Here is a 126,034-nt window from a genome sequence, read left to right on the forward strand (position 1 = left end):
TAGGGGCTACTCCCTCTTTCCCACAGGCCCGCTGTGCCTGCCTCAGTGGGTCTTTTGGGTCCTCATTCTGCCTTTCTGGATTTTCTGGCCCCTGTGGGCCTCCCTCCAGGTCCATGACCCGCTCCCCCTTTCCCTGGCCCTCCTCCCAGTCTCCGTGATGTGCGCCCTTGTTCCAGTTTCTGTGGGCCTCTTCTCCCGTCACCCCAGACCACTCCCCATGTCTTCTGTGCCCGAGGGCCTCAGTCCACCAGCTTCCCTCTGTCCACCTCTTCACGAGGGGCTCTCTGGGTCCACCAGCTGTCCTTGCCTCCGAGGTCCTTAATTTGTCTCTGTGGTCTGCTCCCTTGTCTCGATGGCCCTTTCTTTGCGCTGGGCTTCTTCCTGTCCTTGTCCTTGTGGGCTTTGTGGACCCTGGTCCACCTCTGTGGCTCTTGATGGCTGTCTTGCCGTTTCTCTGCATTTTTCTTCATCTCCGTAGCCCTCTCCCCCAGCTGCATGGCCTTCTCCCCAGGTCTCCCTGCCTCTCAGTCTCTGTCTCCTGTGGGCGCCTGTGCCCAAGGGCTGCCCGGGCAGGGCGGTGGCATGGTGTGGTGGAGGAGGTGGCCCGAGGGGTGGGCCCTCTGTCCAATGCAGCGCCTTGCCCTCATCAGCATTCTCCTCGCGGGGGCCCCCCAGCCGGACCAACGGGCTCCCCCTCCCCCGACTCCCCTCCCTCCGATCTCTCCCTCTCTCTCCGTCTTCCTCTCTCTCTATCTCCGCCTGCCTCCCTCCCTTCCTCCTGCCCGCTCTCCTCCCTGTCTCCCTCCCTGTCTCCCTCCTCTCTCCCCCCGCCCCCCTGCGCTCCAGGACCCAGCGCGGGCGGCAGGCGGGCAGGCAGGCGGCGGCCTCGGAGGGGAGAAGAAGTGGCGGCGGCGGCGGCGGCGGCGGGGAGGGAGGCCCAGCTGGGAGCCCGGAGCCGGCGGCTGCTCCTCGCAAGGGACCAGGAGTCCGTGGCCAGGCCCTCCCGCTGAGGCCCTGCGCTGGGCGCCCCGGGACACCCCACCCTCCTCCGCCTTCCTCTTCCACCTGCTCCTCTCCATCCTCCCCTCCCTCCTCTTCTCCATCTCTCCACCTCTCCGGCCCGGCTCGTCGGCGGCGGCTCTTCTCGGGGTCTCCCAGCACCCCCTCCACCCCGGCCCCGCCACTCGTCCGCCTCTCCCCGCCCCCAGCATGCCTTCCCGGCGCGGGTTGAGGGCTTGAGGACTCCAGGCCCCAGCCTCCTCATCCAGGGCCGGCCCGGGCTCCAGGGGGGAGGGGGGAAGGGGTGGCCCCCTCCCCCCCCCAGCCAGCCCTCCCCTCCCCCACCTCTCCTGATGGCCGGCTTCCCTGTCGCCACCCAGGCCTCGCCCCCCGTGGCCCCCCCAGGCCGGCCCGGCTAGGGGAGGGGGCGGGGGCCCTTGCCTGGGCCGGCTTCCCCCTCCCCCGGCTCTGCCTGTGCCCCCTCCCTTGCGTTTTCACCTTCCTGCCTCCTTCCCCTCTCCTCTCTCCCCTTCCCTCCTCCATTTTCTCCTTTCCCCTTCCTCCCCTCCCTGCCCGCCCTCTTCTCTTCCACCTGTCCTTCCTCCTTGCCCCCCCGGGGAGCCCCCTGTTTGGGATTAGTTGGGGGCCACCGCAAGAGGCGGGGGAGGGGGCCCTGTGGACTGCCCTCTCCCCCCGCCCCAGCCACGCCGCCCAGCGCCGGAGCATCTCCCCCTTGTCGATCCGATCCTCGGGCCTCGAGGGAGCCCAGCCCTCCGTCCCACCAGGATCCGTGAGTGTCTGCAGGGTGCGGGTTGGGCCTGGGCCTGGAAGGCTGGGCTCACTGCCGGCGGCTGGTGGGGGGCCCACATCCCCTTGATCCCCCCGACCGGCAGACACCCTCCCCCACCAAGGGCCTGCCCTGCACCCTCCATCTCCCCACCTCCTTTCCCCTAGCCTCTCCTCACCCCTTCTTCTCATTGCCCAGCTCAGCCGTGCCCCTCAGCCCCCCAGCTTCTGGGCTCCTGAGGGGCTGATCTGGCTCTGACTCGCGGCCTCACTCCGCCTCCGGGACTCCTGGCTGGTCTCCGCCCCTGCTAGCTCCAGCCTCGGTCCGCGGTGGCCGGCTGTGCTCTCTCACTCTGCTCCCGTCTCTCTCTCCTTTCCCCTGAACCTCATCCTCTCCACCTACCGTGGGCCCCATCCCAGCCGGTCTCTGTCTCCTGGAAGTGTCTTTTCTCCGTTTTTGAATCTCCCATTTCATGTGTCTGTTGGACCTCTCTCTGACTCTGTCCAACTTCTTTCTCTTTGCGGTGAGCCCAGCCTTTTCTTGGTGTGTCTCTATGGACCTCCCGGTCTCCCTCCCCTCCCTCCCGTCTCTCAAAACTCTCCTGTCTCCTCTCTGTCTGGGAGGATCCTCTGCCTGGTCTCACCCTCTCCCCACTGCCCTCTGTCCACTGTTCACTTTGCCGGGGCCTCTGCTCACCTGTCTGCCTCTGTCTCCACCTCTGGGCTTGGAGGCCGTCTTCCTTCTCTTACTTTCTGCTTTCTTCCCCCAGATCCACTCCTCATCCTGTCTCCTCCATCCCTCACTCCTTAGCCACTGCCCTGCTTTGCGGTCCACTTTGTCTCTTCCGTGATGATCTCCCGGGCCCCCTATTCTCTCTTCCCCTTCTGAGTCCTCCCCTTGCCTTGGGGCTTGCAGTCTCTAGGGTTGACCTGCTTCCAGGATGCTCCTCTGTGCAGATGGATGGATGTGTCGGTGCTTGTCCCCTGCCTGTGCCCCTCCAGGTCACTCACTCTTCTTCCCTCCCTCCGTTTCCCTCCTTGACTCTCCTTTCTCCTCTCTCCATGTTGGGGAGTCTGTCTCTCAATCTTGTGTCTGTCTCTCCCGCTTGGTCTTTCCTCTTCTCTAGAGAAGCTGTGTGGCTCATAGACCTTTTCTCTCCATCTCTCTCTTTCCGACTAGCCCTCCTTGTCAGAGTTTGGTGATCTCTCTCCTCCCCTCTGTTCCTGTACCTGTTCATCTTTTTTCTCTATCCCTCACCCCATTTGCCCTCTCTCCTTTGCTATATTTCTCACTTGCCCACTTGTCTGTCTTCCTCTCCTGGCAGGGCCCATTCCGCTCACTCAGCTGCTGTGTTTCCATCTTTATCTGGCTCTGCTTAAGTCTCTGGGCCTGATTCCCTGCCCTCCTCTCTCTCTGCGCTCTCCCTCTTGTCTCTGTCCCCTTTGGTGTCTCACTTCTAGGTGATGTCTGTGTGTCCTTCTCCCTCATTGAGCCCCACTCACTTCCCTTTGGTTTGTCTGTCTTTCTGTCTGTACCTCTTTGTCCATCTGCTGCCCCAGCCAAGTCCCTTGACTGTCTCTTTCAGCTCCCACCGGTGTCTGCCACCTGCGGGTCCCTGCCCTTCTGGCCCCTGTCTCTTTCTTGGTCTTTATGTTTCTAGTCTCCTCCCTGATTTGTCCCCAGAAGCCCCTGGAGCTCAGGATGACCCCTCACTCGCACCACTCTCCTAGCCCCGCCCTGCACACCCCTGTCCCTGTGAGTTCTTCTGGGTTCGCCCTGCCTCTTTCGGTTCTGCACCCTTGACAGGCCTTCACCTTCGATGCAGATTACAGTCCAGAGGCCCCAGGTGGTCCAGCAGGCCCTCCTACCCTCAGCCTGTCTTTCCCAGAGGTCCTGAGAGAGAGGGACCTGTTCAAGGTCACCTGGGAGGTGGCGGCAGAGCAGGGACCCAGGGAGTCTCTGGCGGCCTTGGCCTAGGTTTTTCTGGCTACAAGGGATGATGTGAAGTGTTGCCGTGTGCTTCTGCCTCCTCCATCGGTGGGTCTCATTCTGCCATCTCCCCAGCCTAAAACCCAAGTGTCCCTTCCCATGGGGCCCGGCCCTTGACCAGGGGAGCCATGCAATTGGCCAGACTCATCCCTGCCCAGTGGTCCCCCTACAGAAGGCAAGGGCACTGGAGCAATTGTGGGAAGCAGAGACTCACTGGCTCCCACTAGTCTTCAGCTCCCTAGAGCAGGGGGATGCCATAGTTTGGCACGCGATTCAGCAGATAGTGCCCACCGCCCCCCCTGCTTTATTCACTCCTTCCATCCAGCTTACTGGTGGCATCTCGAGTAGATTTGTGTCTTCTCTCCATTCTGTGTCCCTCCTGTGTCTTTTTTGTGTGTGTCACACTGCTTGGCATGTGGAATCTTAGTTCCCCTACCAGGGAGTGAACCTGCTCCCCTTACACTGGGAGCCTGGAGTCCTAACCACTGGACCACCAGGGAAGTCCCCTCCCGTGTCTTGATTTCCCTCTCTTCTACCTGCCCACTCTCTTCCTCTCCCTGCCCTGCCCGTTCTCACTCTGTCTCCATGTCTCCCTGTTTTCTGTCTTCTCCTTCTTTCTCTTTCCTAGTCCTGTCCTCTTCTTCCTACAACTCTTCTTCTCTGTTTCTCCCCATTACGAGAGAAATGTTTCTCTCCATTGTTTCTCCCAATTCTCTTGTCTTCGCATCATCTCTCTGTTCCCTTATATCTTGGCCTATTTTCCCTTTTTCCTTTCTTGAGTTTCTTCATATCTCTGCCACCCCCAGCCTCTCTTCTTTCTCTCTGTCTGTTTTTGTCTTTCTCCCTCATTACTCTTTTTTTTTCCCCTTTTTTCTTTTTTAGCCCCTTAGGTGCCTTGGATCTTCCCATCTGTCTCCATCTGTGTGTCTCCATGTGTCTTTCTCTTCCCAAGTTTCTTAACTCCCGGATACTTTCCCCTCCAGACCCCGGATGTCCAGGCTCCTCTCCCCGTGGGATTGTGGGAACCAGGGACGTCAGGAAGGTGGCAAGTGAGGCCTGGGATGGGGTTGCCTAGCAACCACTGCATCCTCTCCAGCCGGTTTCTGTTGCCTAGTAACGGCTGCCTGCCCAGAGACAGGGGCGGAACTGGGTGGGGGGTGGCACTTCCTGGTTTCCTATTGGGGTGGAGATAGTCCCTGGAATCTGCTCTTACCTGAGATCCTCTTCATATCTCCCTCCCATTTGGGTAGCTGTGAACATCCTCCATCAGTGCTTCTCCCCCTTGGTGCTGGGGTGCCGTGAGCCTCGGCCCCCACCACTGCTAGTCTCCTGAGTCTTGGCGCCCCCAGCGATGGCTTCAGTACTGTCAGCTCTAATGAGGGCAGGGCCCTTCGGAGCTCAGCAACTGCGTCCCAGGCTCTGTGGTCACCACCCCATCCGGCAGTCCACAGAGGGGCTCAGAAGCCCCCGTTTTGGCAATCTCCCCTTGGGCGGGGGGGTCTCCCTGCAGGTGGCGAGTGGGGGCCGCGGCAGCTGCGTCCCCATGAGGAGGGGAGGAAGATGCCGGCTGAGCTGCTGCTGCTGCTGATTGTCGCCTTCGCCAGCCCCAGCCGCCAGGTGCTCTCATCACTGCGCATGGGTGAGGCCCTGAAGCCCCCCTCCATCCTGCCTCCCCACAGACCCTCCCACTGGGCACTGGGGCTCTTCTCTGATCATGCCGGTCCCTCAGGAACCCAGGGATCCGGGCCGCAGTCTGGCAGCCCCTGCCCAGCTTCTTCCTCCCCCTGAGCCTAGGAGTCAGCATCCCAGGTCTCTCCAGGCTCAGATGCAGGAGTCTGGACCCCTTCACCCCACCTCCAGCCCTACCTCAGAGCCAAGGAGTCCAGGAGCCCAGCCCCTCCTCCCTCAGGACCCAAGAGTATGGTCCCCAACTCTTGTGTTGCCTCAGCTGCCATCCTGGACGACCAGACCGTGTGTGGCCGCGGCGAACGTCTGGCCCTGGCCCTGGCCCGGGAGCAGATCAACGGGATCATCGAGGTCCCAGCCAAGGCCCGCGTGGAAGTGGACATCTTTGAGCTGCAGCGGGACAGCCAGTACGAGACCACGGACACCAGTGAGCAGGGCCACGGGGGGGCGGGGGTGAGGCAGGCCGGGCTGCTGCCTCCATCCCTCCCTCAGCCTGCCCTATTCTGGGTGCTGCCCTGGAGGACCCGAGGGCCTCATTTGAAAGACAAGCTTCATGACTGGCTGGGGATGCTTAGCCCCCAGAGCTAAGTAACGAGGGGCCCAGGCAGTGGGGCTGGAGGCCTCAGGGGCAGGGACAGCAAAGGTGTTCCGGAGAAGACTAACCTGAAGCTGAGCTCTGAAACATGAGCAGGATCTAGAAAGAGAGGCATTGCTCAAGATCCAGCCTGTGAAACACAACCAGCCCTCTAGTAGGGGTTCATGAGTCTATTGAGTTCTCACAGAGTGAGTGAATGTCCCTTGAACAGACGTGCTGGGACACAGACTAGTGGACCTTCAAACGAGTTTTAGATTTCTTCCCTGCAGACCTTATCAGAACCTTTATTTTGTTGACGTTTGTTTCAGATCTTTGAAGGGCCAAATGGGCTCCAGTGACTCCTGGACTTTTTTGGCTGGAGTAGCACAGAACACAAATTGAGAGACTGGGTTGGAGGGTGTGGAGGCAGATGGTGTTCCAGGCATGTGCCTGTAGTCTGGAGCTGGGGCAGAGGGGAGGACTGAGTGTTTGGAGGCAAGGAACATGATGTGGGGTTGCACTCAGCCTGACCACCTGGGCTCAGTACCTGTTTGCAGGGATCGTGAGAGACTAGAGTATAGCTGGGTGATGGGAGGTGAGGCTGGGCAGGTTGACAGGTCAGCTCGAGGAGGCTGAAAGATGCCATCTTCACCTGCAGGCAGCGGGGAGTCATTGATGGGTTTGGAGCAGGGAGCTGGTGAAAGTAGAACTTGGAGGCTAGACTTGGGTGGCTGATGAGGAGGCTGGTGACTGCCTGAGTTGACAGCCCTGAGATAGGACAGGGGAGGAGGAGTTGAAGAGAGGGAGAAAGATGTGAGAAAATCTGAGGACAAAAAAGAGACAGGACTTGGTGACTTGACCATTAGGAGAAAGATCAAAGCTGAGGATCATTTCCAGGGATGTGGTGTGTGTGAATGATCACCCCGGCCCCCTCACCAACACGGAAGGCGTACAGGGAGTACATTTGGAGGAAAATGAGATGTTTAGTTACGATGCTCTTTGTTGGGTGGCAGAAACCCAACTCAGGCTGACTTAAGAAAAACAACTTATCAGGCCATGTCACTAAAGGCCCTGATGCTGGGAAAGATTTTAGGCAAAAGGAGAATGGGGCAGCAGAGGATGAGATGGTCGGATAGCATCACCAACTCAATGGGCATGAATCTGAGCAAACCTCCGGGAGATAGTGGAGGACAAGGGAGCCTGGCGTGGTGCAGTCCATGGGGTTGCAAAGAGTCAGACATGACTTGGTGACTGAACAACAGCAAAATAACCTAAAGATTAATTTGGGGCTTGCTTGGATCCAGGTACTCGAATGATATCCCTGGATTGTTTCTGGCATGGCTTAATACAGATACTCAAGTGGTGTTCCAGGGAGCTCTGTGTCTTCATCTCTGGGCCCTACTTTCCTCTCAGTTGGTTTTGTTTTCAGGAGTGCCCCCCCCCAGCTGGTGTCAGGATGGCCACAACAGGTCAAAACTTTACATCTCTCCAGTTTAGCAAAGCCAGGGATAATTTTAGCAGGGGACCTGGGGAAGGCTCTCAATGGCCTAGTTTGAGCCCGTCCCCATCTCTGAACCGATCCCTGTAGCCAGGACGATGTGGTTCTTTGATCCTGGGTCAGGAATCAATCAGTTCTGGGAACCATGTGGTTCCCTGAGGGAAAGTTCAAGTTCTGCCATGAGGATGGGCACTGGGCAGGTGAAAACAAGACTCTGCCCGCCTCCCAGCCTAGAGACGCACACGTGTATAAGAAGAAAGAAAAGGGGAGAAAGAGCCAGTAAATGCAACAGAGGAACGGTGTTTGGGGTGTAGAACATAGAGGGAACCCTGGCTGTTGCCACCATGTGCTGCAGCCCACCAGCGTCCTCTCCATGGGATTCTCCAGGCAAGAATACTAGAGCAGGTTACCATTTCCTCCTCCAGGGGATCTTCCTGACCCGGGGCTACAACGTGCCTCTCCTGTGTCTCCTGCATTGGCAGGTGGATTCTTTTACCACTGAGTCACCTGGGAAGCCCCGTACCCTAGGTTTTATGTGGTTAAAAAGGTTGAGAAAGACAAAGGCTGAGAAACCAGACACTGGATTTGCAGCCAGAAGGAGGTCTTTGGTGTCTCCTCTTCCCCTCTTTGTTTCTCTCTTGCTCTGACCTGGCTCTCTGTTGCCGTGTCTCCCTGTCCACCTCTGTCTCGTGGCCCCTCTGTTTTTTCCCCCTGCGATGGCCAGGTCAGGGATCGGGCCTCCGGGTGCCTGGCACGGGGAGGAGGATCAGGCAGCCCTGTGTGGAGTGTGGGGTTCTCTCCTGGGCCAGGGAAGGGTCCCCAAGGGTGGGGACAGAGAGGAGGAAGCAGGCGCCTGAATCTGCGATCTCCTCCTGCCCCTCACAGTGTGTCAGATCCTGCCCAAGGGGGTTGTGTCTGTCCTGGGACCCTCCTCCAGCCCCGCGTCTGCCTCCACGGTGAGCCATATCTGTGGAGAGAAGGAGGTGAGAGGCGAGCCTGGGGGGTGGGAGGGCGGGTCCCTGGAGGCTGAGGGCCGGGGAAGGGGAGCAGGATGGGAGCACAAGCTCTTCTCTCTTTAGATCCCCCACATCAAGGTGGGTCCCGAGGAGACGCCCCGCCTTCAGTACCTCCGCTTCGCGTCCGTCAGCTTGTACCCCAGTAACGAGGACGTCAGCCTGGCCGTCTCCCGGATCCTCAAGTCCTTCAACTACCCCTCGGCCAGCCTCATCTGCGCCAAGGCCGAGTGTGAGGGAGAACGGGTTTTTTTTTATCTCATTTTCACTTATTTGATTTTGTTGGCCACACCTTGCGGCTTGAGGGATCTTAGTTCCCCGACCAGGGGTCAAACCTAGGCCCTTGGCGGTGAGAATGCGGAGCCCTAGCCACTGGACTGCCAGGGAATTCCGAGGGAGGAGGATGGGAGGCTTTGTTTTCTGTTTCCCCAAACTCCTCTTCCCAAGAGATCTAGTCTTTCACAGTCATTGGTGCCCCTGGTTGTAAGGTCTGGGGGAGTCAGACACAGTCTCTCCTTCTCCCCACATCCCTTTCCCTTTAGGAACCCAGATCTCTGGTTCTGTAGAGCTTCTCATTCCCCCACCCCCAAGGAGACCATTTAATGTGCAGATCATCACTAGGCATGGCTCAGAGCAGGGCCCTGTAGGTCCCAGCGTGTCTTCAGTGAGTAGTGCTAGGCTGGGTCCCTGACTTCCTGGAGCTCCGGGGCCACTGGGTCGCACGGTGGTCGAGCGGTTGTGATTCAGTGATGCGAGCTCTCAGGAGTTGAGCGGGCGGTGATCCTACCCTGGTCTGAGAGCCTCAGAGGCTGCCTCCCAGAGAAAGTGACCTCTGTGCTGGACCTGAAGGGTGGGGATGAGTTGAGGTGGGAGAGGAGGGAAGGCGTGGGTACTGAGTAGAAAGCAAGGCAGAGGCAAGGCCCAGAGAGGCTCAAAGATGCCCCCTGTGTGGAAGTAATGAAGCAGGACCCAGAGATGGGGCTCTGTTGCTCCGGGCCTGTGTTTTATCCTGAAGGTGATGTGCTAAATCACTCAGTCGTGTCTGACTCTTGTGACCCCGTGGACTGTAGACCGCCAGACTCCTCTGTCCATGGGATTTCCCAGGCAAAAATACTGGAGCGGGTTGCCATTTCCTCCTCCAGGAGATCTTCCCCACCCAGGGATGGAACACAGATGTGTCTCCTGTGTCTTCTGCATTGCAGGTGGATTCTTTACCCGTTGAGACATCAGGGAAGCCCAGTGATGGAGGGTGGGGAAAGGACCCGTGCTAGGCAGGGGAGTGTGTCACAAGAAGAGCTCTCTGGGCCCTTTGGCTGCAGTGTAGAGAGCAGACTTGGAGAGTGACAGGAGACGTGGCAGGGAGAGCCCCCAGAGGTGGGGAGGGATGGTCTTGGTTAGAGCTCAGGTGGTGGCTCCTCAGGTGGATCTGAGGAGCATCGTGAGGAAGGCCAGAGGGGTCATGGACGGTGACCAGGTCCTGCCCGAGGAGGAAGGGATGGTCAGTTCTGGGGTACGCAGTGGGTTTGAGGTGTCCTTGAGACAGTCAAGTGGGGACGTCTAGGGGGCTGGTGGGCCTGTGGGTGTGCAGCTGGAGAGAGAGAGGACCACGCTCAGTCACCTCCAGGAAGAAGTCCCCTTTCGTAAGGTATTTCCTGCACTTGGCGTGGTCCAGACATTCTTCTTGGTCTTAGGTATCAGGCTGTGCGTGAGCCAGGCCAGGGGTCCCTGCCCTTGTTAGAGCTAATGAGAGGAGCCAGGTGGTAAACATAGAGAAGATGTGGTCCAGTCAGCAGTGTTGAGTCCTGTGCACAGGAACTTCCCTGGCAGTCCAGTGGTTAAGACTCGACTTTCCAATACAGGGGCTGTGGGTTTGATCCCTGGTTGGGGAACTGGGATCCCATGTTGCACAACACAGCCAAAAAAAAAAAAGTATATATATGTGTATGTTTGTGTGTGTGTGTGTATGTATATATATATCTGTATCTATCTATCTATCTATCTATATATATAAAGTTCTGTGGATAAATAGAGGAAGATGACAGGAACTTGGAGAGCTGGGGCAGTGGATGGTATTTGAAATGGGCTGGTGGGCTTGGGCCTTGTTGAGGAGGTGACATTTGAGTAGAGATCTGAAGGTGGTGAGGGAGGGAGCTGAGTGGGGATCTGGAGAAGAGTGTTCCAGGCAGAAGGGACAGCAAACACCGAGGCCACTGGGGGGGGGGTGTGTGTGTGCACGTGTGTGTGTGCGTGTGTGTGAACGAGGAGGCTAGCATGGCTGAGAGTGAGTGAGAGGAGCTGAGGTCAGGGAGATGAGGCGCGTGGGCAGATGGAGTGGGGCCTTGGGGGCGGTGAGGACTTTGGCCTTCACTCTGAACAAATGAGAAGGCGTCGGAGGGTTTGGAACAGACAGGGACATGCCTGCTTACAGCAGTTCTGGCTGCTGCCCGGGGAACAGGCTCTCCTGGGGGTGCGGGGCGGGTGCAGTCGTTGTAACAGGCAGGAGATGGCAGCGGCCTGGGCCAGGGCGGTGATGGTGGCTCAGTGCCACGGGGTATGCTTTGAAACTCGAGCCTGGGTGGATTGGGCACTGATGTGAGACGGAGAGGAAGCCAGGCTGCCATCAAAGGTTTTGGCCTGAGCGCCTGGCCGGCTGGAGTTTGTGCGCTGACCCCGAGAGACTGCCGGTTTGGCGAGAAGAGAAGATTGCGGCTCCACACGTGCAAAGTGTGCGTGCCTGTGACGCAGCCCGTTGGGGGCAGAAAGGTGGCAGAAGACGGGTGTGTGGAGGTCAGGGGAGGTCCTGGCCCAGCGCCCCAAGAGAGCCAGCTGCGCTCTGGACAGCTGCCCCGCGTCCTCTCCCCAGCTACCCTGTGTTAGGGAGGAGGGAGCAGCCGCTCCCATCCGGGCACACGGAGGGGCTCTAACTCAGGGCCTCTTCCCTCCCTCAGGCCTGCTGCGATTGGAGGAGCTGGTGCGTGGCTTCCTCATCTCCAAGGAGACGCTGTCTGTGAGGATGCTGGATGACAGCCGGGACCCCACGCCCCTGCTCAAGGAGATCCGTGACGACAAAGTGTCCACCATCATCATCGACGCCAACGCATCCATCTCCCACCTCATTCTCCGTAAGGTGGGTCCCTCCCTGCCCCGTCTCTGACGCCCTGCAGGGTCAGGAGCAGAAACGTGGGGTGACAGAGCAAGTCAGCCGAGGCCCTCAGTGGTCGCGGGGCGGTCCGGAGCCCCGCTCCCCACGTGCAAGCACTAACCAGGAAGTTCTGTCTCTTCCCGCTTGCACCCCTGGTTGGATCCTGGACAGTTGCCTACCCTTTTTGAAAATACGTCCTACCTCAGTGGGTTGCCCGAGGGTTAATGAGGGAATGGTGGGGAGGCACCAGGATGGCCCCTGGCCCAGGGTGGATGTTGGCATACTGGGAGTGCCCTGTGGTCTTTACTGAGTGCTCGTCCTGGTCTGTGTTGGGGTGTTTGCGTGTCTTCTTTAATTTGGCTCTTGGGAATTAGCTGGTGGTCCAGTGGTTAAGGTTCCACACTTTCACCGTAGGGAACATGGGTTCGATCCCTGGTCGGAGAATTAGTATTCCACAAGCTGCACGGCTCAGCCAAAAAAAAAAATTATATAGGCTTCCCAGGTGGCACTAGTGGTAAAGAACCCCCCTGGCAATGCAGGAGATGTAAGAAATGCGGGTTTAATCCCTGGGTCAGGAAGATCCCCTGGAGGAGGGCATGGCAACCCAGTCTAGGATTCTTGCCTGGAGAATCCCATGAACAGAGGAGCCTGATGGGCTACAGTCCATGGGGTCACAAGGAGATGAACATGACTGAAGGGACTTAGCGTAGCACAGCGTATATATGTATTTGGCTCTCATCCCACCCTGCAGGGCAAGTATGACACCATTTTGTGAATGAAGAAGCAGGCGTTCGGGGGCAGAGGTAGACTGGCTCAAGGCCACCCAGGACGGGCCGGCCCCAGGACCTTCCCCTCCCACCTCAGGGCCCTCCAAGTTCCACCCACCAGTGACCCATGTTCATTAATCATTCATTGTTCCCTGCTCTTAATTTTCCTGATAATCTAATCTGTATTATTTATTTTTCTCCAGCTTTTAAAAAATTAAAACCATATGTCATTGCTGAGTGTAGCTTCTAGGAAAGAAGTGTGACAGCATCCATGGGGCTCTTGAGGCAGGCGTCTGAGAGAAAAGATTTTGGGTTCTCAAGGCAGGCAGGGCAGGCCTGGGCCGGGGTCCCAGCCCCTTCTATGTGAGCCGGGTGACCAGTGATCACCTTCCTCTCCGGCCCGCACGTTCCTGTCCTGGAAGGGGCTGTAACCACGCGCTAACAGCTCCTGCCACGCAGGAAATGCGGGCTGATGCCATTTCCTGTTCTAATGATCAGAGCGGGACAGAACTGGGCACTGCTGGCCTGAGATGTCTTCCAACTTTGTTCTCCTTGAGGACTGTGAGAAAGGGGGCTCACAACGTGAATCTTGAAAGTTATTTATTTTCTAAAATCTTTTCTTTTTTGGCCATGCTGCGAGGCAGGTGGGCTCCTAGATTCCCTATTGAACCTGTGCCCTCTGCAGTGGAAGCGCAGAGTCCTGACCACTGGACCTCCAGGGAATTCCCCCAAATCTTGAGATTTAAATGGGCATCTTTTCATGGCAAAGTGCTTTTAAAGATGGCAAGGCGTAGTCTTTCTGACCTGTGACCAGGCTGAGCCCTACACGATAGCAGCCCCAAACTTGGCTTTGGGGCAACCTGGGGGTTAAAGTTAAAGTTACCTATCCTGCCTCCACCCTTTTTCCCTGTCTCTCTCTCTGTGCCTGGGTGTCTCTTACTGTTTCCCACGGGGTGTCTCTCAGCTTCTTCCCATTTCTGCCTCCTCTGTTCTCCAGGCCTCAGAGCTGGGAATGACCTCAGCATTTTACAAGTACATCCTCACCACCATGGTGCGTACCCCCTGCAGCCCCCACCCGCCTCTGCCCCAGGCGGGCCCGCCCCAGCCTCACGCCCTCTTCTCGGTCCCAGGACTTCCCTATCCTGCACTTGGACGGGGTCGTGGAGGACTCCTCCAACATCCTGGGCTTCTCCATGTTCAACACCTCGCACCCCTTCTATCCTGAGTTCGTGCGCAGCCTCAACATGTCCTGGAGGGAGAACTGTGAAGCCAGCACCTACCCCGGCCCTGCGGTGAGCTCGCGCCCTCCTCCCAGCACACAGACACTCATGGGGCCCCTTCAGGCTTCGGCCGATCGTGCTCAGAACCCCCAGTAGCCCTCTTGCTTTCTGAGTTCATCCAGGAGGCCTCACAGTGCAGCCCCGGGGTTAAGTCTGGCCCATTTCTTCCTCTCCACCTGCTCCAGCCACACCTCCAGGTGCCCCAGCACATGCACACCCCAGGGCCTTTGCACTTGCTCTTCCTGCTGCTCTGCATGCACATCCCCAGGGAGCTAGCAATTCGCTCCCTCATCACCAAGTTACTGCTTAAATGCCCCCCTATTTTAAAAATGGCCAACTACCCGCTATTTGCAATGTGAGAGACCTGGGTTCCATCTCTGGGTCGGGAAGATCCCCTGGAGAAGGAAATGGCAACCCACTCCAGTATTCTTGCCTGGAGAATCCCATGGACAGAAGAGCCTGGAGGGCTACAGTCCATGGGGTCACAGAGAGTCGGACACGACTGAGTGACTAACACACACCCACTGTTTAGCCCCCTTCCCTGCTGGGTTCTTCTCCATAGCACCTGTCTTTGCTTGTCTAATCACCCCGTGGCTTGCTGTATGTTGTGCTTAGATGTATTTATAGGGATTTAGGTTGTAAGTTCCATGAGGGCAGGGGTTTCTATCTGTTTTGTTCATTATTGTATCCCCACACCTAAAACCAGCTGGCTTAGGGTAGATGTCCGAAAACGTGTGTTGAATAAATGCAGACATACAAAAGATGCATACTTAACGTGTATTTGTTCACAGACATCTAGTCAGACACCAGGGTACCGAGAAGACACACCTTTGTGCCCAGAAACTTAAACAGACACCGAGCCACGCGTTCAGATGTGTGCGTGCAGAGCCCTCACGCACATACATGGACAGACACGCATCCGTCCGCACCCTGCACCTACCAACACCACACGGCTACTCAGGCTGTCACACCCAGCTCGCTGAGACACGTTCTCCCAGGACACGCCCCGAATTCACGGACACAGCCCAGCGGCCTGTGTGTGTCGAGCCCTCACTGGGTGCCAGGCGCTGTTTTGAGTTCTTTGCATGTGTTCTCCCCCTGGAACCCCACATAAGCACTCAGAGGCAGAGTTAACTGTTACCTTTACTTTTACCAGGGAGGAAGTGGAGATTTGGGGAGGGGTGTGGACTCAGCTCTCTGCAGGAAATATTAGTAGCAGAGCCAGGCCTCTAGCTCAGAGTCGCCTGCCACCCAGCGCCGGGCTCATAACCCTCATGATGCTCTCCTGTTTCCTGCACATGGCGCCCCTCCCCCAACGGATAGACAAATATGCACGTTTGTCCAGCCCCGCCCACATAAGTGTGTCCCTGGGCACACTCAGACAGGGGCTCTAGCTGTCTCCCTTCGCCTCCTCCATGACCCCATGTCAGCCACACAGACGCATGGATTCCTGTGCCCACGAACCTCCCCGCTATGGGGGTGACAGCTGGCCGTCCAAGCAAACCCTCTTGGATGTGCTCTTCCCAAGACTCATGCCACACAGGACAAGCCGCCCTCATGACGGGAGAAACCCTTCCTCGCTCCTGACCTCATGATTTTACATTCCTGGAGAGAGCAATGTCTGAGGGCTTGGGGGTAAACACCACGGAGCTTCGGGCCTCCCTTGGCTGAACTCCGTCTTTCCCACCCGTTCCCCGTCTCTGCCCCCCACCCCACCGTCCACCCCCCAGCTGTCAGCTGCCCTGATGTTTGACGCCGTGCATGTGGTGGTGAGTGCCGTCCGGGAGCTGAACCGCAGCCAGGAGATCGGCGTGAAGCCGCTGGCCTGTACGTCGGCCAACATTTGGCCCCACGGGACCAGCCTCATGAACTACCTGCGCATGGTGAGCCGGGAGCGGGGCGGGCCGAGGGGGCGCGGCAGCCTGCCTCGGGCGCGGGGGCACTCACTGTGTCCCCCCGCGCCCCGCTCCCTGTGCCTCCGACCCCGCTCCCCGCCTCCATGCTCCCTCTGGCCCCGGCCTTCCTCCGTCTGTGCTGCTCTCTCCCCGTTTCTCTGTCCCGCCTCCTCTCCGTTCCCCTGTGGTCCTTCCTGGTCCCTCTCCCTCTCTCTCTCATTGTCGTCTCCTCCCTCTGGGCCCCTGCCACCCCTCCCTCTGCCCTCCTCCCGCCCTGCTAGGTAGAGTATGACGGGCTGACCGGGCGGGTTGAGTTCAACAGCAAAGGGCAGAGGACCAACTACACGCTGCGCATCTTGGAGAAGTCTCGGCAGGGCCACCGGGAGGTGAGCTTCCCCAGGGTGAGGCCGGGGGGCCTTGATGGGGTTGGGGGGAAGGGTAGGGCAGGGCCCGAGGGCTGAGGCATCTTCTGGTGGGGCGGTGCCCGTGCTGACAGCGCCCTCTCTGCCTCAGATTGGGGTGTGGTACTCTAACCGGACGCTGGCCATGAACGCCACCACCCTGGACATCAACCTGTCGCAGACGCTGGCCAACAAGACGCTGGTGGTTACGACCATCCTGGTGAGTGGCCCTCGTGGGGGTGGGCCGTGGATGCAGCGGCCTCTGCTGAGCGGTGCCCCTGCCTGGTCCTAGTGAGGAGGCGGGATGCATTGCCAGGGCTGGCCCAGCACCCGGAACAGGGGAGATGTCACCCGGGCACCCAACGACCCCTGATTGTGGACAAGATGTCACCTGCCTAATTGCTGCTGGAGCCTCAGCGGGCACAGACTCTGACGTTAGAGCCAGGTCCAGCCCCGGGAGCTGCCAGCCTGCCAATGCCTGGCAGAGACGGGAACCGCTGTCAGCATGAGCATTCCACTGGCACCACAGGCAGGGGCCTTGCACAGCGCCCAGCCCAGGGTGGGCCCCCGTGAATCACCATCGCGGGAAAGGTCATTTTGTCACATTTGCCCTCCAAGCCTATTGACACACACCAGCTTACTTAATACCATCTTGAAGAGGCTCAGAGAGGTGAAGCGACTGGGCCAGGTCACACAGCAAGTGTAAGGCATGGCCGAGATGGATGCCACGTCTCTGCATCTCCGAAGCTTGGGTCTTAAGCACTGTGCTCTAAAGGCCAGTCCTCCCCTTCCTGAGCCCTGGCACGATCATGGTCCTGTGGCCCCTGGGGTGCCAGTCCTACGTTTCGCCAGGTCGGAGACCAAGGAGCCGTTGTGTGTCAGCGAGGATTTATGAACCTGCTTTTACATCAGGCAGCGTGCTAGGCCCTGGCAGGCATCACTCTTTAAACCTCTCAGCTGCTCGGTGAGGTCTGTCCTGTCTTTCTCCTTTTGATGGTCAGGTAGCAGTTTACAAGCTGGGTCCTGGCTGGAGCTGAGGGACATACTTGCAACCCCTGCCCTGTCCCCTGAACCCTCTGCCTCCTGCCAGGAGGTCGGGGAGGGGAGATGCTCAGGACCTGGGGAGCAGGAAGGTGCCCCGAGCCGCTGGGCTTCGGAGCAGCCGGGTCCCTGGCCGGGTGGTATCTGTTGTCTGGGGGAACCCCCTGGTCACTGTGAGCTGGGCTGGCCGATAGCTGTGGACGCTGAGCTTGGGAGGATTACACAGGTTCCGCAGGACGGCAGAGGCCCCTAAAGCAGCGTGTCGCACGCTGAGCCATTCCCTTGGTCCCTGGGGAACTCCTGACCTAGTGTGGGCCTCGCCTCCCTCTGGAAAAGGGCCAGCGAGCCTGCTGGGGAGGGACAGATGGCCTGTAGACGGGAAACCAGACGCTTCCTAACAGCCTCACCGAGGGGCCCTGAGGGCCAGGCCAGGCTGACTGGGAGAAGGAGCACCTCCTTGCACACGTGGAGGTGGAGTGCACCCCAGAGGCTTCCTGGGGTTCTGGGTAGGGAGCAGGGGCAGACGTCAGGGCGGGGATGTCAGGAGAGCACAGCCATGACCTGGGGGGCTTCCAGCCACTTGTCTCCCCTTTTCCCCAGGGCCCCTGAGCCCGTGTTGCCCTCCTCCTAACCTTCATTTTTCTTGTGATGGAGTCATTCATTTGCTCATTCATTCTACAAATATTTACTGAAGCTGCACCAGATCTGATACAAATCCCAGAGTATCACCGGGATGAGTCACAGGTGGTCTCGTGGTCTCTCTGTCTTTCAGTGGCCCCGGGGAGGGGATCCCAGTCTGATGAAGGAGGCAGACCTGGACACAATCATTCCAAGCCAGGGTTATAAGGGGGCCCCACAGAAAGGAGGGGCTGCCTGAACTTTTAAAAGCCTGAGGAAGGAAGGCTTCACAGAGGAGGTGGCATTAGATGGGGCTTTAGAAGCTGTGTAGGAGTTGGGTGCACAGAGGAGGGGGCCTGGCCTCCCAGGCAGGAGGAACTCCCAGGAGGAGGGGCCTCAGGAAGTGTTTGCCAGGTTGAATGTGGAAGCAGCAGCCTCAGTGTGCCTCTCTGTTCATGAACTTTCTCAGACTCATGTTTCTGGGCAGGGCCTGTGCCAGGCACTTGGCAACACAGACGTGAGTCAGCCTGGGCACCGGTGGGAGGGGCACGAAGTTGTCAGGACCTGTCTTATTTCCCGCTCTGGTCCCCAGGGCTTGGGATGGTGCCTGGCACCCAGCGAACATGGAGGAGCAGTGAACACTGTGACAGGTGGGGAGGGGCCTCTGAAGAGCTTAGTCATGCTCATTCTGTACCTTGGAGGGGTTGCCCTGGTGGCTCAGCAGTCAAGAATCCGCCTGTAATGCAGGAGATGCAGGTTTGATCCCTGGGTTGGGAAGATCCCCTTGAGGAGGGCACAGCAACCCACTCCAGGATTCTTGCTTGGAGAATCCCGTGGACAGAGGAGCCTGGCAGTCTACAAAGAGTCCAGCGTGACTGAAGTGGCTGGCATGTACCTTGGAGACTGTTAAACCGGAAGGGACGGGGCCAGATCTGGATGTTTGGAAAAGCTGGGCCCTGAGGGAGACTGCAGGAGAGAGATGCTCCAGGTCAGATGGGAGGATGAGGCTTGAGCTGGGCTGGGGGTGTGGGGAGGGAGGGACCTGATGTGGGGTGCTGATGGGCTGGCCTGAGGGAAGGAGCAGGAGGAGGTCCTCGATGGCGTGGAGGCTGGGGTTATCCCCAGGGTGGGGTCCACATGTCTGGAGCTGAGAGATCAGGCTGGTGCCAAGATTGAAGGAGGTCCCACAGGGAAGCTGCGGGTGTGGGACGGGTCCCAGGGGATGATGCCATGCTGGGCCATCCCAGAGAGTTTACTCCTTTCCTGGCGTTCCTTTTCATTAAGGCATGACATCTTATCTTGCTCTTTGGTTTTCTGGGATCAGACAGACCTCACTTGCATTCCTGACTTCACCTGGACCTTAGTGTCCGACTCTCTAGGTTCCATACTTTATCTGTAAATGGGTCTAATAGTCCCACCTTGAAAGGCTGTAGGAGGATTGCATGAGATCAGAGGACCCCCTGGCAATGTCCTGCTGGCAAAACATGCTGAGCACATGGGAATCCCTTTTTTCTCTTTTTTTTGACCTGGTATCCTCAATAAGAATAGCAACTGAGACTTCCCTGGCGGTTCCGTGGTTACGACTCCAGACTTCCATTGCAGGAGGCATGGGTTCAATCCCTAGTGAGGGAACTAAGATCCCAGCACAAACAAGCCACATGGCATGGCTCCCCCACAAAAGAGTAGCAATCATCATGCCCAGCGTCTTTGAGCTGTGTGCTGAGTCCTTTGCTGGTGTTACTCAGTGTTCATGGCAGTCCTGAGGCTGGTACCATGGTGACTCCCAATTTTCAGACAAAAATAAGGCACAGGAGGGTTAGGGGACATGAGTGGCCTAACTGGAAGATGGCAGGGCCCACGTGTCTCTACCTTGAACCACAACACGTCGATTTCTGCTTCTTTCCAAGCCTTCACTTCCATTCTAGACCTGGCCCAGCTGTCTGTACACTTGGTCACCAGGTGGGTCTCTTCTCTCTGTTCTCAGCTTCCTCCTGTAAAATGAGGGAATTAAAATATTCATGACAGAGTGAAGGGTGGTAGACTAGATCAAGGTTCTTTAAACTGAGCTCCAGGAAGTCATGGATATGGAGTTGGGTCCTGGCTTCATGAAAGGGTCGAGGCAAGCAGCTTGTGAAGAATTTTCCAGAACCCATCCTACTTTAACATTTTTGGTTTTAGTTTCAAGGGATTTTTTTTTTCCCTAGCAGTGTAACATGCATGCAGAAACTTTCACGAATCATGAGTGTACTGATCACTGAATTTTCAGTAACTGAGCACACTTGTGGGACCAGCCGTCCACATGCCCCTTCAGGTGTCTTAACTCCTGCCACGGTCTCAACTTTTATCACCACAGAGTAGATTTGCCTGCTTTGAACTTCACGTAAATGGCGTCATATTCTGTATTCTGTCTTGTGCATACATTTGTGAGATTCACCAACTTTGTTGCAAATGGTTTAGTCTCATTGTGGTCCAGTCGCAAAGTCACGTCCGACTCATTGCGACCCCATCGCCTGTAGCCCGCCAGGCTCCTCTGTCCATGGGATTCTCCAGGCAAGAACACTGGAGTGGGTTGCCATTTCCTTCTCCAGGGGATCTTCCTGGACCAGGGATTGAGCAATGTCTCCTGCTTGGCAGGCAGATTCTTTACCGCTGAACCACCAGGGAAGCCTTCAGTGTTGTTACCTGTTGTGTTACATGAACGAACCTCGATTTATTTACCCACCAAATTGATGGGTGTTGGAGCTGTTTCTAGTTCTTTTGCTGTCGTGAATGGTCTTGCTGTGGATACTCTGCCACATGCCCTTTGGTGAACGGATACGCATTCCTGTCAAGTGTATAGGCAAGAGAAGAATCGCTGGGGTTTTCAGCTTCTACAGATACTAACAAAAGATCTTCCTAAGCCATGGTACCCATCTCCATCCCCACCCATGGTGTATGGAGGAGGATTCCAGTCGCTACTCACTTCTGCTGGTGCTGAGTGCAGAAAGCCGCCGACCCTATTGTGATTTTCACGTACGTTTCCTTAATGGTCAGGGAAGTTGACCACTTTTCACTTATTGCCTATCTGGAATCTCCTTTTGGGAGGTCCCTGCTCAAAGCTTTCTGTATATTCAGAAATTTGGGGTATCTGACCTTTTTATTGATTTGTAATATACTTGTGTATTCTGGATATAAGTTCTTTGTCGGAATATGCATTGCAGAGATCTTCTCCCACTTTGTGACTTTCCTTTTCACGCTCGGAGGTTTGTGTTTTCTTTTTTTCCAGCCGCACTTGTGTGGCTTTTGGAATCTTAGTTCCCTGACCAGAGATCAAACCCGGGCCCTTGGCAGTGAACGCGTGGAGTCCTAACCACTCAACCACCAGGGAGTTCCCCTCAGTGGTATCTTTTGAGGAAAAGATTTTTAATTTTCCTAAAGTCCATTTTTCCCCCTTTCTGCTTAATGCTTTTAGAATTTAACAATTCTTGGGACTTCCCTGGTGGTCCAGTGGTTAAGACCCTGCATTTCCACTGTAGGGGGCATGGGTTTGATCGGTGGTTGGGGAACTAAGATCTAACATGTGGTAAGGCATGGACAAAAAAAAAAAAAAAGAATTCTCTGCCTACCCCAAAATCATAAACATACTATTTTCCTGTATGTTTCTTTGTAATAATTTGGTCTTTTACATTTAGATCTACAGTCCACCTAGAATTGCTTTTTATGTATCATGTGAGGAGGAGTGGTCAGAATACTTTCTTCCCATATGGATGTTTTACTGAAAGGCATCATTTATCAAAATGTTCATTCTTTCTCTTTTCGCTACAGTCTTACTCTTGTCATAAATCATGCATGCTTGCATGCTAAGTTGCTTCAGTTGTGTCTGACTCTGTGTGACCCTATGGATTGTAACCCGCCAGGCTCCTCTGTCCATGAGGTTCTCCAGGCAAGAATAGGGGAGTGGGTTGCCATGCCCTCCTCCAGGGCATCTTCCCAACCCGGGGATTGAACCCACGACTCTTATGTCTCCTGTATCGGCAGGCAGGTTACCACTAGCGCCACCTAAATCAAGCATACATTTACCTGTGGATGTACAGATTCTTCATTCTACTGTCTGTCTGTCTGTCTTTGCTCTACTACCACATTGTCTTAAAACACCATGGCTTTAAGTTGTGTTAAAGCTATGGTAAACCCTTCAGTTCTCATATTCGACTTTAGGATTGCTTTGGTTCTTTTGATCTTTTGCATTTTCATATACATTTACATATCATCTTTAAGATGTTTTAAATATTTTAAAATTAAAAATGTTAAACTGGGGGCGGGACAGAAGTAATTAAATAGAATTAAATAGCATTCAATTTAATTCTCCATTAAATTGAATTCAAGGCTTGCAGGGAGGGTAAGGAGTGAAAAAAATCTGTCTCTTTCCCTCTCCAGTCCCCCATTTTTTCCCCATCCTCCCAGAAATATCTGAGCATATACAAGCACATCCCCACTCTTGCCTTCACAAAGAAGAGCATATTGTACACGTTGTTCTGTAGCTTGTTTTTTTCCTCTTAATATATCTTATAGAACTTGTTATTTCAGTAGTTGCCTGGGATTCTTTGATGACATCAATAATCTTTTTAACCTGTTCCAAATTAGGCTGTTTCAGTCTTTGTTCCCGCTACGAGAGGCGCTGCCGTGACTCCCCTCGACCTGCATTCTTGTGCGCAGGTGCATAGCCACTCGGATGAATTCTTAGAATCAGACTTAGCAACATCCCACTGTCTGCAATGCTGGGTTTTCTGCAGAAGATTCTTTTTTGAAGGAGTCTGAAAACCTTGGATTAGAGGCTCCTTCAGGCCCCCAGCTCTGATGGTCTGGGACTGCAGGTTGAACGCTAGATCACTGTTTTCCGACCTTGAGTTCTGTTCCCAGGCCTCAGCCCTTATTTTTGGCTCTGTCAGTTCCCACCCTGATCCTGAGGCTTTGAACCCAAATCTACAGCCCAGATGCCTCAGTCTTGAATTGGGAGAGCGGCCTGATGGAAGGAATGAGGGCTCTGGCAAGTACAGCAATGGGTTTCAAATCCAGCCTCTGCTCCATCTCCCCTTCCCACTGCCCTGCTTCGGCTGTGTGACCTTGGGCAAGGCACTTGACTTCCTCCTCTGTATGTCAAGAGGTCTGTACCAGAGCCTTCCAGCTCCAACACTGGCTTGTCTAGAGAATTCCTAATTTCTGATTCTCTGGCTTCGATACCTGGCCTTCCCTTCCCTCACCCCCATCTCTGTATCTGGCTACTGACAGATCTGCCCTCTGATTCTGTCCACTTGAGTTCAGTCTGGCGCAGAGCTTAAGAGCAGAGCTGTGGACTCAGCCTGACTTGTCCATCTCAACCACTTACTACTTCACTTCTAGGGACCTGTGTCCTCATCTCTCAAATAGAGGTAATAATACCGACCTCCTACGCTGACAGGATAGCTGTCATACAGCAAGCCCACAAGAAATGCTAGCTGCTGCTGCTATTATTAGCATCATCTCATCCCTACTCTCAGTTCCACAAGTTTGGATTTAGAAATGTGGCTTTGGAGAGAGAGAAAAGTACTGACTTCCCTCTGCCCCATCTCCCCTCAGCTCAGGGGCTTTGCTGGGGTCCAGGAATCCAGTCTGCAGTATCTTATAGGTACCTTCTAGTACCTATCAGGCTTCCCTGGTGGTTCAGATGGTAAAGAGTCCACCTGCAATGCAGAAGACCCAGGTTCGATCCCTGGGTAGGGAAGATTCCCTGGAAAAGGGAATGGCTACCCACTCCAGTATTCTTGCCTGGAGAATCCCATGGAGAGAGGAGCCTGGTGGGCTACAGGCCTTGGGGTCAAGAAGAGTCAGACGTGACTGAGCGACTAACACCATAGTACCTACCACTGTATAACAAACTGCCCCCAAACCTGGAGGCTTCCAACAATAATGATTATTTCTCATGATGCTATGGGGCAACTGAACAGTTTTGTTTTGTTTTTCTAATGTGGCCGCAGCATGCAGCTTGTGGGATATTAGTTCCCCGACCAGGAATTGAGCCAACACCCTCGGTGGTGAAAACACAGAATCCTAAGCACTTGACCCCCAGGGGAGTCCCTAAAACTGATGTATTGATTTACTTAATTATTTTTGACTGCATCTTGACGCTTGTGGCATTTTTGTTCCCCAACCAGGGATCGAACCCAGACCCTTGGCAGGGAGAGTGCAGAGCCCTAACCACTGGACCACCAGGGAATTCCCTGAGCAGTTCTGCTGCGCTCACTGCGGTTGTGTGCAGCTGGTGTCTAGGCTGGGCTGTTGGCCAGCATACCTCGGTCCATTCATCCTTACTCATCCTTCAGCAGGCTGGCCCAGGCTTCCTTACGCTGAGGTCCCAAGAGGTCTGCCTGAGGACCCAGGCGCTGAAAGTCACACAGCGCTACTTCCACCACACTCCGTTGGCCAAAGCAAGTCTTGAGGCCAGCTCAGACCCAAGAAGTGAGGAAATCCACTCTACCTCTTGATGGGAGGAGCTGCAAAATACTGTGCGTCTACCCCAGAGCTCAGTAATTCTGTATTGAATGAGAGGCAGCAGGATGACCTCTGTGAACCTCAGTTTTTTTTTTTTAATTAATTAATTCATTCATTTTTGGCTGTGCTGTGCCTTCATTGCTGCACACACATGGGCTTTCTCTAGCTGCAGCAAGCCGGGGCTGCTCTCTGGTTGCAGTGCACAGGCTTCTCATTGTGGCGGCTTTTCTTGTTACAGAGCATGGCTCTAGAGTGCGGGCTCAGCAGTTGCAGAGCACAGGCTTAGTTGCCCCAGGGCATGTGGGATCTTCCTGGACCAGGGATTGAACCCTACACCACTGCATTGGCAGGTGGATTCCTGACCATTACACCACCAGGGAAGTCCAAGCCCTAGTTTCCACATATGTAAAGTGAGTCTAAGAATACCACCCATGTGAGGTCGCTGTGAGGAAATAAAGTGATAAGATCCAAAGAACACACTCAGTGCAGGAGCTGGTACTCAGCAGGTGTTCAGTCCATATGGTAACCATTGTGGATATTATTGGCCCAGGTTCTTCTGGCTGCTTCCTAAGTCATAACGCCTTTTATTCCTAAGTCCAAGGTGACACTGTACAACCATTTAGACAATAACTGCACAGATAAATTTCCCTTTTGTTACCATCATCTTCCTATACCTCATCTTAGTAACACTTGGAATATTCTCTCTGCTTTTGTCGCATTTGGCACAATAAAAGTCAGTAAAGTCTGCTCAAACCCCTCAGAAATAAGCATCAGCGTAGCAAAACGGCTGTAGGCCAGAGGCTGCAAAGTGTTAGGTGTTTGTTTAGCCTGCAAAGCACTAAAAAAAAGATGGTATTAGAATTTGAGTTCTTGCTAACCTTTATAATCAGGAGATTTTACGAAACAACCTGGGTTTCCAGATTCTCTTAACATTGGACCATCTGGCATCTCAGGCCTGCTACTCTCATGACAGCATTGGGCTGGAGCTAAATCCTGGTGGGGCAGATCCTCTTGGATCCCTTGGTGGCTCGTGAAGTCAGTTGAGTGGGTCGCTATCGATTGTGTAGGAAAATGAGACAGAGCAGGACAGAAAATACCAGGATATTCTGCCACAGTTGTAAGAAGGACTGCTTTGTGGAACTAAGTGTAGTGACGCACATGCAGCTGCAGTCACACAGGCATATGTGTGTGACTTGGATTACAAGTAATACATCTCAAGGGGCTTCCCACGTGGTACTAGTGGCAAAGAACCTAGGGGACGCAAGAAACATGGGTTCCATCCCTGGGTCGGGACGATACCCAGAGGAGGGCATGGCAACCCACTCCAGTATTCTTGCCTGGAGAATCCCATGAACAGAGGAGCCTGGTGGGCTACAGTCCATGAGGTCGCAATGACTGAGCACCCATGCATGCCGTGCAGACTGATTCACTCGGGTTACCTGCCTTGCTCATAGCCATTTGAGCTTTTTTTTTTTTTTTTTGGCTGCGCTGCTTGGCTCGTGGAATCTTATTTTCCTGACCAGAGATTGAACCCAGGGCTATAGCAGTGAAGGTGCGGAGTCCTAACCACCAGACTGCAAGGGAAGTTCCCATTTGAACTTGAGATAAGTGAATGTTAACTTGGCTGGTGGAGATCAAACCAGCTCCCTGGGACCTGCTAGGGGCTGGCAGGTTCCCTGTGCTTTTTCCTTGGCTCTGAGTATTTATGTTTTTTAGTAGTTACTGATATTTTTTTGAGGTATAGTTGATCTACAGCGGTGTTAGTTTCAGGTCTATAATATGGTGATCACCTCTTACACACACACACATATATTCTTTTTTTCAGCTTCTTCTCCCTTACAGGTTATTACAAAATATGAGTATAGTTCCCTGGGCTGCACAGTAGGTCCTTGTTGATTATCGATTTGTGGTGCTGGAGAAGACTCTTCAGAGTCCCTTGGACTGCAAGGAAATCAAATCAGTCAATCCTAAAGGAAATCAACCCTGAATATTTATTGGACGGACTGATGCTGAAGCTGAAACTCCAATACTTGGGTCACCTGATGGGAAGGGCTGACTCACTGGAAAAGACCCTGCCTGCCCTGATGCTGGGAAAGACTGAAGGCCAAAGGAGAAGGGGGCGACAGAGGATGAGACGGTTGGATGGCATTACCGACTCAGTAACACTGAGTTTGAGCAAACTCCAGGAGACGGTGAAGGACATAGGAGCCTGGAGTACTGCAGTCCATGGGGTGGCAAAGAGTTGGACACCACTTAGCGACTAAACAACAATATGTTAATCCCAACCTCCTAATTTATCCCTCCTCTCCCAACCCTGCCCTGGCTCTGAGCATTAGTAAACAGGGGCTGTAGGTAGGCCAGGACTCCGTTACCCCTGCTCTGCGAGCAGGTTCCGGAGCTAGCTGCTGGCGTGGACTCTGGGCCCCAGACTCCCCTCGATGCTCCGTCTCTGACCCCACCCCCTCTTCTCGCCTGCTTCCCCAGGAGAACCCGTACGTCATGCGCCGGCCCAACTTCCAGGCTCTGTCCGGGAACGAGCGCTTCGAGGGCTTCTGCGTGGACATGCTGCGGGAGCTGGCCGAGCTGCTGCGCTTCCGGTACCGCCTGCGCCTGGTGGAGGACGGGCTGTACGGGGCGCCCGAGCCCAATGGCTCCTGGACGGGCATGGTGGGCGAGCTCATCAACCGGGTACGGCGGGGCTGGGGCTGCGGAAGGGGCGAGGGCCGGGTGAGGAGGGAGGGAGGGCAGCCAGTGGGGCCTCAGGGCCAGCCTGGCATGTACACTAGGCACCAGCCCATGGTGTGCTGTGCCCCTGTGGCTGGTGAGCACCACGGAGCCAGCACAGACGGGAAGAGGACAGTGCATCACTTCCGGTGTCAAAGGCCATGCACATCACTTCTTGTGTCTGGCTTCCAGATGCTTCCTTCTTGCCGCCTCGGCTTTGTCTTTGCTCAAAGCTCAGAGGGCAAAGAATCTACCCGCGATGTGGGAGTTCCCCTGGAGAAGGGAATGGCTATCCACTCCAATATTCTTGCCTGGAAAATCCCATGGACAGAGGCTACAGTCCATGGGGTTGCAAAGAGTCGGACATGATTGAGCGACTAACAAAGACTTGAGTGAATGAAGGAGACGAGGAGTCGGAACTGGAGGGACTGGACAACTGGAGGAGGTGGAGAAAGCTTCCTGTGGGAGGCGAAGCTAGGAGGGGCAGCCGGGGAGTGCACCTCAGGTGTGCTGTGCCCCGGCACTTGCCAGCAGGTGGACTTCGAGGTTGCCCACTGCTCTCGCAAGTCCACTCTTCCCGTAGATGTGTATTGAATGTCTAGTGTGTGCCTGGAGAAGGCAATGGCACCCCACTCCAGTACTCTTGCCTGGAAAATCCCATGGACGGAGGAGCCTGGTAGGCTGCAGTCCATAGGAGTCAGACACGAGAGCGACTTCCCTTTCACTTTTCACTTTCATGCACTGGAGAAGGAAATGGCAACCCAATCCAGTATTCTTGTCTGGAGAATCCCAGGGGAAGGGGCAGCCTGATGGGCTGCCCTCTATGGGGTCGCACAGACTCGGACATGACTGAAGCGACTTAGCAGCAGCAGCAGCAGTGTGTGCCTTGCACCTTGCTAGGCCTAGGGTATAGTGATGAGCCTAGGGGACCTGGACCCTGCTTCCAAGAGCTCAGGGCCCCATTGAGATGTAGAAAAACAAATGACCACAAGACAGAACCTTCCGGACTTCGAGGGGGGAAACTCAGAGGAGGGACCTAGAGGCTCCTGACCCAGCCGGGGATCCAGGGAGGGCTTCCTGGAAGAGGTGACACCCCAGCAGATTCCCAAAGAGTGTGAAATAGTCAGCTGGGTGAAGTGGGGTTTGGGAGGAGGAGAACTTATGTGAAGGAGAAGAAATGGCATTTACAAACAGCTGGGTGGGGTGTGTGTAAGAGAGAGGGGGATGTATCAGGAGAGCAGCTGGGCCCTGAGTGTGGGCAGGATGTGAGGGTAGGTGAGGAGGGGAGAGGAAAGGCAGGTGGGAGGTGGTAGGCAGGGTGCAGTGCAAAGACTATTTTGGAGTCAGGCCCACCCTGGTATGAGTGCTGTGGTGAGTCATTTCTCTCCTCCCAGCCTCAGTTTCCCCTTCCTAGGATGGGGGCTAATGATAGCTGACAGGTCTGTAACGAGGGTTACAGACACACCACACGTGTTGCTGGTCATATGTAGTGCCTGAGTTCCTCTTTGTTTCTGGTTGCCCTGCAAGGCTTGAAAGATCTTGGTTCCTCAACCAGGGATTGAACCCAGGGCCCCAGCAGTGAAGGTGTGGATTCCTAATCACTGGACCACCAGGGAACTACTGGAACCACCCTGTAGTTCCTTTTCCTTCCAGACACTAGAAGCTGCATGGGCAAATGCCCAGAAAAGACAAACAGGCCCCTGGCTTAGGGCATGCCCGGGGCAGGTGTGTGGAGCAGGGACCTTTGGCCATAAACAGTCAGGGTGGCCTTGATATTGGACTTGGCAGAGGGCATTGGAGACTGTCACTTTCCTGTCTCTCTCATCCAGAATTCACTGCATGCGAGCCCCTGAATATCACCAGGGTAAACTCAAAAAGGCCACTTCGCTTGACAAGGACGTTGATCCCTTAGGGCACTGATTTTCAAAAGTTGTTTTGACTGCAGAACCTTTTTTCCAGTTGAAAGGGCCCTCAGAACCCTGGACAAAACAGCTGCTCTGGTGGAGAAGGAGGTGGGGGTGTCCCCAGGGGTCCTGGTGACTCAGTCTTCCCCCCGACCCCGGCCAATTCCAACTGGCAGGCCTGAGGCACTGTTCTGCAGGCACCAGCTGGCTGAAAGCTTCAGCCCTGGGTGGGTTTAAGAGTCTGAAGCCAGGACCTGAGGAGCCCAGAGGCAGAAGCTGGTGCCTTAATGCCCACCTCACTGGCAGCCTTACCTGCGACCTCATCGCCATAGCCTGGTCCCCAGTCATGTAAACTCAGAACTTTGTGTTCATCGGGGCCCCCAGAAATAAGATTCCAGGAGAGTAACAACCACCTCCTCCCCAACCAAAGTCACCGTCAACTGGACGCCTATCCATTCATCAAGGAAGAAGTCCTATTTATAAATGTATGACCTTGGGCAAGAGTTTAACTCCCTGTGCCTTAGAACTTGGTGTGAAGGTGCCTGGGGTGAGGATTGGGAACTTTGCTGGTTGGTGGCTGCTAATTAGAAAAGTTTATGCGCCTGGGTCCTGGGTCTTGTCTGAATCTCTGCAGAGCATTTGTTGTGTGACATTGGGCGAGTTATTTAACCTCCCTGTAAAACTGAAGAAATAACAGATGCTGACACATAGGGTCGTTGAGAGTGTAAAATGAGTTAATTTGTGTAGGGGCTTGGAACAGGGCCCTGCAAGTAGTGGGTGCTGTGTGCCTGAACTCTCTTTCTGTCGTTGTTAATGTTATTCCTGCCAGCATGGACATCCATTCATGCATTCATCTGCCCTCCAGCCAGCTAGCATTTACTGAGTGCCTGCTGTATACCAGTAGGAAAAATCCCCTGATGCTGGCAAAGACTGAAGGCAAAAGGAAAAACGGGCGGCAGAGGATGAGATGCTTAGATAGCATCATTGACTCTATGGACGTGAACTTGAGTGGGAGATAGTGGGGGACAGGGAAGCCTGGTGGGCTGGAGTCCATGGGGTCGCAAAGAGTCGGACACGACTTAGCAACTGTATACCAGATGCTGTGGTACACCCTGGGGATTCAGTGGCCTGGGTTTGCTCTTAGGGTTAAAGACTTTGGTCCTCAGCTGGCGGCCCATGGGATGCACCCCCTGCACACAAAGGGTTGAGCTGGCTCAAATGAGGAGACAGTCGTGGGGTGGGGAGTGGCAGCGGCTGCCAGAGGGTCTGTAGGGATGGAAGGGGAGGCTGGAGAGGGCCTGGACTTGGTGACTGCCTGGGGTGAGGGACGGAGGAGAGAGGACGTGAGCGCGCCTCCTGTTTCTGATTTGGGCAACTGGGCACCAGCGATGACATTTAGGGGAAGAACACTGGAGGAGGAGCAGGCTGACTGCAAAGGATGGGCATGGTTTGGCCTCGCCGAGGCTCATCTGCCTGCTGTGGAAGGCCAGGCACACTGAGCTTCACACAGACACTCCCCACTGTTTTCCCGACGGTGGCAGCTGACGTTAGTGAACTTCACGCCACGTGCCAGAACTTTGCAAGTGTCACTTACTTCTGACAATCCTTCCTGGACCAGACGATCACTGCTCTCCTGCCAAAGTGAGATCAGGGGCTCAGCAGTGAAGGGACCAGCCCCCAGCACGCAAGGCTGCAGATGGGTGTGTCTGACCCGAGGCCTTTGCAGACACTCGGCAGGTCCTTGGGAAGCCTGGAGTGGTCAGGGTGATGCTCACGCCGTGCCAGGCCCTTGTCCGAACTTTATGAACTTAACACAACTCCTTGACTCCTCACGGCCACCCCTTTGAGGATGGCCTGGTGTTAGCTCAGATTTCTGTAATGGACAGAGTGAGGCACTCAGATACCATGTCCAGGGCACATGGCTGGTAACAGGCAGAGCCAGGGCTGGCATCCCGGCAGGCTGGCCCAGACCTGATGACTGACTTCCAGAGGGAAAACAGCCCGGGGCACCAGCAGCCCCCCAACCACCCCAGGGCCAGGTGCAGGGCTCAGACGCCAGGCTCCAATTATGGTCCATTTATTTCACCCAGTGGCCACTGCTGGAATTGGCTTTATCCCTGCTGTCACTGCCGCGCTGTGAACTCAGCCCCGCCCCTCTCACCCGCCTCCTCTGGGCCTCCCATCTCTCTCCATTCCAGTTTGTCCTCTAGATTCAGACACGACTGAGTGAGTAACACACTTTAGTTGTCACCTCCCCAGGCCTGCAGGCTAAACTCTGTGCACTTTGGTCTGGCACTTAAGAGATCAGGAAGCGAATTTCCAGGTGAAAATCAGCAGGCAGGAGGTGTGTGGGGGCGCCCTTAGAAACCTGCCTTGTGAGGTGGTGTGCAGGAAAGAACCCATCTGCCAATGCAGGAGATGCAGGAGACCCAGGTTCCATCCCTGGGTAGGGAAGATCCCTTGAAGGAAGGCATGGCAACCCACTCCAGTATTCTTGCCTGGAGAGTCGCATGGACAGAGGAGCCTGGTGGGCTACAGTCCATGGGGTCACAAAGAGTCAGACGTGACTGAAGTGACTTAGCATGAGGGAGGGGAGGAGCAGGCTTGGGCAGAGAGGGAGGAGTTGAGCTGTGAGGCAGTCGTGACCATCCTGCGGGCAGCTCTGGAGCTGGGGTGGCCATTAAAGATGTCCCCCTGAGGGAAGGGGCCAGGCTTTTATGCCCCCCACCAACAAATCATTGGAGAGGGGCTGTCCTCAGGGGACGTCAAGGGGCTTCTTCCACCTACAGAGCAAACAGCCACCAAAACCTGGGCCCGTGAGTGTCCCGTCCTGAAGAAGGGTCCAGGCGGCCACCTCCTGGACACAGCGGTGTCCACAGCTGTGAGCTGGTCAGACGCCAGATGGAGCCGGCCTCAGGTTGGAAGTGTTCCCACGTGATCTCTGACAAGCCACTTCACCTCTCTGATCTCAGTTTCCCCTCTTGAAATGGGAATGATGTTCCCTCTGTCACAGATTTGCAGGGAGTGGGCAAGGGGGGATTCAAGGCCCCAGGACAGAGCCTGGGTCACTGGGGTCTTGCAGGTATGGAATTCGGGTGTGTTTGTTTTTTGTTTTCCTTTTTGACCTCGCTACGTGGCTTGAGGATCCTAGTTCCTCAGACAGGGATGGAACGCGGGCCTCGTGAGTGAAAACACTTGATTCCCAACCACTGGACCACCGGGAATTCCTTCTTTTTTTCTCTCTCTCTTTTTGGATTGTATTTTTATTGTGTTGTGCAGCCACGGGAAGGTTTTAAGCAGGGAAGGTGCCATGATCTAATTTCTTTATTCTTTTTTTATTGAGGTGAAGTTCATATAAAAGTAACCATTTTAAAGCATACAACTCAGTGGCATTTAGTATATTCACAATATTGTATAACCATTGCCTCTCTCTAGTTTCAAGACATTTTCATGAGCCCCAGAGAAAACCCAAACCCAACAGCAGTCACTGCCATTTGCCCCTTTCCCCAGCACCTGGCAGTTACCACTCTGCTCTCTGTCTCCATGATTTACTTATTCTAGACATTTTGTATAAATGGAACCAGCCAATATGTGGCCTTTTGAGTCTGGCTTCTTTCACACAGCACAGTGTGCTTGAGGTTCATCCACATTATAGCGTGATGAGTACTGCCTTCCTTTTTAAAAAAGTATTATTATTATTCTGGAGGAGGGCATGGCAACCCACTCCAGTATTCTTGCCTGGAAAATCCCATGGACGGAGGAGCCTGGCTGGCTACAGTCCATGGGGTCACAAAGAGTCTGACACCACTGAGCTACTGAGCGCGTGTGCGCACGCGCGCACGCGCGCACACACACACACACACACACACACACACACACGTTATTACTATTATTATTATTACTAGGCTACCCCGTGCAGCATGTGGGATCTTAGTTCCCTGACCAGGGATGCAACCTGCACCCCCTGCATTGCAAGTGTGGAGTCTTAACTGCTGCACCACCAGGGAAGTCCCCTGCCTTCCTTTTTGAGGCTGAATAATATTCCATTACATGGATATAGGGCCTTGATTTAATTTCAAAAACATGTAAAAATGATTACTCTGGGCAGGGCTTCCCTGCTGTCGCTAGTGGTAAAGAACCCACCTGCTGATGCAGGAGACAAAAAAGATGCAGGCTCGATCCCTGGGTCAGGAATATCCCCTGGAGGAGGGCATGGCAACCCATTTCAGTATTCCTGCCTGGAGAATCCCCTGGACAGAGGAACCTGGCAGGCTACAGTCCACAGGGTGGCAAAGAATCGGACGTGACTGGATGACTGAGCGTGCATGCAGTGGTGGCTGAGAAATAACCGTAGTGGCCCAAGAGTAGAGACAGGATGGTCCATTTCAGAGGTTGTTGGAAGGTGTGGAAGAGGGAAGACGCTGCCTGGTGCTGGGGTGGTAGCTATGTCAGGTGTACCACCAGGTAGGGTGTGTGCCAGAGGCCAAGAGGAGTCAAGTAACTGCAGGGTTTGGCTAAACAGCTGGGCAAAACCGGTAAAGCCAGTTTCCATGGTGGGGAGGATACAGGGAGTGGGGAGGATGAGAGTTATCTCTGGGCGTGGATCATTGGAGATACCTACTTGAAATTCAAGTGGAGACAAAAGGATTTCCTTGTGCGACTGGGCATGAATTATTTAACTCATCCCCTATTGATGGATATTTGGATGGTTTCCAGTTTTTGCAGGCATAGACAATGCTACCATCAACTGGGCCTGTGGATTGGTGGGGGTGTTCCTGAGGGATAAATTCCAAGCGGTGGAAGCATTGGGTCAAAGGGTATGAATATTTTTTAAGTACATACTGCCAAATGGCCCTTCAAAAAGGTTCCACCAATTTATATTCCCACTCAAAGTGCACGAGAATGTCAAATTTCCCACACTCTTGCCAACAATGGGTATTATCAATCTTTTAAAAAAATCTTTGCCAACCCGAAAGGCTAAAAATAATCTTAGCGTTTTAACCTAAACACAGTGTCACGCGGCTGCACATTAACCCCCATGTGGATGCACTGTAATTTATTGAAACGCTTTTTAGTTGTTTCCAGGTATTTTTATCCATCTGTTTGTGCTGTTATAAACAACCACAAGCAAACATCTTCATGCAGAAAAGCTTAGCCTGCATTGTAGCTGACTAGAATTGACTCTCAGTAGAATTACCAGGTGAAAGAGGAAAACCCTTTGTATGGCTTTTGTTATATATTGTGGAACTGCTTTCTGGAAAGACTGTACCAGGTTCTTCTTTCTTTTCTTTTTTTTTTTTCCAGCTGTGCCACATGGCATAAAATGTCTTAGTTCCCTGCGTGCACGCATGGTCAGTCACTAAGTTGTGTCTGACTCTTTGCGACTCCATGGACTGTAGCCCACCAGGCTCCTTTGTCCCTAGGATTTCCCTGGCAAGAATACTGGAGTGGGTTGCCATTTCCTTCTCCAGTGGACCAGGGATGGAACCCGAATCTCCTGCATTGGCAGGCAGGTTCTTTACCACTGAGCCACTTGGAAAGCCCCTTAATACCCTGACCAGGGATCAAACCCATGACTCTTGCGGTGCAAGCTCGAAGTCTGAAACACTGGACCTCCAAGGAAATCCCTTCTTTTCTCTTTTTTCAAGCCCATTTTCTTTTAACACCAGCTTTGTCTCAGCACTGAGGAATTGATGGGTTTTTAGATTTTCAGACAACCTCCTATCATTTTCATAGATGGCAAGGCATTTTGGGTTTTCCTGCTTTTACTGGTGGACCACCATAAGGGTTCTGTGGCTGTGTGATCGATGCAGTCTGAGCCCAGGTTCCACTCAGGAGGGGCCTGATGGATCTGTGGACTCCCTCTGTGTTTCCCCAGGTCTGGGTTGTATAATTGGGACAGACGTATATGGCAGCTGGCAGAATCCCACGTTGGTTTTCTGACCCGTGGAGTCAGGATCATTGTTGTAGAAAGTGCCAGTGGAAGCCCCCAGAACGCCCCACATTTCCCAGGATGGAAATCCAAAAGCAATTCTACTGCCTTTGGAGGAACTGCAGATTAGTGCCGCCATTAATGGCTCAAAAGAAGCTGGGGTGGTGATCTCATCTTTGTTCCACTGACCTGTGTGGGGATTCCCCTAGCGGTCCAGTGGCTAAGACTGTGCTTCCAATGCAGGGGGCTTGGGTTTGATCCCTGGTCAGGGAACTAAGATCCTGCATGCCACAAGGCACAGCCAAAAAACAAATAGACAAAAAACGACTGACCTGTTTGGCTTGTGTGGAAGGCAGATGGATCTCGGAGAATGACTGTGGATTACTGTAAATGCAATCAGGTGGTGATTGCAATTGCAGTTGCTGGCCCAAATGAAGTGTCTTTACTGGAGCACGTCAGCACAGCCCTTGGCAGCTGTTGTGAGCTACTGACTGACCTGGCAAATGCTTTTGTCTCCATACCACTTTCCAAGGACCACCAGAAGCCAGGAGTACAAACCTTGAGTCTTGCTGAAGGCTGACATCAACTCTCTTGCTTCTCGCCATCACCTAGACCACTGAGATACAGTGTTGCCCTTGTCCATCACACTGGCAACATTCTGCTGATCCGATCTTAAGAGGAGGAAACAGCATTTAGTAAGGAGGTTGGCAGTAAACCCACTGCTGATATCAGTCAGTTATGGTCCAATCTGGAGACAAAACACCAGTTACTTGAACAGAATCATGTTACTCAGTTGTGTCTGACTCTTTGCAACCCTACGGACTGCAGCACGCCAGGCTCCTCTGTCCTCCACTATCTCCCGCAGTTTATTCAAAGTCATGTCCATTGAGTCGGTGATGCTATCTAACCATCTCATCCTCTCCCGCCCTCTTCTCCTTTTGCCTTCAGTCTTTCCCAGCATCAGGGTCTTCTCTAATGAGTTGTCTCTTCGCATCAGGTGGCCAAAGGTATTGGCGCTTCAGCTTCAGTCCTTCCAATAAATACTCGGAGTTTGTTTCCTTTAAGATTGACTAGTTTGATCTCCTTGCAGAATCATATCAGCTATTTTTGTATGCTTGTTTTTATTTTATTTTTGGTCGCAGTGTGCATGCAGGATCTTAGTTCCCTGACCAGGGTTGGACCTGTGCCCCCTGCAGTGGAAGCTCTGAGTGCTGAAACTGTGCACCTCTGATGAACCCATGTGTGAGGATTCAAAGCCAACCAAAACGCAGATTGGGACTTGAACCCACGGTCCTTTTTATTTTATTTTTTAATATTTATGTATTTGGCTGCGTCGGGTCTTAGCTGTGGCTTGAAGCATCTTCACTGCATCATATGGGATCTTTTGGTGCAGCACGCGGACTCTCTAGTTGCGGTGCACCGGCTCCAGAGCTGGCAGGCAGGCTCAGTGTTGCAGCACATGGGCATCGTTGCTCTGCAGCTTGTAGAATCTCAGCTCCCCGACCAGGGATCGAACCCGAGTTCTCTGCACTGCAAGGTGGATTTGTAACCACTGGACCACCAGGAAATTTCTGAATCAACTGTCTCTTAATTAGAATCACTCACCTGGTGTCCAAACTTGGGTTCTTTGAGTCTCAGCACAGAAGGAATTCAGGGAGAGGCAAAGTGATAGGCAAGAAGTAGAATTACTAATATTCCACTTGCTTGTGTGGGATGCAAGTGGGCAGGTGCAGGGGCTGTGTCCCAAAAACTACATTTTGGGCTTAACTGGTAGCTCAGAAGGGAAAGAATCTGCCTGCAATGCAGGAGACCTAGGTTCGATCCCTGGGTTGGGAAGGTTCCCTGGAAGGGGAAATGGCTACCCACTCCAGTATTTTTGGCTGGGAAATCCCATGGACAGAGGAACCTGGTGGGCTACAGTCTATGGGGTTACAAAGAGGACACAACTGAGCAACTTATACCCTTATAAGTTGACTGAACACTAACACTTATAATCAACGGAAAGTGGAGAAGGGGGGAAAGGACCACCTTCTTCCTCTTTCTTCCAGTTGATGTCAGGCTTACATCACTAGCCTCTTTAGAGTGTTTGACCCTATAAGGTCAAACTAGGACTGTCACAGAGCTTATTGAAATCAGCAGAATGGTGGTAACATGTCCTAAAATATGTTGAATCATCTCAGTTTCCATGTAACGACAGTCTCTTGCTTTGAAATGTTAACCTTTCCCTTAAATCTGTCCTTAACCCTAAGGATCATTATTTTGCTGATCTCGACCAGCACAATGCAAGCTTCATTTTTTTTTTTTTTCTTTCACTTAATGACCTGGGGCATATCGCATGCTTTTACTCATGGCTTTGTAGTTAAGCAAACCTGCTTCATCCCAGGATATTGTAATAGCTCTCTTGAGTGACCCTCACCTTAGAGTAGAGCTTCCCCGGTGGCTCAGATGGTAAAGAGGCTGCCTGCAGTGCAGGAGACCTGGGTTTGATCCCTGGGATGGGAAGATCACCTGGAGAAGGAAATGGCAACCCACTCCAGTGTTCTTGCCTGGAAAACACCATGGACAGAGGAGCCTTGTGGGCTACAGTCCATGGGATCACAAAGAGTTGGGCATGACTAAGTGATTTCACTTTCGCTTTACTTAGAATGGTCTCTTGAAGTTCCCTAGGTTTTCCTGTCTATCTACAATCCCCTACTGGGACTTCTACAGCCATCTATGTAACTATCTATTTTTATCCCTATCAGTTTTTTAAATTTTATTTTAAAATATTTCTTTATTTGGCCGCATCGGGTCCTAGTTAGAACGTGTGATATCTTCACTGAATCTTGTGGGATCCTTCCTTGTGGTGCCTGGACTTTCTCATTGTGAGGTGCGGGCTTAGTTGCCCCAAGGTATGTGGGATCTTAGTTCCTCGACAAGGGATCGAACCCACGTCCCCTGCATTGCAGGGTGGATTCTTAACCCCTGGGGCCATCAGGGAAGTCCCATCCATATCAGTCTTAACCACTGGACCACCAGGGATTTTTCCTCCTATCAGCTATTGGAATAGAGAGAATTTAATATAGCTATTTGTTGCGCTTCCCTGGTAGTCCAGTGGTTAAGAATCCGCCTGCCAAAGCAGGGGACATGGATTCGATCCCTGTTCTGGGAAGATCCTATGTGCTGCGAAGCAACCGAGCTTGTGCCACAACTACTGAGCCCCTGCTCTGGAGCCTGTGAGCCACAACTAGAGAGGTGCCCCCGCTTGCCACAACTACAGAAAGTCCTTGTGCAGCAACAAAGACCCAGCATAACCAAAAATAGACAAATCTCTTCAAAAAAGAATTGTTAGCTTGGGAAATCCCTGGCAGTCCAGCGGTTAAGACTCTGTGCTTTCTCTGCTCAGTGTCCGGGCAGATCCTGCAGGCTTCACAGTGTAGCCAAAAAAAAAAACAAGAATTGTTAACTAGATGTAAAGTTGTTAGAGGGCTTCCCTGTTGTCTCAGTGGGAAAGAATCCACCTGCCAATGCAGAGACGGGGATTCTATCCCTGGGTTGGGAAGATCCCCTGGAGAAGGGAATGGCAGCCCACTCCGGTATTTCTGCCTGGAGAATCCCACGAACAAAGGAGCCTGGCAGGCTACAGTCCATGGGGCTGCAAAAAAGTTGGGACACAATTTAGCAACAAAATGAAAATTGTGAACCTGCTAACCAAAAGAGTAAAAAGGAAACTAAGGGATCCTGAGGGTAGCAGCTGCAGGAAGCACCCACCACCCTGAGGGCTAAGGGGAAAGGAGAAGAAGTTAGAAAGACTGAAACTTAGAAACTCGAGAGAGGCCCAGTAGAGCTGAGACTCAGACCTTTGAGGCAGAGATGCTGTTGGTCTGGTTTTGCGGATGTTTGGTGGGACTTTGGATTTGAGCAGCAACTTACCCCTGGGTCTCACTGCGTGTGCTGCTTCCGTCCTTTTACCAAACAATTTGTAAGACTTTTCATTTTGAGGGAGGCCCAGAGTACAAAGACCGCAGCAGGTGCTGGCTTCATGTAATCTGACCTGACTGACGCCCGGACCTGATGACCCGGCAGATCCAGGGATGTGCAGAGTGCTGGTGGCAAATAGGGATCAGGCAGCAGGAGGTCACTCACTGCAGACCGCGAGGGCTTTGAAGCAAATCAGGCTCTTTTCTGTAGATACTATTTTTTTCAGTTTGAGAAACTGCTCATTACTGGGCCCCCATAGAGATCGAACACCTCTCCATGGATAGTGACCATGTGACCTGAGGACTCGTGTGATCTGAGTATTGTCATCTGTGCTCCAGTCAGGGTCCTACCGGGAAACAGGTCACTCCAAATATCTGAATGAAGAGAAGTATTCACTAGGAATGAAGTTGCTAACTAGGTAACTGGAAGGGTAAAAGTTGAAGTCTGAGGCCAACTTTTTCTGCAAGGGGCTGGATGTAAATAGTCCCGGCTTCCAGGTCATCCTGTCGCTACTCAACTCTTTTGTCTGGAAAGCAGTTGCAGACGATAGCTAAACGAGTGAGGCTGGCTGGGTTCCAGTAAGACTTCATTTACAAAATTGGGCAGATGCACTAGACCTGGCCGTGGTTCACATATCCTTGCTCTCAGGCACGGAGGTAGCAAGTCAGGAAGCCCCTCTGTCTCAAGTTCCGAAGGAACAGAGAGGAGCTGACGCTGTTGGAAACTGAGGAAGGGCTCTTTGAGGCTCGTTCTGCAAGCGCTTGTTGTCCTTCTTAGTCGCTAAGTCATGTCAGACTTTTTTGTGACCCCATGGACTGTAGCCTGCCAGGCTCCTCTGTCCATGGGATTTTCCAGGCAAGAATGCTGGAGTGGGTTGCCATTTCCTTACAGGGGATCTTCCCGACCCAGGGATCGAATCCCTGTCTCCTGCATTGGCAGGCGGATTCTTTACCACTGAGCTATCAGGGAAGCCCACTGCAAGTGCTAGGAGGCTGCAGACTGGATTTGTCTGCTGTCCTGGGAAGAACCGCAGCTACCTTTGGTGCAGAAAGGAAGGCTGGGGACCCGAGAGCCCACTGGAAAGTGCAGGTCACTCTCATTCCTCCAGCCCTGCAGCCTTCCTCTGGCGCCCCCTACAGGGAGCCGATGGCACAGCCCAGATGGTTTGCACAGAGCTGGTGCACAGGGCAGGCTGGGGGCAGCGGGACAGTCACAAGTGGTTGGTTTTTGGACATTTAGACAACCCCTCACCCCCCATCATTTCTACAGGTGGCTAGTCATTTGGCTTCTTCCCAATTTCATCCCAGAAATGAAACTGTCAGGGTCACCTTGGGGAAGGGAAGTCTTCTCAAAGGAATGGGTGTCTCTTTTGGAAAATGAAGAGGCGGGGAGGAGGAGGTGGAAAGGGAGGGGGAGTTTTAAGTCTCTGAGAGGAGTCTAGAAGGAACTTTCAGCCTTTAAGGATCTGTCTGTCCTCTGTTCAGAATGAAATCTGAATCTGACCACCACCACTTTGCCCGCCCCCAGCATCTCCATGGACACCTTTAGTCAGCTTTCTCCCTGCCCATCTCACCCCTATGCCCGCTTCCACTCTTGCCCCTGTGGTCTGTTCTCAAGGCAACCAGATCAGTCACCTCCTGCTCACACCCTCTGATGTGATGTCTTCCACTGTCCTTGGAGCAGAATTGGCCGCCTCACCCTGGCCTGCAGGGCCCTGAAGGGCCCTGGTCCCCACTCCACTGAATTTCCCACCCCTTACTTTCTTTTTCTTTTTTTAATATTTATTTATTTGGCTGCACCAGCTCTCAGTTGAAGCACACAGGATCTTCAGTCTCAGTTGTGGCAAGACCAGGGGTCGAACCCGGGTCCCTGCTTTGGGAACACAGAGTCTTAGCCAATGGACCACCAGGAAGTCCTCTACCCCTCCCTTTCTGCTCCAGCCACCCTGGACACTGTCTTGGGTGCAGTGGGGAAGCCACCCCTGGGTTTTAAACAGGTGATTATCACTTTGGATTGGGGGTGTTATTAGCGGAGGTGGGGTTGTGTGGCAGTGAGGAGGCTGACGGGTTATCATGGAGGACCTTTGTCAAGACAGACCTCCTGGGGTGCATGAAATAAGATTCCTGTATTTGCTGGCATTGTTCCTGACAGTTCACGTATTAGTCATAAGAGGGGCAAGTGCACAACAAAGGAGAAAACCGGAATTCCCTGGTGGTCCAGTGGTTAGGACTTGGTGCTTTCACTGCTGGGGGCACAGGTTCGATTCCTGGTCACAGAACTCAGAATCTGCAGGTTGTGGGCCAACAAAAAACAGAGGGAACCACTCCTTACTCTCAACATGCAGAAATCCCCAAGGGTGGGCTGTGAACCCAGTGTGTTCTGGGCCCTTGCCACATGTCGAAGCCTCTGGCTTCACCATCGCTGCTCCCAAGTCTCACTGGGGCCATGTCGTCTGACCCCCACCTGGCAGGAATCGTTTCACCTGCATATCTCCCTCTGCTCTTGGTTTGTCTTTCGGGTCTGTCTTTTTTCCCTGACATCGAGTGATCTTTCAGATGGGTCTCTTCTCCCCCGGTCGCGGATTTCATTTGGGCCCCACGTGATCTCTCTGTGACCCTGGTTCTGATGCAGCCTGTGGCACCCCTCTCTCCTTCGAGGCCTGAGCCCTCTCTCCCTTCCCCCAGTTCTGCCCCAGCCTCTGTTACCTCCCATGCTGCCAGTCTCAGTGCCTTGGGGAGGTGAGCATGTCCCTCCTCCCAGACCAGTGATCCAGGACCTTGACTCTTCTGTTTCAGCCCCAGGGTTTAAGGTCTGTGCTTGAATTGGGAGTCAGTGCTGGGCCCAGTTGAGGCCGTGGGGGCGGAGCCGGTGTTCATGGAAGAGGCACCCTGGGAGCCGGGTCCCAACCCAGGAGACCTCTCGCCTACATGTATTGCCCCCATTTTACAGAGAAACAAACTGAGGCTCAGAGACACGGAAGCCCCTGTCCCGGGTCACCCAGCGGGCTTGGGTCAGAGCCAGGGCTCCCTCCTCCCACACCCGGCCCGTACCAGCTCCCTGCCTCCTCTGTCATGTATGTGTGCGTGTGAGGCCACGTGTTCACGTGTGTGCACTGTGCCTCCAGGGGATGACCCCCCCACACCACATCACCTGCTCTCGTGTACTGGGCACGTGTCTGTCTGCCTGAGTCCACGTGGGTAGCCTGTGTCTGGACACTCGTGTGGATTTGGCGTGGTGCGTATATGTTGCTGGTGTAGACCTGTCCGTGTACAGTGCTCACATGTGCAGTGTGTGTGTGTGTCTCCAGGGTCTGTATATGTGTGTGTGAAGTGCCAGGTTTTTTCCCAGCCTGGGTCCTGCCCACAGCTAATGACTGACTGATGTCCACTTGAGCAAGATGGCCTCTTTGGGTCAGGCATCCCGGTGCGCCAGCCAGACCTCCCCAACACACCCTTTTCTCCCTCCCTTCACCACGTCAGACGTGGACCCCAGCCACCCACCCTTCCCTGACTCAAGACTATGTGCAGCTCCTCTCGAGGTCATTCTCTCAAAGGAGCTGGGCGTAGTCCTGGGTCTCGGGATGCCTGGGTGCACACACCTGGGTCCCTAGCACCTGTCAGGGGCAGGAGCGTGGAGGTCACACGTCTGTGTTATGATCCCCAGCTGTTGTGCCTTTATTCCTCAGTGCCTTGGCCTCTCTGAGACTCAGTCTCCCCAGCTGTAAAATGGGGCTAGTACTGGCCCCCAGGGAGCTGTTGAGAAGATTATACAAGATAAACCCTATAAAGTGGCATCTAGCTCGGAGCCTGGCACGAAGTAAGCTTGATAAATGTTACCTGTTGTTAACTGTTCATACCGAAGAGAAACCAAGGCTCCCGGAGGGTCCTGAGTGGGTCAGCGTCCGGGCATCTTGACTCCAATCTCAGGACCCCGGCGTGGTGGGAGTGGCGGGGGGTCTGTGGTAGATTTTATAAAGCAGGGCCTTAAATGATGAGCTTGACGTTGGGGGAGGGGAGCGGGAGAGATTGGATGAGGCAGGGCAGCTGGGAGGAAGGAGGACGTGAGATGACGGGTCCAATACGGGCCCAGGGTGCCAGGACCCCTGGCTCCTCCTGCCGTCCTGCTCTCTGGGTGCCTCTCTCTTGGCTTCTGATACTCCAAATCGTTCCCTCGGTACAGCTCTCTCTAACTGCGCGTCTGTCTCCCTGGCCCACCCCTCTGCCCCCGCCCCGCCTCCCCTCCAGCAGAAGGCAGACCTGGCTGTGGCTGCGTTCACCATCACAGCTGAGCGGGAGAAGGTCATCGACTTCTCCAAGCCCTTCATGACCCTGGGGATCAGCATCCTCTACCGGGTGCATATGGTATGGTTCCCCTGGAGACGTGGCCGGGGGTGGGGCGGGGGTGGCATTGAGGCCCGAGAGAGACAGAGGCTGCAGGCTGGACCTTGCCTGCCGTAGTGGGGCCTGTGGACCCCGGGGCTTTGGGAGGGCCTGGGGGGGACTCTGCTCACACTCCCTCCCCCACCAGGGCCGCAAGCCCGGCTACTTTTCCTTCCTGGACCCCTTCTCTCCGGCCGTTTGGCTCTTCATGCTTCTTGCCTATCTGGCCGTCAGTTGCGTCCTGTTCCTGGCCGCCAGGTGAGCCTGCTACCTGCTGCCTGGGAGGGAGGGGGCAGGGCGGACGCAGGAGCTGGGCTCTCTGCAGCTGACCTTCCTGTCTGTCCTGATTGTCTCGGCTCCACTTGGAGTCTTGGGTTCCCTGCACCCGCCCTCCCTTCTCCCTTTCCGGCCCGTCTCTGTGTTTCCTCCCTGTGTCTCTGGCTTCTGCTCCGTGGTCCTCTCCAGGCCTCTCCCCTTCTCGTTCTTCTGTCCTCTTCCTCTTTTGCCCCCACTGTCTGTGTGTGTGTGCCTCTCCCTGCTCGTCTGTGTCTCTCTTCCTCTCCATGTGTCTTCCCGTCTCTTCTCATCATGGTGGCTCTCTCTCTCTCCTGTTCTCTTTCTTCCCACCCGCTGTGTCTCTCCACAGGCTGAGCCCCTACGAGTGGTACAACCCGCACCCGTGCCTGCGGGCGCGCCCCCACATCCTGGAGAACCAGTACACGCTGGGCAACAGCCTCTGGTTCCCCGTGGGGGGCTTCATGCAGCAGGGCTCGGAGATCATGCCCCGGGCGCTGTCCACGCGCTGCGTCAGCGGAGTCTGGTGAGAGGCTGTCTGCCCGCCCCAACTGGGGTGGGTGGGGTGTTTTGGGGGTCCCTCCTGAGACCTGGGCCCATTCCTGTTCCCCACGCCAGCCAGGTGATGGGACACGGGGTAGGGCGAGCTAAGCCCCAGCTCTGCAGCTCACTGGCTGTACGACCCTCTCCATGCCTCAGTCTCCTCATCCGAGAAATGGGAGTAAAAATGCCCACGTCTCATGTAATCAGGACAGCATGAGTGTGGTAGTCACTGTCTGGGACATTGCCCCAGGCAATCACAGAGACTAGAATCCTTGAGCCACGATGGCCTTCACTGTCCAGAGGCCAAGGCTGAGGCCCAGTCAGACACCTGCTCCCTCAGAGCCCCACAGGGACCCAGTACCTTGAACAGAGCTTATTTTGACTCTGAGACAAGCTCCGAGAAGCTTCATACCAGAGAGCAGACACTGACAACCGGTGGTGTCTGGTTCATAGATTTACATTTTTTGGATTAGTTGTCATTTAAAAATTGGGCAAATTCACTTACAAATTCAGACTTCTTTCTTCTTAAAAGAAAAATACTTAATTAAATTAGTTTATCTGTTGGCCACGTGGCATGTAGAAGCTTAGTTCCCCAGATCCTATAGGGATCGAAGCCATGCCCCCTGCACTGGGAGCTCGGCTGTTCTTAACCACTGGACTACCAGGGAAGCCCCAGGCTTCTTTCTTTTTCTGTTTTGTTTTGGCTACGCCACGCGGCTTGCAGGAATCTGTTTCCCAGCCAGGGATTGAACCCCGGGCCTCGGCAGTGAGAGCCTGCTGCCCTAACCATGAGGCCACCAGGGAACTCCCCACATTCAGATTTCTCACTTCTGAAAGCTTTGGGAGCTCTGGTGTTGCACAGCTGGCACTCCCACCTGGTGTCGATGCCGCTCCATTGACCCCAGGCCCTCTGCCTCCCCCGGTCACTTTCTGGCCTCGCTTCCGTAAGCGCTCATGTCTGCCACCCTGTCTTTGATTTATTTAGCCCCATGATATGTGGGTGGAGAAGGCAGTGGCACCCCACTCCAGTACTCTTGCCTGGAAAATCCCATGGATGGAGGAGCCTGGTAGGCTGCAGTCCATGGGGTCACAAAGAGTTGGACACGACTGAGCAACTTCCCTTTCACTTTTCACTTTCATGCATTGGAGAAGGAGATGGCAACCCACTCCAGTGTTCTTGCCTGGAAAATCCCATGGACAGGGGAGCCTGGTGGGCTGCCATCTCTGGGGTCGCACAGAGTCGGACACGACTGAAGTGACAGCAGGGGGATGGTATGTGGGATCTTAGTTCTCCAACCAGGGATGGCACCTGTGCCCCCTGCATCAGGAGTGCAGAGTCTTAACCACTGGACCACCAGGGAAGTCCCCATCCTGTCTTTTAAATAGCAGATGGGCTTGGTTGCAGCTCATGTGACTCTTCTCAGCTCCTTTTCCTCCTTCAGTTCAGTTCAGTTCAGTCGCTCAGTCATGTCTGACTCTTTGCGACCCCATGAATCGCAGCATGCCAGGCCTCTCTGTCCATCACCAACACTCAGAGTTCACTCAGACTCACGTCCATCGAGTCGGTGATGCCATCCAGCCATCTCATCCTCTGTCGTCCCCTTTTCCTCCTGCCCCCAATCCCTCCCAGCATCAGAGTCTTTTCCAATGAGTCAACTCTTCGCATGAGGTGGCCAAAAGACTGGAGTTTCAGCTTTAGCATCATTCCTTCCAAAGAAATCCCAGGGCTGATCTCCTTCAGAATGGACTGGTTGGATCTCCTTGCAGTCCAAGGGACTCTCAAGAGCCTTCTCCAACACCACAGTTCAAAAGCATCAATTCTTCGGCGCTCAGCCTTCTTCACAGTTCAACTCTCACATCCATACATGACCACAGGAAAAACCATAGCCTTGACTAGACGGACCTTTGTTGGCAAAGTAATGTCTCTGCTTTTGAATGTGCTATCTAGGTTGGTCATGACTTTTCCTCCTTAGAACCACAGAAAGCTGAGGAGCACGCCTAGAACAAGGAACATTCTCCAAGTTTTATGGATTAGAAGGCCGAGACCTAGAGAGAGGAAGTGGTTCCCTAGAGAGCGCGTTAGGCTAGAGGCAGGGTGAGGCTGAGCCAGCTTCCCGCCCCGGTGCCACCCATCCCCCCAGTCCCTGGGTGCTGCCTGAGCCTGGCTCTGCTCCCTAGGCCCTTGGTGACCTCTCCAGGGGCACCCAGGACGTTGGGCCTGGTCCGCGTCTGTTACAGTCAGTGCGTCAATAGTCATTCAGCACAAAGTGCTTCTGAGCCCTTTCTATGTGCCACTTACTCAGGTGGAAAATTAAGAGGCAAAGGAGCTGAGAATAAATAAGTAAAGAGATAAATAAACACAAGGACATCATATTTTATGCCAGGATTGTATCCCAATGATACTGTCTGATTCAAAACTTGTTCATTCAAGACCAGCCATAACGGTGGCAGGTCTTTCTCTCAACTAAGTGGGACTATCTACCGTCTGGCAGTTGTTTGCAATTTGCTTGGCCCACTAGCTTTGAAACTTTTGAATCTCAACGATTTCTTTTAAATGTCTTGGAATTGGCATCACTTCAGGAGTTACACCCTGCCTTCAGTTTTCTGTTGCTGTTGCAACAAATTACCACAAACTTAGTGGTTTTAAAAACAATGTAAATTTATTCTCTTACAGCTTTGGAGGTCAGAAGTGCAAGATAGATATCACTGGGCTAAAGTCAAGGTGTTGGGAGGGCCAATTCTGAAGGCTCTAGGGAAGAATCCATTTCCTTGCCTTTTCCAGCTTTTAGAAGCTGCCTGCATTCCTGGGCTTGTGGCCTCTTCCTCTAGCTTCAAAGCCAGCAGCACAGCATCCTCAAATCTCTCTCTGACTCTGACCTCCTTCTTCCCCTTATAAGGACCCCTGTGATTCCATGGGCCCACCTGGATACTCCAGGTCAATCTCCCAAACTCAGGATGCTTAACTTAATTCTATCTTCAAAGACCCTTTTTAACAAAAAAATTATTTATTTGGATGCACTGGGTCTCAGTTCTGGCACTCAGAATCTTTGATCTTCATTATGACATGCCGGGTCTTCAGTTGCAGCATGCTAACTCCTAGTTACGGCATATGGAATCAAGCTTCCTGACCAAGGATCGAATCTGGGCCCCCTGCACTGGAAGTACAGAGTCTTAGCCACTGGACCACCAGGGAAGTCCCCTGTGAAGAGCCTCTTACTCTGTGAAGGAACATACAAGTTCCAGGGATGTGCATATAGACGTCTTAGGGGCAAGGATTTCTTCTGCCTACCACACATCCTAAGTGAATTTTATTAGCATTTTAAATGTAACGATGTATCAGATGCACATAAGCTGAGCTATTGAAGAAGCCAACAGGGTGCAGTGAAGAAGAATGAAGATGCTTAGGAAGGGCACCTCTGAGGGAGGTGACATCTAGGCTGAGTCCTAAAGGTGCAAGCAGAGGCAGACCTGCCAAGGAGAGGGAGGCACATTCACCCAGGCGGGAGAGGGCGACCTGTGTGAGGAGGTGGCTGCAAGGGCAGGGAGGGACGCGCCGTGACAAATCTGGCTGAGTCCCCAGGTCAGATGGGGGACCAGTGACAACCTCTCTATAGCCCATCCCTTCTGCTCCTCAGTCAGGGACCCTCTTCCCCAGCTGGGTGTTCTATGCCCCAGGGATGTGGTTGCCACAGGAACAGCAGCAGCCCCCCAGAGCCCGCCTCTTGGGCCCCTCATCTCGTGTCCACCTGGACCACAGCCTCCTGCAGCCACACCCAAGGGCGCATCATCATTTGGGACAGTTCTGCCTTGATTCTTTATTATTTTTGGCCATGCCCCATGGCCTGTGGGATCTTAGTTCCCCAAACAGGGGTTGAACTCGCACCCCCTGCACTGGAAGCCCCGAGTCTTAACCACTGGGCTGCCAGGGAGGCCCCAGTTCTGCCTTGAAAATCAGTATTTCCGAGTTCACGCTCTGACCCCAGCCCTGTCCCTCCTGGGCTCCCCCATCACTCCCTTGAAGTCGGTCCTTACACCTCCTTTGCCCTTGTCAACTTCTCAGGCCAGGTCACCCTCTCCTCACGCCCTCCAGGTAAAGAAAGCCCCCAAACCTCAGGTCTCGCTCTGTTCCCTTCCCCACGTCCACCAGGGTCACATGTGCCCCCTTTATTGATATGGCCAGCACACCCTGTTAGCCATCCTCTTTCTAGAAACTCTTTGCTCCTAGGCTGCTGTGTCTTCCTGGTTCCCTGCGACCTCTGGATCCTCTGTTCCATTTCACCATGGGCTCCTTTGGCCCTTGCTCTCTCTCACTCCACACCAGTGATTCTTCAGTGCTCACAGACTCAATGCCCTCTTTAAAAAACAAACAAAACACTATTGTTTATTTTGACCACTCCACACTGCGTGTGGGATCTCAATCCCTGACCAGGGCTTGAATGCAGGCCACAGCAGTGAAAATGCAGACTCCTAACCACTAGCCTGTGCACATGCTAAGTTACTTCAGTTGTGTCTGAGTCTCTGTGACCCCTGGACTGTAGCCCACCAGGCTCCTCTGTCCATGGGATTCTCCAGGCAAGAATACTGGAGTGGGTTGCCATGCCCTCCTCCAGGGGATCTTCCCAACCCAGGGATCGAACCCATGTCTCTTAAGTCTCCTGCATTGGCAGGTGGGTTCTTTACCACTAGCGCCACCTGGGAAGCCCCCCTTAACCACTAGACCACTAGGGAACTCCTTCAATGCCTTCTTTTTTAAAAAAATAAATTTATTTGTTTGTGGCTGTGCTGGGTCTTCGTTGCTGCATGGCCTTTCCTCTAGTGGCGAGTGGAGGCTACCCTCTAGCTGAAGTGCACAGGCTTCGCAGTGCCGTGGCCTCTCTTGTGGCGGAGCACGGGCCCTAGGGCGCTTGGGCTCCAGTAGTTGCAGTTCATAGGCTCTGGAGCACAGGATCAATAGTTCTGGTACATGGGCTCAATTACTCTGTAGCATGTGGGATCTTCCTGGATCAGGGATCAAACATGTGTCTTCTGCATTGGCAGGCAGATTCTTTACCACTTAGCCACCAAGGAACCCAATGCCCTGTTTTTATAACAAATATTTGGTAACATCTCTTTTCCACCCTAATGAAATTCAAAGGTAATACATCAACCTACACACATGATTCAGAACAAGTCAATATAATGCCCTGATTTCAATACAAAGGAGAAAAGGGGAAGTGATTGATGATAAAACAGTAGGAAAGCAATACCTAAATGCTTGGGCGGGACTGTGCTCCAAGACAGATTGCAGTGGTCAGGTGGCCGAACCTACAGGTAGTGGATACCTTTGCAATTATGAGAAGACAGACTGTTTAATAGAATGATGTCAATACCTGAGGCGTTACGCTTTGAAATCATTGGCAGATAAGTGTATCTGTACAATACAAATCACCACGAATGTGAGACTCATCAACGCAGCTGGTCCAAGTGTCCACACCGTGACTCAAATACCACAGGCAGGGCTGCTGTCAGAGACATGATTTCCCCAAACTGTGAACAGTTCTTGGCAAGGTTTCAAATAAAACAACATCCAGCTTTGTTCCTCAATCTAAACAATAGGTAAACATTTCTAAACATTTCTAGAAATGTTGGTTTCTATTCTAGCCATGCCAAAAATATTTTTGTTTTTATGTCCGTGCATGCTCAGTCATGTCCGACTCTTTGCAACCCCATGGACGGTCGCCCACCAGGCTCCTCTGTCCATAGGATTCTCCAGGTGGGAACACTGGGGTGGATTGCCATTTCCTTCTCCAGGGGATCTTCCTGACCCAGAGATCGAACCTGAGTCTCCTGTGTTGGCAAGCAGATTCTTTACCAATAGTGCCACCTGGGAAGCCCTGGTTTTTATGTACCAGGGAGTTAAGAGTCAGATAATCATGTACAGGATTTTCCATGTTTAGACTAGGCTGTCTGGTCGACACCTGTCCCCACCCACTGACATCAGGACGCCACACAATCACTGGTCACCAGAGTGCCCCGCACCTCACCAAGCACTTTCTGCAAACAACCCTGGGGCCACTCCCTGCCCGGGAACCACCACTCTATACCCCCAGCTTCCCTTCCCAAGTCCTCAACTGCAGATCCCTCCATGAGGCACCCTCAAACTCAGCTTGCCCAAAATGGAGCTCACGTCCTTACTCCAAAATTGGTCCCCAGGTTCTGTCTTGGTGAACGGCCCCATCACCCCCACCACCGCCACCGCCCGTCTGCAGTGCTGTCCCTGGGGTTTCAGGGTGCCTGGGTTGTATCAGGCACTGAATCATTTTGTCTTGAGTGAATGACAGCATTGACCCGTGGGGTAGATTTGAAGAGACTTGGCTTCCAGAGAGATTATGGTGGACCCTGGATCTTTGTGTGAGTCGAGTTTGGGTTGCTTTTGGAAAAGGCGTATTATTCATCCGTTTATCCTACACTCCACCCGCATCCCAGCACCTAGCACAGGAGTGAGCATGCGTGCTCAGCAGAGGACAGCTGCTCTTCTCATCATTATCCGCTGGAGGAGGGGGTGGTCTGGAAGGACCTCTCAGCATCTTTCCTGTCTTCAGGCCCCACAGATCTGTATCTGTACTTTGGCAGGGAGCCTAGCCCCTCTCATCTGCCTGGTGGGAGGATAGAGGGCCAGGCCAAGGCAGGTGATTGCCTTTGGGTCTAGAGCCAGGCCAGTGGGTACTTCTTTTCCCAAGTCTGTCCTGAGTCACAGGACCACGAAAGCACACACATGCATGGCACTTGGTCTGTGTCGTAACTCACTCTTAGAACAGCCCTGTGAGGAGCGACCTACAATTATTATCATTATTAATATTATTATAAATACTGTTATTTGGGCCACACTCTGAGGCTTATGGGATCTTAGTCCCTCCACCAGGGATTGAACCCACCCACTTAACACTGAAAGCATGGAGTCCTAACCACTGGCCTGTGAGGGAATTCCTGTGGGGGCCTATGATTATACTTAACCTCACGGGTGAATCCATGGTCTCACAGCTCATCAGTGATGGAGCCAGGATTTGGGGATTTTCCAGGGACCTTGATTTCTACTTTATTTCCACTGTGGTCAGTGAATATTCTCTGTAGGATTTTAATCCTTTGTCATTTGTTGAGACTTGTTTTATGACTCAGCATAGAGTCTATCCTGGTAAATGTTCTACATGCACATGCGTAGAATGTGTGTTTTGCTGTTGGTGGGTGCAATGTTTTGTAAATGGGAATTAGGACCGTAGGTTACTCTTGTCTTCATGTCTTCTATATGCTTACTGACTTTCTGTTTACTGCTTCTGTCAATTACTGAGAGAAGAGTGTTGAGATCACTACTTGTGGAGAAATTTTATGTTTCTCTTTTCAGTTCTATCAGGTTTTGCTTTATGAATTTTGAAGCTGTGTAATTAGGTGCATCCATGTTTGGGACTGTTGTGTCTTTTTGATAAATTGACCCTTTTGCTATTATGTAGCTCAGTTGGTAAAGAATCCGCCTGCAATGCAGGAGACCCTGGTTCGATTCCTGGGTCGGGAAGATCCCCTGGAGAAGGGAAAGGCTACCCACTCCAGTATTCTTGGGCTTCCCTTGTGGCTCAGCTGGTAAAGAACCCACCCAATGCAGGAGACCTGGGTTCAATTTCTGGGTTGGGAAGATCCCCTGGAGAAAGGAAAGGCTACCCACTACAGTATTCTGGCCTAGAGAATTGGCCAGAATTGACTATATAGTCCATGGGGTCTCAGAGTCGGACACGACTAAGTGACTTTCACTTTCACTTCCTCTTTATTCCTGATAAATTCCTTGTTTTGGGGTTACCTTTTTTGATATTCATATAGCCATCCCAGCTTTTTTTAAGAAGTATTTATTTGGCTGCACTGCATCTTAGTTGCAGCATGTGGGATCTAGTTCCCTAACCAGGGATCGAACCAGGGCCCCCTGTTCAATCACTGTAGCCTTAGTGATTGGAGTCTTAGCCACTGGACCAACCAGGGCCATCCCCAACATTTTTAGTGCAGTGTTCCATATTATATCTTTCCCCCGTCCTTTCATTGTCAGCTTACCTACACTGTTATATTTAAAGTGGTTTTCTTATAGACAGCACGTACTTAGGCCTAGGACCAGGGATTGGCAAACTTTTTTTGAGTATTGGGCCAAATTATAAATATTTCAGGCTTTGCTGGTCATATGGTATCTGTTGCATCTGTCTAACCCTGATTATGGTACAAAAGCAGCCTTGATTGAATGAGTGTGGTTGTGTTCCAATTAAACTTTTTTTTTTTTTTTTGGCTGCACAGCAGGGCATGTGGGATCTTAGTTCCCCAACCAGGGATCCAACGCATGCCCCGTGCCCCCTACATTGGAAGCTCAGAGTCCTAACCGCTGGATCGCCAGGGAATTCCCCCAATAAAACTTTATGAACACTGACAGTGAAATTTGAATTTTATGTGTCACATGTCATGAGCTGTTACTCTTCCTTCAGTTTGTTCTTAAGCATTTTAAAATGTGAAAGCCATTCTTAGCCTGTGGGCTGCACAGAAACATTAAGTCAGATCTTGCCTGTGGGCCATAGTTTGCCAACCCCAGGCCGAGACCATTTACCTGCAGTATAATTATTGGTATTTATTTGATGTTGTTTAATTGTTAGGTCGTGTATTTTTTCAATCCCATGGACTGTAGCCCGCCAGGCTTCTCTGTCCGTGGGATTTCCCAGGTGGGAATACTAGAGTGGGTTGCCATTTCCTTCTCTAGGAGATCTTCCTGACCCAGGGATCAAACCTGGGTCTCCATGTCTCCTGCATTGCAGGTGGATTCTTCACCACTGAGTCACCTGGAAAGCTCATAAAACCCAGCATTTACTTATAAAAATTAGTTGCATTCATTCAGAAAAAATTCAGACTTTATAAACTTGGTGTAAAATGTTATTTCTAAAACAAGAAATAACTAATAATGTGTGTATGTATGTTGTCTTACTTGGGGCTTATTGAGATTCTTGGATCTGCAAGTTTATAATTTTCACTAAATTTGAGAAATTTTGGACATTACTTTTTCCAATATTTTTTTCTGTTACCCCCTTACTCTCTTCTGTCTCTGGGACTCCCATCATGGATGTGAGACCACTTGGTGTTATTCCTCAGGCCACTAAGGCTCTGTGTTCATTGTCGGTCATTTTTTTCCCTCTTTGTGTTTCATTTTTTGTGTATGTGTTTCTTTTGAATAGATTCTTTTGCTGTCTTCAAAATCTGTTTTCTGTGCAGTGTCTAATCTGTGTAGATCCTTCCAGTAAAAATTTCCTTTTAGATGTTGTATATTTCATATAGAGATTTCTGTTCTTTTCTTCCATTTCCCTCTGCAACATGTTCATGTTTTTCTTTACATCCTCGATCATTCTGAATGTCTTTGTAATAGCTGTTTAATGTCCTTGCTGCTAATTCCATCATCTCTGCCAATTCTAGTTCGGCTTCCGTTGAGCAACTTTTTCCTAGTTGTGAGTCAGTTTCCTGCACGTTTGTTTATCTGGTATTTTTTTTTAATTGGATGACAGACATTGTGGATTTTATATTGTTTACATTGTTGCATGTATTAAAGAATCTTTGGGTTTGTTGGGTTTTTTTTTTTCCCCCCGCAAGACAGTTACTTGTGGATTCTTTTGAGTCTTTCCAGGCCTGTTTTTAAGCTCTTTTAGGGTAGGTCTAGCTGTCTATGGGGTCGCATAGAGTCGGACACGACTGAAGCGACTTAGCAGTAGCAGTAGCAGCATAACAACTAATTCTAATGTGTTATCCTTTATCTCTATTGAATGTCTTATGCATTCAAAGAAATCTCTCTACTCTGGTTAGGAGCTCAAAAGATTCCCATCCCTGTATGAGCCCTGGAAATTGTTCTCCCTTTGAACGTTCTTATCTGACCCCTTGGAGTTTTATCCAGTGCATACACAACTGACATTCAGCCAAAGATTCAAAAGAGAAGCTTTGCAGATTACTAGAACGCTGAGCATTCTGCTGCTTCCTCTTGGGCATTCTGTCTCATGAATGCCAGCCATCTCTCGGCCTTCTTGATCTCTGATCTCCATCTCTGCAGCTCAGTGAGTTTGCCAGACTCAGGGTTTTCCTTCCTGGCACGGCCGTCTATAAATTAAGTCCAGCTGGGTAATGGCAAGCAAATCTTACTTCATTGTTTCTCTTCCCTCAGGGATCCTGGTCCTGTAATGCCTGTTGTCCTTTGTCTAAGGTCATTTCCTATACCCTGTCCAGTTTTCTATTAATAGTTCACAGTAAGAGGGTATTTCCAGACCATCTCATTCTCTTGTGTTTCTGACAGTGGAAGTCTCTGGAAAGAAAGTGTTAGTTGCTCAGTTGTGTCCAACTCTTTGTGACACCATGGACTGTAGCCCGCCAGGCTCCTCTGTCCATGGGATTCTCCAGGAAAGAATACTGGAGTGGGTTGCCATGCCCTCCTCCAGGGGATCTTCCCAACCCTGGGGTCAAATCCGGGTCTTCTGCATTGCAGAAGTCTTTACTGTCTGAGCTACCAGGAAGTCTCTGGAAGTAATACTTAAACCCAGGGAAGGGACTTCCCTGGTGGTCCAGTGGCTTCAACTCCACTCCCAATGGAGGGGGACCTTTGTTCAATCCCTGCTCAGGGAACTATATCCCACATGCTCAGCTAAGACCTGGTGCAGCCAAATAAATAAATAAAAATCTTTTTAAAAATGTAAACCCAGGGATCTGGCTCCAGATTCTATGATCCCAGCCCCTCCCAGCTCTTTGTGATGCCATGTACTGTAGCCCACCAGGCTGCTCTGTCCATGGGATTCTGTGATCCCAGTCAGCAATCAGCCTTCTAGCCTTCTAGATGCTGGGGTCACTGAGGGGGCACCACCAAGGGGTGCATGGCCACAGGGGCGAAGTGGCAGGGGGGCTCCAGCCCGTGGCTCACCCCTCCCACCCCTCAGGTGGGCCTTCACCTTGATCATCATCTCCTCCTACACGGCCAACCTGGCCGCCTTCCTCACCGTGCAGCGCATGGAGGTGCCCGTGGAGTCGGCCGACGACCTGGCAGACCAGACCAACATCGAGTACGGCACCATCCACGCCGGCTCCACCATGACCTTCTTTCAGGTGGGGCCCCCGGGGCCGCCCTGGCTTGGTGTTGGGGTCACCGCCACGCACAGCAGCTTAGGGTAGGGCAGGGCATTCCTCATAAGGTCCCCACAGGGCCTGGAGGAGGAAAGCTGTCCTGTTTGGCCTGGATGGAGGTCTCCCTGAAGCAGGCTGGGCCCTGGAGAGATAATGGGGTGGAGCTTCTGCTTCTCTGGATATACCCTGGGAACACTGGGAAGACAGGGCTGGGTGTTAAGCTGCGCCAAGACCCAAGGGTGGGAGAGAGAAAAAGGGTTGGAAAACAGGTCACGCCCCCTCCTTCCCAAGCCTTCAGTCCTCGGGTTCCTCGCTGGGCTGGTGGGTGTGGGGATGGTTTGGACCTGGCCTTGAGTAGTCTGTCTGTCTGTCTTGTCTCTCTGTCCTTGGCTCTGTCTTCCTCTGGTCTCCTCACTCTCTCCGCTTGAGGGAGACCTCCTGGAGGGCAGAGGGCTCGGGGAAAGGCAGGAGTGGAAAGACCCTCACCCGTGCTCCCCTCCTCGTGCTCCCCTCCCCGTGCTCCCCTCCCCGTGCTCCCCTTGCCCAGAATTCACGATACCAGACGTACCAGCGGATGTGGAACTACATGCAGTCGAAGCAGCCCAGCGTGTTTGTCAAGAGCACAGAGGAGGGCATCGCCCGCGTCCTCAACTCCCGCTACGCCTTCCTGCTCGAGTCCACCATGAACGAGTACCACCGGCGCCTCAACTGCAACCTCACCCAGATCGGGGGCCTCCTCGACACCAAGGGCTACGGCATCGGCATGCCGCTGGGTATGGCAGCCCTGGGTCCCCGGGCGGCCGGAGCCAAGCCGCAAGTGTGAGCAGGCCACAGGGAGGGCCAGACCCTCGCTGAGTGGCAGCCCTGGGTCCCCGGGCGGCCGGAGCCAAGCCACAAGTGTGAGCAGGCCACAGGGTGGGCCAGACCCTCCCTGAGCAGGCTGGGTGTGCTCTGTGTAGCCTCCTGCCTGTGTGGCCTTGGGCAGGTGTCGCCACCTTCCTGAGCCTCTGTGCCCTCCACCAGGATAAACAGGCCTAGGAGCCATCCACTCCAGCCCTGCAGAGCAGCTGGGAGAACCCTGTGAGGCTCGCCACCTTCTCCCATTGCCCCAGGGCCCCTCCAGGGGGGAGGGTATGGTTTTGCTGACTTCACATTCTCTGCACCAAACCCACAGCCTGGCCCAGCGCAGGTGCTCAGGAAATGACAATGGATGTTGTTGGATGGGTGGAAGGGAGGGAGGAAGAATGATGGATGGATCTGCCAGGGAGACCTGGACGAGTTTTTCCAGGGCTGGTGCTGGAAACTCACCACTGATTCTGTCACCCAATTTTGGCTTTTAAACCTGCCTATATTCTGATGATTGCTGCATTACTCACCTGTGACTACATAACAAATGAGCCCAAATTTTAGCAGCTTTGCAGTAGGGTCAGTGCTGTTATCGGGGAAACTGTGGTGCCTGGTGCTCTGAGAGACAGGATCCGGAGTCACACCAACGTGGATTACAATCCCAGCTTCCTCCCTGACTCAGGCGACAATGTCATCTGCCTCCTTCAGATAACGAGGGTGGTAATACCTACCTCGGGCTTCCCTGGTGGCTCAGCGGTAAAGAATCCACCTGCCAATGCAGGAGATGTGGGTTCAGTCCCTGAGTGGGGAAGATGCCCTGGAGAAGGAAATGGCAACCCACTCCAGTATTCTTGCCGGGAAAATCCCTTGGACAGGGGAGCCTGGGGGGTTACAGTCCATGGGGTCGCAAAGGGTCAGACACAACTTAGGGACTGAACAGCAACAGTACGTGCCTCACAGGATCACTGTGAGACCTGAATACATTTCTGTAGACCAAGGGTCTAGCACATAGTAGGTGTCTGCTAAATACCCATCACCACACTTGCCCTAGTTTCTGGCACCTGGAATCATCATAGTGGGGACTCCCCTGGTGGTCCAGTGGTTAAGACTTCACCTTCCAATGCAGGGGGCGCAGGTTTGATCCCTGGTTGGGAAGCTAAGATGCCTTACAGTCCAAAAACCAAAACATAAAACAGAAGCAATATTGTAACAAATTCAATAGAGACCTTAAAAGTGGTCCACAGAAAAAAAATATTTTTTTTAAAAAGAATTACCATAATTAGTTCAGGGTAGGATGTGGATGGGACCCAAGGATAGTTTAAGGGAAGGATCTGAGGCAGGGAGGAGAGAGGTGGTTCAGGTCTGGGGCCATGCAGAGGAGAGGTGTGACTGGGCATGTGGCAGGTCTGATGCCCTACTGTGTGCCAGGACTGTGCTGGGTACTCAGAGGCCACAGCAGGGAGCTAGCTGCTGAGCCCCCACCTCAGCTGTCTACTGGGGCGAAGATGGCAGACAGACAGTTAACACATAGCCTTATAAGGTGACATCATGTGGTCACTACTGCTCTGAAGTAAATTAGCGGAAGAGATGGACAGGGAGTGGGGTGCTTGTTGTCATCTTTTTTTATCTGGCTGCACCACATAGCTTGCCATATCTTAGTTCACCAACCAGGGATTGAACCCAGGCCCCCCGTAGTGAAAGCACAGAGCCCTAACCACCAGACTGCTGGGGAAGTCCCTGGCATTTTAAACAGAGTTAGAGAAGACCTTTCTGAGGCACCATGTGAGCTGCACCTTGAGTGAAGTAAGGAAACGAACATTCCAGGCAGAAGCAAAAGTCCTGAGGGAGCCCCAGGTGGCAGGACCGGTGAATGCAGGATCTTGTTGAACCTGTGAACATCTTTTTTTTTCTAGCTGCAAACAGAAGTCATTGGAGAGTTTTAAGCACCAGAGAGGTGTGATCTATGACTGTGTTTCTGAAATTGTCTCTCTGGCTGCTGTGTTGAGAAGAGCTTCAGTGAGGAGTGAGGGAGGGGGCCACAAGGAAGGGAGTGGTGTTGTTCAGTCGCTCAGTTGTGTCTGACTCTTTGTAATCCCACGGACTGCAGCATGCCAGGCTTCACTGTCCTTCACTATCTCCCAGAGTCTACTCAAACTCATGTCCATTGAGTTGATGATGCCATCCAACCATCTCATCCTCTGTCCCCCGCTTCTCCTCCTGCCTTCAGTCTTTCTCAGCATCAGGGTCTTTTCCAATGAGTCAGCTCTTTGCATCAGGTGGCCAAAGTATTGGAGCTGCAGCTTCAGCATCAGTTTTTCCAATTCAGGGTTGATTTCCTTTAGGATTGACTGGTTTGATCTCCTTGCTGTCCTGGGAGGGGGAAATGGTGACAAATGTGACAGGTTGGGGGCTTGGCCCAGAGGTGGTTAAGGGGAGATGGTGAGCAGTAGTCAGATAGAGGGTGGACAGGGAAGATGCTGGGCACACGGCAGAGCCGGGAGGAGAGGAGCTGGGCCTTGGGGGGCAGGGCTCCAGTGTCCCGATGACCTGCCCCTGCCATGTGCCTGGTCCAGGCTCCCCGTTCCGGGATGAGATCACGCTGGCCATCCTTCAGCTTCAGGAGAACAACCGGCTGGAGATCCTGAAGCGCAAGTGGTGGGAGGGGGGCCGCTGCCCCAAGGAGGAGGACCACCGAGCCAAAGGTCAGCTGCCCCCGCGCACCCTGCCCTTCCTGGAGGCCCCTCACTGGCCCCTTCCTCCCCCGCCCACAAGGCCCGACCCCTGGCTCTCCCCTTCCACCCCCAGGCTTGGGCATGGAGAACATCGGGGGCATTTTTGTCGTGCTTATCTGTGGCCTCATCATCGCTGTCTTCGTGGCGGTCATGGAGTTCATATGGTCCACACGGAGGTCGGCAGAGTCAGAAGAGGTAAGGAGGCTAATGAAGGGTATGCGGGGAAAAGCGGGACCTCGGGGGTGGTGGGGGGTCGTGAAGACTGTGGCACTGGGAGCCATTCCTGGAAGAATGCGGGGGAAGGGGTGGGAGCCAGGGAGGGGAGAGACGATCCTCCAGGGGTCCCAGAGCTCCAGAAAGAGGTGAGAGCAGGGACTTCGCTGGTGGTCCAGTGGTTAGGACTTGGTGGTCTCAAGGCAGAGGGTCCCGGTTCAATCCCTGGTCGGGGAACTAAGATCCCACAAGCTGCAGGGCAGCGAAACTTTAAAAAAAAAGAGGAGAGGGCAGAAGGAAGACGAGAGAGAGGGTCCACGGACATGAGGAAAGGTAGAGCGGGAAGAGGGCGCCGGCAGCCGTGAGGATGTGGGGGAAGGAGTGAGAAGGGGCACCGAGAGAAGGCTGGGGAGAGAACGAGGTGGTGGATAAGGAAGAAATAGCAGGAGAGACAACGGGGCAAGGAGAATGCAGCTGTATGCGGCAGCAAGGAAGCCGGCGTGCTGGCCGCTCTCACGCCCTGTGCCGGCGCGGGCTGCCCACCCACGCTTCACCGCTGACCCGGCGGCCCGCCCCCTCGCTCCTCCTCCGCGATTCCCACCTTGCGCGCCCTCTGCCAGCCTCCAGCCCCGCCTCCCCCTCCCGCTGTGAGCCCTTGACCTTGCTTCTGCTCGCCTGAGAAAAGCAGAGGAGTCCGAGAGCCTGCCAGCCCTCACCTCCACATCCCGCCACCCGTCTGCCCTCTCCACTCGCCCCATTAGTTATTCCAAATGAGCATCCACCTCCTCGCTAACACTCCCTCCACCTATGCCCGGTACCCTCTCGCCTTCCCAAGGACATGCCTCAGCTTTCCTTCCCTCCAGCATCATCAGTTTTCCTCTCTCTATCGGATCAAGCCAGGTGTCAGACAGATACACTATCCTTTCTCCCATCTTCAAGGAATCCTCTCTCTCGACTCAGATTCCCCTCCTGGTCACCAGCCCATTCCTCCCCTTCTGTGGTAGCCTTGACAGGGTGTTTCCAGTTTCTGTCCTTCCATTCATTCTTGGACACACTCCCATCCACCTTCTGTCCCCGCCCCTCTGCTGAAGCCAGTCTCGCCATCCACAACCTTCACATCTGAAATCCGGTGCCTGAGTCTCTGGCCTCATCACTGTGAGGTAGCCCAGGGCTCCCACACAGCTGGTCACCACCTCCTCAGCCCTCTCTGGTCCTGCTCCTGTCTCATCTTCCTCCTACCTCTCTGACATTCTCGTTGGGGGGCCCTAGGGCTCGAGCCTTGGACTTCTCTTCCTCACCTCCCTCGGTGATCTCTTCCAGCCAAATGGTTTGCAAGACCGAATGCTGATGACTCCTGCATTATTCATCCGTTGCCACGTAACAAGCTATCCCCCGTTTTAGCAACTTCCAACAACAAACTGATACCAGTTCATAGTTTCCATAGGTCAGGAATCTGGAGCAGCTTAGCTGGGTGGTCCTGGCAGCTCAGTGTCTCTGCTAAGGTCACGTGCATGATTTCATGGGGAGTTGCTGTTGTCTGGGGGCTTCCCAGGTGCTGCTAGTGGTAAAGAACCTGCCTGCCAATCCAGGATATGTAAGAGATGCAGGTTCGCTTCCTGGGTCAGGAAGATCCCCTGGAGGAGGGGGCATGGCAATCCACTCCAGTATTCTTGCCTGGAGAATCCCATGAACAGAGGAGCCTGGAGGCTACAGTCCATAGGGTCGCAAAGAGTCGGACACAACTGAAGTGACTTAGCACGCACGCACAGAGGCCCCAATGGGGCTAGAGGATCTGTTTCTAGGATGGCTCCCTGTCTCACAGTGTACTTGGGGTTTTAATTTATGGGAGTGACTGGGTGATGATTTGGAGACGCCAGTGCCAGGGAAAGAAGAATTTAGTACTTATATCACCTAACAGAAGCCCGTGCTCCCCCCACCACCAACGCCACTGGGGCCACAAGGAAAGCGCCACCTTTATTCAGGAAGCAGAAGAAGGGAAAGAGAAGCCTAGGGCAGAGGCTTTATTGGGAAAGGCAAGGCAAGTGGGGAAATGGCTTAGTACTCGGCCATGTGAACGCTGTTAGCAGGCTCTGGGCTAGAGGGGTGGTCTCTACTTGTCTGGTACCTGCCCTGGGTTGTTTTAGGGTTTGGTGTGTGAGTCAAATAAAGGGGGAGTATAGATTCAGAACTGGTTGGGTTTTCGTATGAAAGGCAGGTTCCCAGCTCTTTGCTGTCCCTAAGAATCGGCTAGCTCTGGGAGAGTGGTCTCTCCCTGGCTAGCAAGATGTTTAAGATGTCAAAACATCCTGAGATAGAATAAAAATACACTCATTCACATGGCAGTGGGCAGGAGGCCTCAGTTCCTCACTCAGAGACTTCTCCATAGGGCTGCTTGAGTGTCCTCAGGCTGTGGCAGCCGACTTGTCCCAGAGCGAGGGATCCAAGAGAGAGCCAAAATGTCAGCCGACCTAGCCTTATTCTGTGGATCACACAGTGGCCTTCCTACAAAGGCAAAGGGGATTACACAAAGGTGTGAACTCCCCGGGGGCAGGATCTTGGAGGCTGACTGCCATAACCCCCAGGTGTGTATCCCTTCCAGGGACCTCTCCCTGAACCCACAGTTTGTAAATTCAGCTCCCTGTATCTGCACCTCCACGCGGATGTCCACCAGGTGGTGCGTGATGTCATGTGGCCAGCACGGAGCTCCTGCCCACCCACCAGGCAACACTGTCATCGCTGGGACCAAAACGTGTAGAGTCACCCTTCACCCCTCCCTCTTCCTCACGCCCTCTACATGATCTCAGCAAAAACTGTGGGCTCTCCCTTTGAAACACACCCAGAATTCAAACTCTTCTCACCTCCTTGGCCACCACCACACTGGTCCAGTCACTGCCATCTCTTGCCTGGTGATCAGAGTGGTTTCTTAGGGGCCTCCCTGCTCTTGCCCTTGGCCTCCCTACAGTCTTCTCAGCACAGCTTCAGAGTGATCTGGTGAAAGCACAGCAGTCCTGTATCTAAAACTCTTCTGACTCAGTTGTTCAGTCACTCAGTCGTGTCTGACTCTTTGGGACCCCATGGACTGCACCACGCCAGGGTTGCCTGTCCTTCACCATCTCCTGGAGCTTGCTCAAACTCATTCCGTTGAGTCAATGATGCCATCCAACCATCTCGTCCTCTGTCATCCCCTTCTCCTACCTTCAATCTTTCCCAGCATCAGGGTCTTTTCCAGTGAGTCGGCTCATCTGACTCAGAGTAAAAGCCAAATGCTTACTGTGGACTCTGGGCCTTAAACGAGCCAGCCCCCATTGCTCCTCTGACCTTATCTCCTGCCATGCCCCCTTGCCCACCCCACCCCAACCACCCTGACCTGCTCCAGGTTCTTCCAGCACCTCCTCACCTGTATCCAGCTGAACTGTCTGCCCTCCCTCCTACCGGGTCCCATGCAGCTCATCCCCGCCCTGCCTTTGTCTACTTGCAAGTCCTCTTCTCAACGAGTCTCCCCTAAAGTCTCATCTCAACGTTCCACCTTGCTCCCCACCCACGCCCCTATCTCTCTTCCGAATTTAATTTTTCTCCAAAGCACTCATCACCGTCGAACATACTGTGTCTTTAGGTTTTGTCTCTGCATGCTGGACTATAACCTCCAGGAGGGCAGGGGCTTCCACCTGTTCTCTGCTGTGGCCCTAATGCTCCCAGACGGTGCCTGGGACACTGTAGGTGGTCTGCCTGTACGTTGTGAAAGTGTTAGTCACTCAGTTGTGCCTGACTCTTTGCGACCCCATGGGCTGCAGCTCTCCAGGTTCCTCTGTCTGTGGGATTTTCTAGGCAAGAGTACTGGAGTAAGTAGCCATTGCCTTCTCCAGGGGATCTTCCGCACCCAGGGATCAAACCTGGGTCTCCTGCTATGCAGGCAGATTCTTTACCATCTGAGCCACCAGTAGGTGGTCAGTACCGAGCACAGGAATCAGTGACAGAGGATGGAGAACAAGTAGGAGGGAAGGACTAGAAGCAGTTAGAAACTTCCGAGTGAAAAGACAAGAGGCGAGATAGGAGGAGGAGAGGAGCATGGCTCAGAGGTGAAGGGCCGATTTAAGAACAAATCCAGAGAATAAGGGAGACGGGAGAGAGAAGTGGAGGACAGACAGGAGTTGAGAGGCGAGAAGGAAGAGCACGGGGAGAGAAGGGACCTGCGAGGGAAGAGCCTAGGAAGCCAGGAGAGGATGGAAGGAAGGGAGAGGACGAGAGCGCAGGTGGGAAAGAGGAAGAGAGGTGAACACAGCGGTGGGGCGGGGAGAGCAGGAGGATGTGAAGAGCGTGGCCTGGAGGACCAGAGGCGTGGAGAGGGAGGAGGCGCGGCGGCAGGGAGGGCGCAGACCATGACCGCCGCCCCGCGCCGCCCCCAGGTGTCGGTGTGCCAGGAGATGCTGCAGGAGCTGCGGCACGCCGTGTCCTGCCGCAAGACGTCGCGTTCCCGCCGGCGCCGGCGGCCCGGCGGCCCCAGCCGGGCCCTGCTGTCGCTGCGCGCCGTCCGCGAGATGCGCCTTAGCAACGGCAAGCTCTACTCTGCTGGCGCGGATGCGGGCAGCGCGCACGGGGGCCCCCAGCGCCTCCTGGACGATCCGGGGCCGCCAGGCGGGGCTCGGCCCCCCGCCCCCACGCCCTGCACCCACGTGCGCGTCTGCCAGGAGTGCCGGCGCATCCAGGCACTGCGGGCGTCCGGGGCCGGCGCGCCCCCGCGTGGCCTGGGCGCCCCCGCCGAAGCCACCAGCCCGCCCCGGCCCCGCCCCGCCGGCCCCCGCGAGCTGGCCGAGCACGAGTGACCACGGGAGGGCGCCCGGACTGATGCAGGGGCCGGGCTCGCCCCAGGCCCCGGTCGCCCTCGCTTCCCCAGTGGGCGAGGGACGAGACTTGCGCCCGCCGCGCACCGGACGCCGCGATTTTGCCTTCGGTTCCCGGTGAAGTCCGAGGCTCGGTTCCAGAGCCTGCCTGCGCCCCCTAGTGGACTCGCCGGAGGGAGCCGCGGACGCCCGCACTCCGCCCCCGACTGCGGACAAAGACGAGCGCAGGGACCGAGAACTCCGGGGGCCGGGACTGCAGGGGTCGTTCCCGGAAGCAGAAAGCAGTCCGCGGGGAGAACCCCATCCTGGGACTTCTCAGGCTCCCCAAGACTTGACGCAGCCCTCCCCACTTCTGGAGAAGTGGGAAGCCTCTGGGCAGATGGGTGTCCCCTGGCGCCCCTCGACTCTTCTCTTTCTCTCTTTTTTTTGGGGAGAAACCTCCGAATTTCTATGAGACCCCCACAGGGAGGGGGTCAGTTGGGCCTCCATCCCTCCCCCTGCCACAGCCCAGTCCCTGTTGGAATAAAAAAAAGAACAAAACCCCAAAGCTGGGGATACGCAGGTCTCATTTCCTGGGGGTGTGAGGGCACCGAAGGCTTGGGCTTCCTTTCCCCACCCCCAGGGAGTCTGCTTAGAACCGCAGACTGGATGGTCACCCCTTCACTCTCTCGATTCTCCGCCCTGCCCGCAGACAGCAGGTCAGCGCAGGTCTGGGCAGCTGGCCCTTCTCCACTGACCTTCTCCCAGGACAGAAGGAGGCAGCTCTCCCTGAGACAGATGGAGAGATGGAGGGATCTGGAGAGGCGGAGATACCAGGAAAAGGAGACATAGAATGACAGAAACCAGATGGGGCTGGGGGAGGGGAGGGCGAGTGAACAGTTCAGTGTGGTGGTGCCCCGGCTAGCCCGGACGGTGACAGGTGTGTGCCTGGGCCAGGGTGATCTGTTGGCTTTGTAATCATGTGCATGTGTGAACCTCCCTGAGACCACCTTCAGTTGTCTGTGCCCCAGATCCTGTGTTTTCTGCTGAAAACGTAACTCCCCAGCCCCCAAGAGAGGAAGTGAGAAATCCCAGTGGAGGGGGAGGTGGCGGGGCGGGAGGCCGAAGGGCCGGTGGAGCAGGGAAAAGGGTGGGTCTGCTTTCTGTCCCCGCCCTCCCCCGCCCCGCTGGAGGTTTCTGTGGAAACTGCCGCTGAGAAAGGACGAGTGAAGGTCACACAGCCAGAGCCAAAACGAGGCCGAGTGGAAGGGGGAGATATGGAGAGGTGGAGAGAAAGAGATGGGACAGGAATGAGCAAGAGACAGAAAGGGGAGAGACAGAAATGGAGTAGCGATGGGGAGAGACCACGGAGGTGGGGGAGAGACCACGGAGGGGAGCAGAGAGGGATGGGGAAATAAGCCAAAGAGGAAACAGGGGGACAAGCCATAATGAGGTGGGAGAAGGGTGAGACAGAATGGGAGAGAGGAGGGGTAGACAGAGAAAACAGGTTAAGAGACCGGGGGTTGTTGGGGCTGAGAGAAGCAGAGACTGAAGTGGAGCAGAGATAGGTGAGAAACAAGAAGCCTTGGAAAACTAGATGTAGACGTTAGGGGGCCCCGAGTCGTGGAAATGCTAGAGATCAAGCGAGGGAAAGGAGAGAGGCTGGGCCCCGCCCCTCGGGCAGGCGGCCCAGAGCTCGGGAGCTGTCCGTTCAGCACCGGCCTGGCGCGCAGCATCGCCCTGTCTCCCCGACAGGACCTGCCAGCCTTCGCACGGCTTGGGCACGCCACATCCAGGGGACCCCGCCTGTCACACAGCACCCCGTCTCAACCTGGCCTCTTCCGTGTCTCAGACACTTGCCACATGTGTGCCCTTCAGAGGCAGGTGTGGGGGCGAGCTTGTGTCTCAGGATGTTTCTTGTTTCCACATCTCTTAGAGACTAATCAATGTCTCTGCCCTTGAGCGGGAATGTCAGTCCGTCAAGGTGATAGAATATGGCTGCAGACATTTGTGGTCTCTTCCATTCTCTGTCCCAATACCAAGCATCAGGTCTCCCATTTCTGAGTCTCCCCCACCCCCATTTCTGCTCTATCTCTTCAGTCTTTATCTCTGTCTCCTCAGTTTGCCAAACATGTCTGCCTGGCTCTCTATGTCCCGTGTCTCTCTGTCATCTTCACTAAGTAATGCAGTTGATCTGTCTCCTCCATCTGTTTCCTCATTTCTGTCTTTGCCAGTCTGTCTGTCTTTGTCGGTCTTTCTGTTTTTCCTTTCCTATTTGCATCTCTCTGGTTTTGAACTCTGTGTCCATTCCTCCCCTTAGTCTCTCCTTCCATGTCTCTTGCCGAGTTCCCTTGTCCCCATCCATCCCTGTGACCTTCGTAAATCTTCCTCCTCCCCCACCCAACTTCCGCAAAGCCTCACACTGGGAACACTGTGCACAGTCATCAATCTCCCCAAACTGAGGAGGGAGTGCATGAGGGGGGACAGGAGCCTGTCTGGGGTGCAGTCTCCCCCAGCCCAGCTGGTGAGCAGAAGGAGAGAAGGCCAAGAATCTCCTGGGATCCTGAAACCCCCCAGGCTTCTCCATCCCCCCAATCTCTCTGCCATGGTCCAAGCTCATCCCTGTAGGATAAGGTAGAGAGGAAAAAGATAAAGGTGGGACAGAGCCTCCCCCCTTCCCTCCCATCCCCCTCTTGGAAGGGGACAGAGTTCCGCAGAGGGGCCAACTACCAGGGCTAGAAGATGTGGCTCCCCCCCCCCCCCAGTCTCCATGGAGACAGGCCAGATCCGTAAGCCCAGCCTCCTTTGCTGCATACGCTGCCTCCCTGTTACTATGGCAACAAAGGACAGCAGGGAAGGATGGGGACGGGTCAGAGTACAGGATTGGGCTGAGGCTCTGGGTGCTGGAGGAAGGAAGGAACCCACCTGCCTGCCCCCTTTTGCTCTCTGGCCCAGTCTCCCTGTCCTTGTGGTTCTGTGGTTTTCAATCTCCCATTTTTTGTGTCTCACTCCAGCCTTCAGCCTTTCACACAAATCAGTGACCTGGTCCTTAACCTTCACGCCCCTTGCCTGTCCCCCACATCTCGACTTCCATAGGTGGGAGGATACCCACATTCTGAAAAAGCTACAGAGACAGGCTCTTGCCTGCTCTCTGCCCTTTCTGCCATCCCCACAGAGTCTGGGAGTGTTCCTCATAGAGCAGAGAGGTGTGGGTGGGAGGCTGTAACTCCTCAGGCTCCAGTGGGTGGCCGATGGGATGTCGTGTGTATTGTGGCAGGCCTGGGGTGTGGGTGCCAGCTGTGCATCTGTGTGTGTGTGTATCAATATATGCCGAGCTGGGATGTGCACAGCGTGGGAGTGTGGGCATTGGGGGTGTTTGAAGCTACAATGCAAGTGTATAAGACAGCATTGCAATACATGATGAGTGTAGTGTGTGAGGTGTGTAGGATGGTGTTGCGTGATCTGTGTCTGTGAATTATTGTGCCGTGCATGAGTCCGAGTGCACCCTTTGTCTGTCATTCACAATTAGCAATACTTTGGCAGTTTGGCATGGAAGGTCTTTGCGTGTGCCCAGATATATTGAGAAGGAGTGTGTGTGATGTTGTGTGACCACACAGCAGAGCCCACAAAGGTTCAAATGGTGTCTGAGGCCTGTGTCTGTGTGACGGTGCTGAGTGTGGATGTGTACTGGTTCATGGGCCCATGGGTGACATGTTTACTGGTCTCTGTGTGAGATGGTTTAAGGCCAGCTATGATGGAGCATGTGACATGTGTGTCTGTGAGGTGGTGTTTTAAGGGTGTGTGTTCCTCTGCATGGCATCTTATGCCTGTGTGATTCTGTTGTGGTGTGCTGGGGTGTGCAGTGTGCTGTGTGTTCGTGAGTCTCTGGGCTTGTTTTGATGGGGTACTGTGAGATGTGTGGGAAGTGATAAGCTGGTGTGTGACGGAATGTGACTGTGAAACTGGTGGTGTTGGTGGGTGTCCCCAGCGTCTATGCTCTCTGGGTGATGGTCGGGTGTGAGTCCCATGCTTGGTGGGATTCTCTGGCTGTGATGTGTCTCCTGTGTACCTGTGCAGTTGTGTCTCGTTGGATAACTGCAGTGCCATAGTGGGTGGGGGGAGGTCACACACTGAGGGGGCCTCAGGGCCCCGCCCCCCTCTGCAGCGTCCCTGCTCATCGCGGGGTATCTTTCTCGCCTCTTGGGTTCCCTCCATCTCCGCCTCCTGAACAGCACCCCACAGTCTCCAGGGCTCCCCCTGCCTCACTGCAGAGAAGGGTGCTCTGGCCCTCCTGCCTTATTGCAGTGGCTTACGGGGCTTACCCCCACCCGGTGTGCACCTTCCACAGCGCACCCCTCCCTCTGGTGGCACACAATGAGGGGGGATTCCGGGGCTCTCCCACCCTCAGCGCCCGCTCCTAGGAGGCGACACCCCACACTGCAGGGGCTTCCAGGTCCCTCATTGGCGGGGGGGGGGGGGGGCTCCGGGTTCTCCGCTTCCCGCAGCGCTCCCCCTTCGCCGCCGAGCCGCCACTTTGCGGAGGCTGGGGGGCGGGGAGAACAGCTGCAGTACCGGGGGCGGGGCCGCGGGCCATCCATCAGGGCGGCGGCGCCCCTGATTGGCCGGCGCCGGCCCCCCCGCGGGCGCGGGCATATGAGGAGGCGGAGGCGGCGGCGGGCGCCGCAGACTCTGTGCGGTAGGGCTGACCGCCGGACCCACGCGCGGACCGAGGCGCGGGCGCTGCAGAGGCCCCCAGCCCGAGCCCGCGCCTAAGCCCACCCTGAGGCCCCCTGCCTCGGCCCCTGCCCCGCCTGCGTGCCCCTGTCCCCCGGAGCCGCCAAGATGGGGGTAGGTGCTCGGGCCAGCCAGGCGATGCCTGTGTGCCAGTGTGTGTGTGTGTGTATGTGTGTGCGTGCCTGTGTGTGTGACATTGTGGGTCCAGTGACATTGGGTGTCTGCGGAGAGCGGGGGACGAGGACTCTGGGACCTCTGCTCTCCGGGACCCGGTGCAGGGCCCTGGGAGCCAGCTGACCCTGCCCATCCGTGTGGTTGTGTCGCTGGCTGAGTGTGTGCCCGGGGCCGCCTGGGTCGGTGGGAGTCTGTGGCGCATGTTGGCGTGTCCTTTGTGTGCGGGGTTCGCGGGGCGCGGACCGGCCTTCGGCCTCTCTGTCTGACCCGGTGTGGTTCTCTGCTCAGCCGAAGATGTGCGTGTGCGTGTGCGAGTTCCTGGTTCTGTCAGGCCTGGCAGCACCGTTCGCCTGCGATTGTGTGGCTCGGGTCGTGTCTGAATGCCTGCACCCGTGTCTGGGTGTGTCTGAACGCCGGTGTTTGTGTCTGGGGGTGTTGAAGCCCGTCTGCTTCCGTGGCCAGGCAGGGATAGGTCCAGACTATGAGATGCACACCCGATGACCTCCCTTTCTCCTTCCAGGCCCTCATGGGGTTGCTCCGCAGTGCGGAGCAGCCTGGGTCTGCAGCGCGTGTCTACCTCCTAATCTGGGGGAGCAGACCTGGGGGCTGGGGGGAGCAGGAGAGCCACGGCAGGGAGACTGAGTGCCTTGCTGAGGGCTATGTGTGCAAATGCGTGTTGTGGGGGTATTGTGCATGCCCGGCTATGCCCTTTCCTCTGTGTCCGTGTGTCCTTGTCTGTGAGTTTCTCCAGCAGATGCCGCCTCTTTCCCTGGCTGACCACCTGACCCCCCAGCTGCAGCCCTGGATCCCTCCCTGAGTGTGTGGGGCGGGGCCAGAGGGAGGGGGTGGGGGGAAGGAGGCTGGTGGGCTGGGCTGGGTGGGATGAAGAGAGAGGGGGTTGGGATGGGAGAGCGAAAATGAGGGATGGGGAGAAAGATGGCGGAGGAAGGCTGTTGGGTCCAGGAACGGAGGTGGGGGATGGGGCTGCAGGTCGGTGGATGGGGGTGGGCGAGGCTGAAGGGGAAGAAGAATTGGATGGGGAGAGGACTGGGAGAGAGAAGGTGCAGGTGGGAGTCAGTGATGGCTTCCAGGTAAGTGGAAATGGAAGGGAAGCCATGGGCAGATTGGAAGACAGGGCTGAGGCTAAATGCCTTAGATAAGAAATTGGGGGCGGGTCTTAGGAAAAGACGTGGGACAGGAGAAGTGAGCGCTTTAGACATGGGAGACAGAGACATGGGAAGACAGAGAGAAATGGGCAGACACAGAGAGAGATGCTCTGAAAGAGACAAAGAGATAGAGAAACAAAGAGAGAAAAAGAGACATCGAGACAAAGAAAGAGACAGACACGGGCAGGAGGATATGGAAAGACAGAGAGATATAGACAAGGAGAGACATGGAGAGACAAAGAGAGAAACTGAGGCTGAGATGAGGAGACCCAAGGACAGACATATCCCATCCACAGACAGCCAGAGGCAGCCTGGATGACAGGAAAAGGGGACAAAGGGCACGAGGGGAGGTCGACTGAGATGCCGGGATGAGGCCTCAGACACCTTGAAAGGGGGAGGGACGGGCGGGCCAAGGGGCAGAGCCTGCCTGAGCTCGGCTGGCGTGGAAAATGGCGAGGAACTGCAGAGGCGGCTGCAGCAGCCAGACACGCGTGTCCCCCACCCTCTGAGGTGCTCCCGCCCTGCAGTGCGCCCATCTGGGCCTCCTGCCTTGACTGGGAAAGCCTCGGCTCCCCCTCCAACAGATGGAAGCCCGCCCCCAAGGGAGTCTGGTCATGACAGGGCAACCAGCAACCAAGGCTCACCTGCCAGGGACTGGGGTACCCCAGTCCCTCCTCCCTCAGACCCAGGAGTCCAGGCCCCCAGCCCCTCCTCCCCCAGCCCCAGGATCCAGATCCTCAGCCCCTCCTCCCCCAGACCCAGGAGTCCAGACCCCCAGCCTCTCCTCTCTCAGATGGAGGAGTCTGGGACTCCACCCCTGGGTCTCACAGGGACCCAAGCATCAGCTCCCGGCCTTCCCTAAGTCTTCAGGGGTGGGCAGCTAGTTTTCTTCCCACCTCCCTCCAGGCCCCTCTCTCTCCTCTCTTGCCTGCCCCTCATTTCTCTAACTTGTGCCCACGACCTTGTATCTCCACTCTCTCCGTCTGTGGGTCTGCCCCTTGTGGAGGCTGAGACCCCTCCTGAAGCGGAGGTGGAGGAGGGTCCTCCCTGCCTGCCTGAATCTCCATGCTCAGTGTCAGACACAGCACTGCTGCAGGGCTGGCCCAGCGCCAAGCCACCCTCGTGCCCCCTGAAACCCAGGCTCCCAGGCCTTTAGGATGCAGTAGCCACCCGGGCTCAGCCTCCGGGTCTGGGGGCAGACAGCAGGCAGCTCAACCCTCTACAAGGTCACGAGGGGATTAGCACTGAGCCGTGCTGAGCCTGGGATCCCAGCTTGGCTCTGGGCCTGTAAGATCTGTCAGCGGGCCTCTATCAGCACCCAGCCTCACCCCACCCCTCCTGCCAGCCTCCGAGGACGCTGGCTTCCCCATGAGCCCAAGCCCCCAAACTAGAACTTCCATCGCTCCCCCTACACTACATCCAGTTCACGCCAGGCCTGGAGGACTTGTGCCTCTTGCTCTTCTGCACCCTGAATCCCAGCCAGCAGCTAGTCTGTCCTTCAGAGACCTAAACATGCCCACCCCCACCCAAACGTATTCATGGCTCCCGCCATCCCCCAGGAGAGAGGCTAGGCCACAGCTTGTCAGTCAAGCCCCTCGGGACCGACTGCACGTCCAGCCAGGCCACCATCCCTGGGCCCAACAGGCGACCTCCTGGGCATTTGTCCCAACTGGTCCTCTGAAAGAGACATCCATGGAGTTGGGAGAAGAGACCCAAGAAAAGAGCCAGGAAGAAAAGACAGGGAGAGACCTGGGGGAGTTATATGGGGGAGGCCTGGAGCTGGAAGCACAGAGATGCCAAGATGGATGAGAGAGAGAGAGGGAAAGATACGGGGGTAGAGAGGAAGATGGCAGAACAAGACCGTGAGACACAGACAGACAAGATGGTTGAAACAGTAGAGACAGGGAGAGACGCACCGAGCATTACAGAAAAGCAGGTACCTTGAGAGATGAAGACAGAAAGAAGTAGAGATAAGGATGGACAGAAAATACTGACACTCAGGGATAATCTAAGATCCCCACACACCAACTTGGAAAGAGATAGAAACCCAGGGAGAACACAGAGAGACTGACTCAGCCACACTCAGGGAGAGAGTTCAAGAGATGGTGACAGATATTGTATGAGATGGAAAACATAAAGAGCCAGAGATCAGAGAGACAAAAGTCTCAGAGAGACACGCGTAAAGATGCAGAGACAGAGAATGTGAGTGATGAGAGAGTGAGATTAGAGAAAGAACTGCAGAGAGATGGAGATAGCCACAGATGGAGAGGTAAAGCGGCAGAAGGAGACAGAGAGACAAAAGGGAATAAGACAGGCACAAGCAGAGACCTGGAGAGGCAGATCAAGAGAGACAGACCAACAGACATAGCAAGAGACAGACACTTGGGGGGGGTGGGGGGGCTTGGGCAAGCCCAGGGAGAGGAAGTAAGAGACAGAAAGAGACACACAGAGCAAAAAAGGACATATGGAGACTGAAGGGGAGAGACCTAGAGACAGGGAGAGAGAGACAGAGGCATAGACAGACCCAGATGGAGACTCGCTGGCGCAGAGATCCAAGGAGCCAGAGCTGGGGGGTGGGGGTGGGAAGCAATAGGAGGAGACAAGCTTCGGGAGTTCTGTGAGACACCCAGGCCGAAGGGCAGGGACAGAGCCCCCAGAGCAGGCCCTGCCCGAGACACAGCTGCACAGCCGCAGGGCCGGTGCCCCCCTGTAACCCCTTCTCGCCCGCAGTCTGGTGGTTCTGACAGCTATCGTGTCGCCACCTCGCAGGACAAGAAAGATGACAAGGGCTCGCCCAAGAAGAGCAAGGGCACCAAAGACCGCCGGGACCTGGATGACCTCAAGAAGGAAGTGGCTATGGTGAGTCCCACCCTCTGCGCCCACCCGGAGCAGACCCCTCCCCAAACGACCCCCCCTACCGCCAGGCCTCCACGCTCACCCAATGTCTCCCCAAACTCCTGTTCCTCAGACAGAGCACAAGATGTCCGTGGAAGAGGTCTGCCGGAAATATAACACTGACTGTGTACAGGTGCGGCCAGGCTGGAGGGACAGGGGTCCCGGGGGTGGGAGTGGGGGAGGCATGACCCCCACAATGCCTGAGGGTGCTCTGTAATGTTGGGGTGCCAGGTTTCTCCGAGAGGGTCCTATGTGAGTCCTGTGTCCCCCAGGGTCTGACCCACAGCAAAGCCCAGGAGATCCTGGCCCGAGATGGGCCCAACGCGCTCACACCGCCACCGACCACCCCGGAGTGGGTCAAGTTCTGCCGCCAGCTCTTTGGGGGCTTCTCGATCCTGCTGTGGATTGGGGCCATCCTCTGCTTCCTGGCCTACGGCATCCAGGCGGGCACAGAGGACGACCCTTCTGGCGACAACGTGAGTGCCCTCCACCCGCCCCGCCCCACCCAGGAGGTCCTCCGCATAGAGACATGCGTGTCTCACTTCTCCCCTTGGACTTTTCAAAGCCCCGCCTCCGACTTCTTCTCATCTAACTTTCACAATCACTCAGTGAGAAAACCAGAGATGCAAGGAGGAAAACGGGCTCAGAAAGGACAAGTATGGGATCCTGGTGATCCAGTGGTTAGGGCTTGGCGCTTCCACTGCAGGGGGCCTGGGTTCCATTCCTGGTTGAGACCTAAGATCCTGCAAGCCACATGGTACAGTCAAAATAAATAAATAAATAAATAAGACCAAGTTGCTTGTTCAAGGTCACACAGTAGGAAGTATGAGCTGGGGCTCCATCCCAAAGCTGTGTTGTAACATCACTGGCCTTGAGGGTAGACACGAGCAGGTGGTCATGGCCTAAAAGATGCTCAGTGAATGGGCTCACGTAGAGACCCAGACACACCCACGTGCTGATTTATCAGGGCCTGTTCACTCAGCACAGGGGACACACACACACACAGTCTCAACAGACACAACACTCTTAAACATAGACGTGTATTCTGACTACACGGAGATCCTTGCACGCACACACCCACGCATGTGCATGTACACACTAGTGCGGAGTCAGTGCAGGCAGTCACACTAACACGTAGATTCAAGCACGGCCACCTAGTTTAGACACAGGCACAGACACAGACATGGACCGAGAGACAGACAGACAGACACAAGCACCCAAACACACAGAGTCGCAGGCATAACCTGGTGGCGGACAGAGCGGTGTGAGAGTCAAGCACAGACAGGATTCTCAGAAATGAAAACCTGAACAGGTGAACAGACCCAGAGTCTCAGACCTAGGCAGACCAACAGAGGGAGACAGACAGAGACCCACCTAGAGAGAGTCAAACACAAACAGTCTCCTACATTTAAAGTCAGGCTTTCAGTCAGACAGGCACGTTGCTCTTAACACAGACAGACACATGGACAACAGCATACACACCGATTCTCTGACATAGGCTGAGAGACCCACAAAATAGAGAGATGGACAGACCAGAGGCTCAGGCACACTTTTGTTCAGGAAGAGAGATTCAAGGGAATTCCCTGGTGGTCCAGTGGTTAGGACTCCATGCTTTCACTGCTGAGGGCCTGGGTTTGATCCCTGGTCAGGGAACTAAGATCCCATAAGCTGTATGGCAAGCCAATAAACAAACAAAACAAACATTTTTTAAAAAAGAGAAAGAGAGTCTCAAACATGGACAGCCAGAGAGACACAGACCCTCAAATAGATACAACCTGAGGTCAGACATACAATTGCAGAAGCCCACTTACTCAAAGCTCTCTCCCCAGACTGCACACATCTCAGGGTAGGGCTGGTGGGGAGTTGCTGTGGGGCGGGCTGTGACCTTGAGTCTGCCCACAGCTGTACCTGGGCATCGTGCTGGCGGCTGTGGTCATCATTACCGGCTGCTTCTCCTACTACCAAGAAGCCAAGAGCTCCAAGATCATGGAATCCTTCAAGAACATGGTTCCCCAGGTGAGGGGTGCCCAGGAAGGGGCCAGGTGGGGTGTGGACAGCTGCCGAGGCTGTGCCCAGAGACCTCAGGCAGAGAGCATCAGGGAGGTGACGCCTCTCTATCCCACCCGCAGCAAGCCCTGGTCATCCGGGAAGGTGAGAAGATGCAGGTGAACGCTGAGGAGGTGGTGGTCGGGGACCTGGTGGAGATCAAGGGTGGAGACCGAGTTCCAGCCGACCTGCGCATCATCTCAGCCCACGGCTGCAAGGTGGGCGTGGGGCCTAGCTCTGCCCTTCCTGGAGCGGCCCAGGAGTCCATACCCCCAGCCCCTCCTCCTCAGACCCAGGAGTCCAGGCCCCCCCTCCTTCCCTAGACCTGCAAGTGCCTTTGACCTTGCCTAGAAGTTGCACCCTCTCCACCTTCAAGAGCCCAACTCTGACACCCAGACTTCTAGGTCTCTAGCTGTGACCGCCACAGACACAGGTTTCCTTAATTAATGAGATTTCTGCCTCATTAACAAAACAAAGGAACAAACAAAAATCTTGAAATCTCCTCTGAGCAAATGCCAGTTGACCCCAGGCCTGGGGTTGAGCCCTGTCCCCTGTGCCCTCACCCCAGGTGGACAACTCTTCCTTGACCGGCGAATCAGAGCCCCAGACCCGCTCCCCCGACTGCACGCACGACAACCCCCTGGAGACCCGAAACATCACCTTCTTTTCCACCAACTGCGTGGAAGGTGAGACAGTTGGGGTGGGGCGGGCACCTGGGTGGGGCCAAGCTGGTCCAGACAGACAGACGCACCTCAGGGGCTTGGGGTCTCTCTGCACCTCGCTGAGCCTCAGCCCTGTCCCCTCTGGCCACACAGGCACGGCTCGGGGCGTGGTGGTGGCCACGGGTGACCGCACCGTCATGGGCCGCATCGCCACTCTGGCTTCGGGGCTGGAGGTGGGCAAGACGCCCATCGCCATCGAGATTGAACACTTCATCCAGCTCATCACTGGTGTGGCCGTCTTCCTGGGCGTCTCCTTCTTCATCCTGTCCCTCATTCTTGGATACACCTGGCTTGAGGCTGTCATCTTCCTCATCGGCATCATCGTGGCCAATGTCCCAGAGGGCCTGCTGGCCACTGTCACCGTAAGGCCCAGACTCCTGGGTCTGAGGGAGGAGGGGGCTGGGGGCCTGATGGCAAAGATCTTTTCTTTTAAAAAGTTTTTTTTATTTGGCTTCACTGGGTCTTAGTTGCCACATGCAGAACCCTTAGGCAATGATATTATTTTATTTACTTATTTATTTTTTTTGGCTGCAGCACACAGCATGTGGGATCTTAGTGCTCTGACCAGGAGTCGAAACTGTGCCCCCTGCATTAGAAGGCAAATTCTTAACCACTGAAGTCCAATGGCAATGATCTTGATTGCAACTTGGGGGGCCGAATTGCAATCAAGACATCGAGGGCCAAATCCTCCCAGACACTGAAGAAGGAGGGTCCTGGGACTCAGTGGGCCTCGTGAACAAAACAAACCAACAGGGATTTCCTGGCTGTCCAGTGGTTAGGACTCCGTGCTCTCACTGCCGAGGGCCTGGGTTTGATCCCTGGTCGGGGAACTAAGATCCCGCAAGCTAACCACCCTATCATTTTTGAAGTTAACTTACAAAATTAAGAAGCACACCCTCATGGTAAAAATCAAAAGAATACATTAAAATAGTTAAAGAGTAAAATAACAGTCTGGACCCACTGCCTAGCCTAGCCATCACCCCCACTTCAGAAGCAGGCTCACTGTACTGTTCCCAGCAGAGGTGGGCACATTCCCACATATGTAGTAACTGTTTTCAGTGTACACAGAAGGGACCATCCTAGGAATACTGTTCTGCTCCTTGATTCTTTTAGAATCAATAGATCCTGCAAACTTTTCCGTATTAGCAAATTCAAAGCTACTCTAGGTCAAGGTCTTTTATTGACCTACACTGTACACACAAGAGTTGCACATATGAACATACAACCTGATGAGCTGGAGTCAGTTGAACACACCCTAGGTCAGCGGCACCCAGACGGAGTTCCCTAGAAGCCCTCTCAAGACCTTGTTCAGCCCTTCTCCTGCAACCCCAGGATTACCCCTAGGATAGCCTGGTTTCAAACAGTAGTTTTTTTACTTCAAATCAGTGGACTCATTCAGCAGCAACTCTTGTTTCTGGCTCTTCTTTGCTGAACATTGTTTCTGAGCTTCACCCACGAGGTTGTAGGCACTGATCTCTTATCCTTTTTCATCTCTGTATAGTATTCCCATCTTTTATTTCTCCAATTTTCTCTTCTGCTGTTAGAGAACATTTTGGTTGTTTCAGTTGGGGACTATTATGTTGCTGCTGTGAACATTCTAGTGTATTTTGGGGGGTGCATCTGAGCCCATTTCTATGAGTCTGTGCCTTGGGTGGAGTCTCTGGGTGATTCTTTGCCCAGGATTCTCTTTGGGCTAAGCAGTCAGGTTGTTGGACAGTCGTGTTGCCGGCCCAGCCCCGCCACCTGACTCTACCTGTAACTCACCTGTCCTTGCACGTGCCCCAGGTCTGTCTGACACTGACTGCCAAGCGCATGGCTCGGAAGAACTGCCTTGTGAAGAACCTAGAGGCTGTAGAGACCCTGGGCTCCACGTCCACCATCTGCTCAGACAAGACAGGGACCCTCACCCAGAACCGCATGACAGTCGCCCACATGTGGTTTGACAACCAGATCCACGAGGCCGACACCACTGAGGACCAGTCAGGTGAGGGTAGAGCCCAGACAGGAGGGTGCTTGGCCCCCCGCCCCAGCTGCCCCTTGCCCTGATTGGTGGCTTTTTCAGGGACTTCATTCGACAAGAGCTCGCACACCTGGGTGGCCCTGTCCCACATCGCTGGACTCTGCAACCGTGCTGTCTTCAAGGGGGGTCAGGACAATGTCCCCGTGCTCAAGGTGGGTCCCCCCTCTCACTGGCCTCAGCCTGGCTCTTGCCCACCCCGTGCTTCTCTGCTCTGCCAGCCCTCTCTCCCGCCCTACAGAGGGATGTGGCCGGGGATGCCTCCGAATCTGCTCTGCTCAAGTGCATCGAATTGTCCTCTGGCTCCGTGAAGCTGATGCGTGAACGCAATAAGAAAGTGGCCGAGATCCCCTTCAACTCCACTAACAAATACCAGGTACCCTGGGGCTCTCCACTTTCTCTGTGATGCCCCCAAAAGCAGTGCTCTGCCCCACTGCCCTCCTGCTTTGGGCAAGCTATTAACTTTCCCGGAGCCTCAGTTTCCCCATCTGTAAAATGGGACTGATAGTGGAGAGAGGAACAGAGATGGGAGTGAGAGCGAGGCCTCTGTGGGAGTAGGAGGCAGAGGAGTAAAGATTTCTTGCAGCAGAGTGGGAACCAGCCAGAGATCTCATTCATTCATTCAGCAGATGTATTTTTAAGCAGCCACCATATGTCTGGGATGCTTCTGTTAGGTGCTGGGGAGACATAACAGCAGTGAGTGAAACAGTGAAGTTCCTCCTCTTGTGGAACTTATGCTCCTGTGCCAGGAGACAGATGATAACAGAGGCATGAGGACTTGAGGAAATTTGGAATATGTCAGGAAGTCACCGTGCTGAGGGAGGAAGCCCTGCAGGTATCTTGGGGCAGTGGGCATAGTATGTGCAAAGGTCCTGCGGCAGGAATGTGTTGAGGTGTCTGAACAAGGGGTTGTGGAGCCAGGAAGCATGGTGGGAGATGAGGGCTGTGTGTGCTGGGCCAGGTCCCGTCAGGCCTCATGGGCTGTGGACACAACTTAGGTGTGACTCCATGAACCAAGGAGTAGGGTAGAGATGGGACCTGACTCACATTTTTAAAAACTACTTTATTGAGGTCTAGTTCTTACACCATCGTAGATCACCCACGTAGTACATAATTCAAGAGTCTTAGTATAGTCACACATAGTATATACAACGTAGCATAGCTAGCGTCTACTCAGTCAGCTTTAGAGAATTTCCATCGTCTCAAAAAACACCCTCACACTCTCTGGCTTTGTTCCCCTACCTCCCCCGTCTCCCCAAGCCCTAAGCAACTACTAATCCACGTCCTGTCTCTATGCCCTTGCTTATTCTCTACACTTCATGTCAACAGAATCCTACAATATGTGTTTTTGAGCGTCTGAGTCCTCTCACTCAGCATCGTGTTTTCCAGGCTCCTCAGGGCTCCCCTGGTAGCTCAGACAGTAAAGAATCCGCCTGCAATGCGGGAGACCTGGTGTCGATCCCTGGGTTGGGAAGATCCCCTGGAGAAGGGAACGGCTACCCACTCCAGTATTCTGGCCTGGAGAATCCCATGGCCTGTAGAGTCCATGGGGCCACAGAGTCGGACACGGCTGAGCGACTCTCACTTCCCTTCCCTTCCGTGTTGTAGCACGCGTCAGTACTCCATTCCTTTTTATGGCTGAATGACTTCGAGTTGTATAGCGAGATCACATTTTGTTGATCCATTCATCTATCAATGGACATTTGGGTTATTTGCACCCTTTGGCTACTATGAATAATCCTGCTGTGAACATCCGCCTACAAGTTTCTGTGTGGACATCGTCTGCACACCTCTTGGGTGTATACCCGGGGATGGCCGGCTTACGTCGTAACCCTATGTTTAAGCTTTGTGGGGATAGCTAGGCTGTTTTCCAAAGTGGCTGCACCACTTTTCACTGACTCTCATATTTTAAAGTCTCCTTCTGCCTACTGTGGGGAGAAAATAAAATACAATGGGGAGGGGAGGACAGACACAGGGACTTGATGTGGGGTGCTGCTGTGACATTTCATATGAGAGATGCTGGTGGATGAATGGGAAGGCAGGGGAGGTGAGAGAAGTCAGAATCTGGGTACTTCAGAGGTGAGCTGAACAGATTTGGTGATGGGGTCTAATGTGAGATGAGAGATCGTCGGGCGAGGCAGAGAGAAATGCCGGTATCCTCAGGACCCTTGAGATTTCTGTGAGAGAGACACAGAGGAGAAGAAATATTTGTCAGACAAAGAGACAGAAATGGGCAGGGATGAGCAGAGATCTCTGTGAGAGGGTCCGAGAAACAGATGACAATCTATCAGGTAGAGAGATTCAGGCAGTGCCCTCTGGGGAGCCCGGCTGTGGTCCGTCCTGGCATCCGTGGCATCCTGGCACCTGAGGGGGTGGCGGGGAGTCCTCTTCCCCCCGGCTGGGCTCAGGGAGCCTCCAGGTCCCTGGGAGGCTCAGGCATGGCCACCCTCTGCTCTGTTTGCAGCTCTCCATTCATGAAACTGAAGACCCCAATGACAACCGGTACCTGCTAGTGATGAAGGGCGCCCCCGAGCGCATCCTGGACCGCTGCTCCACCATTCTGCTACACGGCAAGGAGCAGCCGCTGGATGAAGAGATGAAGGAGGCTTTCCAGAATGCCTACCTCGAGCTCGGCGGCCTGGGCGAGCGTGTGCTTGGTGGGCACCAGGGGTGGGGCCAAGTTGGGGCAGGGGCCGGAGGGTAAAGAGGGATGTGGTGCTGCCCAGAGCCTGGCTCAGAATAGGATCTTTCAGAATGCACCGTGATTGACTGAATGAATGACAGGGGAAGCCATCTTTCGGAAATGAGTGTGGACTGACTCTGGCCAGCTGGGGAGTTTGATTGCTGCCACGCGGGAGCTGTGGGCAGGAGGCAGGGGGGACTGAGGCTGGAGCCCCTCTTCCTTTCTCCCCACACCAGGTTTCTGCCACTACTACCTGCCCGAGGAGCAATTCCCCAAGGGCTTTGCCTTCGACTGTGACGACGTGAACTTCACCACCGACAACCTCTGCTTCGTGGGCCTCATGTCCATGATCGACCCTCCCCGAGCGGCTGTCCCCGACGCGGTGGGCAAGTGCCGCAGTGCAGGCATCAAGGTGTGGCCCGGGGGGCATCGGGGGAGGCAGGACCAGGGCTCCAGGGGCCAGCAGTGAGGCTGGACCATTTGCACACAATGCCCGCAGGTCATCATGGTCACCGGGGATCACCCCATCACGGCCAAGGCCATTGCCAAGGGCGTGGGCATCATCTCCGAGGGCAACGAGACTGTGGAGGACATCGCTGCCCGGCTCAACATTCCCGTCAGCCAGGTCAACCCCCGGTGAGCCCCGCCCAGCCCGACTCAGGTCCCTCTGGGACAGTGGGTCCCATTCCTCCAGGGTCTCCTCTGTTGACTCAGCATCTGGGCCCCATTCCTCTTCTGTCTTAATGATGGGGAGCCTGGTATTCCAGCTTCATGAGGCTGGCAAGGGGTGGGCTCACATCCCAGCTTGGCCACACGTGAGCTGTGTGACCTTGAGTGAGTCATTTAGCCTCTCTGAGCCCCGGTTTCCTCCTCTCTAAAATGGGCTGCTAGTAATTCCCATCTGGGAGGATTCTATGATGTCTCTCATTGCTGTGTCCATCAGTTTCTTCCTGCCTGTCTTTTACGTCGTTGTCTCTCTCATCTCTGTTCTGACTCCCTCAGCTTTCCCATCCTCATGTCTCTCTCTGTGTCTGTTTCCATTTCCTGCTTGTCTGCATATCTCTGTTCCTCTGAGTCCAGGGTCCCAAAGTTCTTCCTGAGGTCTGCCCTCCATCCCTCCTGCAGCCCCTCTGCCCCCATTTCCCTTCATCTCTGATCCCCCCACCCCACCCCTGCAAAGCCCTTTGTCCCTCTCTCAGAGCCTGGTCCGTCTCCCCCTGTCTGTGGGTCTGTCTGCCTGTCCTGACCACTCTCTGCTCTCCCCAGGGACGCCAAGGCCTGCGTGATCCACGGCACTGACCTCAAGGACTTCACCTCCGAACAAATCGATGAGATCCTGCAGAACCACACCGAGATCGTCTTCGCCCGCACCTCCCCCCAGCAGAAGCTCATTATTGTGGAGGGTTGTCAGAGACAGGTGGGCTGGGGCTGGGGTCCCTCGGGGGAAAGGGGCTGGGGGCCAGGACTCTGGGGTCCATGATGAGAAGACGGTTAGTGCCAGGCCTCCAGGCACTGTGCTCACCCTCTCTCCCTCCAGGGAGCCATCGTGGCTGTGACCGGGGATGGCGTGAACGACTCCCCCGCCCTGAAGAAGGCCGACATCGGGGTGGCCATGGGCATCGCCGGCTCTGACGTCTCCAAACAGGCAGCTGACATGATTCTTCTGGACGACAACTTTGCCTCCATTGTCACGGGTGTGGAGGAGGGTGAGTGAGTCGGCCCAGGTGGCCCTGGAGACTGGGGTCCCTGCGTGAAGCCCAAGAAGGGCGAGGGGAACAGGCCAGGGCTGCAGCGGGTGCACGATGGGGAGATGGCGGAATCCTACCAGGCCCCCAGTACAGCCTGAGCTTGTCCTTTTCAATTTTCTTCCCCCCACAGTGTCGGGGGCTCCCTGGGGGCAGGACTGAGCTGATACACTTCAGGGTCCCCGTGTTGCCCAGCGAGGACCCAGTCTGTTGGGCAAGGCAGAGGTGGAAGTATTTAAAAGATACTCAGAAGTACAACCTCAGGGAGGCAGAGGGTCAAGCAGAGGGGCCCTGAGGAGGCCTCTCCCCCAGCCTGCATTCGGGGGCCAAGGAAGCTTCCCCGAATGGGCAGGAGTCACTGTGCCAAGTCCCCAGGGCCATTGGGAATTTTCACAGAGAAATGCCAGCGAAGGGAGTTGCAGGCAGAGGCACGGCCATGTGGGGGCGCTGGCGGGTGAGGCTGGGCCGCCAAGAGCCCAGACCTCAGGGTCCCCTGGGCACCACTTCCTGACGGGCCTGGATGCGGCCGCAGATGGGGCTTGTTCATGTTCGATTTTATTCTGATCATCCAAGTAATTCATGATAATTACAGAAAATGCAAAAAAGCATTAAGAAGCACATTGGCATCGCCCACAACCTCACCATCCAGAAATATTCACGGTTCACACTGTGGTTGCATTTTCTCCCAGTCTCTCTCTTACATTTCAAATGACCCAGTGTGAAAAATAACTCGTGATGAGGGAGAATTCAAACAGTAGAGCTGAGCCTACAGCCTCAGGTTAAATGCCCTGAGCCCTTGTCTCCTATGGCCCAGAGGACACATGGTTAACCCTTTCTCACCGCCCTCCAAAACATGTTACACGCATGTGCAGAGCACACACTTACGGATGCTCTAGTTCACACCTCCCAGACATTTCTTGGGCTCCTACCTTGTGCATCACGCCAGGGGCTGGGGAATCAGCTATGAGCAAAGCAGACATGGTCCCTGCCCTCCAGGAACTGGGGGGCCTTCCCCAAGTTAACAAATTATAACATAACAAATGAAATTACAGGGACTTGCCTGGAAGTCCAGTAGTTAAGACTGTGCTTCCAATGCAGGAGGCACGGGTTCTATTCCTGGTCAGAGAGCTACCATCCCACATTTCATGCAGCAACAGCCAAAACAAAAATAAAACAAAAAACTAATTACTTATGGTGACAAGTGCTAAGAAGAAAACCAGCAGGGTGCTATGATAGATGATAACAGGAGTCCTACCTTAAAAAAATTTTTTTTTGGCTGCACTGCATGGAGTTGGGGATCCTAGTTCCCCAACCAGGGATTGAACTCGCACCTCCTGCATTGGAACCACAGAGTCCTAACCACTGGACCTCCAGGGAAGCCCCAGCAGGGGTCCTACCTAGATAAGGAGGGGCAAGGAAGGCCTCTCTGAAGTAAAAGAAGCAGCACAGTTTAACCTTCAGTAGGGGGAAGTCCGGACACACCCACAAGCAGAGCAAGTGGCACAGCAAACCCCGTCACATCGCCCGGCTCAGTACACACACTGGGCTATGCTGAAGTACACTTAAATCATCACCCATAAGTACTTAGGGTGAGACCCCGGTAGTTTGTGGAGAGCCACACCTTGAGGGGACAGGCAACAGCAGGTGTGAGCAACTAGGTGCCTTATTTTTTACACAAAGGGGATCATACCATCTATGCCACCCCCCGCAGAACAGGCTGCCTGTCTGTCCCTTTTTAAAAATAAGTATGGCAATTCCCTTTTTTTTTTTTTTGCTGTGCCATTTGGCTTGTGGAATCTTAGTTCTCTGACCAGGGATCAAACTTACGCCCCTGCAGTGGAAGCAGGGAGTCTTAACCAACAGGCCACCAGGGAAGTCCCTCTTTTTTGGCTATTATAATGCTATGGTGGGGCTTTCCTGATAAAGATAAAGTTGGTAAAGAATCCACCTGCAATGCAGGAGACCCTGGTTTGAGTCCTGGGTTGGGAGGATCCGCTGGAGAAGGGATAGGCTACCCACTCCAGTATTCTTGTGCTTCCCTTGTGGCTCAGCTAGTAAAGAATCCTCCTGCAATGCAGGAGACTTGGGTTCGATCTCTGGGTTGGGAAGATCTCCTGGAAAAGAGAGAGGCTACCCACTCCAGTATTCTGCCTGGAAAATTCCAGGAACTATGTAGTCCATGAGGTCACAAAGAGTCGGACACAACTGAGCGACTTTGATTTTCAATGCTATGATGAACATTCTTGTACTTGCTTTTTGGTGGACATAAACACTCATCCTATAAACCTATGATGAGGATTGCTGGGTCAATAAGGCAGGGATGCTTAACTTTAACAAAAAATTCTGGGCACTCCCTGGCAGTCTAGTGGTTAAGATTGCACTTTCACTGCTGGGGGCACAGGTTCAATCGCTGGTCGGGGCAACTAAGATCCCGCAAGCCATGCTGCATGGCCAAAAAAGGGGAAAAGAAAAAAGAAAAACTGCTACGCAGTCTTCCTAAATGGTTGTATTTTGAGAATGTTTGAACAGAGGCAACCTGATTGGATGTCTGAATGGAAAGGCGGGTGGTGAGGGGATGGATTAGGAAGGACGCCTGGACTGGGTAGGGAAGGGGCAGCGGGACTAGGGTGCCCTGGCGTGGGTGCTGAGGTCTGAGCCCACCCTGCCAACAGGCCGCCTGATCTTCGACAACCTGAAGAAATCCATTGCCTACACCCTGACCAGCAACATCCCGGAGATCACACCCTTCCTGCTGTTCATCATGGCCAACATCCCACTGCCTCTGGGCACCATCACCATCCTCTGCATCGACCTGGGCACCGACATGGTGAGCCCCAGCCACCCCCAGGCTCTGGGAGGGCAGGGTCCCCCAACACCACCCCGATTCACGTGCTTCTCCTGCCCAGGTCCCTGCCATCTCATTGGCGTACGAGGCTGCCGAGAGTGACATCATGAAGAGACAGCCCAGGAACCCACGCACTGACAAGCTGGTCAATGAGAGACTCATCAGCATGGCCTACGGACAGATCGGTGAGGACCTGGGGCCCCCGCCTGGCTTACGGCTGAATGCCCAGCGCCTGGCCCACCCTGGGCACTCGGGAACCTCGTGTTGAATGAGTGGAGTGAAAAGCAGGACATGCTGCCATAGGTCTAGTCGTGGCAGTCCAAACGTGGGCTGGAGAAGAATTTCCAGACACAGAGCATTTCAGAAAGGAGTGAGTGTATTAAGAGCAAGGAGCAGAGATAATGAAGATCCTGCAAATGTAGTGGGTGGGGGAGAGTCAATGCTTTTTATGGGTTAGCAGCCAGTTTTTTAGCCTCATGATGAAGAAAACTCCTGCTAGAAGGGTGGCATTAAGTGACCGGTTAGGGTGCTAGAGGGTGAGTACCGGGGTGGGCATTTTTACCTAATATGGGGTCAGGAAGCTGGCCAGGAAGGATCGCAGTGTGGGCGGGGTTGGCAACAGTTACAATGGGGTTCAGTCAGTTCCAGAGGTGACCTTGATTCTGGGCTCCCTTTCTGTGGCCTGGATGCCAGGTCTCATGCCTGTGACCTTGGTGTGGGACTCCACAAGTTTGGAAGGAGTGACTTAGAGATGAGGGGTGGAGGAAAGGCCTCCCCGGGGTGCGTGTGGGATACTGAGTGGCCCAGGAGGGCCACGCCACTGCTCCACCACCCACCATGCTGGGAAGGACCAGTCAGCCTGTGAGCCCTCTGAGGGCAGGGGCGAGCCCCACCCGTTCCTGCCTCCTCCTCCGTCTGCTGCTGGAGGGGAGAGTGCAGAGCTTTACAGGTGTCCCAGCAGAGGCCTGGTGGTGGTGGTCAGAGGCCTGGGAAAGTCATTCCTGCATGGTGGTCCTCAGGGACTTCCTGATGTCCATGTGGCCCGGGTCAAGTGGGAGGGACTCCAGGTTCTCCATCTCTGGGGAGCCCCCTCCCCGAGTCTGCTGCTCCAGAGAGCCCATTCCAGATGCTCACCACCAGGTGGCGCCCTCAGGTCGTCCTCTGGGAGCCCAGCCAGGAGGATGCTAAGGCAGAGCACCGAGTCTCAAGGGGCCCCAGAGGTGCCCTGGGCTGGCTGCCCGCCCCACCTCAGCCTCTCCTCATCTCCCTACTCTCCTCCCCCAGGAATGATCCAGGCTCTTGGTGGCTTCTTCTCCTACTTTGTGATCCTGGCAGAAAATGGCTTCTTGCCTGGCAACTTGGTGGGCATCCGGCTGAACTGGGATGACCGCACGGTTAACGACCTGGAGGACAGTTATGGACAGCAGTGGGTGCGTAGGGGTGGGTTCCACAGTGTGGCCGTGGGCCTCCCAGGAGGGGTCTCTGCCCACAGCATCCTGGGCCACGGTGAGCTGTCCTATCCATGCGGGTGGCTTGCTGTGATGGCCCCTCTGCCCTGGGAGTCATCAAGACCCTCCGGACACAAGGGGTCTCTTGGCACTCTTGCCCCACCCCATCGTGGTCCTGTCCACTGGCCAGGCTCTCTGCCCTGCCAGGCAGGAAGCCTTTGTGACCCCCTTCCCAGTCTGTCTTCCCTTCACAGCACAGCCAGTGTCCCCCGAGGAGGCCCCCAGGTTCTCCGGTCCACAACTAAGGTCACCAGCATGCTCTATCCTTCCTTGTCCATTTCCTGACTCTTCCTGAGGGGCTCTGAGCTACAGAGGGCAGACATGTCCTCCCAGGGGACCCCATCTGGACAGAGTCCCCGCTTTGCCCTGGGGACCTACGCAGGAGTGCACACAAGGAGCATGTGGGCAAGGAGAGGGGGCTGGGGCTGCGGCCACACTGACCACTGGCTGACACGTGCATCGTCACCCTCGCAGACCTATGAGCAGAGGAAGGTGGTGGAGTTCACGTGCCACACGGCTTTCTTCGTGAGCATAGTGGTCGTGCAGTGGGCTGACCTGATCATCTGCAAGACCCGGAGGAACTCTGTCTTCCAGCAGGGCATGAAGTGAGGGTCGTGGTCGCTGTGGCTGCTTTCCGTCCCGCCCCACGTCTGTCTGTTCTGGTTTTGCCTCTGAGTTGATTTTCTCTCCAGTGGTCACATCTGTCTTGGATTCCCTGTCTGCCTGTGTGTGTGTGTGTACGCGCGCGCGCGCGCGTGTGTGTGTGTGTGTGTGCACGCGCGTGTGTGCGTGCGTGCGCGCGCGCTGCTGGGATGTTCCTGCGTCCCTCTCCAGATCTGTCTTATCTTTTTATACCCCGGCCTGTCTGTGTGTCTCTGTCTTCATATTTCACCGTCGCCATCTGCCTGGACCCATCTGTGCCTCGCTGCCTCTTTCTGTTTCCATCCCTCTGTGTCTCCTTGTCTGTCTCTCTCCGTTTGCCCCGGGGGAGTGCCTCTGTGTCTATGGGGTGGGGATGCCGGGTGGGCTTCTCTGGGTCCAGCCCTGACTGTGCCTGCAGGAACAAGATCCTGATCTTTGGCTTGTTTGAGGAGACGGCCCTGGCGGCCTTCCTGTCCTACTGCCCAGGCATGGATGTGGCCCTTCGCATGTACCCTCTCAAGTGAGTGCCTTTCCCCCTTCCAGGTACCACCTGCTCCAGGGCCCTCCCAGGAGCCTTTGCAGTGGAACACCGTCATGGGTGGGGGGTGGGGTGGGGCTCTGTAGACCCCGGCCCAGAGCCATGTCCAGGGCACCCGTCACCTTGGGCACGAAGGATCAGGGGGCAGTGCGCTGGGCGTGGCCCCTCTTTTCCTCCGTGTTGCCCGGTGGCGCTGACTCGCTCCTCCTCTCGCTTCTCCGCAGGCCCAGCTGGTGGTTCTGTGCCTTCCCCTACAGTTTCCTCATCTTCGTCTACGACGAAATCCGCAAACTCATCCTGCGCAGGAACCCCGGGGGTGAGGGGCTAACGGGGGTAAAGGTGGGAGGCTGGGGGGAATGGGACCGGGCAGCTGGAGGGGGAGGCTGGAGAGCGCCGCCTGGTGACGATGCTAACCTCACTGTCTTCCCCCTCCTCCCGCCCCTCCCATACCCCCTCCTCCCTTCCGCGCTGTCTCTCCATCCCCTTGGCACCTCTTCCCTCTCCCCTTCTCTCCGGGCCTCCTCCTCTCTGTGTCTGTCCCCGTGTCTCTGCCCCTTTGGACTTCTTTCTGTGTCGCTGCCTCTCTGTCTCTGCTTGTGCGTCTCTCCGTGCCGGTCTCTCCCGTCTCTGTCTCTTTCCTCCTTTGTCTCTCCAGGTTGGGTGGAGAAGGAAACCTACTACTGACCTCAGCCCCACCACGTCTCGCGTCTCTTTCCTGCCCCCGCGAGCCCAGGACCGCCCACTCCAGTGCCCCTCATTTTGTATTCTGGGGGGAGGGGCCCTTTCTCCCCGTGGCCCCGCCCCCTCAAGTGATCTCCCGCCTCCCTCCCCCACGCCCCGTCCCTTGGCTGGCTTCTCTCCCCGCCCCCACCCCCGCCCCCTGCCTCTCTCCCCTCCCTCTCTTTTGTGTGTGTCTGTTCCTCTCCTCCTCACCCCTGCCTCCCAGACCCCTCCCTGGACTCTTTTTTACTCCTCGTCGCCCCCTGGCTGATGCCGTCTCTGGTTCTGGACAATTATCAAATATATCAGTGGGGAGAGAGAAGCCGTGTGTGTCGTGCTTTGCTTTGTTGAGGGGGTTCAGTGCAGGGGGGATGTGGGCGGGACAGCGTTCCCCGTGCTGGCACCCATGACTGGGTGATTCACAGAAGCCCAGAAATTTAGCCTGGCATGAACGTGGGAGTCATGGAATTTCAAAGTCATCAAATCACAGAGTTTTAGACCCAACAAGGATTAGTATAAGAACACTGTGAATTCGCCAGGTGATGGGATCCTGGGATCAGAACACGGGAGAGGGGGTCAGACTCTGGATCCTCTCATATTGGAGAAGACCCTGGGGGGCCATGATGATACAATGGTTCACTGAGCTCCCACTCTGTGCTCCGCCCTCTTCTAAACATTCTACCTGTATTAGTTCACTTAATCCTCACAAGGCACAGAGAGGGAAAGTAACCTGCTCGAGGTCACACAGCTGCGAGGGGACAAATCTGGATAACCTAGGATGTCCAAGCTGTAAGTCACCATGTTCTTCTCTTGTTGAGATAAGCTTCCATCTGTGACTTGCACAGATCTCAAACGCATAGCTCAATGGTTTAAATAATTATATCCACATAGCCACCATCCATACTGAGCTGTAGAACATTTACATCTACCCAGAAAGTCCCTTCATTGCCCCTTCCCAGTCAGCAGCCCCTCCACAGGCAACCATTGATCTGCTTTCTGTTACCACCTTTTGGTTGTGCCTGTTCTTGGACTCTGTAGAATGAAATCTTCTGGTGTGCTGCTGTCGCAGGTCCTTCTTATCCTCAACATCAGGTCTATGAGGGTCATCCATGGTGTCTCAGGTATTGGTAGCCAACACTTTTTCATCGCAGGGTTTCCCACTGTGTGACTGTTATGCTATTTGTCAACCCACTCTCCTGTTGATGGAGTTGTTGTTTCCCTTTTGGGAGCCTCTAGGAACATTCTAGTAACATCCTCTGATGACACATGTGGGCATCTCTGTTGGGCACATGCCTAGAAATGGAATTGCTGATTGGGGATAGACTGTGTTTACCTTTCATAGAAATAGCCAGGCCCTTTCCAAAGCTCTTGTGTCATTGGCATTGCCACAATGTATCACATTTCCAGTTGCTCCACATCCTTGTCAACACTTGCTATTGTCAGTCTTTTGAATTTTAGCCCTTCTGGTTGGGCAGCCTTACCACTTCCCTTGAGGCAGCCTTTCTAACAGAGATGGCAGTGAGAGGAAGGCCTGGGGCTGGTCCTTGGCCTACCTGCCTCCCAGCTCAAATGTCTGGGATGCTGAGAGTCCACATGAGTGTGAGTGTGTGCACGTGCCCACCACACAAGACAGTGCTGAGGAAGAGTGCCTTAATCTGCAGGGGACAGTCTGAGGGCAGGGGTCATGATGCCAGACACCGCCTGTGGTGCCCAGGGCAGAGCCTGGTCCTGGTAAGTGTTATGAGCCCGGACCTCCCCTAGGGAGGCCAGAGAACCTACTTTATTCACCGGATACAGGGAAAGGAATACTCCCATAGACAGGTGGGCAATCTGAGGTCTAGAGAGGGCAGGGACTTCCTTGAGGTCACACAGCAGATACATAACCCAGGTTTCCAATTGTCTATCTTCCTATCCTCCCAGCTCCATTTCTTCCAGGGATCCAAGAGGCAGGAAGGTGGCCTCAGGCTGGAGGGACCCCCTTATCTCCAGCCATCCCCCTAATTCATGGCTCGCTTGCCATAGGCCCCTTTTCCCTGGTCTCCCCTCACCCCCCTGTCTCAGGAATCTTCCTATCTCTCACAGTATCTCCGCCTTAGGGCTTCCTCCCACAATCCCTGTTTCAAGGGGCTCCTCCCTCCCATTGCCCTTATGTCAAGTCCCACCCTGCCGCACTCAGAGGGTCCCTCCCCATAATGTCCTTGCCTCTCGACCCCACCGTCCGCAGCCCATGCTTTTTGACACCTCCAGGCCTTTGCTTATTATGTCCTCTGCTCAGAGCAAGTACTCACAGGAACACAAACATGAGTTATGAGTGAAATGACTTTTATTTGTGTTGTATGAGGAAGCCCCAGAGCTCTCATAATAAAAGTCAAATCCCATTTCCCCAAAGTTGGCCCTGGAAGAAGGCAGCTGGGTCTCTGCCTCCTACCGTCTGCTCTTCAAGACTCATGTTTTGCTTGGGGGCTCTTCCAGTTACCTCCACTGCTCCCATTACTTTGAAATTAGGTGGCTGCTCCCCTATTAATGCTTTGGACTAACTGTGGACTCACAGGAAACCTCCTACCCCAATTTCCTGAAGCCCAGCTCGGCCCAAGTGGGAAACCTGAACAAGCTTCTACTAAAAGCCTGGGGCTGTCAAAGAGGAAAAGTGAAAATGTCATTTGCTCACTCGACCCCATGGACTGTAGCCTGTAAGGATCCTCTGTCCATGGAATTCTCCAGGCAAGAAAACTAGAGTGGGTAGCCATTCCCATCTCCAGGAGATCTTCCCGACCCAGGGATCAAACCTGGGTCTCCTGCATTGCAGGCAGATTCTTTACCGTCTGAGCCACCAAATATTTCATTGGGTGTTCTCCTTTAGCCGCACCCAGCCTCGGAAAATGAGGTTCTCAGTCTGTGTAAGAAGAAGTTTCGGCTTCCCGAAACTTCTATACACTTCTTGAGGCCATTCTGGTGCACCTGCTTAGAATGCCGGCTGGTTTTCTACAACTCACCCTGCGGCAGGGGAGAAGACTGAGAGAGCTAAGATTCTGGGAACCAGGGGAAAGAAAGGCCCATGTCTCAGACACCAGCCACTCTTTGGGACATCCAAGGGGCCAATGAGAAGGCTGGGACTTCCCTGGTGATATAGTGCTTAAGAATCCACCTTGCAATGCAGGGGACCTGGGTTCGATCCCTGGTCTGGGAACCAAGGTCCCACATGCCACAAACCAACTAAGCACCATGTGTTGTAACTAAGACTTGATGTAGCCAAAAATAAACAAAAAAAAATTTTTTTTAATTTTTTGAGAAGGCTGAACTCTAGAAATAATTATAACAGCCATGATAATGTAGTGGCAATGGACTACTGTTTATCAAAGTTATGGAATATCAAGACTCTTTCAAGCACTTTACATGGATCATTCAACCCAATCTCAATCCCATGAGTGTGGTACTCCCAGGATCTTCACTGTCCAGATGAAGACACTGAGGTTCAGGGAGGTGATGAGCTCAACACAGCTTGAAGTTTGACCTCTGACCCCAGAATCCCAGCTCTTAGTTATGACATCTACATCTTTAAAAAATTCTCACCCCTTCGATAAAACTGGACAAAAAAATGATAAATGAAAAAATAAAATCTCAACCTTTCCCTCCACTTCCCTTCACCCTAACCAAGGTCCCTAATCCTAACCCATTCATCCTTGGGAGCCCAAGGGTGGGGCTGGAGCTTTGCTCCCCACCTTAGACACCCCCTCCAGCAACCATGGCCCCATCACTAGCCTGTTAAAGAAGGAAGGAATAGACTCCCACGAATTCTTTACAGTCTCGCTTTTCAAAATGTGGGCCATGGACCAGAAGCATCAACATCACCTAGAAAATTGTTAGAAACGCAGATGAAGGGTCTCGCCCTAGATCTGCTGAATCAGAACATCTGAGTGTTTTATCAAGTGTTTTTTTTATACCTCCTAGAGACAGAACGACAGCTCTACACGGTCCCAATTGTAGCCTGCACGGGGGAGTACACAGCGTCTTCTTGCCTTTAGAGCTTGCCTAACGCCCTGACTCCTGACAACTCACCTTCCCCGACTCCACGCGTCCTAATCCGGAAACTACAATTCCCACAATGCCAAGAGGGGCTCTGGGTTATTTTACACGACTACAACTCCCAAAGTGCTTCGCGAGTCATGCCACCATCATGGTGCCCATTCACCCCGGCACCATCAGGACTACAACTCCCACAATGCTCGGCAGCAGAACTACAGTTCCCCAGCGGCTCCAGAACGGCTACACGTCCGCTATAGCTCTGCTGGGTGAGGCCGGGCTCGGGCGGGGCCCGCGGGGTCTGCAGAGCCCTGGGCTCCTCAGTTCTTTCCCAGACAACATAGACATGGCGGTCGAGAAGGACCAGCAGAAGGATGCCGAGGCGGAAGGACTGAGCGCCGCGTGAGCAACCGAGACCCGGGAGTCCTGGTCCCCCGACCCCTTCCCCCTGGGGGTCCTAGGAATCCTGGCCTCTAGACCTAAGAGCTTGGGCCTCTGTTGTCCTCTTCGGGGAGTCTGGGCCCTCAGCCCCTTTCTCCCCTGAGATCCAGGAGCCTGGGACCATTATCCACCCCAGAACCCCGGAGTCCGGCCCCCCTCGGTCCTCTTCTTGCTGGAGGGTCCGGACTCCATCCCGGTCGGTCGATCGCTGACGTGACCCCTCACCCATCAGGACCCTGCTGCCGAAACTGATTCCATCTGGCGCGGGCCGCGAGTGGCTGGAGCGGCGCCGTGCGACCATCCGGTCCTGGGGCTCCTTCGTGGACCAGCGGCGCTTCTCGCGGCCCCGCAACCTGGGCGAGCTGTGCCAGCGCCTCGTACGCAACGTGGAGTACTACCAGAGCAACTATGTGTTCGTGTTTCTGGGCCTCATCCTGTACTGTGTGTGAGTGCCTCTTCGGCCAGTCCGCGCCCCCGTCCCCACCCCCACCAGGCTGCGTGGCCCGCGCTGGCCTACCCCGCCCTCAGCATCCGGCCGCACCTCTCACTGCCCGGGCCCCATTCCCATGGGTTAGTTCTGCCGGAAGTTTTCACCGAAGGGCCAGGTCCCTAGTCCCCCCATCAACCTGGCCAGGATTCAGTGTGACCAAATGTGACTCCCAAGCAGATCGCTTGCCATCCGCCGATGGGAAGGTCAGGGCCTCCTTGTCTGGCCTAGCCCCAGCTCCCTGACGCATGGCTCCCTGCCCCTTCCAGGGCGACGTCTCCCATGCTGCTGGTGGCTCTGGCTGTCTTCTTTGGCGCCTGCTACATCCTCTATCTGCGCACGTTGCAGTCCAAGTTTGTGCTGTTCGGTGAGAAATCCCTTGCCCAGACTGTTCACATCCTGGTCTCTTGGAACGCAAACTTTGACATCAAACCCAAGTCCTTTTGAACCCACGTCTGCCCAAGCCTCTGTCTACACTAGATTTCCCCAAACTCGGTCCCTTAAAGTCTCAGACACACGTGATGCTCCCACCCACTCACAGCCCCCGCAAGTTGCTATCCCCCAAGTCCAGAAGATACCCCAGAACCCACCTCCTCCTGACTCCTTAAACCTATTCTTTCCCTCTCCCTCCTGCCTGACCTCCTGCCAAAAACGTCAGCTGCACGTACCCACATCGGCCACCAGGTGGCGACTTCTCACTGGCCTATATCCGTGCTCCCCCTTTCCTGCTTCCTGGGGTGGAAGTGGAAATCTTGGGATTTCTCAGAGAGGGAAGCTGAGCTCTGTGGCTCACGTGGTCCCAGACTGACACCGGAAACACCACTGAGAAGAAAGACAGGCCTGAGGACTTCCCTGGTGGTTCAGTGGTTAAGACCATGCTTCCAACGCAGGGGGCATGGGTTCCATCCCCCATCAGGGAACTAAGTCACACATTATGTAAGGTGCTGGCAGAAGATTTAAAAATAAAACAGAGGGCCCTGAGTTCCCAGCTAGGGGATGCTCAAGGGCTTTGGACTGGGGATAAGGGGGAATTGGGCTCAGATGAACAGGTAGACCTAAGACAGAATGCTTCAGAAGCCTGCCGGTCCTATACATGACAAAGGTGGGCTGGGTGGAGGGCGCATCGGGCTAGCCCAGGGTATGGAGGGAGCGCTTGGAGTATAGACACGACTTGGCTTCAGCCACTGCTGCCACCAGTACCTGCAGTTCCGACCTTCCAATCCACCACGAGAAGCCAGACATCTGTACAGCTGCCCCTTGGTGTCCATAGGGGATTGTTCCAGGAGCCCGCATGGATGGCAAAGTCCACCGATGCTCAAGTCCTTTATGAAAAATGATGTAGTACAATGATCCACGGGTTTCCATCCGTGGATGCAGAGGGCCGGCCTATTGTTACATGAAATTATCCAGTTTTTCCAGCAGCCACAAACCAAATTCTGATGGAATAATGTGCAGACTCAAAAGACACATCCCCAGGTCAGATTTGGCTCTTAGGCTGCCAGTTGAAGGTTCCAGATCTGCGCGAGTGCAGGTTGGAGCAGGAGAACTAGTCAGGAGAGGGAGGCTGGGAGCTTCCTAGCAGAAGTGGGGTTGAAGGGCAGAGGGCAGGGGGCTGAGGAAGGCACTCTGTGTTCCCACGGTCAGTGGGTGGGGCCAAGGGCTGGAGGGCCTTGGCACAAGTTTAGATTAGACCCTGAGGCTCCCAGGGCTTGTGAGTTTTGGGGGAGCATCAGGGGTTACTCTGGGAGGAGGCACAATGCCCTCTGCCCCGCAGGCCGTGAGGTGAGCCCTGCCCATCAGTATGCTCTGGCTGGGGGCATCTCCTTTCCCTTCTTCTGGCTGGCTGGCGCAGGCTCCGCTGTCTTCTGGGTCCTGGGTGAGTACAGGGTCTGGGCAGCACTGTGGGCAGTGGGGGCCAGGTGAGGCCACCAGGCCCTGAACTGCCCATTTTCCTGCAGGAGCCACTCTCGTAGTCATCGGCTCCCACGCCGCCTTCCACCAGATAGAGGCTGTGGACGGGGAGGAGCTGCAGATGGAACCCGTGTGATGTGGCTTCGTGGGCCCACCAGCCTCCCGAGCTAGCTGCCCCTGTTCACCCGGTCCCACTCAGCTCTGCAGCTCTGGCCAAAGGCCCCCTTCCCACATCAAGACCAGGGAGGGACTCCACCTTTGGAAATAAAACTGTTACAGTTGTTCAGCAAATATTCTCCCTCTTCTGTGGGTCTGTGTCAGTGATGCTGGGCTCCTGCAGAGACCAAGAAGGTGGGGGTGGGCCATGGGTGGAGGTGGGGGTGGGGAATGGACAATAAGCAAGATAAATAGCAAATATGATAGGATGGTCAGTGGCAACAAGTTCTAAGGAGGAGAAAAGAGTATGTCAGGGCCCCTGAGATCACCCCCATGTTTCAGGATTTGCTAGGAGGACTCAGGACTCAGGCACCAGCCGTATTCATCTGGCACCAGCTGCAATTTATTATCATGAAAGGTTATGAAGCAAAATGTCGCATAGTCGTGTCCGACACTTTGTGACCCCATGAACTGTAGCCCACCAGGCTCCTCTGTCCATGGAATTCTCCAGACAAGATCACTGCAGTGGGTTGCCATGCGCTTCTCCAGGGAATCTTCCCGATAAAGGGATTGAACCCAGTTCTCCCGCATTGCAGGCACTGTCACCTATGAAGCAAAATCAGCAAAGGAAAAAGGCATGTGGGGCTAAGTCCAGAAGAAACCAGACACAAGCTTCCCAGAGCCCTCTCCCAGTGGGGCCACCAGGCTGGGTGCAGTCACGCAACAGTGAAATGCTGTCTGCAGAGTTCACCACAGACTCAGTACCCAGAAAGAAAGCAGGTCTTCAGCATAAACAACGTGGTTTCCACAGTGCAGACGCAAGAGCCATTCTTTCGGGGAGCAGCAAGAACCCTGCTGAAATCCAGGTTCCCAGAGGCAGACAAGGGCCACTGCACAAGCACGCCTCTCGAAGGGTGGCCAGCGCCATGTCAACTCCTCACAGAGAAAGTTCTGGAAATGAGTGATAGGTGAAAGAAGCTTCCCTGAGGTGATGTTCGGTGAAGACTTAAATTGAGTGAGGCAGACTTCCCTGGTGGTTCCAGTGATTAAGAATCTGCCTGCCAATCCAGGGAGCACAGGTTTGATCCCTACACCAGGAAGATTCCACATTGCGGGCCAGCTAAGCCCATGCGCCACAACTACTGAGCCCACGTACCTAGAGCCCCCACCCTGAAACAAGAGAAGCCCCCCGCCCCTGCCCCTGCACAGCAAGGAAGACCCAGTACAGCCAAACAATTTTAAAAAATTGAGTGAGGGAGGGAATTCCCCGGGTGGCCCGGTGGTTAGGACTCCATGCTCTCACTGCTAGGGACCAAGGGTCAATCCCTGGTCAGGGAATTAAGATCGCATAAGCCATGTGGTATGGAAAATAAATTTTTTTTTGAACAAAGACCTACTAGCTTTCACACTTAGATATTAATTGGTAGCTAATCAGCTTTAGTTTGTGAAGCGAGTGAAAGTCGCTCAGTCGTGTCCGACTCTTTGCGACCCCATGGACTATATAGGCCATGGAATTCTCCAGGCCAGAATACTGGAGTGGGTAGCCTTTCCCTTCTCCAGGAGGTCTTCCCAACCCAGGGATCCACCCCAGGTCTCCTGCATTGCAGGTGGGTTCTTTACCAACTGAGCTATCAGAGAAGCCCCGAAATAATCATAAAGTGAGAGCAGGAGCAGCCACAGACCCCTCCCTCCCAGAGGGAGAACGTTCTGGTGAGAGGAAAGAGTAGGTGAAATGCCGGGAGACAGCAGCGGGCCTGGCGGCAGGAACAGTGAGGAGGCCTGTATGGCTGGAGCAGACGGGGAGGGCGGGTGGGTGAACTGACCCCCCTTTGGCGGGGAAGAGGCGTTGGTTCTCCTGAGTGAGGTGAGAGAGGCACCCTCGGCTCTTCGCTGTGGCGTGAAGGCCGCTGTGTGGTACAACCACCGACTAAACAGAAAGGCAGGCGGTAGGGAAAGCAGGTGGCAGGTGTGACGACAAGTGAGGTGGCAGATAGGGCCCGAAGAGCCACTTCAGAGGGGGCTCGCTGAGGAGGCGACGTTTCCGTGAGCTCGGAGGGACACAGAGCCGGCCACAGCAAGAGCCGCGGGCGAAGTGACCTAGCAGGGGCACGGTGCCCCACACGGCCAGTTGAGGCTGGCCTCCCCACCCTCCGGTCTCATCAAAACCCACTAGTTCACTGTTCTTTTCAGTAGGTGTTTATTGAGGGCTCACTGAGCGTCCAGTATTGTTCTGGAATTCTGTCACATATGGTGGCCATCAGCCACGTATGGCGGGTTTCCCCGGTGGCTCAGACGGTAAGGAGTCTGCCCACAGTGCGGGAGACCTGGGTTCCATTCCTGGGTCGGGAAGATCCCCTGGAGAAGGAAATGGCAACCACTCCAGTATCCTTGCCTGGGAAATCCCATGGACGGAGGAGCCTGGCGGACTATAGTCCATGGGGCTGCAAGAGAGTCGGACACGACTGAGCGACTTCATAGCCATATATGGCTACTAGCTACTTGAAACATGGCTGATCCGGATTGAGACGCGCTGTACGTATAAAATACACACCAGATTTCAAAGACTTAGTAGGAAAAGAGTGTAAAATATCTCATTAATAATTTTTATATTGGTTATGTGCTGGAAGGATAATCTATCAGATGTTGTTGTTTAGTCACTAAATCATGTCCAACTCTTGCGATCCCTATGGACTGTGGCCCACCAGGCTCTTCTATCTATGGGATTCTCCAGGTAAGAATACTAGAGTGAGTTGCCATTTCCTTCTCCAGGGGATCTTCCCAACCCAGGATTCGAACTGGAGTCTCCTGCACTACAGGCGGATCCTTTACCACTAAGCCACCTGGGAAGCTGATGGATATGTTGGCTATCTGTTGGATATGCTAGGGTTGGATATGTTAGGGTAAATTAGTATTTTCACTTTTTTCTTTACTTTTTAAAATGTGAGGGAATTCCCTGGTGGTCCAGTGGTTAGGACTTGGCACTCTCACTGCGGAGGCTGGGGTTTGATCCCTGGTCAAGGAACTAAGATCCCCCATACCACACAGACAGCATGGCCAAAATATATATATATATATGATTAGGTAAATAATGCAACATTACATCTGTAGCTCCTATCCTGTTTCTACTAGACATGCTGGCTTAAATGCTGAAGAAACAACAGCACCACAGTTGAGGCCCTGCCTTCTTGGGACTCATATTCATGAACCAAACAACCAACCATTAGGAAGCTCTCAGACAGCCAAGACTATGAAACAGGAGACTGGATGTGACTAGAGGGTAATTGTGGAAGGCAGGGCTCGATTAGAGTGGAGGGGCAGGGACTTGCTGGGCAATGAGGAGGAGCTTGCCCTTCAGAGGTCTGGGGAAAAGAGTATTCTGGCCAGAGGGAATTACAAGTGCAAAGGCCCTGAGGTAGGACTTGCTCCATGACGAGGCACGGCTGTGGCTGGGGAGAGGGGAGAGACAAAGGAGATGACGGTGGGGAGGATGGCAGGGGCCGGATCAGGCAGGACCTGGGAGCCAAGCGGACGTTTTGAACTATAGCTTAAGGCAATGTGAAACTATGGAAGGCTCTTGAGCAAGGGAGGGAGAAGGTCAGGTATGAATGTCAGGAATATCCCCAAGCGACTTCCCTTGGAGGTCTAGTGGTTAAGACTCTATGCTTCCTCTGCAGGGGGCACAGGTTCGATCCCTAGTTGGGAACTAAGATCCCACAAGCCACGCTGTGTGGCAAAACAAAACAAAACAAAACAAAACTATCATTTGGGGTCCTGAGGTTGAGCTAAGCTGGGGAAGATGAGGCAGGGACTGTGAAATGGAAAGGACAGACAGGAAAAGCAGATTCAGGAAGATGAAGGTGGGGACTTGGTGACTGGCCTGTGTGGGAGGGAGCAGGCAAGGGGAACCCCCAGGCTTTCGGCAAAATGGGGAGACCCGGGGGCTTGTGTGTCCGGGTTCACGGTGTTCCCGGTCACCGGGGGCGCAGTTCCAGTGGTTGCCGCTAGAGGGCGGAAAAGCGCTTCGTCCAGCCCTTCTCCCCGGAGGGCGCCAGGGACGGGCTTGTTCTGGCAGAGGAGACCTGGAGTGTCTTCGGCTGCGGGTTAGGCTCCTGGGTCTAATCAGAGGCCAAGTTCCCAACTTGAGGATGGCTGCAGGTGTTCAGTTTTTTAATCCAGATGCCAGTATTCGCAGGGGAGACTGCCATCAGGGTGGGTGATCACTCTGCCCAGTTTCCGTTGCTGGGCCTGGAGTGAATGTGGTCAGACTGCCTTGCTTAAAGGTGACTGAGGCCCGAGACTGCCTCGCTTGAAGGAGACTGAGGCCCGAGGCCCGAAGACTGGGGACTGAGCTCACTGGGGCAAGGGATTAAAGCCCAGGTCTGGGAGTGGGAGGCTGGGACTCGGGCCAGAGGCCTAATGTGGAGGTGACTGACTCCAGGTCCCTAACTCTGATATTGAGACCAGAAGCTTCCACGGGGTTGTTCATGAGTAGGGGGTCACTTCCCCATCTATCCCTTCCTGACTTGGAGTTGAAAAGTTTGTTTTGGGGTAACAGAAACTGGGGGACTTGGTGTCTCACCAAGAACCACAAGTCTGGTTGTCTATTTTGGTGATGGAGGTTGGGGGTCCAGCTGGCTGGTCGGGGTGGCAGACTGAGGATCTGACTGTCAGTTTCATGACTGAAGAGCCCGTGGGCTCAGGTTTGGGGTGACAGGCACAGTGCACCTACTTGTCCAGTGCAGAGTGACAGAACCAGGGAGTGCTTGCCCTTCCCCTGGGGTGTCAGACTGAGCATCTGATTGTCTTGTTTGGGATGACAGCTTGGAGTCCAGTCCCTGATTTGGGGTAATAGAAATTGGGGTGCTCAGTCCCTCAGTCGTGTCTGACTCTTTGTGACCCCATGGACTGTAGCCCACCAGGCTCCTCTGTCCATGGGATTCTCCAGGCAAGAACACTGGAGTGGGTAGTGAGTTGCCCCCTCCTTCTCCAGGGGATCTTCCTGACCCAGGGATCAAACCCAGGTCTCTTGCATTACCAGGAGGATTCTTTAGCACTAGCACTACCTGAAAAGCCCCAGAAACTGAGGATCTGTTGTCAACTTTTAGGTGATTTATCTGGCTTGGGGTGACAGACCGTCCTGAGGACACTGGGAGTCCAGGGCCCTAGTTTGGGATGACAAGGTAGGGGGCCCCGTGCACTGGGGGCATCCTGATGGGGGCTGGTTGTTTCCTTGAGGTGGCAGAGACAGGCAATACTGTCTGGCTGGTGGTGACAGAGCCTGGGGGTGCCATTTAGGACACCAGGGGTTGGGGGCTCTCTGCCCAGTGTGAAGTGGACAGCAAATGAGAGATTTTTTTTTTTTAACATTTGCCCTTTTTTTTTTTGGCTCTGCTGCATGGCTTGCAGAATATCAGTTCCCCAATCAGGCATTGAACCCCCAGGCCATGGCAGTGAACACGCTGAATCCTAACCACTAGATTACCAGGGAACTCCCCAGGATTTTTTTTTTTTTTTTTTTTTTTTAGTTTGAAGAATGTCTGCTCGTCTAGTTTGAGATTAAAACACTGGATCTAGTTCTCAAATTTTTCTCTTTTTTCACACGCTGCTAGCTGCATGCAGGATCTTAGTTCCCCAACCAGGGATCCAACCTGCGCCCATTGCAGTGGAGGCATGGAGTCTTAACCACTGGACTTCCAGAGAAGTCCCTAGTTCTCAAAGTTTAAGTGACAGATAAGGGACTCTTCTATCTGGTTGGGAGTGATAGAGACCAGAGTTGTGGGAGGTGTTAGGCACTGGGGTTCTTATCAAAGTTGGGGTGATGGGGACTAGTCTAGTCTGGGGTGACAGACTGAGGGTCTTATTGTCTACTTTTTGGTGACCAAGACTGGACTCTGGAGTTTCTTTAGGGGTGTCAGAGTTGGGGTCTGGTCTTTTTGAGGGTGACAGAATGGTAGTCTAGTTTTTAGGCTGAGATGCCAAAATTCTAAGGTTTGGGATGCCAGATTGAAGATTCAGCTTCCAGTTTGGAGCTCTAGAAACTGGGGGTCTGGTGGGCCCCATTGGGGTGTCTGAGACTCGTAGTCTGATCATTCCTTTTGGGGTTCAGAGACACAAGGCTGGTTGTCTGACTCGGGATTATAGAGGCCAAAGGTCTGGTTATTTAGTTTAGGTTGATGACACTGGGCATAGGGTGTTAGTTTGGGTGAAAGACATTGGGGTGACCACCTGGATGGTATGAAGAGGCAGACACTGCAGGTCTGGTTGCCTCACTGGGGTGACAGGCCAACTGGACTCCTCCTGTCTGTCTTGAGAGGCAGAGACCTGGATGACCGTCATCATGAGATTTCAGAGGGCTGTGGGGTTTCTTTGTCTAGTGTGAAGTGCCAGAGCCTGGGGGTCCAGATGTCTGGCTTGGGAACTCAGAAGTGGGGGTTCGGGGACTTCCCTGGTGGTCCAGTGGCTAAGATGCCATGGTTCCATTGCAGGGGGCCTGGGTCCAGTTGCTGGTCAGGAAATTACATCCTTCGCAATTAAAAAAGAACAAACAAACAAAGATCCTGCATGCTAGAACTAAGACCTGACACAGCCAGATAAATTTTTAAAATATATATAAAAAAAAAGAAGAAGAAGTGGCAATTCAGGACTTCCCTGGTGGCCCAGTGGCTGAGAATCCGCCTGCCAATGCAGGGGAGGTGGGTCGGATCCCTGGTCTGGGAAGATCCCACAGGCTGTAGGGCAACTAAGCCAGTGCGCCACAGTTATTGAGCCTGTACGCTCAGGAGCCTGTGCGCTCAGGAACCTGTGCGCTCAGGAGCCTGTGCGCTCAGGAACCTGTGCTCCACAACAAGAGAAACCACTGCAGTGGGAACCCTGTGCATCGCAACTAGAGAAAGTCCCTGCTCACCAAAACTAGAGAAAGCCCGCGCGGTGCGAGCAATGAAGACCCAGGGCAGCCAAAAAAGAAAAAAAAAAAAAAAAAAGAAAGAAAGAAAGAAACAAGGATCCATGTGTCTAGACTGAGGTGTCAGAGACCAAAGGTTCTGGGATTCAGAACCAGATTTAGGGCGATGGAGACTAGGAGGTTGGTTGCCTAGTTTGGAGATTAGGGATCAGTTGTTCATTTGGGGATGAAATGATTGTGACTTAAGAGTTGCATTTAAGGTGACGTAGAATGGAAGTGTGCTTGTCTAGTTTGGCAGAAGGGAGACCAGGGTTCTGGTTGTCCAGTTTAGGACGACAGACTGGAGTTTGACTGATATGATGAAGGCTGCAGGGGCTGGGGGCCAGGTCTCTAGTTGGAGATGACATTTATGTATCCAGATGCCCAGTGTGGAGTGACAGAGCATGGAGGTACCATTGTCTTGTTTAGAGGGGACAGAGACTGAGTCCTGGGGCATATTTGGGGTGTCAGAGACTGAGGGTTAAACTGGATTCCAGGGACATTCAGTTGTCAGAATCTGGAGGTCTGCTTGCCTACTTTTGTGGGACAGAGCTTAGGGTCCTGGTTGTATATGGAGTGACCGATGGAATCTGGCTGTTAAGGGTCAAATTGGGGGTGCCAAGGAATATTTGGGGGTTTGGCTGTGGGTCTGTTATCTAGTTTGGGGGATCATAATGTTGAGTTCCAAGGTACATTGGGGGTGAGAGTCCAAGGGCATGGCTGTGTGGCTTTGGGGAGACAGAGTCCATAGTCCCAGGGTATACTGGGGGTGATAGAAAGGTTGTCTCATTTGGGGGATCAGAGACTGGGGTCCCAGGGTATATTTGAGGAGACAGAGAATGGGGTCTGGCTGTCTCGTTTGTTAGGACAGTGACTGGGATCTCAGAGTGTATTTGGGGTGGCAGAGGTTGAAGTCTGTCCAGTCTTGTGGAATAAACACTCAAGCCCCAGAGCATATTTGGGGTGACAGAGGTTGGGGTATGGGTTTAATTTCACATGACAGAGACTGAGCATCTGGGGTAACAAAGCCTGGGATGTGGTTGTCTGTGTTGTGGGACTGAGAGACTGGCATCCAGGGTATTTGGGGGGTACCTGTCTTGTTTTCTAATCTGGGATGATGACTGGCATCTTTTGCCTAGTTTGGTTGACAGTGATCAGAGTTCAGTTGTCCGTTTGGGGGCGACGGGTACTGGGATCAACTGTCTAGTTTGAGGTGATGAGACCAGGTGTCTAAGGTAGCACAGGTGCGGGGACAGCGTCTCTCCCTTCCAGGTGACAGACCGCTTGTCCCTGGATCTGGAGCCAATTCATGTGAACAACGGCGCTAGCAGTAAAGAACCCACCTGCCAACGCAGCAGACATAAGAGACGCAAGGTCGATCCCTGGGTCAGGAAGATCCCTTGGAGGAAGGTATGGCAACCCACTCCGGTATCCTTGCCTGGAGAATCCTATGGACAGAGGAGCCTGGTGGGCTGCAGTCCATAGGGTTGCAAAGAGTCAGACACGACTGAAGCAACTTAGCATGCACGTACGTTGTGAACAATGGTTCAGTTGAGGGTGAAATTGTGAAGCCAATCATTTACTTTGGAACGCTAGAACTGGGGTTCTCAAAATATATTTGGGGTGATGGATGGGGTGACTGGGAGTGGGGTGCCAGTGGAGAGTTGGGGGGAACTGAGATGGGGGGCTAGCTTGCTTCCTGTGGGTGACAGAGACCAAGTACCCTGTTGGGGTGTCAGAGACTGGGGTTCTGCTGATCGACTTTGGAGTGACAGATGAGCACTCAGTTGCCTGGCTTGGGGAGACGCAACCTGGGGATCCAATGACCCGATTCAAGATGACACATGGCATTGTGGACACAGGTTATGTTTCCTTACCAAGGGTCTGGCAATCCATTTGGAGTGGCGTGACAGTCGGTGGGGGGACCTAGTTTCTTATGACAGAGATTAAAGTTCAGGGTCTAGTTTGGAACATTAGGCCAGGAGTCCAGACTGTGTACTGGGTGTTAGGGGGAGGCCAGCTGCCTAGCTTGGGGCACAGAGACTGGGGGTGTGGTTGTGCAGTTGGTCAGACTGAGGACCATCAGTTTTAGTCCAAGAAGGCAGAAACTGCCACTTGAGTCCTCTGGTTTGGGGTGCAGAGCTGGGGACCCGGTGCCTTCCAAATGCTGAATCTGAGAATGCTGGTGCCTGAATATCCCTGGGGTGGACTGAGTCAGGGGTCTCCTGCACCCAGGGACGGGGTCCCTGAGTAAGCGTGGCCTAGGTGCGGAGTCCTGTTTGGGGGTTACCAAAGCTGAAGAGTCTGGACTGTTGAAACCAGAGAAGAAATTCTCTGGCAGACCAGGGAATTTTTTTGCTTCCACTGCCAAGGGCTCAGGTACAATCCCCAGTTGAGGAACTAAGATCCCGCAAGTCATGTGATGAGGCCAAAAAAAAAAAAAAAAAGTGGAACAGGAGAGATTGGGACCCCAGGGCCCAGGATCCATTGAGGGGTTATTGATTGGGTCTGGGGATGTCTGCAACACGAAAGTCCAGGGGCTTTCAAGGTAGGGACACGTCCGCACATGAATGTGGAGGTGATGGGCACGGCAGAGATACCCAGCATGGGGAGGATCAAGGACAAGACCCAGACGCAGGCCTTGGGGGAGGAGAGGGCCTCTGAGGCGGGGGCACTGTGGGCTGTGGAGATTTCTGGCTCAGGAATCAGGCTGGTTCAACTGCCTTCATCAAACACAACAGCGTCCTGAAGGCCAAAGTCAAGTCTGGGGGCACGTGGCTGTGGTGGTTGCAGTGCATTGTTGCAGGTGATGAAAACCGGGGACTCAGATCCCTACTTTGGGAAGATGCTGAATTTGGGGTGACTGGAGTCCCTCCTGCCAAGTTTTGCTGCTCATGAGCCCACGTTCCTGGTTTGGGTGCCTAGGTTCTAAATCTGTGCAGACTTACATGAGGACTGGAGGGGGCCGCTGAGCCTTGCGTTAGTGCTGGAGACAGCCTGGATGGTAAGACTGGAGGGGCCTCCTGGGCTGCTTCCCCTGTCAAGACTGGGTGAGCCTGGGGACTCCACTGTCCAGTTGAGACTGACTGGCTTGGAGCTTAGTGATGACCACATTTGGCAGCCCCTTTGCTCATCTGGGGGCTTCCCAGATGGCCCAGTGGTAAAGAACCCACCTGCCAATGCAGGAGACACGAGTTCGATCCCTGGGTCGGGAAGATCCCTGGGAAAAGAAAATGGCAACCCACTCCAGTATTCTTGCCTGGGAAATCCCATGGACAGAGGAGCCTGATGGGCTACAGTCCACAGGTCACAAAAGAGTCGGACACGACCTAGCGACTAAACAACAACATGTTCATTTGGGGGTCCTATTGATTACTTTAGGACTGACTGAAGTTTGGGGCTCGCTAAGCCTGGGTGTCCTGCACTCTGGTTTAGGGGTTATCTGACCCTGGGAGCCCAGATGCCAAGCTGTGGGTGACCTGCTATATGGGTTTCAGTTGCGTATTCTGAGAGGGGCTTGCTGTGACTTTACTTGACTGTGGGGCCCTGAAGTCAGGTAAATTTAGGGGTGGGTGAGACTGTGGTCTGCATTCTAACTTTATTTTATTTTTAATTGGAAGATAAGTACAATATTGTGATGGTGTCTGCCATACACCAACATGAATCAGCCATAAGTATACATATGTCCCCTCCCTCTTGAACCTCATTCCCACCTCCCTCCCCACCCCACCCCACCCCTCTACGTTGTCACATAGCACTGGTTTGGGGTTCCCAGTGTGATATAGCAAATCCCCACTAGCGATCTATCTTACAACTGCCCTGGTGGCTCAGATGGTAAAGCATCTGCCTGCAACATGGGAGACCCAGGTTCGATCCCTGGGTTGAGAAGATCCCCTAGAGAAGGAAATGGCAACCCACTCCAGTACTCTTGCCTGGAAAATCCCATGGACGGAGGGACCTGGTAGGCTACAGTCTTACCATATGTTACCTGTCTTACATGGTAATGTGTAATGTTGCCTGTCTTAGATGAGTGATGTGTGTGTGCCCTGTGTTACATGGGTAATGTGTAATGTTGCCTGTCTTAGATGAGTGATGTGTATGTGCCCTGTGTTACATGGGTAATGTGTAATGTTGCCTGTCTTACATGGGTGATGTGTGTGTTGCCTGTCTTACATGGTGATGTCTAATGTTGCCTGTCTTACATGGTGATGTGTAGTTGCCTGTCTTACCTGGGTGATGTGTGTGTTGCCTGTCTTACATGGTGATGTCTAAGGTTGCCTGTCTTACATGGGTGATGTGTATGTTGCCTGTGTTACATGCGTGATGTGTAGTTGCCTGTCTTACACGGGTGATGTGTAGTTGCCTGTCTTACATGGTGATGTGTAGTTGCCTGTCTTACATGGTGATGTGTAGTTGCCTGTCTTACATGGGTGATGTGTATGTTGCCTGTCTTACATGGTGATGTGTAGTTGCCTGTCTTACATGGGTGATGCGTAGGTTGCCTGTCTTAAATAGTGATGTGTAGTTGCCTGTCTTACATGGTAATGTGTAGTTGCCTGTCTTACATGGGTGATGTGTAGTTGACTGTCTTACATGGGTGATGTGTGTGTTGCCTGTCTTACATGGTGACGTGTAGTTGCCTGTCTTACATGGTGACGTGTAGTTGCCTGTCTTACATGGATGATGTGTAGTTGCCTGTCTTACATGGGTGATGTGTAGTTCCCTGTCTTACATGGATGATGCGTATGTTGCCTGCCTTACATGGTGATGTGTATGTTGCCTGTCTTACATGGTGATGTGTAGTTGCCTGTCTTACCTGGGTGATGTGTGTGTTGCCTGTCTTACATGGTGATGTCTAAGGTTGCCTGTCTTACCTGGGTGATGTGTGTGTTGCCTGTCTTACGTGGTGATGTCTAAGGTTGCCTGTCTTACATGGGTGATGTGTATGTTGCCTGTGTTACATGCGTGATGTGTAGTTGCCTGTCTTACACGGGTGATGTGTAGTTGCCTGTCTTACACGGGTGATGTGTAGTTGCCTGTCTTACATGGGTGATGTGTATGTTGCCTGTCTTACATGGTGATGTCTAAGGTTGCCTGTCTTACATGGGTGATGTGTATGTTGCCTGTCTTACATGGTGATGTGTAGTTGCCTGTTACATGGGTGATGCATATGTTGCCTGTCTTACATGGTGATGTGTAGTTGCCTGTCTTACCTGGGTGATGTGTGTGTTGCCTGTCTTACATGGTGATGTCTAAGGTTGCCTGTCTTACCTGGGTGATGTGTGTGTTGCCTGTCTTACGTGGTGATGTCTAAGGTTGCCTGTCTTACATGGGTGATGTGTATGTTGCCTGTGTTACATGGGTGATGTGTAGTTGCCTGTCTTACATGGTGATGTGTAGTTGCCTGTCTTACATGGGTGATGTGTATGTTGCCTGTCTTACATGGTGATGTCTAAGGTTGCCTGTCTTACATGGGTGATGTGTATGTTGCCTGTCTTACATGGTGATGTGTAGTTGCCTGTTACATGGGTGATGCATATGTTGCCTGTCTTACATGGTGATGTGTAGTTGCCTGTTACATGGGTGATGCATATGTTGCCTGTCTTACATGGTGATGTGTAGTTGCCTGTCTTACATGGGTGATGTGTAGTTGCCTGTCTTACATGGTGATGTCTAAGGTTGCCTGTCTTACATGGGTGATGTGTATGTTGCCTGTCTTACATGGTGATGTGTAGTTGCCTGTTACATGGGTGATGCATATGTTGCCTGTCTTACATGGTGATGTGTAGTTGCCTGTTACACGGGTGATGCATATGTTGCCTGTCTTACATGGTGATGTGTAGTTGCCTGTCTTACATGGGTGATGTGTAGTTGCCTGTCTTACATGGTGATGTCTAAGGTTGCCTGTCTTACATGGGTGATGTGTATGTTGCCTGTCTTACATGGTGATGTGTAGTTGCCTGTTACATGGGTGATGCATATGTTGCCTGTCTTACATGGTGATGTGTAGTTGCCTGTCTTACATGGGTGATGTGTAGTTGCCTGTCTTACATGGTGATGTCTAAGGTTGCCTGTCTTACATGGGTGATGTGTATGTTGCCTGTCTTTCATGGGTCATGTGTATGTTGCCTGTCTTTCATGGGTGATGTGTAGTTGCCTGTCTTACATGGTGATGTGTAGTTGCCTGTCTTACATGGGTGATGTGTAGTTGCCTGTCACATGGGTGATGCGTATATTGCCTGTCACATGGGTGATGCATATGTTGCCTGTCTTACATGGGTGATACGTATGTTGCCTGTCTTTCATGGGTGATGCGTATGTTGCCTGTCTTACATGGTGATGTGTATGTTGCCTGTCTTTCATGGGTGATGCGTATGTTGCCTGTCTTACATGGTGATGCATATGTTGCCTGTCTTACATGGTGATGTGTATGTTGCCTGTCTCACATGGGTCATGTGTATGTTGCCTGTCTTTCATGGGTGATGCATATGTTGCCTGTCTTACATGGTGATGCGTATGTTGCCTGTCTTACATGGTGATGCGTATGTTGCCTGTCTTACATGGTGATGTGTATGTTGCCTGTCTTTCATGGGTGATGCGTATGTTGCCTGTCTTACATGGTGATGTGTATGTTGCCTGTCTCACATGGGTCATGTGTATGTTGCCTGTCTTTCATGGGTGATGTGTAGTTGCCTCTCTTCCACGGTGATGTGTAGTTGCCTGTCTTACATGGTGATGCGTGTGTTGCCTGTCTTACATGGGTGATGCATATATTTTGATGCTACTCCCAGATCACCCTAACTTCTCTCTCCCTCACTGTGTCCACAAGTCTGTTCTCTGTGGCTGTGTCTACATCGCTGCCCTGCAAACAGATTCATCAGTCCCATCTTTTCATTCTAATTTGTAGACTAACGCTGGGGCCCTAAATGCTGAAACAGAGGTTACTTACCCTGGCATCCAGATGGGAGGTTTTGGGACCCCAGAGCCCTAGTTCGGGGATAGCTGAGGCAAACTGCTCAGATGTCTAGTTTTGCTGTGCAACTAAGCACAGTTGTGTGTCCAACTCTTTGCAACCCCATGGACTGTAGCCTGCCAGGCTCCTCTGTCCATGGAATTGTCCAGGCAAAAATATTTGAGTGGGTTTCTGTGCCCTCCTCCAGGGGATCTTCCCAACCCAGGGATCATACTGGAGTCTCTTGCATTGCAGGCAGATTCTTTACCAGCTGAGCTACCAGGGAAGCCCCAATGTCTAGTTTTGGGAGGCCGAATATGGGCTTTCCAGATGCTGAGGTTGAGATGACCAACAGAGTGTCCAAGTGCCAGTCCAGGATGACAGCTGGGGCCTAGATGTCAAGTTTGGCGGTGACCCCATTTGTTACCTGCAGTTGACTCTGTCTTCAAATGCCTCCTTGGGGGGTGTCATTCTTGTGTATCAGAAGACTAGTTTCGGAGGGCATTTGAGAAGGGGAATGCTTGACTAGCTGGGGATTACCAATTAATACATACAATTTGGGGCTCACTGAGCCTTGAGGCCTAGTAGCCAAAGTTTGAAGTGACTCTCACTGGGCTTCCTTATATCCGGTTTAGGGGTGATGGAGTTTGGAGTTGCCTATTGTGGGGGTTGGAGGACATAGCAACCCACTCCAGTATTCTTGCCTGGAGAATCCCCATGGACAGAGGAGCCTGGTGGGCTACAGTTCATGGGGTTGCAAAGAGTTGGACAGGCCTGAGCGACTGAGCACAGCCCACGGTGGTGTCTGAAGTTAAGCACCCAGGTACCTAGTTAAGGGGTGACTCACACGGAGGCTTAGACCTTGGAGGGCCTAGATGCCTGGTTTAGGAGTGGCTTAATGTGGGGGTCTTAATACCTAGTTTGGGGTGAGCCAACCTCGGAGCCCAGATGCTGAGTCTAAGTTTGCCGACTAGTGGGTTTCTAATGCTCATTTTGCTTTGCAGGTACTGAGACTAAGGGCCCAGTGGTCTGTTTTTGAGGTGTCTCAGCGTCAGGTGTTGTTTAGACTGTGGTGATGAAGAGGTTGGAGATTACTGCCTGTGGAGGTCCCACTGCTTCTTTTATTTTTAAAATTATTTTTAAATTATTTTATTTTTTGGCCATGACACTTGGCATGTGGGATCCCAGTTCCCTGACCAGGGAGGGATTGAACCCACAACCCCCGCAACGGAAACATGGAGCCCCAACCAATGGACCACCGGGGAAGTCCCCACCGTTTATTTCAATGGTGACAGTGGCTCTGAATCCATGTACACACTTGGGGGCTGGGTGAGCCTCGGGACTTAGTTAACAAATTTGGGGGTGACTGTGGATCCCCAATGTCATGATGGTGGGTAATTGGGCTGAGATCCAGAAGTTTGAGCTGGGGAATTGAGGCTAGTTAGAGGCATCTGACTGTGGAGGTTCACATTTCTAGTCTGGGGGAATCACTGAGCTTAGGGATACAGAGGCTTGACTTTGGGGAGGGCTTGAATTAGCCTCCTGTGGCCAGTAACAAACCAAGTGGCTTAAAACAGGAGAAATTTATTCTCTCCCAGTTCTGGAGGCCAGAAGCCCCAAATGAAGATGTCAGCAGGGCTGTGATCCCTGCAAAGTCTCCAGGGGAGGATACTTCCTGGTCTCTTCCTACCTCGGTCCTCACATGGCCTTCTCTGCATCTGCGGCTTGCTTCTCTTCCGTCTCTTATAAGGATATCATCATCGTCACTGGATTTAGGACCTTTCCCTAGCTAATGCAGGATGGTCTCATCTGGAGATCCATCACTTAATGATATCCTTTTTTTTTTAACTTAAATATTTTTAAAAATTTATTTATTACTTATTTAATTTTTTTCGCTGTGCTGGGTCTTCGTCGCTCCATGGGCTTTTCTCTAGTTTGCAGCGAGCAGGCGCTGCTCTCTAATTGCAGCGTGCAGGCTTCTCATTGCAGTGGCTTCTCTTGTTGCGGATCATGGGTTCTGGGGCATAGGGGTTTCAGTAGCTGCTGATCCCCAACTCTGGAGTGCAGGCTCAACAGTTGTGGTGCATGGCCTTAGTTGCCCCAAGCATATGGAATCTTCCTGGACCAGGGATCAAACCCGTGTCTCCTGCATTGGTAGGTGGATTCTTTACCATGGAGCCGCTGGGAAAGCCCCAACTTAATGATATCTTCAAAGACTCTTTATCCAATAATGTCACATTAGCAGGTTAGGACATGGGCATCTTTTGGGGGACCACCGCAACCCACCACAGGGGTGTTTGAGGAAGGCACCTTACATTCTGAGTTTGAGTCTCTCTGATTAGGAGGTTCCCAGAATTTATTTTAGGATGACTGACCTGGAGGGTCAGCTGCACATGCCTGATTTGGAGGTTCCTGCTTGATGTGCCTACTTTTAGGATAACAGCCTGTGAGATACTAATAGTGCAGGAGTAACCGAAGGTTGGGGGCCAGAGGTATAGTTTGGGGACTGTAGTTTGTAGTCGCTCAGTCGTGTCCAGCTCTTTGCAACCTCATGGAGTTCTCCAAGCCAGAATACTGGAGTGGGAAGCCGTTCCCTTCTCCAAGGGATCGTCCCAACCCAGGGATCAAACCTAGGTCTTCTGCATTGCAGGTGGATTCTTTAACAGCTGAGCCACCAGGGAAGCCCAAGAATATTGGAGTGGGTAGCCTATCCCCTTCTCCAGGGGGATCTTCCCAACCCAGGAATCGAACCAGGGTCTCCTGAACTGCAGGCAGATTCTTTACCAGCTGAGCTACCAGGGGAGCCAATTTGGGGATCACTAAGCTTCAGTGTCAGAGTCCTGTCTTTGGGGATGCCTGAGGTTGGGAGGCTAGCTGCCTAGTTTGTGGGTTAACTTATTAAGGTCCCAAGTCTTAGGGGAGGTAATGGGGGAGGGAGCTCAGATGTGCATTTTAAGGACAATTGATGATGGAGTTCCAGATGGCAAGTTGGGGAGTTAGTCAAGCTGGTTGTTGAAATGCCTTGGTTAGAGTTACCAGTGACTGGGTCCAGATGCGAGGCTGGGCTGTGGGGAGAGTGGGTGTCTGAGTCTATCGGGGCAACTAGATGACTAACGTCAAGTTGCTACAGGGTTTCTGACCTTGTCTTAGTGGAAACTGAGTCTGAGGAGCCAGCCAACTGTCTAGTTTGGGGAAATCTTAAGCGGGATGGGGCCCCGAACCCAAGTTTGGACTGATTGAGTCTGGGGCCCCAGTTGTCAAGACTGGAGTTGCTCAGTTCTGGGGTGACTGAGTCTCAGCCCCATTTCCTAGTTTGTGTTGACAATAGCAGTCATGCCCTGAGCAGGGTGACAGCAGCTGGGGGGCCCGTTTGTCTAGCTCCTGGTGACTTATCTCAAGGTCCTGATGTTTGCTTAGGGTTCAGTGAGAAAAGTCTAGTTTAGGTGTGCCAACTTTAGGGCCTCTGATGCCTAACTCTGGGGTGACTGAGTCTGAGGGAGTAAGTGTCTAGTTTAGGGGTGACATGTGGAGTTATTGACTTATTTGGGGGTGAATGATCTGAGGCCCAGCTCCCTTATCTTCTCAGTGTCTTGGGATGGAGGTTTGGAGTGAATGGGGCTGGGGTCCAGAACCCTCGTCTAGGGGTGTCTGGGGCTGGGCTGTGGGTAGAGTGGCTGTCTGAGTCTGAGTAACTTTACATGGCCTGGGGAGACTCAGTTCAAGGTATGGGTATGATCATAGGGGTCTCTAGTTTGCTTGGGGGTTTCTGAGAGATGATGGGGACTCACGTGCCTGGTTTGTGGGTTTGCAGCCTCCTCCTTTGGGGGAATTGGAGACTGGGGCCCAGAAGCGCTAAAGATCCCAGCCATCCCCAGGTCTGGGGAACCCCAGCTTCAGTGCTGCCCCCAAGACTGGGCCCCTCCTGTAGATCTTGCGGGTTGATCCATTTCTGGGGTGACTGATTTGGGGGTCCCACGCCTGGCATACGTGGGTCTGGAGGGGACAGAGGCGGCCCGGGCGGGCGGGCGTGGGGGCGCTGAGGCGCAGAGCCGGGCTGCGGCCCGGGGGCTGGCTGCGGCGGGGGTTCCCGCGGGAAGCAGAGCGCGGCGGGGCAGCCGGCGGCGGGAGGGCGAGCGCCGGAGTGACAAGAGAGGAAGAAAAATGGGCCGAGAAATCAGAGTGGACGCGCGGGGGGCGCGAGTCCGGGAGCGGGCGATGGCGGCGGCGGGCGGGGGCCGCGCCTCTGCCTCGGGGGACGCCGCCCGCGCGCCTTCCCGGGGACCCCCGCCCTGGAGGCCGGAGCCGGTGATCCGATCCCTCCCCTACTTCCAACCCCGCGCCCCTCCCGGTTCCCGGGATCCAGGTCCCCTCTCGGGTCCCCAGTGCCCCTCCCGAGCTCTCCCTCCTTCCAGGGAATTCTGTTTACTTTCTCCACCTCCTGACCCCTGGGCGCGGCACCTTCTCCCCGCGTCCTCCGCCTGCTTTCTATCCGTGTCGCCCACTTTCTAAACTCTGCCTCTGCGGCCTAACCCCCTTCCCCTCCGCCTCCGACGCCCCCTCCTCCTTTCCTAACTCTTCCCCTGCAGTCCAACTCCCTCCTTCTTCAACCCCACCCTCCCCCCATATTTTCTGCACCCCCTCTCCCCACCCATCCCTTCCAAAGGTTGGAAGCGGAAATGGGGCGCGCGGCGGGGGAGGGGCGGCGGCGGCGGCGGCGGCGGCGGCGGGGGAGGGGCGGGGCGGGGGCGGCGGCCAATGGAGCGGGAAGCAGGACAAATGAGGCCCGGCCCGCGCGGCCGACAGGCCCCTCCATCTTCCCATTAGCGCCTAATGGCCCCCCCGCCGCCGCCTGATGAAGATTTATCGGCCCCGGAACCCCCGCCCCCTCCGCCCCGGGCCTCCCCCTCGCCCGGCCCGGCCTCCCCCTCCCCCGGCCCCCGCCGCCCGGACACCTGATGAAGCCGTCAGCGGGGCGGCCTCGCAGAGACCCGACGAGACAGCCAGACAGAGATGCCGAGACGACGAAGAGAAAGTTCTGGGGACGCGGAGTCAGGGACCGTGGGAGGGAGTTGAGGGAAGGGTCTGATCGGCAGCACGTGGAGTCCCTCCAACCCCAGCCGCCCCCGCGACCGCGAATCGGTCCTTGATTCTCGGCCCAAGAGCCCGGGGAAGGAGTCGAGGCGGGGGTCCTGCCAAGGCTGAGGGTCTGGAAACCTGGACCTGGGAGAGAGGTGGACTCGGGGACCCGGGAGTCCCAGGGGCCTGGGATAGGCCGGGAGCTTGGCCTGGGGTGGGGGGTGGGGGCTGGGTTGGGAGGCCCTGATTGATTTCTGTTTACCGGCTGTCCCCGGCGGGCGGAAGAGCGAATCGCGCCCCATCCATCAACAGGCTCGCAGCCTCCCTAATAAAAACATTTTACTCCTAAATGATCTCGAACTAATTAACTCAAAGTGTTAATTAAAGTTTGCGCAGACAGCATTGTCATCAGGGAGGGCGGTGGATCCATCTTCCTGAGAGAGAGACAGCGTTTGGGGGGGCATCTAGAGAACAAGGGAGGGTCCCCCCCCAACTGATTCCTGTCCGCTGCTCCCCCACCTCTCCCCACAGCCTCCCCTGGTTTTCTCTGCATCTCTTGAGTGTTTTTCTGATGCTCCTCGTCTCGTCCATCTCTGTTGCCATGTCAGACTCTTGTCTCAGAGTTTCTGGGTCTCTCTGTCTCTTTACGATCTCTTGCCAGAAGGCTGTCTCCCCACGTTGCTCCCACCTCCCATTAATGGGGAGCCTTTACCCATGTGTCCGTGTGTGAATTGGGGTTATGTGTGCAGACACATGTGTTTTCTGGGTCATGTATGTGGGCATGTGTGTATGTCAGAGGTTACACATGTGTCAGAGTTGGTGTGTGTGAGTGTGTACTTGAGTCCAGGAGCCAGTGTGCGGACACCTGAATGTTGGGGATTATGTATGGATACGTGTCAGGGCTCATATGCACACAGGTATGCATGAGCCCAGCAGCATGTGTGCCTAGCTGTGTGTGACCCGTGCTGACAGGAGGGCTGTGGGACTCTGGCACGTGTCCCTGAGACAGTGTTTGAGGACCTCTGGGGGTTCCTAGGGACAGAGCCAGGGTCTCCTTCCTGTTTCCATCCGGCACAGGCAGGCAGGACCAGGCCTGCAGGTCCGCTGGATAAGTGAGTGACCAGGCATGAACTCAACTGTAAACTTAGGTGAACTTGTGCACAGGTGCGTGTGTGGCCCCTTCCCTCTGCCCCTGGACAGGGCCTCCTCCTTCCCAGCCGCACTCTCCCCTTCCCCCTCGTCCACAGCCAGCAGCCAGCCCGGGCAAGGGAGCTGGGGCCAGGACAGGCCACCAGGCCATGGGCATCTGTGGGGTGGCTGGCTGGGCGGCCCCGGTGTGAGCTCATACATCAGGGCTGACAGGCTCCGAAAGCCCCGGAATTAAAACCTAAATCGAATATTGATCACCCGCTCCGGCCGTGGCGCCCACTACAGCCCCCCCAGCTCCCTCGCGCTTGCTCCCTGCTCCCCTGCTCTCAGGCGTCACCGTCACCGCTGTCCTGTCTTTCTCGGTCTTTCTTGCCTCCTCTCTCCTCCGCTTCTCCCCACCCTGGCCCCACTTGTTCTGGTGAGTAGCTGAGCCCCAGATGCCCTCTCAGCCAGGGACAGAGAAAGGCACACCCAGAGACTGAGAGAGATCGAGACACACAGTCATAGAGATAGAGGGGTGCACAAAACAGACCCCAACCTGAAACAGTTAAATGCAGACCCTCACACAGACCCAGAGCAAGCAACGTGGAGACACCAACTCAGGCAGACAGACAGACAGACAAACAGGCGCACAAGCACCCACCGATGAATACGCAGGAAGTCACAGATAGTCATACCCTGAAAGTCACATAGACACAGACACACAAAAATGCTGCACACGAGGTACAGAGGGAGAGGCAGTTATACTCAGACACCCACAGGCAGACAGACAGACATGAGCAGGCCCATGGAGTTACAGCTACACACACAGATCCCATGGGCATGGGGGTAGGGACACCCAGAGACAGGCACAGTCACCCAGCAAGCCACCACAACAGAAGCAGAATGAGACAGAGGGACAGAAAGTAGGAGGTTATCCCTGCGAGGCAGACAGACTGACAAACTCAACTCCAGTGTGACAAAATACACCCGCATTCCCTGTCCCCCGTCTCCATTCATTCTGACAGAACACCACTCTCCTCGGACTCAACCCCCCCAGGTGCCAACCCCACGAATGCATCTAGAAGCCAGAAAGGCCCTTCACAAGGACAAGGCTCTCAGATCTCACCCCCTGCTCCAAACCAACTGAGCGGCCCCCTCTACGCCCCAGGGTCCTAGGCTGGGTCAAGAAGGGAGCTAGAGAGGTAGACTCCCATCAGGGCAAGAAAAATGGGCGTCTCCTCCAGAGGGGCGGGGCCGAGATCACGTTGTCCAAGCTGATCCAGGGATGGGGGTCTCAGTCTCTGTGACCACCTGTGGGATGGAGGCTAGACAGTGGGAAGAACTTCCCTGAGCCAGGAAGGCAGGGAGGGCCCCACACGGCGGGCAGGGGCGCTGCCCCGGCCCCCGCCCCCCACCCCATGGTTTCCCGACTGGGGCGGGCGGCGGTGGAGGCGGGCGGGCGGGCGGTGGCGGCTGCCTGGGAGAAGATGAATCTTTCATGAGTGATTTGCGGCCGCCTCTTCTCGTCCCGTGTTGTTTAATGTTTCAATTTGGGCGAAAGCAAAACATTCAATCAGGCGGATTAAGTGCGTAATGCGTCTCATCGCTCAATCTGTCGCCTCCGCCGGGCAGCCCGCCGGGTGGGGGGGGGGATTAGGAGGGGGTGGCGGGCAAAGACCCCGAGCAGGGTAGCCTCGACTCCACTCCAAAGCTGTGCCTCGGGTAGCTCCTTAGCCTGGACCCCCTGCCAGGGCACAGCGTCACCCAGTCCTAGGTCCACTCTCGCCTCCATGGACCACTGTCTGCTCCATCCAGGGGTGTCCACTTGGTTTTGGGGGCCCTGGCTTTTCCATACCTGCTCTGTCCACCTGTCTTTCTCTGTCCACCTCTTTCTTGTCTTTCTGGGTGTGTCTACTTGTTTCTGTCTGTCCATCTGTCTGTCTCTGAGTGTCTGCCCTTCTCTTTCCTTTTCTCTCCGTCTGCCTGTATTTCCTTTATCTCTCTCTGTCCATCTGCTCTCTCTCTCTGCCTGCTCCCTGGTTTTTTCTTCTTTACATCTCCCGCCTCCTCCCTTCTTTAGATCTGCCTCCCACCTGTCTGTCACACTGTCCTTCTGTCCACATGGCTCTTGTCTGTCTCTCGGTGCTATCTGTACCTGACTCTTTCCACCAGCCCAGCCTCCCTCTGTCCAACAGCAGTCTTCCTTTCTCTCTCACTCTGTTCCCACTGTCTATGGGCATATCCCCCTCTGTCCCCCATCTTCCCCTGTCCCTCTCTAATTCAGCCCCTGTCATTTCCTCTCTCTCTCAACCAGGATCTCAGTCCTCAATCCTGTCTGCCTGACCCTTGCTCCTTTATCTCCCTATCTCTCTTCATCTTTCTTCCTGTCTGTGTCCACCTGTTTCTCTGTCCAGATCTCTCCATCTCTGTCTCTCTGTCTCTGAGGCCATCTCGGGCAGTCCCTCTGCGTTCCCTTCCTGGGCTTCCTTGACCTCTCCGCTCCATATCCCTCCGCTGGACCAATCTCCGTGTCCACTAGGGGGCAGCAGGTACAGGCTTTTCTGGTGGGGAGGCTGACAGGACGGCTGAGCTTCCCAGCCCCAATGGGCTGCGTGTCCGCAGACCATCCCCTTCAGGAGTGTCCAGGCGAACCAGCCCCCTCCACCCTCAGACCCAGGAGCCCAGTCCCCCAGCCTCCTCCTCCCTCAGACCCAGGCGTTGGGGTCCCCAGTCACCTTCTGTCTCAGAACCCAGGGCTCCTATCTTCCAACGCCCTCTCTCCTCCCCTCCCCTCCAGGCAGCCTGTGACCTGCTCCAGGATAAACGGAGATTTCAGCTGGGGGACTGACAGGCACTAACCAGAAATGTCACCACTGCCCAGTGCTGAGGCCCATGGGGCTGCAAGGCCAGGGCCCCATGGCGTGTGTGGGCACAGAAGGAGGGACACACGCAGATGGATTCCAGGAAAGTCACGAGTAACAGGATTCCGTCATGACACACAAGGGCACACCACAGCCCTACCCCAGCCACACCCTGGGGACTCGGGATCAGAGCCCCCGGCCCCCCAGAGCAGCTCACAGACACACAACACACACACTCATACTTTGCCTCAACCAGCCCTGCAGTTCAGACTGCGACACACACACACACATTCACACTCACACACTCTCCTCCCCTCCATTCAGAGTGACTTTGGGGGACAGCACAGGGCAGGAGGCTTTCCCCAGACCCCCCATCTCGGTGTGCACCCTTGGCTCCAGGGACCCCTCAGCCTCTGCCCGCCTTGGGTGCCCTTGCCCGGCCCCTCCTTTCCTTTGGGGCAGCCTCGCTCCCCTCTCCTCCCCTCTGCCCTCACCCCGTCTCTCTCCTTTCGTTTTCCCCTCTTCTCTGTGCTCCCTCAGTCTCTCTCTCCTCAGATCCTTAAGTTTCTCCTCCTCATCTCTCACTTTCAGTGTCTCTTCCGTCTGTCAGTTTCTCCTGCCTCCTTCTCCATCTTTCTTTCTCTGAATTTGTCTTTGTCCTATTCTCTGCACCTCTGTGGCGAGCCTCTCACGCCCAGGGTTTCTCTCTTAGATGTGCTCACTTTGTCTATGCTTTGATTTCTTGGTCCCCCCCCCCCCGCCCCGCCCCTTTCTGTCTCTCTCTCTGAGTCTCTCTAGGAATGTCTCTCCCGGTCTCTGCCTCTCTCTGTAACTCCAGGCTTTGCTGTCTATATTTCTCTCTGTGTGTCTCCATGTCTCTGCGTGTCTCTGTCTCCCCTGCCCATCTCTCTGGGCTTCTCTCTCCCTCACTGTCTGTCCCTCTCTCTGTCTCTCCATCTCTGTCTCTCTGTCCATCCATCTCTCTCTCTTCCCAGCCCCTCCTTTCCTCCCCCTCTCTCCCTCTCTGTCTCACTCTTCGCCTCTCTCTTTTCTCTCTCAAGTGTTTTCAATTTTATTCTGAGTGGAATTAACTACCCCTGATGTCAAATTGCCGCCGAAATCGATAATAATATCTTTACAAAAGAGGATATTCTTCTCTCGGAGAACGGCCTCTGAAAAATGGAAAATTTAGTCGAAATTGATTCATTACTTGACACTTTATAGAACGGCTGCGTATTGATCGCACCTGTCATGTCCCATCTCCCCTAATCGAAGCTGAAGGCCGGCTCCGATGCCTGCTATTTTTCATAATTCCACCGCAGCCGACAGCTCCACAAACACCACCGCTCGCCCGGCCTCCGCCTCCCCGCTCCGGCCGCCACCGCGCGCGCCCTCGGCCTGGCCCCGGCCTCGCGGGCCGCGCCTGCCCCGCCGTCCCTCCGGCGTCCATCTGTCCCCCGATTCCCTGCATGTCCTCTGTCTGTCCTCCCCTCGCACGGGGCCACTCTCCCCTGCTGTCTGTCTATCCTTTCCGCCCCAAGCCCTAAGTCTGTGCGTTCTTTTCCTGGGACCCCCTCCCCCATCTGTCCGCCAGTCTTCTCAACACCCCGTCTTTGTCCGTCTGTCTGACTCCCGCCCCTCCCCCACCCCTGCACTTTCCCTGGCTGGCGGTCTCTCCGTGTGTCTGTCTGTCGTCCCAGTCATCCCCTGCCTGCAACCTTCCGCCACCTTCCAGGAGGTGGGGGTGGGGAGGGGTGGGGGAGGGGTGTGGATGCCGTCTGCTCCCCCTCCCCTCGCAGACGTGACTCCCCCAGCTCTGGATTCCCCAGCGCTCCCCAACACCCTGGGCCTTGCCTGGCCTAGTTGAAGCCCGGCTGCCCGGGCTCTTCTCAGCCACCTCCCCAGGAACCCAGGGCCGCCTGCCCTCCTCCCGGGACCCCTCTGCGCCGCTCCTTCTCCCGGCCCTGCGCTCTTTAACGTCCTCCCCTCCCCCCTCTCCCAGGCTCTGCCTTCATTGGGGACCCAGAGATGAATCAGACACAAGCCCTGCCCTGGGGAGCCTGGAGCCAGGCGTGGACCCCGGGGGTGAGGGTGGGGGTATCACTATGCCAGAGGAAGTGCAGAGAGCCTCGGGGGGAGTAGGGTGGACTCTGTTTGGGGGGGGTGTCAGTCAGAGCTGATGATCAGAGTCGAATATGTGGGGGTGTACGCAGCAGGGTAGTATAGCCTAGTGGTTAGGAACACAGACTGCCACCCCTCCATCCCACCCCCGACTCAGCCCATCCCCACCCCTGCCAGGCTCAGGTTCCACTTCCAACACTAACTAGCTGTGTGAAGTGAAGTTACTCAGTAGTGTCCGCCTCTTTGCAACCCCATGGACTATAGCCTACCAGGCTCCTCTGTCTATGGAATTTTCCTGGCAAGAGTATTGGAGTAGGTTGCCATTTCCTTCACCTAGGGGATCTTCCCGACCCAGGGATCGAACCCGGGTCTTCCGGATTGCAGGCAGACGCTTTACCATCTGAGCCACCAGGGAAGCCCAACTAGCTGTGTAACAGAGTGTAAGGCACTTCTGAGCCTCAGTTTCCTCATCTGTAAAATGGGGATGATGCTAATAACAGCGCCTATCTCATAGGGTTGTTGAATTAGTTGAGTTAATCTATAAGTAGAGTTTGGGCCAGTGCCTGCCCAGAGCAAACACATTAGAGTGACACTTGTCCTGGCTACTGTAATTGGGCACAGACTCTGTTCAGCCCAGCCCCACCCTCTGCCCCCATCCCCCATCCTTGCTTCCCGTGCTCCTGTGGTTCAGGGAGGTGGTCAGCTTATGCCCTTCCTGGTTTCACCCTCAGTTACCTTTAGTGGTATTCAGGCACCTGAAGACCTCTTTCAGGGGTGTTACCCTCAATCTAAATGGATACGTTAGCCCTCATAGAGGAGTCCTCACACTCCTTGGGGCATTGAAAAGAGTCTAATGGATGTTTCAGACCTAGAGGTGTTCCCTCTCCTTCAAGGGTAATAAATTCAGTCCACTGGGTGCTTTAGGCTGGCGAGGGTGTCCTGTCTCTCTTTTTTCTCTCCCTCTCTCATTTCCAGGGGGCATTAAACACCCTGAGGGTGTTCTCTCTCAGCAGGGGTGTTAACTACAGCCATCTGCTATTGCAGCCTCCCTGGGGATGTTAACTGCAGCTTAATGGTCCCCCTCCTGTGAGATGCTTCCTTCAAGTCAGGTAGGTGCTGGTGATGCTGTGAGTGAATACACACCCTGCTGAGTGTCACATCCCTCCTTGGAGATGTGGAAATGTCATACAGGAGCCCTGGTTTTTATTGAGCAGCTACTGTGTGCTCACAGAACAGGACACACCCTGATATCCGTCTTCTCCGGAATCCTCCCAACCACCCGGGCCTCACGTAGATTGCCCAAAGATGCACAGGTCAGTAATCTGGAAGACATCGTCTTTGGAGGGAGGTCCTGAGCAATCAGATAGGTGATGTCTGTCTATCTGGTCCTGGCTACTAAGGGCATCACAACTCTCCCGGGGGTCCCTCCTATGCTCTGATTGGGCACTGTAAGCCCCTCACGGGCATTACTTACATTCTAAGTTTCTGACGCCCTGAGATGCCTTCATCTCTCCTGGAGGCAGGGCTTAGAGACAGAAGAAGTGAAAACTATCTTGGCTGATCATCTTTGCTGTCTTATGGGTGCCACTCACATTTCAAGGGTGGGGGCTGTGTAAGCTGTGATACACGCCGTCTTCTCAGAAGGTGTGTAACATACCATCAGCTGAGTTCTTTCCTCCCAGAAGGTGTTCTTTCTTTTTTCCCAGGTGTTCCTTTGCTCACTTCATAGTCATCAAATGCATTCCAGTTGGTGTTCTTGATGCTTTGATGGTGTTCTAGCTTTCTCAAAGGGTGTTATATGCACCTGAAGGGTGTTGTCTCTCTCTCTCAAAGGGCTTCCCATACAGATGAGAAATCCTACCCCCAGAGGGTGTTTCAGAACCTCCTCTGCAGCACTCAGAGCCACCTGCTGTGAAGTTGCCCCAGAAGACGCTCTCTGCGGTCTGGTGAGGGTCACATACACCTCAAAGATACAAGTCCAGCTGGTGAGCAATCTTCAAGGATGCTGTGTACAGTCTGGGTTGTTCTAGACACCCAAGGAGGTTGGTTTTCCGGAAAGAGGGGGTCTCAAGTTCAGTTAATGATGGGGTAGAGACACTGGAGGCAGGGGCTTCCTGCTGTCTTCTTGAGAGTGTTGTGCTATGTACAGACAAGGGAAGGATTTCTCATTTTCTGGCCAAATGTTTAATATTTTCAGGATGATTATTTTGAAGTGGTAATGTCCAGAGCCAGGGTGTTTATTTGGAGATTGGCATGGTGCCCATGTCCCTGTTTAACTCTAGCATGTAGTTGACATCATTGTCCCTTTTTGCAGATGAAAAAACTGAGACCACGGGATGTTTAGTGACTTGTCCAAGTGAGGAGTGGTGAAGAGGGGTTGGGGTGGAGCTGGAGCCTGTCTGGAGCCTTCTTAGTCCCTTCAGCACATCGGCATTGGCACCTGAGGGTCAGTGGGGCAGGGGAGAGCCTCACAGAGTTGTCCTGGCCTCTTCTGTCTTGTCCCACCCACCTTCCCTTCTGCAGGCAGGTGACTCCAGCGACGGTCCCCTGAAGGGGTAGAGCATGGTCTTGGGGCGGGAGAGAAAAGTAGGGGAGAGAAGTGGCAAGGGGGAGAGGGGAAGGAGATGGGGTGAGAAGTGGGGAAGAGAGGGAAAAGGAGAGTGGATGGTGGAGAGTAATGTCAGGCTAGGCCAGGGCACCTGAGTGGGGGCTGAATTCTGGGGTGGGGCGGGGTGGGAAGGGGCTCCTCTCAAGGCCCAGAGGCCAGTGGCTATTTCCTTATTATTTCAATGAGAGCAGACTCCTTGTCTGTCACTGCGGGGGTGTGTGTATGTGTGTGTACATGGCCTTCGGTGACCCTGTGACCACGTGTCCATGTGAAGGGGAGTGTCAGTGCGCCTGACCTGGGTTCTGTCTGTCCACACGCCCTGGGCTCGTGTGTCAGAGGGTGTGTGTCAGGACTGGAGTGTAGCTGTATGTCACCATGGATCTGTGTGTGTCCATGTGTCCAGTTTGCAGGTCAGTGGGTGAGGGAGTGGCTGTGGGACAGGGCAGGTCTGTGTGCGCAGCTGTGTGTCCATCTGTGTGTGTGTGTCTGCTATGGCCGTGTGTCCATGTGCCCACAGGCCGGTTCCCTATGTGTCTTCGCACTGTGTTAGTGTATCGGTGTGTCCCCATGTCTGTACGTCTGCTACCCAGACTGTGTGTGTTCCAGCCGCGTTCGAGTCCAGTTCTGCGTGTCCAGCAGGGGTCCCGGCCACCGCAGTTGCTACCTCCATCTCACGCCCGTCCGTTTGTCCACCTGTCCTCCTCGGGAGGGCGGGGCAGGGAGGGGAGGGAAAAGGAGAGGAGAGGGGGGTCTCCACCTCTCTACCCACCCCCGCCCCCAGCCCCCACTCCCTCGGTCCCGGGATCGAACCTTATTTAGAGTCGCGATTCGACATCTGTTTTCAAATTTGATCAGCTCTGAACTTTATTTTCCGAGTTTGAGGAAAATTATATTCCATCGATCGCACTCCCGCCCCCTCCCCCGCACCGCCCGCCGCCGCCGCCGCCTCCATATATCTGCGCGCGGAGCCGGGCCGGGCGGCCGCGAGGGCGGGAGGCGCGCGGCGCGCGCGGAAGAGCAGCGGGAGGAGGAGCGGGAGGAGGCGCCGGAGGCCGGCCGCCCCGGCGCCCCCCGCCCCGGCCCTGCTGCCCCGCGCCTCGCTCGCGGAGCCGCTGTCCGCCCGGAGCTCCGTCCCCAGCTTCCCGCGTCTCCATCTCTCTTAGCGCGTCTCCGTGTCGGGGTCTCTCTCTGCATCTCCCTGTCTCTGCTTCGCTCCCGTCTCTCTGTCTCCGGACATCTCTCGGTGTCCCGGTCTCTCAGTGACTCTCGCTCCCTGCTCCCGCCCTCTCTGGCTCCGTCCCCTCCCCGGGGCTCGGGCATCTCCCCCCACCCCCGTCCCCCGCCCCGGTGCCCCCTCCCCAGAACGCCGCGGTGGCCATGGCTGCGGGATCCGAACTTTAAACACTTCTCCCCGGACCTGTGCGGATGCGCAAACCCCGGAAAGTGAGTGAGCGCCGCGGGAGGCACAGGGGCGGGGATGGGGGGCGGGGATTCCTGCCCGGGGCGGGGGCCTGGCCGCGGGAGGCGCTCCCGAGAGACCTTCGGAGCTGGGCTCCCCAAGCCGGGGGCGGGGAGGCGGGTGGGGTCTCCCCCCGGGCGGTGGGGGCGGGTGGGGCTGCGTCGGACTCCCGGGAGGAGGGAGGGGCCGAGGGCTGGAGGTGCGCCCTCGGGGTAAGGGTCCAAGGACAGGGGCGCGGGGAGTGTGGGGAGCGCGGCAGACCGCGCAGTGAGAGCGCACGCCGGCGGCCAGAGCTGAGGGCGGGTCTGGATTTTGGGGGCGAGAGTCTTGGGTGTAGAGAGCAAGGCTGAGGGCTTGAAATTTGGGACCTAGCGGCTCAGAGCCAAGAGACTGGATATTGGGGATGAAGAGCTGTTTGGGGTTGGGGATCAGGACTAGGGGTGTGGATATTTGGAGCTGGGGTCCGCATGGTGGGGTGGGTTTGGGGGACTGGGAGGTCTGGATTTGGAGCTAGAGTTCAGAGCTGAGAATCTGCAAATTTGGCCCTGGATATTTGGGATCTGGATATTTGGTGTGAGAGGTCCCAGGGGCTGTGGGGATATTTGAGCCAATTTTGGGGTCTGCACACTTCCCGGCTGGGAGTGCTGGCCTGGCCTTGACCTTTGGGGGTCCATGTCCTGGGGACAGGTGGCCTAGTGCCACATGCCTTTCCTGTCCCAGTCATTCCACATCTGTCCCAGGACAATGCTGGGCCACCTCTGACATCTCTTTTTCTGGCAGGGTCTCTCCTCACTGACTCTCTGTCCCTATCTCTTCCAGGGTCTCTGTGTCCATCTCTAATTCTCCCAGAATTTGTCTCTTTGTCTCTTTTTGTCTCTCTGTCTCTGTCTCTCGCAGCATCTGTCTCTACCTCTTTGGGTCCAACTCTTAGACCATCTCTCAGAATCTCTGTGCCTATCTCTGCCCTTCCCCTATCTTTCTCAGCATCTCTCTGTCTCGGTCTCTCACTATCTCTCTGTCTCTGTCTCTCCCAGTGTCTCTGTCTCTGTCTCCCCCTCGCTGGTTTCCGCTCAGATTAAGCCGGGGACCTAATTCCAGGCCCAGGATCGAATTTTCTGGCAACAAAGGGAAATAGCGAATCGATCGGTCGCTCCGGAGATTAAGAGACAAGCGGCGCGCGGATCTATCACGGCTAAACGGCCCCCCCTCCCGCTCCCCCCGCCCGGCCGGCCCGCCGAGGCCCAGACGCGCTCCGCATCGCCAAGCAGCCTCTGGAGCCCCGGCTGCCGGCAGGCCGAGCCCAGAGCTAACTGCGTGCCCTGCCTCGGGCCAGAGCCTGGGGAGGGGTCCGAGAGCTCAGCCGGCCCCTGGGGAGGGGGAGAGGGGGTAGTGAGTGAAACGGAAGCCACAAACCACCCCAAAGAGTCATGCTGCACACACCTGTGGCCCCAGGTAACATCTTTCACCCACACCTATCAACACACCTGTCACATCGGTGTCCCACATCTGGACCTCCAGGTAACATTCGACTCTTTACACCTGTGCCCTGTAGGTAATCCCTGTCCTCCGCACCTGTTCCCTTCATCTACACCCCCCTCCAGATGTCACCTGTTTCCTCTCACCTGTCCCACGCCCCAAGTAACACTTGTCCCTTGAAGAAACCTATCCCAAAGATGCCCATGATCAAGCTTACCTGCACCTCCAGGTAACATGTTCTCCGAACTTTGCCCCTTCCACCTGAATCCCGGCATGT

General features: G+C 54.4%; 3 protein-coding genes across 5 annotated transcripts; all 3 read left to right on the forward strand.

The window, feature by feature from the left end:
- The first annotated feature begins 680 nt into the window (after window positions 1-680).
- GRIK5 (glutamate ionotropic receptor kainate type subunit 5) lies at window positions 681-64,261 on the forward strand. 2 transcript variants are annotated; one of them, XM_070771110.1, is made up of 20 exons: window positions 681-1,789; window positions 5,286-5,414; window positions 5,724-5,888; window positions 8,419-8,516; window positions 8,613-8,778; window positions 11,495-11,673; window positions 13,453-13,506; window positions 13,586-13,747; window positions 15,466-15,618; window positions 15,912-16,016; window positions 16,144-16,251; window positions 26,679-26,882; window positions 42,959-43,075; window positions 43,242-43,351; window positions 43,740-43,913; window positions 54,892-55,057; window positions 55,623-55,848; window positions 58,495-58,623; window positions 58,727-58,848; window positions 63,270-64,261. In XM_070771110.1, exons 2-20 carry the CDS (start codon window positions 5,336-5,338, stop codon window positions 63,684-63,686), a joined length of 2,934 nt encoding a protein of 977 aa, XP_070627211.1. In that variant the 5' UTR covers window positions 681-1,789; window positions 5,286-5,335; the 3' UTR covers window positions 63,687-64,261. The 2 variants fall into 2 exon arrangements, with proteins under 2 accessions (XP_070627211.1, XP_070627212.1); XM_070771111.1 differs by having other exon boundaries at window positions 683-1,789; window positions 42,962-43,075.
- A 4,098-nt stretch (window positions 64,262-68,359) lies between these two features.
- On the forward strand, window positions 68,360-88,440 carry ATP1A3 (ATPase Na+/K+ transporting subunit alpha 3). Of its 2 annotated transcripts, none has more exons than XM_070771139.1 (23): window positions 68,360-68,531; window positions 72,488-72,616; window positions 72,726-72,785; window positions 72,925-73,128; window positions 74,555-74,668; window positions 74,782-74,916; window positions 75,267-75,384; window positions 75,514-75,782; window positions 77,206-77,404; window positions 77,483-77,592; window positions 77,679-77,813; window positions 79,902-80,094; window positions 80,357-80,532; window positions 80,620-80,756; window positions 81,387-81,537; window positions 81,658-81,826; window positions 84,538-84,692; window positions 84,772-84,895; window positions 85,995-86,140; window positions 86,693-86,823; window positions 87,279-87,380; window positions 87,623-87,714; window positions 88,054-88,440. In XM_070771139.1, exons 1-23 carry the CDS (start codon window positions 68,526-68,528, stop codon window positions 88,080-88,082), a joined length of 3,084 nt encoding a protein of 1,027 aa, XP_070627240.1. In that variant the 5' UTR covers window positions 68,360-68,525; the 3' UTR covers window positions 88,083-88,440. The 2 variants fall into 2 exon arrangements, with proteins under 2 accessions (XP_070627240.1, XP_070627241.1); XM_070771140.1 differs by having other exon boundaries at window positions 72,527-72,616.
- A 3,914-nt stretch (window positions 88,441-92,354) lies between these two features.
- On the forward strand, window positions 92,355-95,268 carry RABAC1 (Rab acceptor 1). The gene is made up of 5 exons (XM_019979956.2): window positions 92,355-92,540; window positions 92,812-93,024; window positions 93,336-93,433; window positions 94,841-94,942; window positions 95,025-95,268. Exons 1-5 carry the CDS (start codon window positions 92,485-92,487, stop codon window positions 95,111-95,113), a joined length of 558 nt encoding a protein of 185 aa, XP_019835515.2. The 5' UTR covers window positions 92,355-92,484; the 3' UTR covers window positions 95,114-95,268.
- The last annotated feature ends 30,766 nt before the right edge of the window (window positions 95,269-126,034 follow it).

This window comes from Bos indicus, chromosome 18, assembly GCF_029378745.1.
Source record: "Bos indicus isolate NIAB-ARS_2022 breed Sahiwal x Tharparkar chromosome 18, NIAB-ARS_B.indTharparkar_mat_pri_1.0, whole genome shotgun sequence".
NCBI classification, from domain to species: domain Eukaryota; kingdom Metazoa; phylum Chordata; class Mammalia; order Artiodactyla; family Bovidae; genus Bos; species Bos indicus.

Excerpts from the sequence above, each read along its gene's own strand:
- ATP1A3 (XM_070771139.1), top strand. Across the intron at positions 75,783-77,205 it reads GCCTGCTGGCCACTGTCACC|GTCTGTCTGACACTGACTGC; the intron begins GTAAGGCCCAGA and ends CACGTGCCCCAG. Across the intron at positions 77,593-77,678 it reads ACAATGTCCCCGTGCTCAAG|AGGGATGTGGCCGGGGATGC; the intron begins GTGGGTCCCCCC and ends CCCGCCCTACAG.
- RABAC1 (XM_019979956.2), top strand. The coding sequence starts at position 92,485 with ATGGCGGTCGAGAAGGACCAGCAGAAGGATGCCGAGGCGGAAGGACTG. Across the intron at positions 93,434-94,840 it reads GTCCAAGTTTGTGCTGTTCG|GCCGTGAGGTGAGCCCTGCC; the intron begins GTGAGAAATCCC and ends TCTGCCCCGCAG. Across the intron at positions 94,943-95,024 it reads CGCTGTCTTCTGGGTCCTGG|GAGCCACTCTCGTAGTCATC; the intron begins GTGAGTACAGGG and ends ATTTTCCTGCAG.
- GRIK5 (XM_070771110.1), top strand. The coding sequence starts at position 5,336 with ATGCCGGCTGAGCTGCTGCTGCTGCTGATTGTCGCCTTCGCCAGCCCC. Across the intron at positions 5,889-8,418 it reads GTACGAGACCACGGACACCA|TGTGTCAGATCCTGCCCAAG; the intron begins GTGAGCAGGGCC and ends TGCCCCTCACAG. Across the intron at positions 16,017-16,143 it reads CTCGGCAGGGCCACCGGGAG|ATTGGGGTGTGGTACTCTAA; the intron begins GTGAGCTTCCCC and ends TCTCTGCCTCAG.